Raw genomic sequence first — 124,003 nt, 5'->3', positions numbered from 1 at the left:
ATAATATAGCTATATGTAACATTGTTATTTTGGTGGTCTGGCCTGTATTCAAATGTGTTGGTCATTTCTTGTCTGTTTAGATTAGGATTGGATCATTCCTGGAACTTTCAATAAATTCCCTGGTTTTCCAGTAATCCTGTTTGGATTATGATGTATCCTGGTTTTCCAGTAATCCTGTTTGGATTATGATGTATCCTGGTTTTTCTGGTAAACTTACATGATTTATTCTTGCTATTTTGAACATCTTTATTATCTTCAAAATAAACTTAGTAGACTAAGTTCTAGTCATTCAAATAAAGCAGCCCAACAGTCCCCGTGTTCATTAAGCAAGACGTGGAAGCGAGCTGAACCATCGTGTTATCTGGAGCAGGATGACAGACTTGTTATGCAGCTTCTCCAGTTAATGAATCAGGTCAAGTAGAGTTTCTCTCAGTGTGAAATAGAGTCAAGCATTCTCTTGCCTTATAAGTAGACAGTTCAGTACTTTTGGTCCTACATCACATTCTTTTATGGAGCGTTTCAGTACAGAGGAACCGTTGACCTTTCCGGTAACTTTTCAGTGTAGACAAGGGGACTGAAATTGCATAGCAATTGCATAGCAATCAAATAGCTTGTGTAGCATCTACCATGGAGTAATGTCCACTCTTTACTGATTTTAGTACTGTAGCATTTTTTGAGTCAAGATACTTCATCAGACAAAATAATGATCAATAAGTGCTAGGCCTACCTACGTTTCTTGTTATTTATGTATGTGATAGATGTTTGTGCAACTTTGAACTTTACCCAATACAGAAATCAGTTGGGATGCACGTATTATGTAAAGCCATAGTATTTTGTCGGTACAGACAGGTGTTTCCACCTTCTCAGCTTGTGAATGTGTGTTTCGGTGTGTTTAGATCGCACAATCGACTGGATGCGCAGCCATTGAACTTCCTTCGGAAGACAGGAAGTGCTTTAGAATTACGTTTTAACTGTATTGGGTTCTCACCCCTGGTGTCCTCCAAGACATAAATATTTATTTTGACCTTCAATTGCTTCTGTCTTAGTTCATGTTTCAGGCCTGGCATGAAGCAACACAAAACTGTCACAAATGACACAGGCTACATCAATTCCCATCCCAAAGTTCAGCAACCTGATACATAATTGTGTTAATTTGGAGCCAAGAATTTCCTTACAACAATACGCCGTGCTGCCATGCATTCATAAAATAATAACACAATTCTTGTTTTGGATGAGCGAGGAGAGGCTTAGCTACATTTGGCCTCTGCGTTTTCAGCTTTCAGCTGTCGCCTCACTCGAATAGCCTGACTAGGGTTTGTAGCCGAGCCAAGGGAACCAACCGCAAGACCCAAAGCTTATGTTTTACTCTAACACCCATACAACAAAGAGGAACGTTAATCAACTCATATAAATGTCAAGGGGCTCAAATAAAATGCAAAAGTTGCAGAAAAAGTCCTCTCTAAAGGGGTTCATTACACGCTCCAATGAATGAACGTTAATGGCCCATGTGCTACACATCAAAGCGGAACTCAACACTGTTTGCAATCTGGACGATTCAAAACAAGGGGAATGAAATGTTCTGGATTGATAAACAAAGCAGAAGGACTGGATCAGATGAAATACCAGCTTGCGGGATGACCTTTTAGGCTCGGAAGGATACAGTTTATGTCAGAATTTACCAGAATGGACTTTTTGTAGCAGGTTAGGAGAATTTACGCAGCAGTTTAGAAGGATTAACAAAGCAGGTTAATATAATTAGGTTAAGGTTAGGAAAGGGTTAGGGTTAGCAAAAATGCTATACGTTTTTTCTTTTGACTTCAGTTTCATATAAACTGTATCCCATCTAGCCATTCGTTTAGAGAGGGACGGGTGGGCCCCATTGACTGATTACCATCATTAGCTACTAGCATGATGTCGTTGCTGCGGTAGTCACAGAAGAACAAGGGGGCGTTTTGTATCGGCTTCTCTGGGGCACCTGTACTTGGCTAGATTTTTATTTATTTATTTATTTTACCTTTATTTAACCAGGTAGGCAAGTTGAGAACAAGTTCTCATTTACAATTGCGACCTGGCCAAGATAAAGCAAAGCAGTTCGACAGATAAAACGACACAGAGTTACACATGGAGTAAAAACAAACATACAGTCAATAATGCAGTATAAACAAGTCTATATACAATGTGAGCAAATGAGGTGAGAAGGGAGGTAAAGGCAAAAAAGGCCAAGATGGCAAAGTAAATACAATATAGCAAGTAAAATACTGGAATGGTAGTTTTGCAATGGAAGAATGTGCAAAGTAGAAATAAAAAAATAATGGGGTGCAAAGGAGCAAAGTAAATAAATAAATTAAAATTAAATACAGTTGGGAAAGAGGTAGTTGTTTGGGCTAAATTATAGGTGGGCTATGTACAGGTGCAGTAATCTGTGAGCTGCTCTGACAGTTGGTGCTTAAAGCTAGTGAGGGAGATAAGTGTTTCCAGTTTCAGAGATTTTTGTAGTTCGTTCCAGTCATTGGCAGCAGAGAACTGGAAGGAGAGGCGGCCAAAGAAAGAATTGGTTTTGGGGGTGACTAGAGAGATATACCTGCTGGAGCGTGTGCTACAGGTGGGAGATGCTATGGTGACCAGCGAGCTGAGATAAGGGGGGACTTTACCTAGCAGTGTCTTGTAGATGACATGGAGCCAGTGGGTTTGGCGACGAGTATGAAGCGAGGGCCAGCCAACGAGGGCGTACAGGTCGCAATGGTGGGTAGTATATGGGGCTTTGGTGATAAAACGGATTGCACTGTGATAGACTGCATCCAATTTGTTGAGTAGGGTATTGGAGGCTATTTTGTAAATGACATCGCCAAAGTCGAGGATTGGTAGGATGGTCAGTTTTACAAGGGTATGTTTGGCAGCATGAGTGAAGGATGCTTTGTTGCGAAATAGGAAGCCAATTCTAGATTTAACTTTGGATTGGAGATGTTTGATATGGGTCTGGAAGGAGAGTTTACAATCTAACCAGACACCTAAGTATTTGTAGTTGTCCACGTATTCTAAGTCAGAGCCGTCCAGAGTAGTGATGTTGGACAGGCGGGTAGGTGCAGGCAGCGATCGGTTGAAGAGCATGCATTTAGTTTTACTTGCATTCAAGAGCAATTGGAGGCCACGGAAGGAGAGTTGTATGGCATTGAAGCTTGCCTGGAGGGTTGTTAACACAGTGTCCAGAGAAGGGCCGGAAGTATACAGAATGGTGTCGTCTGCGTAGAGGTGGATCAGGGACTCACCAGCAGCAAGAGCGACCTCATTGATGTATACAGAGAAGAGAGTCGGTCCAAGAATTGAACCCTGTGGCACCCCCATAGAGACTGCCAGAGGTCCGGACAGCAGACCCTCCGATTTGACACACTGAACTCTATCAGAGAAGTAGTTGGTGAACCAGGCGAGGCAATCATTTGAGAAACCAAGGCTGTCGAGTCTGCCGATGAGGATATGGTGATTGACAGAGTCGAAAGCCTTGGCCAGATCAATGAATACGGCTGCACAGTAATGTTTCTTATCGATGGCGGTTAAGATATCGTTTAGGACCTTGAGCGTGGCTGAGGTGCACCCATGACCAGCTCTGAAACCAGATTGCATAGCAGAGAAGGTATGGTGAGATTCGAAATGGTCGGTAATCTGTTTGTTGACTTGGCTTTCGAAGACCTTAGAAAGGCACGGTAGGATAGATATAGGTCTGTAGCAGTTTGGGTCAAGAGTGTCCCCCCCTTTGAAGAGGGGGATGACCGCAGCTGCTTTCCAATCTTTGGGAATCTCAGACGACACGAAAGAGAGGTTGAACAGGCTAGTAATAGGGGTGGCAACAATTTCGGCAGATAATTTTAGAAAGAAAGGGTCCAGATTGTCTAGCCCGGCTGATTTGTAGGGGTCCAGATTTTGCAGCTCTTTCAGAACATCAGCTGAATGGATTTGGGAGAAGGAGAAATGGGGAAGGCTTGGGCGAGTTGCTGTTGGGGGTGCAGTGCTGTTGTCCGGGGTAGGAGTAGCCAGGTGGAAAGCATGGCCAGCCGTAGAAAAATGCTTATTGAAATTCTCAATTATGGTGGATTTATCAGTGGTGACAGTGTTTCCTATCTTCAGTGCAGTGGGCAGCTGGGAGGAGGTGTTCTTATTCTCCATGGACTTTACAGTGTCCCAGAACTTTTTTGAGTTAGTGTTGCAGGAAGCAAATTTCTGCTTGAAAAAGCTAGCCTTGGCTTTTCTAACTGCCTGTGTATAATGATTTCTAGCTTCCCTGAACAGCTGCATATCACGGGGGCTGTTCGATGCTAATGCAGAACGCCATAGGATGTTTTTGTGTTGGTTAAGGGCAGTCAGGTCTGGGGAGAACCAAGGGCTATATCTGTTCCTGGTTCTAAATTTCTTGAATGGGGCATGTTTATTTAGGATGGTTTGGAAGGCATTTAAAAAAAATATCCAGGCATCCTCTACTGACGGGATGAGATCAATATCCTTCCAGGATACCCCGGCCAGGTCGATTAGAAAGGCCTGCTCGCAGAAGTGTTTCAGGGAGCGTTTTACAGTGATGAGTGGCGGTCGTTTGACCGCTGACCCATTACGGATGCAGGCAATGAGGCAGTGATCGCTGAGATCTTGGTTGAAGACAGCAGAGGTGTATTTAGAGGGGAAGTTGGTTAGGATGATATCTATGAGGGTGCCCGTGTTTAAGGTTTTGGGGAGGTACCTGGTAGGTTCATTGATAATTTGTGTGAGATTGAGGGCATCAAGTTTAGATTGTAGGATGGCTGGGGTGTTAAGCATGTTCCAGTTTAGGTCGCCTAGCAGCACGAACTCTGAAGATAGATGGGGGGCAATCAGTTCACATATGGTGTCCAGAGCACAGCTGGGGGCAGAGGGTGGTCTATAGCAGGCGGCAACAGTGAGAGACTTGTTTTTAGAGAGGTGGATTTTTAAAAGTAGAAGTTCAAATTGTTTGGGTACAGACCTGGATAGTAGGACAGAACTCTGCAGGCTATCTTTGCAGTAGATTGCAACACCGCCCCCTTTGGCAGTTCTATCTTGTCTGAAAATGTTGTAGTTTGGAATTAAAATGTCTGAGTTTTTGGTGGTCTTCCTAAGCCAGGATTCAGACACAGCTAGAACATCCGGGTTGGCAGAGTGTGCTAAAGCAGTGAATAGAACAAACTTAGGGAGGAGGCTTCTAATGTTAACATGCATGAAACCAAGGCTATTACGGTTACAGAAGTCGTCAAAAGAGAGCGCCTGGGGAATAGGAGTGGAGCTAGGCACTGCAGGGCCTGGATTCACCTCTACATCGCCAGAGGAACATAGGAGGAGTAGAATAAGGGTACGGCTAAAAGCTATGAGAATTGGTCGTCTAGAACGTCTGGAACATAGAGTAAAAGGAGGTTTCTGGGGGCGATAAAATAGCATCAAGGTATAATGTACAGACAAATGTATGGTAGGATGTGAATACAGTGGAGGTAAACCTAGGTATTGAGTGATGAAGAGAGAGATATTGTCTCTAGAAACATCGTTGAAACCAGGAGATGTCATTGCATGTGTGGGTGGTGGAACTAATAGGTTGGATAAGGTATAGTGAGCAGGACTAGAGGCTCTACAGTGAAATAAGCCAATAAACACTAACCAGAACAGAAATGGACAAGACATATTGACATTGAGGAGAGGCATGCTTAGTCGAGTGATCAAAAGGGTCCGGTGAGTGGAGATGTTGGTTGGTGATTTAGACAGCTAGCCAGGGCATCGGTAGCAGGCTAGCATAGGATGGAGGTCTGTTGTTAGCTACCTCTTGCGTCAGTAGATTAGTGGGGTTCCGTGTGGTAGAGGGGATTAATCCAAATCACACAACAACAACAAAAATAAAAACAATAGATATAGTTATAGAGGCCCAAGAAGAAAACATAATAATAATAATAATAAAAAAATAAAAAAATAAATATAAATATTTTTTTTTTTTAAATGTCCGATTGTCTATTCAGATAGCAGCCGGTAAGACAGCTAACGGTTAGCAGGCCGCAGATGGGCGTTCAGGTAACGTCGCGACGGAGGAGCCAGCCAAATAACTCCTTCGGGTAGATAACGTCGGCAGTCCAGTTGTGAAGGCCCGGTGGGGCTCCGCGAAAGCAGTAAAACGGGTCCGGATAGGTGACTGCAGCCCAGGTGTGATTGATGGAACTCAGGAGTGATTGACGGAGCTTGCTAGCTCCGGAATAATTGATGTTTGCTCCGGAATCGACGAAGGCCGATAGTCACACGGATAGCAGCTAGCTAGCTGTGAGATCCGGGTATGAATGTCCAGAGAGCAGTCGAAATCCAGGGACATGGAGAGAAAAATTGGTCCGGTATGTTCCGTTCCGAGCCGCGCTGCGCCGTACAGAACTGGCGATAGATTTTCGAGCTAAAGGATAGCTGATGACCACAAACCGTGGTTAGCTGGATACTAACGATTTGCCAGTAAAGGAGCTAACTAGCTTCTGAACTAGCTTCTGAACTAGCTTCTGGATTAGCTTCTGGCTAGTTTCAGGCTAGCTTCTTGGAGTTTCTGGCTAGCTTCTTGGAGGATTACAGATCTGAGGTAAATAATACTTTTTTATAAATATACATTGGTGAGGCGGGTTGCAGGAGAGTGTTTTGAAGATGAGTTGATGGAAAATAAAAATAAAATGTATGTGAAAAAGTTGTAAATATATATATATACAGGACACGACAAGACGAGGACAAAAGACGTCTGAACTGCTATGCCACCTTGGAGACAGTGAAGCCACACAACCACCAACCAACCATTCTCATATGATCAGTACAGAGTTTATCTGCTGTTTCCTATAGCCATATTATTACATATCATTATACATCCATATCTAGCAGGCCTTTAGCCTTTCATCTACTACACAGGCCTCTGACAGACAGATTCTCGGAGTTCTCTCCACAATGGCTGCGTTGTTTACCAAGCAGATGGATGCAATTGAAGGGAAAAATACATTCAAAGACTTCCCCCTACCATCAATTGATAGCAGATCTTTATTCAACCTCTCAAACAACAAACCCAACATGTGGCTTTCCTTTTACCTGTGAAATCTATTTTCTCCTCTATCTTCATCCAACCGTCTGTCTGTTTCTCTTGGAGTTGCCATACTTGTGATCTCCCTGCGTTGGCCGGTGCCGTGGTTTGCGGGTGCGACTCAGCTCTGTCTATAACTAGCACGACATGCCCAAGCGTCCCCAGATGTTTCCAGAAGACCCAAACCTGCCCTGAGGTGAAGGTTTCTGACCCCACGGAGCGGTTCCTGGATCTTGGATCACAGCCCCAAATCCTGTTTGTTTTTTCCCCATTGATGTCATATGGGGTTGGATTTCTGAATGGAGGCTTTCTCTGAAACCTTCTCTGTTGTGTTGGTTCAATTTATCTGTGTTTGTATCGCCAGTAACATTGAGCAAGGAATGAGGGCTTTCTCTCGGGATAGTCAGCGACTAGCGGTGTTGTGTTGATTCAACGCAGGGATGGACAACTTCATTGGGGGTTGGGGGTTACAAAAAATCTGCAGTCATCATGAATGGCCGAAGTTTGTCGCGGGTCTGCGTACCCACGTATATGCACATTGTGATCAAAACATTTTAGTGGCCCCCCTCTTGACAGTAGAGAGACATGTTGTTGTTTTTTTCTTCATGCAATTCTACACATTTGGCCAGGGGCTGTAGAGAAAATGTTGCCGTTGTAAAGCAAACATGCTGCAATTCTGCACATTTTGCAATGGGGCGGAGAGAAGATTTAGCAATTGTAAACTAATTTCATGCAATTCTACAAATTCTGCCATAGGGCAGAGAGAAATGTTTGACGTTTTGAATATGATATCTGAGCGAGACTGACTTACAAAATCAATGGGGGACCCCCGGCCGGTAATTTGTGTAGATACCTAGCCACTAAATAAACAATAAAAAAATAGCAATACAAAATAATTGAGCTGACATGAGCTGACATGGGCTAAATGAGTGACATAAGAGAAAAACGGCACAACCAAATTTCGAAATTGCACCTTGTGTATTCTACTATTCTAACTCTCAACAGGAAGTTGAGACCACGACTGAGTTCCCCCCCCCAAAAAAAACTATATATATATTATATACGGAATACACACACACACACACACACACGCACGCACGCACGCACGCACGCACACACACACACACACACACATATATTTTGGGGGTGATTGCTAAGAATAAGCAACAGAGAAAGATGGTATTGTGTTAGACTGCTGGAGATAGCAAGGGAGGTGCTGGACTCTAAAGCAGGGAAATGGTGCTGGACAGCAAGAAGATATGGCAGGAGAAGATATACCTTCTACTTTAAGAAGACAGTCCGTCAGTGAGCACCTTGTCACGATAAGTCATGATAAGATCCATTGGCATTGGCTGGAGGTGGTTGGTGAAGACTGATGCCTGGGGAGAGGATTCATCATGGGGTTGATGCATCACTGGCTTGTCTGTCTGTAGGGGCCCTCTCATTTCCTACACACAGTCTTCAAAAGAGACAATGCAGCGGCACATACATTTAGATTTGACTCATTTAGCAGACGCTCTTATCCAGAGCAATTTAAAGTTAGTGCATTCATCTTAAGATACAGTTGAAGTTGGAAGTTTACATACACTCAGGTTGTAGTCATTAAAACTTGTTTTTCAACCACTCCACAAATGTCTTGTTAACAAACTATAGTTTTGGCAAGTCGGTTAGGACATCTACTTTGTGCATGACACAAGTCATTGTTCCAACAATTTCACACAGACAGATTATTCCACTTATAATTCACTGTATCACAATTCCAGTGGGTCAGAAGTTTACATACACTAAGTTGACAGTGCCTTTAAACAGCTTGGAAAATTCCATGATGATGTCATGGCTTTAGAAGCTTCTAATAGGCTAATTGATTTTAGTCAATTGGAGGTGTACCTGTGGATGAATTTCAAGGCCTACATTCAAACTCAGTGCCTCTTTGCTTGACATCATGGGAAAATCAAAATAAATCAGCCAAGACCTCAGAAAAAAAATTGTAGACCTCCCTCACAAGTCTGTTTCATCCTTGGGAGCAATTTCCAAATGCCTGAAGGTACCATGTTCAACTGTACAAACAATAGCATGCAAGTATAAACACCATGGGACCACGCAGCCGTCATACCGCTCAGGAAGGAGACGCATTCTGTCTCCTAGAGATGAACGTATCTTGGTGCGAAAAGTGCAAATCAATCCCAGAACAACAGCAAAGGACCTTGTGAAGATGCTGGAGGAAACCGGTACTAAAGTATCTATATCCACAGTAAAACAAGTCCTATATCGACCTAACCTGAAAGGCAGCTCAGCAAGGAAGAAGCCACTGCTCCAAAACCGCCATAAAAAAGCCAGACTACGGTTTGCAACTGCACATGGGGACAAAGATCGTACTTTTTGGGGAAATGTCCTCTGGTCTGATGAAACAAAAATAGAACTGTTTGGCATTAATGACCATCGTTATGTTTGGAGGAAAAAGGTGGAGGCTTTCAAGCCGAAGAACACCATCACAACCGTGAAGCACGGGGTGGCAGCATCATGTTGTGGGAGGGACTGGTGCACTTCACAAAATAGATGGCACCGTGAGGAAGGGAAAATTATATGGATATATTGAAGCAACATCTCAAGACATCAGTCAGGAAGTTAAAGCTTGATTGCAAATGGGTCTTCCAAAGGGACAATGACCCAAGCATACTTCCAAAGTTGTGGCAAAATGGCTTAAGGACAACAAAGTCAAGGTATTGGAGTGGCCATCACAAAGCCCTGACCTCAATCCTATAGAAAACTGAAAGAGCGTGTGCAAGCAAGGAGACCTACAAACCTGACTCAGTTACACCAGCTCTGTCAGGAGGAATGGGCCAGAATTCATCCAACTTGTTGTGGGAAGCTTGTGGAAGGTTTCCCAAAACATTTGAACCAAGTTAAACAATTTAAAGGCAATGCTACCAATACTAATTGAGTGTATGTAAGCTTCTGACCCACTGGGAATGTGATGAAAGAAATAAAAGCTGAAATAAATCATTCTTTCTACTATTATTCTGACATTTCACATTCTTAAAATAAAGTGGTGATCCTAACTGACCTAAGACAGGGTATTTTTACTAGGATTAAATGTCAGGAATTGTGAAAAACTGAGTTTAAATGTATTTGGCTAAGGTGTATGTAAACTTCTGACTTCAACTCTAGCTACAGTAGGTGGGACAACCACATACAGTGTCACAGACATAGTAAGTACTTTTTCCTCAGCAGAGTCAGAGCTATAAGTGGGGGAGGGGGGGTCAAGTGCAAGTGTTGGTTCAGGATTCATATTTATTTTACTGAGTAGAAGGCAATGCAAATGTTTTGAGTTTGTCGAAGAGGAGGTGCCTTTTCCTGAGAATTTCTCCATAATCAAATTTTGACTGATTTCAAATACTTTGTGTATTGTTTCGCTTCCTGAGTTAGTAATTATTTCCCTCTGAAACAGACATCAGGCAGATGTGCTGTGGTGATGACGTCCTTGATGTCTTCAGCCTTGAGTGCATCTTCAAGGGCTGTCCAAAAGGAGGAAAGAACGGACATACCCATTCAACGTCATTCTCTTCTCTCTCTTATCACCAAGCATGTGGGGCCAGATTAGAGCAGGTCTCCAGGAATGTGTTTGGGGCTCTAATTACCATGTCCAAGACAACACTATCAGTCCCCTGTCTCAGTCTGCTCTCAGAACACACAACTGTATGTATAGCCAGAAAGAATTATGAGCATAGCTTAACATTGTCTGTTTACTTCTCTCCATGCATTGATTGAAATATGCTCATAGCATTGTAACTGCTGTAGGTAGTTGGGAGACGCTTTCAGGCTTTTTCACTTGTCCAGTGTCTGGTTCCAAAACAAATATGAAGTGAGCATAACATGGAGCTACTCTCCAACTATATATCTTATTAACTCATGTAACACATTAAAAGTGAAATGATTGGGATCACTGAGAGAAGAAAACAAAAAGTGCTACTATAGTAACTCTAGCACTGAAAAAACTGGGAGCCGGACTGGTTGTCATAGCTGACATGGTTTATAGTCAGCATATTTCGGTGTGGGGTGGGGGGGGGGGTGGAACTGTTCTAGGGATGTGCTGTCCTCTTTCCGGGAACTAAAAGGAATAATCTATTTTTTTCTAGTTGTGAGACAGCGAGGAGCCACCCTTCTCATGGCATTTGACCCTGCTCTGTCCCTAAAAAGACAGTGAAAACACAAAACTTCCTGTTCAAGACAAAATTGAAAGTCTCATCTTAGTCCGAGTACGTATTTCAGCCAAAATTAGCGACGTCAGATTCAGAGGAAATTAGTATTTTGGGATCCTCTGCAAAAGTCTGACATATGTATTTCACAACAGTACGTGTTTCTTCACAGGCTTGATGAGTAATTTCCCATCATTCCTTATTGACTCAACCTCAGCCATTCTGATCTTAATCCAGTCTTGATTGGATAACGGTCCGATGGCATATCGTAATGAAATAAATTGAACTCATATGCTAACATGAATTACACTATCACAACTGTGATTATACTTCCATCATTGAGTTATCCTGCATTCCCTTTTCCAAGTCGATCTGTCGTCACAGTAATCCCTCTCTCCAATTAACCAACAAATTCAGTCAAAGTAGAAAAAGTCACTACAGTTTGTCACTGATTGTCACAATAAAATTGGCCTCTAACTTCTTTCCCATTTCTCTCTCTCTTTTCCCTTTTTGTCATTTGGAGCAAGTGCCCCAGATAAGAAATTGCTTACATCCCACTCAGTGTGGGACTGGGTGGGTTGCTTCCCACAGGGTATGTACCAATGTGCAGAGAGCACACTTCGACAGATGCCATCAGAGAACAAGCATATGAATTACCAGGCAGCCTGCCATCCAGCGAGTTCACACAGAATGCCATTAATACCTGATGAACAGTCAGACAACAACACAACAACAACATGAAAGCCGTGGCAACTGGGACCCAGGTAAAGGTTCCATCATTTATATATTAATGGTTTTATTAACAAAGACTTCCAACTAGCAGCTAGCGAAACCCCTCAAAAGTTACAATGATGGAGGCGTCGAAGCTTGATGCCAGGCTGCAGCAACCAGGGGACCCGTCAGCGAATCACGTCCCGATGAATAAAAGATAACGCCACTGTTGACCAATAACTAATTCAGAAGCCATGAGATATTTATGGATACAATTAAAGAAAACACAATCCTTTTAAATTTAAATTGCGGTAGATATTAGATTTATCCAATTAAGTCCCAATTTATATTAAGTATGTAAAGTACCTTCACAAGTGTACTATAATTGGATGGGATCAGTGAATCTGTTATTGGGGATTCATTAAAAAAGCATAAAGGAAAGTCTTTAAATGTTCATTACTAAAATAGGGCACATGATGTTATGATCTACGTGATATTTTTCATTATTATTATACAATTAATAGTCAACCAATGATTAAATGCATAAAATATCTGAAACAATTAATACTAAGGGATGTATTTACACTATATAAAAAGTGTATATTTTCTCTCATATTCCATCTCTTCCTGGTATGACATGGCACGCAAAACATAATTACTTGATTATCATAAATATTTCCACTTTTACAAGGTAATATTTTCCACGGGAGACTCTGATAACGTCAGACACACTGTTTTCATTCAAATGACGATGTGATCCAAAGTGTTGTTCAATGAGATGATTGCTACAGCCTGACCTTAATGGAAAGAAGCCTACCCTTAGGCCAGGAGAATGTACCAGCGAAGGGCGCGGGGGAGGGAAGGGAATATTGGAGTGCTGCTGATACAGAAAACACTACTTTGTCTTCTCGGAGGATGTTCAATCAGCTTTTAGGAATGGCCCTTGACTTTGACAAGGCCTGGGAGCCCACAAGTAATCAAGCGGTGTGTGTGTGAGTTTGTGTGTGTGTGTGTGTACCTTATCTGTTTGCACGTTATCTTATCTTCCTCGTGATTTGGAACTCCATTGTCCAGGTTCTTTATTTAGCTAAACAGTTGCAGTGTCAGCTCGTTGGGAGAGAGAAGGGCCGACCTTGGCCTGCTTGGATAGCCTCTCTTCCTGCTTTTAGACAATGTATTGATAACGGGCCCATTTGCGAAGTGTATAGTTATGGAACGAGTAATGGACACCGATGGAGAGGATCTCACATTCCTCATCATTATTGACATGCCTCACTCTTCTTTGTTACCTAGCAACTCACAACATCTATCTGTCTGGACGTGATGTACTTTGTGCCGTACATGTCTATAGGACAATATATCAAATATATGTAAAAAGTAATGTTTCAAAGAAAGTTTGGTTCCGCTCTCTTTCCACCTCAGGTTCAAATCAAGACGACTGGGACATGCACATTTAATTCCGACTGCCCTCCTCACATTTCCTTACGATGTTCATCTATGTTTCCTTTAATGGGAAGAAACGGTTGAGCCGTGTACAGGGCTAGAATCTGATCTGGGATCTGAGGAGAGGAGAGAGGGGCATACTGACTGGGGACAGTGTGGTTCCCAGATACCCGGTGCGTGAGGGTGGGAGTGTGTGTGTGTTTGTGTATATCGAAGTGCGTTGTGCCACTGAGATTATTTTCAGCAGGCAGTGCAGAGATGAGAGAGAGATGAGAGAAGGAGTGAGAGAAGGGGAGAGAGGGGAGAGAGAGAGAGAGAGAGAGAGAGAGAGAGGGGAGAGAAAGGAGAGAGAGAAAGATAGAGAGACAGAGAGGAGAAAGATAGAGAGTGAGAGAAAGAGAGAGAGAAAAGATAACGAGAGAGAAAGAGTGAGAGAGTGGCTGCTGTTGCTCTTTCCTATGGGGGGCCTGTTACCGAGGGGAGGTGGAGATTTACACTCCCTCTCAGTCAAAGTGCTCCCTCCACTCCTGCTGCGCTCTGAGACACACACAGACACACACACACACACACACACGCTCCCAACTCTCCACAGGAAAACCCAGAGCCTAATGCGCAGCACCTCACAGGCAGCACACTGCCACGTACGTTGGGCAAACCAAACCAAGTGGGACACTAACTCCGACTCTGCGACTTTGATAGTTGGTTAATTACTCATGTGATGTGATTCAGATGTCTAGGGGCTTCAGCAGAAAGTTCGCCTGACGGTTCCAACAGGGGAGGCAGGAGCAGACATTTTAGGAGAGCAGAGCGGTAGGTGAAAACCAAACCTATTTATTATTTATCAATATATCAGTTTACGTGCCGTCACACAGGGTCCCAGTAGTGTGGTGCCTGATGCTAAACGGTGATGCTACATGAAGTGCTGGATGCTAAATAGGTTTTTGTGTACTAACTAGGTGACATCTGGGACTTTGAACAGGATGAAACACTCTTCATGGCTAGCTGGAGAGGCACTGTGTTCTGTTGTGATGAAAAGTATTCAAATGTAGATCTCAGTTTTCTTTACCTCCTTGGTCTGAATTCGGTGAGACTAGATTGTACATTCATAGAAAGGGTTTTTAACTACTCTGTAAAGTTTGACCTAGTAAAATACAAAAGCTGTATTGTGTAATATAACACTGACTATACATGGGCCTGATTGGATTATTTCATGTTAAAATGTCTCATTGTTTTCTAACCGCTAGTCTGAGTCTTTAAATTAAAACCAGAAGGGAGAATGCAGGGCAGAGGAAACCACACTGAAGAAGCCACGCAGGGGGCACATTGTCAAAACAATATAAAGCCCTGCCTGGCTCTCTCTCTCTGTGTGTGTGTGTGTGTGTGTGTGTGAGCCTGCGTGAATGTGTGTAATATGGGCTTGTAGCCCACACACTCCTATTAGCACAAAGCCTTTGCTGATTATTACTTCCAGAAATGACAGAGAAGAGAGGAGACGCTTCATATTGTTTGACTGTAACCAGTCGTGGCATCTTCCCATCTGTGCCCCCTTGGCAAAACCTGTTTGAAGTCTGAAGGAGGTCGTTTTACTTCCCCTAGCAGTTGGAGAGGATGGGAGAGGACCCACTGTGATGTGGAACTTTTGACTGACACATTCTGGTTTTGGCTCCATTTCTGAGGAGATGTTCTTGGATTCGGACAAAAGTATACAGTTGTTGAACAGTCGATTCAATTGAGGAAGTTTTGTTTTGTTGCTTGCAAAGTTTGCTGGCTGAAATATGCTTTTTTCCCCCTGTCTCCCTTCATCTCTGTCTTTCTGTCTCTCTCACTCTCTCTATCTTGCTCTCCCTCCCTCTCTCTCTAACTTGCTCCCCACCTCTCTCTCTGACTTGCTCTCCCCCCTCTCTATCTCTCTCCCCTCCCTTGTCTCTCTCGCTCACCAGCTCTCACCACCAACAGTACATGGGGAACCCCTACACTATCTGTCCATCTCCTGAGACAAAGCGTGGAATGTGTTCTATAATGGGCGCCCCAATCGTACATGTGTTGGTGCTAATGGCCGTCATTGCCGCCCTGCCTGGCCCTGGAATGTGTCAGATAAACAGCACCACAGACGAGGGGGAGAAGGACTCCCTACCCCCAGACCAGGGCCTGGTCCTCCTCAACACCCACATCACCCTCCAACCCCTGGGCTTCCACAGCACCAGCATCCCCTTCCTGGAGCATGGGAGCCCCATCTCCACCAGGGGCCACCAGGGGCCGCAATGGCACAGGGTCGGAGCTGGATCTGGGGCCACAAACATCACCAGGATAAGGGCCCCTCCATCATGCACCATCGCCACTTCCATTCAAAGCTATTTCAAATACATCAACACAGTGATTTCTATCATAGTGTTTGTGGTGGGCATAGTGTGCAATTCCACCCTGTTGAGAATTATCTACCAGAATAAGTGCATGAGGAACGGGCCCAATGCCCTCATCGCCAGCCTGGCGCTGGGAGACCTCATCTACATCACCATAGATATACCCATCAACGTCTACAAGGTAAGAGACGCATATCCATCCTGTACACTGGACATCACAGTGAATTTTGCATGGATATATTGAAGCATAATTGCATCTCAGAGAGATTGAGAGAGCGAGAGAGCGAGAGATTATTTCACTTGCTTTGGCAATGTAAACATATGTTTCCCATGCCAATAAAGGTTTGAATTGAATTGAGAAAGAGAGAGAGAGAGCGGGTGAGAGAGAGAGCGAGAGAGAGCGCGCAAGAGAGAGAGACAGAGAGAGAGAGAGACAGAGAGAGAGACAGAGAGAGAGAGAGAGAGAGCGAGAGAGAGAGAGAGAGCATGCGAGAGAGAGAGAGAGAGAGAGAGAGAGAGAGAGCAAGAGAGAGAGAGAGAGAAAGAGAGAGAGTGCGAGAGAGAGAGTGCAAGAGAGAGAGAGAGAGAGAGTGTAAGAGAGAGAGTGCAAGAGAGAGAGAGAGAGTGCAAGAGAGAGAGAGAGAGAGACAGAGACAGAGAGACAGAGAGAGAGAGTGTAAGAGAGAGAGAGAGAGAGAGAGAGAGAGAGTAGTGGAGAAAAGAAAGGGGAGAACAAATAAATAAAGTATTCATTAGAAGGCTCCCCAAACATCATGTTGCTCTCCAAAGTTGATTTCAGTCGGTAGTAGTACTACTTTATCTTCATTGGGTGGCTCTTTGTTATGAAGGAAGCAGGGAGAGGCCCAGACTTAAATAAACAATGGAATCAGACCAATCAGACTGCGGTCACACATTTCAGTGGCCCTGCTCTGACCCGTGGTTTGTGACAGGACCAGCTCTCCTCTCCAGCCCTCTTATCTGCGATCACGTTTGAACCTCTCTACACTCAGAATAAATGGGTCTGGTTAAATGATGAATCACGTGTCCAGTGTGAGCCATTTAAACCCATTAGACCGTAGTCCATTTACCCCCCATGTGGGTTCACTTTAACATGATCTAGATAGAACTCACAGATGATTTACGACGTTATCTTACCTGCTGTGGTATTATTGCTTGAGAGTAATGAGCATATTTTCCATTGGGTCCACATACATAGGTTGAACAGGTCAAGGTTTTTAATAGGATGTAGTGCAGTACATTGGGAATGCTCAGTTCATTGTGAAGAGAAGTGGTGAAGCCACCTTTTTAGTATTACCGGTATACAGTTTCATCACACTGTGTCAGCACATATGGAAGTGCCAGGGTCCCGGGACAGATGATTCTCCACATGTACAAAGGGGGGGGGGGGGTCTTTCCTGTATTAGGGAGTTTCAGTTACACACATGAAGGATAAATCACTGTGTCCCTTTGTACTGGTGAGGAAAATTAGTGTCGTAGGTACAACTCTGGATTCAGGTCAAACACTCCCTGTGAACATGTCTGCACTACAGGGACATGTGCTTTAGGGAGGCCCAGCTCACTTCCTATGGGGTTTGTTTGACGCAGTTTCCAAATATAATCCTATACACACTACATACACACATACGGACACAGGCTACACACACACCCACAGTGACGTACCCCCCTTTCCCTTCCAACTCCCATGTTCTCGAGACTTTTTGATTAGATGGAACCGCCTAGCGCTCCAATTGAACAATAGGGGGACAAGGATGCACCCGTGAAGTGCTTCCTTTGGCCCGGCCTCTCAACGACTCTGGGTTAATCCCCTCTTTCTCTCTTTGTTCGGCCCATGTCGATTCCTGTTCAACAACAGCTGCCAAGACTACTTCCTAATGACAAAGGGTGGTTTTAGCAGTCTGTTCTACAGGGAGAGCTGTGAGTTGTTTTGTTAAGGGAGCTCTTCTTATAAGAGGCTATGGGAAGTGGTGCTTATAGATGCCTGGAAGTCCAATTAAAGAAAGGATGTCACTTTCAGGGACAGTTCCAGGGTTGGCTTGCTAGGGTTTTATTGTAGGACCTGACTCAATGATGTACTGTATCAAGATGATGAGGCGCATATGGGCCTGCTGTTGGACTGTACTCAGATTCAGAATGAAGTCACGACGTACCATGAAAGCCCTCTGATATGACTGAGACTAGCCTGCCTGTTGGGAAGGGCCTGCTACAATACCGTGGTTAAAGATAGTCAGCACCTTAAGGACAATGGGAATTGAGCTAAGAGGAGATAAACATGTGATCCTCTAACCTCAATCCCTTATAATTTATCCCTTACTAGTTAGTAAAGAAAGAGATATAAGGGCTAGTCCATTATTATTATTATTGTTCTTCTTCGTATTTTATTATTATTATTACTCTTCACATCAGGTATTGTTCTTTCACAATTCAATAAATATTTTACATGCTTTTTCTGTCTTCTCAGTTACCATACTGGCTAATAATGAGCATTATGGATTTCTGATATCTTTTGAAAGGGTTTGTAATACGGGGAAGTGCCAACTGGCTAAATGCCATCTAAGGTGTGTAGTTATTTCCTGACGATGCAATGCAAAGCCCGTTGTGAGTTGAAGCGTACATACTGCCTTCTACGATGTGCTGACGCTCTCTCTCTCTCTTTTTCTCTCTCTCTCTCTCTTTCTCACTCTTTCTCCCTCTCTCTCTCTCTTTCTCTCTCTCTCTCTCTCTTTCTCGCTCTTTCTCCCTCTCTCTCTCTCTCTCTCTCTCTCTCTCTCTCTCTGTCCCTGCAGCTCCTTGCCACCAGGTTCCCCTTCGATGACAGTTACTTTGGGCTGTGTCTGTGTAAGCTGGTGCCATTCATACAGAAGGCCTCTGTGGGCATCACCGTCCTCAACCTCTGTGCCCTAAGCGTCGACAGGTCAGTCCCATGTACCACTGCTGAATTCCAAATCAACCAATGGTGGAAGATTTCAGTTCTGTGAATCTTTATATGCAGGTTAGGGTAAACTCCAAATGAAAATCAGTCTAATAATATTTGTACAATTACTTTACAATATGTATGTATCAAAGAAAAAAGTCATCTTTAAAAAATGTTGACCCTCAACCTTTGCCAGTAACTCACCAACACCGTGATAAATCACATTGCCGTGGTTTGAATTCAAACCAAAAGTGTTTGTTGAACAGTAAAGCCTACTCTATGTATGGGAGTGGCTGAGACAAATTGACCAGGAAAGATGAATGACTTCCCTAATTTGATTTAAAGGAAACCACAGGTTGGGAGTTAGTTTAACTCCTTAGTGGGGGTAGTACGGTAAAGGCAGTTTATTCCGGGAGTTTGTAACGTCAGTAATAATGGAGCTCTCCCATTACCAACATAGTTACTCTTCCTCCTAGTTTTCTATTGGCTGCATCTGTTAAGGACTAGGCCAGCCGGGGCCATATCCACAAAACCTCTCAGAGTAGGAGTACTGATCTAGAATCGGCCCATATAATCTTTTTCACCATGATCCATAAGTAAAATCTGATGCTAGATCAGCACTCCTACTCTGAGACGCTTTGTGGTCTTAGACATTTCTCTCCCTGAGGAGGGGTAGCTTTGCCATCAAGGAGCAGAAGTAGTTTTATTCTCAAATCTAAACATGTTTATTCTCACATTTTTAACTCGGATTGTTTTGTGTCTGTTGCTACACGACTAGACTTGTATTCCCGTCTCACTCCCTTCAGTTCTTGTAACACTTAACACAGTCGGTCCTGTTTATCAGCAGAGTGAAAGTGAGGGGCTGACGTCCGGCTTCATTGGTCTGTGAGTTAGCAGACATAAGAGATAAGAGCATAAGGAGGCCTGTTCTGGATCTAAAGGGATGGAAGCCAGTTTAACATACCAGCTATGCTGAATGACTCCCATCATAGAGAGAGAGAGAGAGAGAGAGAGAGAGAGAGAGAAAGAGAGAGACAGAGAGAGAGAGAGAGAGAGACGCTAGTGGTAGAGCCGAGTTCAATAGCAGGTCTCCATTTTGTTCTCAGAAAAAGTGCAGCATATCTCGCCTGGTTTGCACGCGTTGTGTCTCGTCCTCTCTGTTTGAGAGAGAGAGAGAGGGAGCGAGAGGGAGACAATATGGATGCATTACCATCTGGGTAAAATATAAATGACACTATGTTGTTTGACAAGGGTATTCAAGTGCGTCATGAAAAATATATTGTTCAGGCCATAAAATCTTGATGCACCGTTTTACTAAAACATTTAGACAAGCGGTGCCTATTAATGAAACAAACAAGCAAACATGATTTGGAACACAGGAAACAAAGCGTCAACAAACAGACCATAGCTCCTGCCAACGCTTGTTTGGAGGCTTCACAAAAGAATTAATATTAGATTCTGAGGATAAACAATTGATTATTATCTGTTGTTCATTAAATCTTAACTTGGATCATTTTTCTCACTATGCGGTACAGTGTGTGTCTGGTCTACTGCCATGCAGTCAGTTCATAGAGCTTATACTACAATGTACAGCTGAGTTGACCCAACACAATGGGTACTGTAATAAGATGAACAAGTATTTCAGTAGTTTTCTCACCATATCTCTGTGGTTCTCACAATCACGTTCCCATGCAGGGTTAAAAGTTTGAAGTAAGTCTATTATTCAAGTACTGGAAGTGTCTCTAAAATAGGTTCACTTTTCACAGTCACTTGCACCTCCTAGCAAAGCTAGTTGAAATGACTTCATTACAACCATTAAAAGCTAGTTGAAATGACTTCATTACAACCATTTAAAGCTGGTTGAAATGACTTCATTACAACCATTAAAAGCTGGTTGAAATGACTTCATTACAACCATTTAAATCTGGTTGAAATGACTTCATTACAACCATTTAAAGCTGGTTGAAATGACTTCATTACAACCATTAAAGGCTGGTTGAAATGACTTCATTACAACCATTTAAAGCTGGTAGAAATGACTTCATTACAACCATTTAAATCTGGTTGAAATGACTTCATTACAACAATTTAAAGCTGGTTGAAATGACTTCATTACAACCATTAAAGGCTGGTTGAAATGACTTCATTACAACCATTTAAATCTGGTTGAAATGACTTCATTACAACCATTTAAATCTGGTTGAAATGACTTCATTACAACCATTTAAATCTGGTTGAAATGACTTCATTACAACCATTTAAAGCTGGTTGAAATGACTTCATTACAACCATTAAAGGCTGGTTGAAATGACTTCATTACAACCATTTAAAGCTGGTTGAAATGACTTCATTACAACCATTTAAAGATGGTTGAAATGACTTCATTACAACCATTAAAAGCTGGTTGAAATGACTTCATTACAACCATTTAAATCTGGTTGAAATGACTTCATTACAACCATTTAAAGCTGGTTGAAATGACTTCATTACAACCATTAAAGGCTGGTTGAAATGAGTTCATTACAACCATTTAAAGCTGGTAGAAATGACTTCATTACAACCATTTAAATCTGGTTGAAATGACTTCATTACAACCATTTAAAGCTGGTTGAAATGACTTCATTACAACCATTAAAGGCTGGTTGAAATGACTTCATTACAACCATTTAAAGCTGGTTGAAATGACTTCATTACAACCATTTAAAATCTGGTTGAAATGACTTCATTACAACCATTTAAAGCTGGTTGAAATGACTTCATTACAACCATTAAAGGCTGGTTGAAATGACTTCATTACAACCATTTAAAGCTGGTTGAAATGACTTCATTACAACCATTTAAAATCTGGTTGAAATGACTTCATTACAACCATTAAAAGCTGGTTGAAATGACTTCATGCTGTTTATTAGTTCCAACTCAGCAGTTGTTGCTGACAGGTCCACAGCCCTGGCTCTGCTCTAACCCCTACCTTATCCCACCATGTTCACCCTTTCATTCTTTGTGTCCCTCTATGCCCCAGGTACCGTGCAGTGGCGTCATGGAGCAGGGTCCAGGGAGTAGGCATTCCACTTCGGACGGCCATGGAGATCGTGTCCATCTGGGTGCTGTCCATGGTCCTGGCTGTACCAGAGGCCATCGGCTTCGACATGGTTCAATTCAACTACAGGAACGAGACCATACAGACATGCATGCTCTACCCCAAGACTGACTTCATGATGGTACGACCCATTTTCTTGTTGACGCTTCTGCACTTCAAATAATGTTATTACCTGTATACAAACAAATCTGGCCCACAAAGTGTCTCAGAGTAAGAGTGCTGATCTAGGATCAGGTCCCACCTCTTATTCATTGTGATTTAAATGACAAAGGTGATTGAAGTAGGGTTACAGTACAGTACATGTGTGTTAAGTCAGTCAATCTGAGAGTCCATGATTTCATGTGGTGGTGTATCCTTGCACTGACCTATCAAAAACAATTCCATCTGTCCAAATACTTGGCTTGAAAAGTAATTGTTATAAATACAGTGGTAGATTTATCATACTGACATTCATTTCTCTGACATTCTTGGTGGAACCACCCAAAGAGCTAGAAATATGGTGAAAGGAAGCATACAAAGGCCAGACCTGGGTTCAAATATCATTTCAAATACTTTAGCTGACTGAGCTTGTTTGGCTTAATGGACGAATAGAATCATCCCAAAACATCTGGTACTCTAGGTAGGCTAGAGCAAACACAAAGTATTTGAAAGATTTCAAATAGTACTTGAACCCAAATAGCATTTGAACTCTGACAGAGGTCTCCATACGTTTTTTTTCCCTCAGAGAAAGAATCTCTGAGGTGATCACTTTCTTTGCCCACAAGCCTGGAGAACATAATTGATCGCAGGCCACAACAGCAATTACAGCTCAACTGATGTATGGTTCCTTCAAGCTGAGCCATGTGTGTGTCTAGTTCACATCATGCAAAACACAAAAGATACTAAATCCAATATCATGACCAAACCATGCAGGTGAAACTGATTGAAATGACCTCATTACGACATCAGTACTACCCGTTTTCCACGTTTGCCTGCTGGACAGTCTTCTGGAGTATTGGAATGTTAAGAATTGTGGTTCTCCTGCATAGAACCTGTGTAATAACGTTCTCCTGTTGTGGTTCTCCTGCAGTACTATAAGGACATCAAGGACTGGTGGTTGTTTGGGTTCTACTTCTGCGTTCCTCTGATGTGTACGGCCGTGTTCTACACTCTGATGACCTGTGAGATGCTCAACCACAGGAACGGCAGCCTCCGTATCGTCCTCAGTGAACACCTCAAACAGGTACACACACACACACACAAGGTACTTGAGGCCAGACTGCCTCATGTTTAGTGTCTCTTAAGGAGAAGCCCATGCCCTCTCAGGCTTCTCAAGCTGATGTTGCATAACCCACCCCGACTGCCTTCTACATTCATAGTACTACTACTTAGTATCAGATCTCTCTTCTCTTCGGTTGTTACGCACTGTAACCCGAGCCTCTAGCGTTTTGGAGGCCCTAAGCCAGGTTGGGCTGCGTATAGGCAGAGGCACCTCTACTGTAACAGTACACTACTGCAGAATGACTCATGTGTAGTCTCTTTAATGGTTTGTCCTTTTCCTCTCTCTGGCCTATCCGGTTTACATGACATAACCCTACATCTCCCTAACAACCTAGCGTCTCCCTAACCTAACATTTTGTCTGTTTACATCCCCAGAGACGTTACCATACAGTACTCAGGATGACTGAGCGTTTTTTTAATACATTTTCCACTCTCAGTATCTTGTCTTCATCACCCTTCATCGTCATCGTCCAACCTTTTCCTAATCTGTTGTTTATTGTTATCCCCAGAGACGGGAAGTGGCCAAAGCAGTGTTCTGCCTGGTCCTGATCTTCGCTCTGTGCTGGTTCCCCCTGCACCTCAGCAGGATCCTCAAGAAGATGGTCTACAACTCGGGAGACGTTGGACGCTGTGACCTGCTCAAGTGAGTGCAGCCATGTTTGTTTGCTGTTGTCATCTCATTATTAGAAACGACTGACTCAGTACGGGGTGTTGGAAAATGGAAAGGTGGAAATTGGTGGAGAATCACTCGACTGGATCTAGAACCACAACAGACTAAACACAGACAGACATTATTTGAGTTGCTGCAATTTAACGATTTGAAATGTTTGAAAGGAGATGAAACTCAAATGGAAGTTCGGACAAAAAACATGGGTGTCATTTCTTTCAGCTTCCTGTTGGTCTTGGATTACCTGAGTATCAACCTAGCCACAGTAAACTCCTGTATAAACCCCATCATCCTCTACTTTGTCAGCAAGAAGTTCAAAAACTGCTTCAAGGTACAGTAGATCCCTAAACATACACACACACCCAACTCTCTTTTTATCTCTTGCTGCATATCTCTCTCTATCCTTTTCACTCTCTCTTCCTTTCTTTTTCTTTCGCTCTCTCTTTCCCCCCATATAATCAGTATCTCCACTAACCCCCCCCCCAGCCCTCCCCAAACCCTTTGTCCTGTCTCGCCAGTAAAGCAAACAGAGAACCTCTCCCTCTCCCCACGACCGAGGGGCTGTGGCTCTGTGCTGGTGATGACATTAGTTAAAGAAGATGTAAAGCAAAGCAGTGATTTATGAACTCATTTACTCGTTGAGGTCACATAACTGTACACATCTGTTAGAGACCTGAGCTGAAGATAAGCCAAGCCCTAGCTCCAGCTGTCCTCAGAGAGCGAGAGAGCGAGAGAGACTCAGACTAACTCATAACAGAAATTCCCAGACCCTGAAAGTGCCTCTTCCTCTCTCTGCAGAACTGGGGCTAAGAGTTTGGGAAGGATAGAAAGTGTTCTACTTCTCACGCTGTGAGCAGATGTAGTTTTATGTAGTATATTGTTCAAAGAAGCATTCCCAGCCCTCATTACACAAGCCCTCATCATTGTAAGCTGTAGAAAAGTGTCTACTTGGACCTCGTCTATCGTAGCAGCAATAGAATAAACGTTATCAACACAGAATGACCACAGCAGTATGAATAGTGCTTCTAATCTTGTAAACTTGTACCCTTGTTCAAGTGTCTAACCGTGTCCCCTTGTCCCCTTCCAGTCCTGCCTGTGTTGCTGGTGCCACTCGGATGCCACAGTGACCAGCACGGGACAAAACGGGAACGGGACCAGTATCCAGTGCAAGAGCCCAGAGCCCGCCAACCTCCACACGGACCGCAGCCTACGCAAGGACAGCGACTGACCACCACAGGAGGTGACGCCCCCTATGGACGAGGAGGTCTCACTACAACTACAGCCAGTCTGCACTAAACACAACAGACTCTCAACTCAATAGGACCCCCATGCTAAACCGCTATGGTGTGACAAACAGAGAGAGAGTCACACGTTTCAAACACCACCACACGTTTCTTATACAGAACACTGCTGGGCAGCTCTGGAGCCTGACGTAGAACCACGGGGAAAATGAGTGGAGTTTATATTTAGACACAAACATACAATGGGCATGATGGACACTGCAGTATTTCCAGTGTCTCTCTGGACTATACCATTCCCTTTGCCAGGGGGTGACGAGGAGGGAGCGATGCTTTATAGTACCGTGAGAGAGGAGGAAGAGGGATGGAGGGAGGGGTAGCTAACAGGAGGCTCTAAATGACCGCGGCCAGTCAGTAGCGGAGCGACTACCCTGTTTTTCTGTTCACAAAACGGTCAGCACTGCTGGGACGAACCAGGAAGCAGTGGAAACCCCGGGAAGGAAGGCCAGAGCGCTCCCTGTCAGAGGGGACGAGAGGAGAAGGAGAGAATGGTCCCCCATGAGTCCTAATGAACTGCTACTCAGTGATGGTGGAGGGAAGGGGAGCTCGCACTATTGAGTTGACTGTCCTTTTTAAGTGTCGCTATAGCATCTTCCATCATAGGAACTATACGCTGGTCGTTGTATACACAGTAGTACACTTTCATAGAGTAAGCGAATGTCCGTGTTCTGTATGGTGAATTTGTTTTAATATGGATGAAAGTGATTTTGCCATGTAAACGTTTGTGTTCCAGTACAGTTTTATATCTTGTTTTATAAAACGTACCAGGAAGTGTTAATTCACTGTGTTTTGGTTTCATGTGCTGGGAAGAAGGAAAAAGTGATTTTAACGAAAAGGTGCCTTGTGTCACCTCGAATTCCCCCGTATAGCCTTATACAGCATACAGACTCTGTACAACAACCATTGGAATATCATTTAGGGTGTAGAGTTACTCCAGTGTAGAGTAACCACCAGAGTGCACCCCAAATGGACCCCTATTCCCTACATAGTCCTATGCGCCCTGGTCAAAAGTAGTGCACTATAGGAGGGAAGGGGGTGCCATTTGGGAAGCAGACCCAGTCTCTTGACTTGTTCTCCAAAGACTAATGGTTTTCTGACCCCTACTGAAGTCCCAAGCTAGTTTAAAGAACAAGTCCAGGTGCAGCAAGCACCACAGGACCATAAAGTACAACGTTATGATTATGTCTTAGTTCAAGGCTCGTTGAAAAGGGGGTCTCTATGTTCTCACCCAAAAGACAAAGGGATAAAAACGTTTTCCCTACTTCACTGTGAATTTTACATGACACAGAAATGTTGGTATTTACAGCTAAGCTGTTTGTGAAACATGCTCGTATATATATATCACGTTTTTACATGGTGTTCTATTTGGCTATGTTCTTTATCATATATACAGAATGTGGTTATCATTTGTCCTTTGCCTGAGGCAGGATTTTTTATTAGTTTGTGTGATGATAAATATACCAGTTGGTGTTTAAATCATATCAGCTACCTAGGTGACTATACTGCTTTATACATTTGATACGTGAATACATGTTTTGTGAATACAATTAATGTGCTGTGTGTGTGTGTGTGTGTGTGTGTGTGTGTGTGTGTGTGTGTGTGTGTGTGTGTGTGTGTGTGTGTGTGTGTGTGCGTGCGTGCGTGCGTGCGTGTGCGTGTGTGTGTGTGTGTGTGTGCGTGCGTGTGTGTGCGTGTGTGTGTGTGTGTGTGCGCGTGCGCGTGTGTGTGAGTTTTTGCACTTTTTCCGTTGAACTATTTGTGGCACTATCTGCAGCATATCAGACAGTGTCAAAGATAAAGGCTTTTCAGTTTAACCACTCATATCAATACATGGCATCTTACCACTATACTGTTCATTCAGAGGCATCATACCCCTCTATAGGAAATTGTACTATTGTTCGACACATTTGTTTCTCATGTTTCATACAGAAATGCTGCTGCTTATCCTAATAAAAAATCATTTAAGTGTATACCGTTTGCCTTCCATTTACTAAGGAGAGACTAACGTTATTTTGATATGCATAACGTAAATACGTCGGCATTTGTAAGTATAAGAACATTAAACATGGCATTACTAATGAGTTATACATTTTACATTGATATGCATGACATTAAATTACTTTGGAATTTGTAAGCGTATGACCTCTCGCATTGCTTTACTGAGGAGTCATGAACTTTGTACTGGCATGTCACAGAAATACTCTTCTCTTTCTGAGAGGATAAGGGGACTCATTTTTACATTTTCTTAGTGTCTGTGGGAAGGAAACACAAGCCGGTCTGGGAGTGATTTGAAGTGCACTGTGACCTGCTTGCTTGTTGCTTGGCAACACTGCCCTCAGGGTTACCATGTCAACTGAGAGGATGTGAACTGAATTGCTTGGAGAGAGGGAATGTAACCAAGCCAGCCCATATGAGTGACTGTTATCAGAGCTCCCAAATAGAGGAGCTGTTAAACATAACCTGTCTTGTTAACTTAAAGACGTCAGAATGTTTACTGTTGAAAAGCTATACCCCAAGTATAAATACAGTAAAGTACACAGGTGTAATACATTGAGAAATATAGTGTTTTTTAGACAAAACTGCAAATTTCAAGGAGTAGGTCACTCAAGGAGCTGGTCTGATGGGGAGATGTGATGTCATCAGCCTCTTCCCTTTCTAGAGGAGCCATAGAGAACAAAAGAGGATTCCTGGACCACCTACTGAGATGTACATTTTGTATATCAGGGGAAATATTAGGTAAAAAGAAGAATGGAGAACGACTTTAATCGAATCTGCAGGATCTCAACTCTTTGCTTGAGATCAGTGCAATGGCTTTAGTTACAAGGTTGTGTTGGACATTTAAAGTGAACACCATGAAATCTTCTTAGACAACCGAAGAAGAAAAGTAGTTAAGTGTCATGAGCACAGCAATGATAGGAGAGACCATGTGAGGATATGATGGAGCTGAATGACTTAGTGTATAGATAGAAGGGGAGATGGCCTAGAACCGAGCCTTGGTGGACACCAGTAGTGAGAGTGCGTGTGCAGACACAGATCCTCTCCAAGTCACCTGGTAGGAGCGGCCTGCCAGACAGGATGTAATCCAAGAGTGTGTAGAGCCTGAGAGGCCAAGCCGTGAGCGGGTGGAGAGGAGGATCTGATGGTTTACGGTGCCGAAGGCAGCAGATAGATCTAGGAGGATGAGAACAGAGGAGAGAGAGTCAGCTTTGGCAGTGCAGAGAGCCTCCGTGACACAGAGAAAAGCAGTCTTGGTTGAGTGACCCGTCTTTGAAGCCTGACTGGATAGGTTCAAGAAGATCATCCGAGATGAGTTGATGAGGGAAGTGAGGAATGGGAGAAGATCTCCAGAGATGGTCTGGAGAAGGGAGGAGAGGATGAGGTCGAGCGGGCAGTTTCTCGGGCGGCCAGACTTCACTAGTCGCAGGATTTCATCTGGAGAGGGAGGGGAGAAAGAAGTCAGTGGATACAGAGGAAGAGACGGTAGAGAGGAGGGAGTGAAAGGAGGATAGGTCCTCCAAAAGTTTTCCTCCATTTTCCTCCACGGAGCTTGAGGGGAGGGCCAAGTCGGCCGGGAGGAAAGGAGATGGTGCAAGTCATAGGATGCAGAAAAGGGAGGAGAATAGTGTCGAAGAGGCAGAATCAGGAAACAACGTTTTTTAAATATTTATATTCTTGATTTCAGACCAAAATAAGCTGACACAAAAAAAAAAACAATAGTAATGTCAGTGTCATAGATGTGTTGAGAGCTAATTTGTTACTTGTTTCAGTGGGTTGGTGATTACAGGTCATTCTAAGTCATGATCCTTATGAAAGTGTTCCATATTCATTGTAAAACATTGTTTTTGTCTCTTTCCAGTAAGCTTGAAAACACTGAATTCCTCTCACAACTGTGGTTGAAGAATATAAGAATGTCTGGCTTTTATGAAATGGATGACAAAAAATAACATGAGACTCAAAAGGCACGACCATGAGAGAGAGAGAGAGAGAGAGAGAGAGAGAGAGAGACAGACAGAGAGAGAGACAGAGAGAGACAGAGAGAGAGAGAGAGAGAGAGAGAGAGACAGAGAGAGAGAGAGAGACAGAGAGAGAGAGAGAGAGAGAGACAGAGAGACAGAGAGACAGAGAGACAGAGAGAGAGACAGAGAGAGAGACAGAGAGAGAGAGAGAGACAGAGAGAGAGAGAGAGAGAGAGAGACAGAGAGACAGAGAGAGAGAGACAGAGAGAGAGAGAGACAGAGAGACAGAGAGAGAGAGAGACACAGAGAGAGAGAGCGCAAGAAAGAAAGTGAGAGTGCAATAGAAAACAAGTGAGAGAGGATGGTTTTAGGTCTGTGGAATTTGGTGGGAAACTTTGTTGTTGCCAGCAGTGAAATGAATAAAGCTCAAAGACAAAAAACAGAGGACCTCAAAAGGGCCAAAGAGGCTCCTCCATATAGAACATGGTGAACAGAGCCAAGTCCTTAATGTTGAAGGCCAAACACTGTTCACGAATGACAAGGCATTGGAGGGTTAAGTGTGTGTGTGTGTGTGTGTGTGTGTGTGTGTGTGTGTGTGTGTGTGTGTGTGTGTGTGTGTGTGTGTGTGTGTGTGTGTGTGTGTGTGTGTGTGTGTGTGTGTGGAGGGGCATCAGTGGGTTATTATACAGTGCAGGCTGTTCTCTGCTGAAGAACGATGGATGTCTCTCTTTCAGCAGAGTTCAAACCCATGCTCTCAGCTGCCACTCAGACTTAAGATGCATACAACACAATAACAGTGAGGACTAGATGGACTACATATACCGAACTATGGTGGGTCGATAATGAGAAAGTCTATGAGTTTTGAAAGGGAGCTGAGAAAATTGTGAAGAGATACTTTGGGAAGATGCACTATGGCTTGAAACTAGGATACATGCTATAGAAAGTCAATCTTAATTGAATAGTTTATAAAGGGTTGTACGTTGTTCATTCTTAATTAGGCCATTGTATTCGCTACATACTGTGTACACAGAGTAAGGAATTAAGATAAAACGTGACACAACTGTGTTGAAATCCTTATACTAGCTAGATTTCACAACATCAACAACTCAATCACCAACTGAGTTCTAAGTAAACATCAATGGCTACAGACAGATGCAAGAAGATAATAGCTATTCTGAAACATACCACCATACACTTTAATAATAGCCTGTGCCCTTTGTCAGGCTTCTCTACGTGTCTCTCAGCATTACACAGATGTACTGACAGACCTGGGTTCAAATAGTATTTGAAACAATTCAATTTGGTTTCGTTGTGCCAGGCCAGCTCAATCAAGCCAACCTAAATTATTTGAAAGATTTCAAATACTATTTGAACCCAGGTTTAGTACTGAGGTAATGGATTGGTGTTGAGTCCAAACAAGCACATCACACTTCAGGGTCAACCCTACCTCATGCCATAAGAGTTAGATCAGACATCGACTTAGCTCTGCATTTCCTCTCAAGAAGCCCACCTCAATCACAGAATAATATCAATAACACATTTCTAATACCCCGTGGAGTTCTGCCATGCAGAGTAACCTGGAACCAGTGGAAACTGTATCAAACTGGATTGATGATTGGATAATGATATGGTCTGGGAGATATTATTGGTTCATCATGTTAGAGGCCTACTCTTCCAGCCAATCAGATTGTCACGCATAGGCATACTCTTTCAGCCAATCAGATTGCAAGGCTATATTGTAAGGCTATTACTACTCTCTCCTCCTCTATTTCAGGAGGTGTATGGGTGACCTCATCTTTCATGCAAGTAATCTCAGAAACACACAGCATCCAGAAATGTCAGTCTACAGTTACCGGATCCAGACAATTGACAGAAAACAGGATGAATGATGACGCATTTTCGTGATTAGAAATATGAATGTCTGTTTCTTATAATGATATAACTTTGCTTTGTTTTCATATAGGCCAATACATACTGTATGTATAAAATGTTCTGAATGCATATCATTCTAATCTAGAACACTTTGTAGGTCAGGCTGAAAATCTATTCTATTCCAATCTGTTAGTTATTGTTCAGGAGAAGAAACTGCACAGCTGAAGTAAGTTCCCTGGGTGAATTTGAACACTTCCTAACACACAGACCTTAAGCAGATGTATTAAGATAAATAAATAATCTCTGAATAATTGCAGACTTGTGTATTCCCCTGATACTGATACTGTATCACTTGGTGCCAGTCAACAATCAGACAGTATGGCTCCACCTCTGCATACATTGATTTTCATACATTAACTTCACAGGGCCCATATTCATAAAGCATCTTGGAGTAAGACTGCTGATCTAGTAAGACTGCTGATCTTTATTTTTTTACCTTTATTTTACTAGGCAAGTCAGTGACGGCCTAGGAACAGTGGGTTAACTGCCTGTTCAGGGGCAGAACGACAGATTTGTACCTTGTCAGCTCGGGGATTCGAACTTGCAACCTTTCGGTTACTAGTCCAACGGTCTAACCACTAGGCTACCCTGCCGCCCCATCATAATGAATAGGATTAGATGGACAAAGGAGACCTGGTCCTAGATCAGCTCTCCTACTCAGATGTTTTGTAACTAAGTAACAAGACCTGTTCAATTCATTCCAAAATATACAGTGTCAAGATAAAGTATGTGAACCCTTTTGAATGATCTGGATTTCTGCATAAATTGGTCAAAAAATTTGATCTGATCTTCATCTAAGTCACAACAACAGACAAACACAGTCTGCTTAAACTAATAAGAAAAATACAATAATTTCTGTGTTGTCTATATTGAATGCATCATTTACACATTCACAGTGTAGGTTGGAAAAAGTGTGTGAACCTCTAGGCTAATGACTTTTCCAAAAGCTAATTGGAGTCAGGAGTCAGCTAACCTGGAGTACAATCATTGAGACAAGATAGGAGATGTTGGTTAGCGCTGCCCTGCCCTATAAAAACACTCACAAAATTTGAGTTTGCTATTCACAAGAAGCATTGCCTGATGTGAACCATGCCTCGAACAAAAGAGATCTCAGAAGACCCAAGATTAAGACTTGTTGACTTGCATAAAGCGGAAAGGGTTACAAAAGTATCTCTAAAAGCCTTGATGTTCATCAGTCCACAGTAAGACAAATTGTCTATAAATGGGGAAAGTTCAGCACTGTTGCTACTCTCCCTAGGAGTTGTCATTCTGCAAAGATGACTGACTGCTGCAAAGATGACAGTGCAGAATGCTCAATGAGGTTAAAAAGAATCTTAGAGTGTCAGCTAAGACTTAAAGAAATATCTGGAACATGCTAACATCTCTGTTGACGAGTCTACGATACGTAAAACACTAAACAAGAATGGTGTTCATGGGAGGACACCAGGAAAAAGCCAATGCTGTCCAAAAAAAACATTGCTGAACGTCTGAAGTTAGCAAAAGAGCATCTGGATGTTCCACGGCGCTACTGGCAAAATATTCTGTGAACAGATGAAACTAAAGTTGAGTTGTTTGGAAGGAACACAAAACACTATGCGTGGAGAAAAAACGTCACAGCACACGAACATCAAAACCTTCTTCCCAACTGTAAAGTAAGTGTCATGGTTTGGGACTGCTTTGCTGCCTCAGTGCCTGGACAGGTTGCTATCATCAACAGAAAAATGAATTCCCAAGTTTATCAAGACATTTTGCAGGAGAATGTAAGGCTATCTGTCCACCAATTGTACCTCAACAAAAGTTGGGTGATGCAACAGGACAACGACCCAAAACTCAGAAGTAAATCAACAACAGAATGGCTTCAACAGAAGAAAATATGCCTTCTGGAGTGGCTCAGTCAGAGTCCTGACCTCAACCCGATTGATATGCTGTGGCATGACCTCAAAAGAGCAGTTCACACCAGACATCCCAAGAATATTTCTGATCTGAAACAGCTTTGTAAAGAGGAATGGTCCAAAATTCCTCCTGACCATTGTGCAGATCTGATCCTCAAATACAGAAAACTTTGGTTGAGGTTATTACTGCCAAACGAGGTAATTAAATCTAAGGGTTCACATACTTTTCCCACCCTGCACTGTGAATGTTTATACGGTGTGTTCAATAAAGACATGAAAACGTATAATTGTTTGTGTGTTATTAATTTAAGCAGACTGTGTTTGTCTATTGTTGTGACTTAGATGAAGATCAGATCAAATTTATGCAGAAATCCAGGTATTACCAAAGGGTTCACATACTTTTTCTTGCCACTGTATATATTTTGTACCCCCTTTGCAATCTTGTCCCCTGAAACATGACCCACCGAACCTTGCTTAACACTTAACCTGGAAGCCAGCCGCACCAATGTGTCAGAGGAAACACTGTTCAACTGATGACCGTGGTCAGCCTGCAAGCACCCAGCCCGCCACAAGGAGTCGCTAGAGCGCGATGAGCCAACTAATGCCCCCCTGGCCAAACCATCCCCTAACCCGGATGACGCTGGGTCAATTGTGCATCACCCTATGGGACTCCCGATCACGGCCGGTTGTGATTCAGCCTGGGATCGAACCAGCGTCTGTAGTGATGCCTCTAGCACTGCGATGCAGTGCATTAAACCCCTGAGCCACTCGGGAGGCCTTTAAATACAGTGCCGAGACAGCCAGGGGTCGAACCTAGAATCTTCTAATCCGTCGTCAGACACATTTTCCAATGTGCCACTGTCCCCGATCATTCACATTTCTTAACAAATCCTCCTACAGTCCTATGTGCCATCCAAATAACCTTATTGTGCACTGTAAAATGATGCTTCAGTGGGATCTTATCCATGTCACATTGTCTATGCTCAAATATGTTTTCAGTTTGATCAAACACAGCACATGTTTATCCTACCCGGCCCTAACATGGCTGTGTTCCTAATGCCATTTTGCATAGCAATACCTCCAAGCTATAACCCACCAAGGCGCCAGCTCGCTCGCATGACTGTGGTGGCAAAGACCATTTCTAATTTATAAAAGCCAAAAGGATATATTCAAAATTCATGAACAATCTGTCTGGTAACAACCAGTGATTTCTGTGACTGTGGGGCAGTAACTAGTGAAACGATGGGGACGGATGGTGCAACACAAAGGAAAGTTCTGCCTCCACTCATTAAGCAGGGAAACACACTCTGAACGAAACGATTCATTGTCAGACTTCTCTTCCCTAGGCTCTTTCTATAACTTTCTTCATACTCAATGCTGTTTGAGTATAAAATCCAGAACAGCTATGGTGAAACAAATTGCTGGCAACAAGAGGCCTAAAACTCCTTGAAATCTTGTAATTCATTCCCAGAACTAAACAAACAATGAGTGAACAATGAGGGAGAATGATTACTATTTTGTTTTACAAGCCTAGTCAATTCAACCCACCATCTGCCCTCATCATGGAAAAGTTTGTGCCGACAACCTTCTCTGCGTGAAACATTATTTCACCCCTCGTCACCGTTGCGAGAGTAATTGAAGCAGACCGCAGAGGGGTTATAAAACTAGTCTGTTTCACATTCTCCAGGATTCTTGGTTTCGTGACTGAGAGAGGTTGTTTGTTAAAAGAGCAGTTCCCGGCACTGGCACTGGTTTCAAGTCATGAAATAAGCATAGTGACCTTCACTTCAACCCCACTGCATTTTGAGGTATAATAAGATTGTCACTCCAATAAATATATGTAAATTGAGAAGTTTCCCTGATATCTGCACTCTGTGGTAAGAAATGCAGTCCTTGTCTTCACTGCTGTAAATGCACATACATTCGTTAAAAAAATAACAAGCACATTCCTTAAACAATTTGTTAACAAGTATCTCTAATAAACATGAGCTCAAATCCCACATCCTTGACTTTCTCTGCTTCCCTGCACCGAGCTAGACCCAGATCACATTCTCTGTTGTGGTTCAATCTATTCAATGCGGAGCCTAATGTTCAACTAAACAAGTTTCAACTGGAATAAATCAATTGAAAACCTTCAATTGGACAAAGAAAAGAGAGCCTAATTGACTATTTACCTATTTACTCAGATAACAGATCTGTATTGAAATAGTTATCCTAGGACTATACACAGATGGTCGTTGTGTTTTTCAAATGATGGCCTTGTGATAACTTGTCGTAGAGATTATTTTTTAAAGAAACTTCAGCCAAATACATTCCTGTTGTCATTCATCTTCAATGTGTTATCTTTCTTTGGACAAATGGTTTCACCTGACTAAATATTTAGTGCTGACTTGCACCTTTCTGAAAGCTTTTGTAGGAATTAGTGGAGCTTTTGGACTTAATCCTCTCACACCATTTCTCACTTCTTAAGAATCTTAATTAGAACCATTTATTCACAGGCCACATGTTTTACAGCAAGGAAAGAGAGAAATAAATATATATAAATAAGAGATAGAGAGAGGGGAGCCAACTCCAGTATGAAAAAATGAGAGAAGTTAAGCTAGCTCAATGTGGAGCATGATGAAGAAAATGAGTTTCCGCAGCGGACATCACATTTATACTTTGTCGTTATTTTACACTGTTGAGTTATTCTTAACGACTTTTGGTCATTTAAATGAACCATCCTTTTCCACTCTGAAATACTGAGAATGACTGATTTGCATTGCCATCTAGTGGAGCATACGTGAGTACTCAGATTGCAGATCAACCGAACTACACCTGTGCCCAAGTCATCCATTATGATGGATTAGAAAGGTGAGCAATGGAAAGTATATAGACCTTTTCCATATCCAATCAGATTGAAGCATGGGCGGCATTTGTCAAGAACGTCAACAAGAAGTAACCATCAGTTACGTTGTAAAACTTATTTTTGATGTTTGGGAAGTTTTAGAAATGAATATATCGTTATTAATACAATAACTGCGTTGTTTTTGACCAGTTGGATTTAATTAGATTATCAATTTTTTGTTTTTAATTTGATCAAGAGCTTTCGTTTGGAATGGATGCAGCGTGGATTCATTGTTTGTTTATAGTGAATCATGAGATCAGCTGACTAACGTTAGCTAGCTAGCTACCAATTTCTGGTTTAGCAACGCAGCCAACGTTACAATGTGTTTGGAAATTGTCGTCCAGTATTCATGCTTCCCAAATGACATTTGAAACGAACTCTTATTCCAAGCTATAGCTGGCAGCGGTAATAGCTAGTTGTTAGCTAGCTAGCTAGCTTGCTTGCTAGTTAGCATTAGCTTTGTTTTCAGCAATCTCACCTATTGACCCAGTGAGTGTAGGACACTGGACAAGTTGCTGTGGCTAACTAGCTTACCATTACAAATATGCCTTGTACTTGTGGCAACTGGAGGAGATGGATTCGGCCTCTGGTCGTTCTTCTATACTTTCTGGTTGTGCTTGTCGTCTTACTACCCCTGTGCATCTGGGAACTACAGAAATCAGAGGTCAGTTGGTATCATTGCAGCCCAATCATATCGTTACTTGACACTGAATAGCCTAGTCCGTGCTTTGTTGTTTGGATGTTGATTATATACGTAATTTATACCTTTTAGGTTGGTACCCATAACAAAGCATGGTTCATAGCTGGGATATTCGTGTTCATGACCATACCCATATCACTATGGGGGATCCTGCAGCATCTTGTAAACTATACTCAACCAGAGCTACAGAAGCCAATTATCAGGTAAGTGAAAGACTACTCTGTCACATCTGTAGGATAGTATTACTTCATTACCGTCATGGGTTTGTGTCTTTATCTTGAATGATGTACAATATAACCTAACTGATTGTGCATGATCTCGTCTCCTTTTAAAAAAATTTTTTTTACAGAATATTATGGATGGTCCCCATTTACAGTTTGGACAGTGTAAGTAAATGCCTTCAATTCTTGATCATGTAGCTAGATGTTCTTAAAAGTCAACATTGGTTTATTGTTAAGTTACAAATATTTGACACAATAAGTTAACAGAACAAGTCACTGTAGCATTGACAGTAGTAAAACTGAAAGCGCTTGACATGAGCGTGGCACTTCAATTCGTTTTGTTATGCTAATTATCATCTGCTATGCTCAGCATTCCCCCCTATCATACAATTTCCATTATCCTACTTCCCAAAGAATGAGAACAGAGCTCCTTTAGTAAAACAAAGCAAGAGAAACAAAAAATTGCTGTAAACTGACTTTTCAGAGTAAATGTTTTCAATAGTTTCAAGTTTATTTGACCTTTATTTAACCAGGTAGGCAAGTTGAGAACAAGTGTTCACTATTATCATGCAACATATCATTGAGATAATGTAATGGCCCATCTATGATCCCATTCCTCTCCTTGTCTTCCTCTCCCACCCTCTCCCTTTCTCTCTCACACAGTGGATTGCGTTAAAGTACCCCAGCATTGCCATCTACGTGGACACATGCAGGGAGTGCTACGAGGCATACGTCATCTACAACTTCATGATCTTCTTGCTCAACTACCTGGGAAACCAGGTACACATTCATGTCATGACCTGACTGAGAATGATCCCAGACCTGTTTGTTCTAACATTACAATCATGGCCACTCTTTGTCCTATGCCAAACATAAGTCTAGCACAAACACATCTGGATCCCAGGCTAGACTGAGATGCCTACATTTATTTCAATATCCTCACACTGTAATTCCTCTCTTCTCTTTATTTCTCTCACTCTCTCAACCATGGGTAACCAGTACCCCAGCCTGGTACTGATGCTGGAGGTGCAGGAGCAGCAGAAACACCTTCCTCCCCTCTGCTGCTGCCCGGCATGGCCCATGGGAGAGTGAGTTTGTTGCTTTTATAGTTTTTGTAGTTCTTTAAGTGTATGTGTGCTATAATGAACAGGCCCCGTGTACCAGATCTGTTAATGCTGTGCATTTGGCATGAGCACAAATAGGGGTTGGCTTTACTCATAGAGATAGAGGACGCAACATTGTATCTGTCCCATTAGGGTGTCTGTGGGAGCATGGGCAGGGCATTGATGCTATCTCCATTTTGAAGTAGTGAATTTTCTTCTACTACTTTTATCTGTTGGTATACAAAATTAAATGGTCATACTGCCACCTAGAATTTGTTGTTTGAACAGATATAAAGCCAAGGTTGGCAAATTTACTGCCACCTGTGGTTATGGAATGTTCACTTATAATTCATTGGCTGATGCCTCCTTATGACCTGGATGGATTTATGTGATCCTTCCTTAAACCATAGGAAGTCCCACCCAATTGACTATTTCAAAATGGTGAAAGTCCTTAATGGCACCGTCCATGCTAAAACTGGCTTTTGGCCATTAGAGTCCTCTATCAATATCTATGGCATTACTGCACAATCAGCCAGCCAGGCTAATAAGGAGCTATAATATTATCCATACCATGTGTTATAAGTTCACATTTTAGGATGAAGGTTTATGTTTTTGTGCAGCAATAAACTACAACTTCTTTGTTTTACGTGTTGTGAATGGATATTTTAGAATTAATAACATGTTTTTATACCACATTGATGTGTTTTTAAGTATACATTTATATTTCAGGCTCTAAATCAAAACAGGAAGTTGGGTGTTAAAGTGGCTCCAGTCTGTGTGGCCTTTTGAGTCTCTTTCTAGAAGGTTCACCTTCAAGGTGTTTGTTTGGCTGCTTGAAGTCTCTCCAAGTCTCCATTGCTACTTGCCAGCTTCAAACGAGCCCCAGTCAGGCAACAACAGGAATATGTAGCATGTCTGCCTGTAGTTGATTTAAGAACAGAACCAGAAGTGTTTACAAGTGGAACAACATGTTCTCATTTAGGAAAAATGCACCAGCCTAAAGAACAGAAAGACAGCATTAGGCTCATCTGTTTTGTTTACTCTGCATTTTAACTAATGCTGTGCATCTGCAATTTTAGCCACAGGTATTGCAACATCTTTCTTCATAGGATGTTATTGATTTTAAGAAATTCATGAAAAACAAAGCTAGTGATTAGTAAGATGTTAGTGCTATTTTATAGTGGGAAAAAGCTAACATTTTGTGTGAATGTCTTTCCTTAATAATGTGTACCGTGTTTTCCTATTGCAGGGTACTGCTATTGAGATGCAAGCTGGGAGTGTTGCAGTACACGGTTGTCAGACCAGTCACAACAGTTATTGCCTTGTAAGTGTTTTGCACAGGATCTGTTTTCCATTCAGGATGGACTTATGTTATATGCCTAAGTGTTGAATGTACATGTGCCCAGAGAGACAGCAACCGTACCTTGGTCCAGGGCCAGCTCTGTCTCTCTTGACTTCTGGGTCAGCCAGTCCAAGCAGATGATCATTTGTTCAGATGGTGACGAAACATAAATATGTACAAAAAGGAAAAATACCAAAGGCCCAAACCTAAAGATTTTAAAAGAAAAAAAGTATCATGGCCAGCAAACCAACCAGCAGCCTTACGGCTCTCCAAGCTGCCACCCCTTGGGGGACTGGAAGTGGTTTGTTTGTAGTGTGCGGTCTAAACTACCTAACCTATTCCCAAACACTCACCACATACAAATGTACTTTTTGTATCAAGTCATATCACATGTCTCCATTCACTATCCTGTAGGATATGTCAGCTCTGTGGTGTGTATGATGAAGGTAACTTCAGCTCAACCAATGCATGGACGTACCTGGTGATATTCAACAATATGTCCCAGCTGGTAGGTTCTACATTTTTCACACTTGTCTCCACATTGCTGTAAACTTCCTGTCACCATACCACCACCACAAAGATAACATTAAATATTTAGCATTCAGTAAGTGATCTCTTTCTCTATCACTCTCTCTCCTCTCTCTCCCAGTTTGCCATGTACTGTTTGGTCCTGTTCTACAAGGCCCTAAGAGAGGAACTGGCCCCCATCAGACCAGTGGGGAAGTTCCTGTGTGTCAAAATGGTGGTGTTCGTCTCCTTCTGGTGAGTGCTTTTTTTGGGGCTGCCATTATGGATCACCTGCATCTACCTCTTAGCCTGGTTCCAGATCTGTTTGTGCTGTCTTGCCAACCCCTGTGGTCAATGTCAAGCCATTGACATAGCACAAATAGATCTGGGACCAGGTTATCGACCTCCATGGTTAAAAACATCTTTGTATACCAGTCAATGTGTCTGCCATTCATGGATCTAGCATTGTTACCCATTAAAGTAACATAGTTTTGGCTGCCCATTTTGTATTTTTTATACAACTTTTTTTCAGAATTGCATGTGTAGGACTTGTTAACAAAGTATGTTTTATTTTAGGAATAAGGCCTGTTTTTCTTTTGAAGCCAGAAGGAGGCTAGTATCAGCTACATTTATGCCTTTACTAGACTATGGGGATATTTTATATATGAATGCTTCCACTCAGTGTTTGAGATCAATTGACACCCTTTACCATGGCACTTTGAGATTTATTTTAAACTGCAAAACCCTTACGCACCACTGCACTTTGTATACCAGGGTTGGCTGGCCTTCTCTAGTCACTCGTTGGCTCAGGCACTGGTATACTTTTATTTACAAAGCCATTTTGGGTTTACTACCTTTTTATTTGGCCATTTTTATTGTTCAGAAATGTGGTGGGCACTCTCTTCGTTCGCTGGACTTTATTCTGCTAACTGTTCCAAATGTCCAAACTGAATTTGGTAACTTTTATGTACTCTGCGCCATCGTCTTGGAACGCCTTACAAAATACGTTTAAACTGGAAGAACTTGTCCCGATTGGTGTTTTTAAATCACTGATGAATGATCTTGAGACTGATTCCCTGACCTGTCAATGTTTTTAATTAGCTGTTTTTGATTTTGTTATACTCTTGTGAATTCTATGGTTTTTATTAGATTACTTGAAGTTTTTCATGTTTGTCTGTCATTTTTGTAATGACTTGGTGCTGCCTATCTTGGCCAGGACCCTCAATGAGCCCTTCCTGGTTAAATAAAAAAATGTTTTAAAGCTGTGTGGATTATAGCCAGTAATTGGGTTCATGCGTTCCCTGTGTTGGCTGCAGTGTATAGGATTGATTATTTCCACTCTATCTTAGGCAAGCTGCTTTCATCGCTCTCCTGGTCAAGGTTGGAGTGATCTCAGAGAGACACACGTGGGACTGGGACAGTGTGGAGGCTGTAGCTACAGGCCTACAGGTAATGCAAGACAATACCAACACTGTATAACGCCATAGTAACACTTTTACTACAATGCTACATAATGACTTGTTTGGTATAAGGTAATATCTGTTGAGGCTTGTGGTCTCAAGCCCCTAGAAAACGAGATGATTCATCTCAAGGACTTCTATCCTGTGCAAGACTTCTAAATAACTTAACTAGATATGAGAATAGACTTTACTATACAGACTTTACTATACAGACTTTACTATATAGACTTTACTATACAGTCAAGCTTTCATCCATACTTCATCCAGGACTTCATCATCTGTGTGGAGATGTTCCTGGCGGCCATCGCCCACCACTTCAGCTTCACCTACAAGCCCTACATCCAGGAGGCTGAGGAGGGATCCTGCTTCGACTCCTTCCTGGCCATGTGGGACATCTCTGACGTCAGGGCTGACATCTCTGAGCAAGTCCGCAACGTGGGTTAGTTCTCATCCCATTTGGCTTGACTCAATAGCAGTCCTGCATGGATGGAATCAAAGAAGCCGCTGTTAAGAACTTTGTTTGACAAGGTTTCCTCTCAGAACCAAGTGCGTTGGCTAGCTACTCCATTTATGTTCATAGAATGTCATGAGAGAATAGAAAATGGCTACCCTCAATCTTCAAGACTTTGATAGATTTCCTTATTATGTGAGTATATTGCCATTCTCATATCTTCAAACACCTTTCTTTCCTGATACAGGGAGAACCGTTATGGGCCGACCTAGGAAGACCTACTTCGGTGAGGCGGAGGACGACAGCGAGCGCTCAGGCTTGCTTTCCCCAGGCTCCATGGACGCCATCGGTCCCACGGAGGCCTTGTCCAACCCGGTGTCCCCCAAGGGTCGGTACCAGGGCCTGGGCAAAACCCAAACGCCCCACTCCCTGTCAGCCCCCGCCGGGCTCAGCAATGCTCAGTGGGATGGAGAGGAGAGTGAAGACAATGGTAGACAAGCTCCAGAGCCCAGAAACACCACCAACGAGCCAACAGGCTCGGTTACAGACGACCTTGTCGTTATCACCTAGCTTAGCGTCATTGCTAAAATCCTCCAATGGGAACTCTGAATGCACGTTATACCAAACACAGTTGGGCAGGAACCAAGTATGGCCTCGACTACGTTTCCCCTACAGACGATATTTGGCTAACCCGCACACAAGCGATGAAAAAGGAACGTGTTAAATAAGAAATATAGAGTCATTCGTCCACCACGGCAGATGCAGATGGACCTCTGTCAATGTCAGCTCGAAGAATGTTCATAAGCTTTCGTAAGAGTCTCATGACACTTAAGATATTTTTTCTTGTATCTGTATTGTACCACTGAGTCATAATGGTAAAGTACGGTACCTCAATACCTTATTTTAGTATGACCCCTCTTCATTGTAATGGGTTTGGACTTCAAGTTCGAAAGCCGGTGAGAGATTTGACCAGTATACTTGTTCTATAATAGCGCCTGGGTGATATCACTACAAACTCGTTAATCATTTACCAAGGGTTTTAGTTGTTACGAAAACGTTCAAAGTATATATGTAGCTTTCAAACTGAAACCTATACAAAATACTGGTTTGCACCAATGATTGGTTTATAGACGGTACCACTCATTCTAGGGTTTCTTTATTTTTACTATTTTCTACATTGTAGATTAATAGTGAAGACATGTAGTAACCCCAAAATGTTTTTATTTGGGATTCTTCAAAGTAGCCACCCTTTGCCTTGATAGCTTTGCACATTTTTGGCATAAAGAAAAACCCTTGAAAGAGTAGGTGTGTCCATACTTTTGACTGGTACTGAACATCATTGGGTTGCGCATGCTTGAATATGGTCTTCGAACCTATTGTACAGATTTTGAAGCATGAAGCTGTGTCTCACTTTGGCATTAACGCTAACAGCCTCGATCGTCTTCTCAGATGCCTTGTTCTATGTATCCACTATCAAGTAATTCACATTTCACGTCTACCTCATTTGTAAATATAAACTGATGTTAGTCATGGTTATAGATTTCTTACCTTTCTGTTTTAAGCTTTTCAGGGATATTAGTTATTTACCGTACTGAAAGGGATTGATATCAGTCTTTTACTAGATTCATTGTCATCCATTACTAGAATGTCTTCCTATCGGGAATGTGTGTCAAGTGTGTGCAGCTATTGCCTTACCTAATGTTTGTCACATAGCATTAACCTTCAGAGGGAAGTACTACATCAAACGTATCAGCACCTTTGTCTTTGGAACCTTGAGTTGAACTCTCAAACATTCACCCTCCAATAAATGAAATTAAATGTGTCTGTCAGTTTTTGCTAGTGTCAATAAGACAGACAATGTTGTTTGATCATTATGATTCTTTGAGATAATGCAAGTGCTGATGCAAAACATTTTAATGAAGACTGCAACCATAATCAAGAGACGTCATTCCAAAACAAGATTATGAACACGCTGAAGACCAAGATGAGCACATCATAAAACATGTAAATGTCTTTGAAAGTCCTGAGAGAAGGCATATTGATATGGTAGCTATTGTGGGGTCATTTTAGAGCTGGCGCTTCCGGAGAATCCATAGTCCAATCCCTTCCCCTCCACGACATATATGCAGTTCACTCATAATATAGAACCCAGAGTGATACCTTGACCTCTCTCCCAGTAAGACTGAGTGGACTTGATGCTCTTGTAGAATCAAAAGCACTGCAACTCCCTCCTTTAAAACACTTATGATGACTCTTGTACTGTTCATCTTATCGGACTCTTAACAGAATCCACAGTCCCGGTCTCCCCAGCCTCTTCCTCTATACTGGCTGATATGGAGATGGAGCTCTTCTGCAGGGTGACAGCCAGTCGTACCCAGTCTCCCTCCCTCACTGCCAGGGGCTGGTGCAGCACCACAGCAGCCTGCTTCCAATGGGAGTCCTGGTTGAAGGTGCTCAAGCTGATCTCCTCGTTCAGGTGGATCTGGTACCAGAAGGGCACAGCAGTCACCCTGCCTGAGGCACTAGCCTGGACCTGGGAGAAACACACAGAGTCAGGGCCATAGAAAGTCTATTGTAATCAATAAAATAGTAATTGTAAACTCAGCAAAAAAAGAAACATCCTCAACTGCGTTTAGTTTCAGCAAAACTTAACAGAAATATTTGTATGAACATAAGATTCAATAACAGACAAACTGAACAAGCTCCACAGACATGTGACTAACATAAATGGAAATGTGTCCCTGAACAAAGCGGGGGTCAAAATCAGATGTTATATATCTGGTGTGGCCACCAGCTGCATGAAGTTCTGCAGTGCATCTCCTCATGGACTGCACTAGATTAGCTAGTTCTTGCTGTGAGATGTTACCCCACTCTTCCACCAAGACATCTGCAAGTTCCCAGACATTTCTGGGGGGAATGGCCCTATCCCTCACCCTTCGATCCAACAGGTCCCTGACGTGCTCAATGGGATTGAGATCTGGACTCGTCGCTGGCTATGGCAGAACACTGACATTCCTGTCTTGCAGGAAATCACGCACAGAACGAGCAGTATGGCTAGTGGCATTGTCATGCTGGAGGGTCATGTCAGGCTGAGCCTGCAGGAAGGGAACCACATGAGGAAGGAGGATGTCTTTCCTGTAACGCACAGCGTTGAGATTGCCTGCAATGAGAACAAGCTCAGTCCGATGATGCTGTGACACACCGCCCCAGACCATGACGGACCCTCCACCTCCAAATCGATCCCGCGCCAGAGTACAGGCCTCGGTGTAACGCTCATTCCTTTGACAATAAATGCGAATCCGACCATCACCCCTGGTGAGACAAACCACGACTTGTCAGTGAAGAGCACTTTTTGCCAATCCTGTCTGGTCCAGCAATGGTGGGTTTGTGCCCATAGGTGACGTTGTTGCTGGTGAGGACCTGCCTTACAACAGGCCTACAAGCCCTCAGTCCGGCCTCTCTCAGCCTATTACGGACAGTCTGAGCACTGATGGAGGGATTGTGCGTTCCTGGTGAAACTCGGGCAGTTGTTGTTGCCATCCTGTACCTGTCCCGCAGGTGTGATGTTCAGATGTACCGATCCTGTGCAGGTGTTGTTACGTGGTCTGCCACTGCGAGGACGATCAGCTGTCCGTCCTGTCTCCCTGTAGCGCTGTCTTAGGTGTCTCACAGTACAGACATTGCAATTTATTGCCCTGGCCACATCTGCAGTCCTTATGCCTCCTTGCAGCATGCCTAAGGCACATCAGGACACGAAAGAGACCTTTCTACTAGGTTTTCATAACTGACCTTAATTGCCTACAGTCGTTAAGCTGTTAGTGTCTTAATGACCGTTCCACAGGTGCATGTTCATTAATTGTTTATGGTTCATTTAACAAGCATGGGAAACAGTGTTTAAACCCTTTACAATGAAGATCTGTGAAGTTATTTGGATTTTTACAAATTATCTTTGAAAGACAGGGTCCTGAAAAAGGGACGTTTCTTTTTATGATGAGTTTCTTTCTATGGTCAGGGCCACAGCTCAGTGGAAGTACTGACACGGTCAAGGGATCTGGCAACTCAGTGTTATCCTCAGTATAATGTGTTAGCAGACAATGGTGCCATTTACCATGTTTTTTTTCGATGAACGTTTCTGATAATGTATCTGTAACTAAAAGAATCTGTCGAGTTGGGTCTTTACCTTGACGTCTCTGTTGGTATAGTTGGCGTTGGTGTTCATGAGGTCCAGGATAAAGAGTTCTACAGAGTCACTGAGATGTCTACACTGCAGAGTGGACAAGTCCAGAAACACATGGACTGGAACCTAGGAAGGAGAGAGATCATATCATTGTTACATATTAGATGTCCATTCAGCGGACATCTATACAACCCTACATCTGAGACTAATTCAACCCCTTTAAACAGAATGACAAGGCAGTCCAGTCCATGTAGTCTAGTTCAGTATTTCCCAAACCTCTCCAGCTAGTTTCACTCGTCGTCAGGTGTTTTTAACAAAATCTCCAACTCTTAGAACTCCTTAGAGTCGTGTACATCATGTGACCTGCAGCAAACGCACCGCTATACTCTAGAAAGCAGGAGGAGAGTGCTCAACAAGCGACAGAGCGGGATTGTCACTGTCACAGAGAACAAACTAATGCCGCCGCCTCCATGTCACAACTCCCGGTGTCTCCGCCGCTCTCCGTTGGATGTCATTGATGTAATGCTTCCTGATGGATCCAGGTAGGGATGCTTTTCCCCAGAGTGACAGTCGTGCCCTTGTCTGAGCTCTTCAGAGACAACATCTGTTTAAACAAACTGCCGTCCCGCGGGAGCCAACGCCGAAAATTAGAGCGCCAACATGACACCGGAAAAGACAGACAACTTAAAAGGATTTCTCAGCTCGCCGTAATACGGACGGAAAGACAGATAAAAGAAAACATGAGAAGTCTCAACGTAGAAGGTTGCATTGCAAGCAAAATGGGTTTTAAAAACCCATTTTGACTTAAAAAAGCACAGTAAAAGGTATGTTTAAATGTATTGTGCCCTTTCAAATTGGTTCACTTGAGCTCAACTGCAATACAGCAGACCAAGAACCACTAACAAGTACTGCGAAAGGAACTATAAGAAAACAATGTTTAGATTTCGTCCAGAATATTGGGGGGGGGGGGGGGGGGGGGCAGCATTATATATATCAGCAGACATCTTGAGTTACAACCCTCAGGCAACATGTTGGTGTGTCTCAGGAGCCTGTCCTTTGAATCAGAAGAATGATGCAAGGTACAAAGAGCATTGAGGCAGCTGTCGATAGTATGACTATTGCATCATTGACATGAGAGGGAATACCATATATGAGAGGAGACATGTTGAGCGAGAAAGGGTTGGGAGTTGTGTCACGTAGAATGAATTTCTGAGTTGACCATACTTTTCCCCCTAACCATGCAGTCATTTACTATACGACTTTGTTAGTTATCAGAGTATAGTGCATTCACATTTAGAGCTGGGGAGTGTGACTACAGCCAGGAGGTTTTCCTGACAATGTGTCAGAACTCGGTCCTCTGTAGCTCAGTTGGTAGAGTATGGCACTTGCCCTCAGAACAGCCTCAATTCGTCAGGGCATGGACTGGCCCAATACTTCCCACAGTTGTGTCAAGTTGGATGGATGTCCTTTGGGTGGTGGACCATTCTTGATACACACGGGAAACAATTGAGCGTGAAAAACCCAGCAGCGTTGCAGTTCTTGACACACTCAAACCAGTGCGCCTGGCACCTACTACCATACCCTGTTTAAAAGGCACTTAAATCTTTTGTCTTGCCCATTCACTCTCTGAATAGCACACATACACAATCCATGTCTCAAGGCTTAAAAATCCTTCTTTAACCCGTCTCCTCCCCTTCATCTACACCGATTGGATTTAACAACTGACATCAATACGGAATCATAGCTTTCAACTGGATTCACCTGGTCAGTCTCATGGAAACAGCTGGTGTTGATATTATTTTGTACACGGTGTAAAGAGATATATTTACTTATATATAAAAACGGTGTGGTTTGAGGCCTGAATGCTGATTCACTGAAAGCTGTGGTATATCAGACTGTATACCACAGGTATGACAAAACATTCATATTTACTGCTCTAATAACCAGTTTACAATTGCAATAAGGCTCCCCGGGGGTTTGTGGTATCTGGCAAACATACCACAGCTAAGGGCTGTATCCAGGCACTTTGTGTTGCAACGTGCATAAGAACAGCCCGTGGCCATATACCACAACCCCTCTGGCCTTATTGCTTAACAATATCATTAAAACCTCAGGCCCTAGTGATGACATATGTAAGGCAGGTGGGGAGATGCAGTAAGCATGCAGCGGACCTGGGGAGGTGTGTCAGTAACTCACAGTGAACTGGTTGATGAACGGGGCGATGTTGAAGCCCAGTGTCGGCTCCTGGCCCTGGACAGCACTCTCCAGCAGCAGGGTGTCAGACTCCACCAGCATCCCATACAACACTATTCTCTCTGGGAAGATCTGACCTCCGTCCTCCAACAGGCACCTGCCATGGATGGACCCCCCCAAAAAATCAAACTATTGTACAAAAAAAGGGACAGATTCTTCCGAACCCAAATAGTCTATTTTTCCCAATGTAACAACACTGAAGATTCAATATCAATATTTGAGATGCTGCAATGTGATCCACAATCCCACCTCATTCCTAAAACACTATCAAAATCCACCAGCACTTCATACATTCTTCCCGGTTACTCCCAAAACTACCTTTCCCAGCAGTGCTTGCGCCATCTTCCTACCTGGCTAGTGTGGCTTTCTCCATCAGCTTCTGCCTCACTAAGCCACAGGTCTCCACACAGTCTAATATAATGGCGCTCCACAGCTTCTCCCTGGAGGGTCTCTGGAGCACCGCCTGCTCATCCTCCACCTGGTTCAGCCAGAACTCGAGAGCCTCCTCTGGGACACCGTTGGCCCTGGCCAGTCTCCTGAGCACCGCCTGGTGCTGGGTCTTCTCTACCGAACTATAGGCCTTCACCTGGCCCTGGCTGGCTGCCATGAGGGAGAGAACAGAGAAGCCCTCGGACACGTCCAGCACATAGAAGGGGTCAGGACCAGGGTCCATAGGGTCACTGGGGGGGTCAGTGAGAGGCATAACCTCTAACCCTTGACCCTGGCTGGGACCCTGGACCGAACGAGCGTCCTTCAGGTTGGTGATGAGTTTAGCCAGTGCCCTGCGGAAACTATCGTGGTAGGGCTGGTTGTTGAGGAGGGCCATTTCAGCACACTCCAGCATGGTGTAGTCTCGAGGTCCACTGCTCTGCTCTGTCCCGAGGCAAGCTAGGGCGCTGCACAGTTCTGCCTCGGCGTTAAGGCTTGGGTTGGGATTGCCGCTCGGGCCTGGGTTGTTTCTAGGTTTGTCTGGATCCAGACAGTCGTCTAGACGGAACTCTCGTCCGTCTCTCGCTACGGCAACACTGCAGAGTCTCAGGTAGGCGTCCCGGCAGGAGATCTCCACGATGAGCTCGTCACCAGGCCTCAGGGGAAAATCTGACGAGACATTTCATTTTATGGTTCATTTGAATAAGGACAGATACAAACCTATTGACATTGAATAAACAACCATCAGTGTTGCACCATCACTTCAATATTTTGCCCATTCACCCTCTGAATGGCACACATACACAATCCATGTCTCAGTTCTTTAACATGTCTCCTCCCCTTCATCTACACTGATTGAAGTGGATTTAACAAGTGACGTCAATAAGGGATCGTAGCTTTCACCTGGATTCACCTGGTCAGTCTGTCAGGGAAAGAGCAGGTGTTCATAATGTTTTATACACTCACTGTTTATACATTTGTTGTGATGTGTGTGACCCTTTTCTAAGTCTAATAGATAAAGCACGTAAAATTGCAAATGACAAATTCTTGGCATATCAGTAACAAGTTGATTTCTTTCTTTTTTACAAGGCCTTGTTGCACACATGACTGTTTATTCATGAACCACAACAACAAGTAAACAGAACTGGCATGGACCAAGATGCTTTGCCACTGCACAAAAAGAAAGAGGGAGCGAGGAAGAGAGGGGTAGGAGCAGGGGAGCAAGGGAAATGAGATTCAGGAGGGAGGGAGGCACACAGACAGAGAGAGATTCCTGTAGGAATATCTGTCATCGCGTAAGCATGTGGCTTGTCGTTGTCAGGGTGCGTTTGGGGAAAATACATATGTATAGCCTATAAGAGATTCATGAACACTAAAGAGTGTCACAGGCAATCCCGGTGCACCCGCCTGTCTCGCCACGGCAGCCGGGAAACGGATGTCGATGATCATCGGGAAAAATAGCAAGGATGGTGTCTGGTGGGTCCCTAGACGCTGCCCCTGTCAATTAGCAACACTGCTGTACAGAAACACTGAGCTCAGCAGCTGAATAATGGTGCATCTCAACAGCACCACACGGTACAACTTCACTTTGCTGTTCTACGTCTGGAAGGAGCACAATAGCCTGACAGGATAAAGGAGTACAGAAAGGTTTGCAGACAAAGGTCAAGCATATTTGCGCAGAATTCATTCAATCCATTCGAATGTTCGCGGTTGTGAAATCCAGCTAGGCAAACCAAAGACAACCAATAACAGCCTCGAGGTTACAGTGTAAGTTGACTTCAGTCCTTGCCTACAGTCTTCAATGGAATAGGTTTCTTCTATATGTGGCCTACTGCCCCCATTTGACAGAATGGGGAATTGCATTGCAAACATCAGAAGGGGACAAATATTACAGCGGAATATGCAAGAACACCATTTGTATATATTATGTACAGTGTGTAATATATGTGTAGTTTATTACTGGAATAGTTGTTCTGAGTGGATGTCAGGAGAATCTGTGTAGAACTTGACCAGTCTCTACAGTGCATTCTGTGCATCTCTACTGTATGATTAGAAGGGCTCTATGTAGAGAGGTTTATGCACACTGCTCCCTACGCACTGCAACACTACATCATACTCCTACAGAGGAGTAGGGGGCAGGTGTCTAAATATACTACCTCGCTGCATGTGTATAGGCACAGAGTGTACAAAACATTATGAACACCTGCTCTTTCCATGAAATAGACCAGGGGTACTCAACTCTTACCCTACGAGGTCAGGAGCCTGCTGGTTCTGTCCTACCTGATAATTCATTGCACCCGCCTGGTGTCCCAGGTCTAAATCAGTCTGATTAGAGGAGAACAATGATTTTAAAAAACAGCAGTGGAACTGGCTTCAAGGTCCAGAGTTGAGTTTGAGGGACACAGACTGACCAGGTGAGTCCAGGTGAACGCTTTGATCCCTTATTGAGGTCACTTGTTAAATCCACTTCAATCAGTGTAGATGAAGGGGAGGAGGATATTTAAGCCTCGAGACATGGCAAAGGATTTAAGTTCCTTTCAATGGGGTATGGTAGTAGGTGCCAGGAACACCGGTTTGAGTGTGTCAAGAACTGCTGGGTTTTTCACACTCAACAGTTTCCTGTGTGTATAAAGAATGTTCCACCACCCAAAGGGCATCCAGCCAACTTGACAACTGTGGGAAGCATTGGAGTCAACAAGGGCCAGCATCCCTGTGGAACACTTTCGACATCTTACAGAGTCCATGCCCCAAAGAGTTGAGGCTGTCCTGAGGGCAAAAGGGAAGATGTTCCTAATGTTTTGTACACTCAGTGTACATACATGTCTTATATAAATTATCCTACTGTGTGGTGTCTGAACGGGGTAGATGGCCTGCTCCCAGCAGGTGTCCTCCTTAGGGCCGGTGGACAGGCTACTCTGCTGGTCCAGGTGGAGCTGGAACCACACGGCCAGGGCGTCCAGCAGACCCTCCCCAGTTACAGGTAGACGCACCCGGCTCACCTCCCTGGAGCACAGACCCTCCAGCTCCTGGGGTACAGTTAGCATAGCATAATACAATCACTGCTCTTGTATTCTTGGAACCTATAGCCAAATATCACGCTAACTAGCTTTTTTGATTTTGAAAAGCTTGAGAGAGTATGAGGCTTCTGACATACGAGATATTGTTTTGTTATCAATATACAGAATCTACACACAGCAATGCCACTGTGAGGCTGTAAGTCGTAGCTGTTGATGATAACTAACAGTTCAGTAGATTCCCCATAGAGATGTCATTCTGGTTTATACGTTATCTATGTACACATAAAGACGCTCTACTGCCGCTGACCTGCACGTTGTTGAAGTCTATGTCCAGAGCATTGAAGGGTTCAGTGAGGGGTGTGTAGCCTCCAGGCAGTCTGCTCAGTCTCTCTGTGGTGTAGGGCTCTGTGGAGTCATCCTCTGAGCTGCAGCTTACTGGGCTGTGGAGCTCTCCGGCTGCAGCCGTGGCCAGGCCTCCTATCTCAGACACACACAGCCTGCAGGCACATGGTTATAAATAGATGGTATGACATGAATATTAACACCGGTGTCTGTTTACACACACACACACACACACACTACCTCCAAGGACATAAGGACTTCAGCTGTTGTTCCACGTCAACAATGAAATATTCCAACAGATAAGGACACAAAAAGGTGAACAACATGTTGAACTTGTTGATGTTTGATCTACTGTTCTAAATGCTGAGGCATTGAAACGTGCTAAATAAATTATACCACTAAATCCATTGTTGAAGAACACTGTCTGACTGACTTAAGTTAGCCTTTATTAACAACAGAGGGACAGGTCACCTGTGATGACGGCGGATCTCCAGGCACTGGACAGCCATCCCAAACACAGTGGCTCCGGCAGGGATGACCCGGCCTGCTTGGGAGGGAGGCCTGGATGGGTCCTGGGTGTTCTGCAGTAGCAGAAAGTGAGCCTTCACATCTTCATACATCAGGCCTCATGCCATTAACTTTGCTATAATATGATTGTGGTTGTTGTTGCAACTTATATTATATGTTTACTAAATGCACTTGTCTGTAGGGAATCTTTATGTAAAGGATTTTCATCTATCCTTTCTTTTTCTTTTTTTTACCTCAAATGTAGTATCACATTGAGACCATAGATGGCACTGTTGACTTATATTGGCTGCAGCATTATAATATTGAGGAAGGTGGTTGATTGGTACTCCTACTGTAACCTTAAATGATTTTGGATTCATCTCTTTGCCAATAAACAAAGGATTTGGCTGGATAAAGGACATTTAATATAAGAGGATTGATGCTCCATAATCATGTTTTACAATTGTGATTGTGACACAAAAATATAGCTAAAGCCTCTTTTCAAGATTACTTTGCGATCACTTGTGTTGAATTGAGAGACAGACAATCCTGTTAAATGAATGAAAAACATGAACATGACTGGCATCTAAATCCACGGTTGTAATGAAACTGAAAATGTTATGAGAAAGTGTTGGGAAATAAATAATCAATACTAAAACCAAGTCATGTTACTTACTAATCATGGTAATGCTTTCAGACTTGCACTAAAGGGTGGCTTGTATTCACTAGTGTTGGAACTCAGTATGAACACAAAACTAATCCTCAAAATGGCTGCCTATGCTAGTTAATTACCTGTGGAGGCAAAAGCAGATGATTCCAGGCGTGTATAAGGCTCTCTATAATACCTTCACCAAATAGGCCGGCATCCACAGTCTCAGTGACAACCAGCGATACCCTACCACAGAAAACACATCACACAAACGGTACATACACATTAGAGGAGGACTCATAGGGACAGTTTCCAGGCCACAGACTACATTTTAGTAATTTAGCAGAAGCTCTTATCCAGAGCGACTTACATTAGTGCATTCATCTTAAAGTAAGCTAGGTCAGACAACACATCACAATCGTAGCAAGTTACATTTTCCCTCAACAAAGTAGTTATCAGCATAGTCCGTTCTAGTAGGAAAAGACAAGTGCATTATTTGTATTTTATTTTGGGAGAGGACATGGAAATTATTCAAGATGCTCTTTAAAGAGGTACGGTTTCAGACATTTTTGGAAGATGGGCAGCGACTCTGCCATCTTGATATTGTATGGGGTTAAATTAAGTCTTGGACTGATGCCCATGCTCAATCTATGTCCAGGAAACTGGCCCATACAGATGTCAGAGTAAGAGGGAAGGTGAAAGGTCACCTCTTAGGGATGTCTTTAGGCACTTCCATCTCCAGCGACTTCATATGGAGGATCTTGATGCGTCCGTTCATTCCATTAGCGGTGACCACCTCACAGGCCAGTTCGTACATGGTCTTGGACAGCTCACAGGCGTACACCTCAGCCGCCCCTGCCTTCTTAGCACACATTCTGTCCATAGAGACCGGAGAGGAACAAGGATTACAAGCAGTAACATACAAATAGAAATGGACAGACCACAGCCATGACAGTTAGTGTTTTTAACACAAACGTGGTCAATCCCAGAGCTGTGTAGATTTCTCTGGGATAAATACTAACCATTAAGATTGTAAAACTTTAACCTAACTCTTCATACAGCGTAGCCACTGTAATAAAACAAAAGATGCACTTAAAAGAATAGCTCACCCAAATTACAAAATGACATTGGTTTCCTTACCCTGTACGGAATGTACAAGGTATGACAGCAATCCATGCTTTGGTTGAGTTTTCCTGGCAGTGGCTGGCACAAATGTCCAAAGACCTCTTGCAGGTTAAGGGAAGCAATATGTATTTTGTTATTTGGATGAACTATCCCTTTAACTGTAATAGGCAGAAAGAAATCTCACCCGAGGATACCGGTCCCTGTGCCTATATCTAACACAGTGTTGCAACCTCCCTCAACAGCCTTCTGGATGGCCTGCTGGTACTTGTGGTTCCTCCTGCGATCGTTGAGCATCAGGAAGTGCCAGCGCTCCACCAGCCAGTTGGCCACGCGGTAGAAATTCTCCTTGGCCTCAGGGTAGTCCGGCTTCAGCTTCAGGGCCTTGTGGAAATGACCAGCGGCCTCATCCCGGAATCCCATTCTGGAGCGTGCATTGAAGATTGCTCACAATTGTTCCATTCCAATCTAAGAATACTGGGACACATTTACTAGGACACAGCGCTGTCTGGCTAGTTCTATCACTTTACACCGCATGCAAACAAACAATTAATTGGCAAGACATGACAGAAAAGATAACTATAGTCTTGATCCGGTATTGAGCACAACCTGAGGTACAATATTACCCCACCATAACTCTGATTAGTAAAGTCAACCGAGTAAGCCTGACGAGTAAAGTCTTCCCAGTTCCCAAGCCTACAGACAAGACACAGTCAGACTGTTGAGTGAGGGCTACCTGAACAGGTGTTCACCCATGCTGTTGATGATGACCTCATCAGTAGGGAAGAGCTCCAGAGCCTGTTCATAGCAGTCAAACAGGTCCTGGATGCGCCCCAGAGAGTCGAGCTCATCTGCCCATTTGAACAGAGTGAACCTAAAGGACTCCTGAAAAGACACACAAAAAACACACATTATAAATAGTTTATTGGTGATGTATTGGACTAATCTACAAATGACATCACTTGTCTTTTTCCTTCTAATACAGTGGTAAACATTCATATTATAACGTGCAGAGAGAATACACACTTAAACTTCAAAACGAAAGGTAGCCTATCGGTTAGAGCTTTGGGCCAGTAACCGAAGTCGTTGGTTTGAATACCCGAGCCAACAAGGTTAGAAAATCTGATGTGCCATTGAGCATGGCATTTAACCCTAATTTGCTAAAGGGGTGCCATACTACTATGGCTGACCCTGTAAAATAACACATTTCACTGCACCTATCTGCTGTATGTGAAAATAAATACAAATCTAATTTTTAAAAATCTGAAAGTTCAAAGGGAATGTCAATTGTCAGACAGGCTGAACGGTGTATAGCCGACAGCAGGGCTCTTACAGCCCTGTTCCTGGAGAGATACCGTCCTGTAGGTTTTCGCTCCATCCCTAATATAGCACACCTGATTCTAATAATTAGCTGATTGATAATTTAAATCAGGTTAGTTACAACCTATAGGAGGGTAGCACTCCAGGAACAGGGTTGGAGAGCCCTGTCCTACAGGGTTTCCTTTGCTACCCACACTGGCAAAGTCCTTCAACACAGGAGCCAGGTTGAGGACGAGAAGGTAGTGGACAAAGGCGGTCCCATAGTCTTGGTTGAACAGACACTGCTGGGCACTCTCCAGTGACCTGGACACCAGCTCATTCCTGGCAGGGTCCTCCCTGGGCACCCTACGGTTCCGTCTGCCACGCTTAGGCCTGGTGCTGGTGTTGGGCATTCCTATCACACAGGGAGTTCGGAGACCACATTATGTTAGGAACACACAGAAACATAAACAAATAGCCACACAACATTCATCACACTGATGAGCAGTTTAGTTTGATAACTACATAACTAGCTACAATATCATTAACAATAGGTGTTGTGTTGCTGTGGTTGTAAGTGTGCAGCAGATATTTTGGTTGTAACCACAATACACGAGCTAGCAAGCTAACGTTATAATTATACACGTCTAGACTATCGGTGCAAAATGCCACAACAAATGATACAAGAGTGTAACTAACTAGCAGTGTTGTGTTCATCATGCAATATCACTAGCTAACTACTGGGTATTATTTTCAGAACTAGTCGCTAACTTAGCTACGTATGTTAACTAGCTAACTATAGCCAGAAGATGATGTGTAAAACTTCATTTTCAGTGATGTTGATAACTTACTATATATGTATCACACAATCATGCATTTAAATACAATAGTAACGCTATAAACGATGATGACATTAACAGTATAAAAGGTAGAGCTAGCAACATCTGATAGCGCCGTTAGCTGAAGACCACTGACAGTGAAGAATAATAAGAGTTTCTAAACCCAGAGACGCAACATCGCCTGACTTCCGGCTAACGCTTGCGAAGCAGACCAACAGACCAGGCCGTGGTTTGAGTTTTGAGAAATCAATAAGAGAAGTGAAAAATGATTCCTAAGCTGTTAATCTTCTCGAAATCTAAAGGCACAACCTAGATGGAAGACAATGTTTCAAGTAGTTGAACATGTTTACTCTAACCTCGTGAACGTGACAAACTGACACGTCTTCATTTTTGTCAAAAACTACTTTGTCGAAGAAGTCCCTGACGGCCTGAACATGCGCAGTTTGGCGCGAAAGGACCGTTATACCCGATGACGCGTTCTACTCATGAGTTTAGCTGGCCTACAAAGCGTGATCGGGGATTTCTATTGATGTAGCAGTTTCTGCCTATCTTTATACTGTAGTGTCTTAGGTATAATAAGAACTACGGCACATGTCCACTGAGTAAATAAGTACGGGTAGGAACAAAGATATCTTCCATGATTCCATTGTGTAAAGTTGTGGATGTTCTGAGAGAAGAAAATCAAATTAGAGCGTCTGAAATATTATAATAAAAACGGTCACCGGCTAGATGTTTTATAAGTAAGTATTTTGTAGAAAATGTAAATATTTTACATTGTTGGCAAATGTATGAATTGATCAGAAGGTGGGTGGAAGCCAATTGGATAAACGCCCTATCCCGCGTCAGGGGAGGAGGGCTTGAGCTCAACGCCTACTTGTCAAATAGGAGTTTCTCCTTTCGACTGTCAATTGAATGTCTATATTGGGCGACAACTTGGATTGACACAAGACACATGAGTTTTTCCGACCTAAATCATGGTTTGCTGTTACTCTTGAACACGCTCTAACAAAAATAGTTGCTAAATTAGGAATGCAATGCTCCTTTTCAACAGCAGAAGCTAGTTGGTCATCCTAAAAATATATTTTTTAGTTGGTTGAAGATACTTTTTTTCCCGCTTGACACCCAAGCAACTTGTTGTTGGTGGCTAACTAGGTAGCGCTTTTTTTTATTTATTTTTTATAAAGCAGTTTTACAGCTTCTTATGCTAGCTAACTGACCTAGCCATCTAGCTAACGTTAAAGACATGGGATTACACCCGTTGGAGTTTAGCGAATGCTACCTGGACAGTCCCGTTTTCAGGGAGAAAATAAAGTCACACGAGGCAGAGTTGGACAAAACCAACAGATTCATCAAGGAACTCTACAAGGATGGAAAGAATCTCATCAATGCCACAAAACGTGAGTTTTTATGCAGTTGAGTTTATTGCCCTGGAATGGTTAAATTGATTTGCTTACTATCTGGCTAGTTGACAGGTCTCTCCCTATGCAGTTTGAAGTTTGCCTCTTGGACTGTGCAAGCTATATGGTTAAGGTTATAACGTTATGGCTTTGCTTGAAACCAGCTGTATCCAGTCGCCCTAAACTTTGTTTATAGCTACCAAAGGTTTGTTTCTCTAAACAGCTGTGTTCAACATTTTGTACACGGACCAGTAGTCAGTTCTGGAAACAATACCTTCATTATTCAATAAACTGGAATACATTGCGGACAGGTGAGGTCTGTTGACAACCCAATTTGTTGTGCATGAACTTCCAAAATCCCCAGATGTTAACATTCACCCATTGTCTTGAGGCCAGAACATGATTCATGTGGAATACTTTGCAAAAATGACAAGGGTTTTCCTTGAATTTAGAGGCAACTTATCCAAATGACTTATGTTTCAACCTTGTCACACACCCATAAGTCACCATCATCATGGATTGATTTGTGAGCACTCCTTCACCTAGGCAAATATCCTAATCTCCATGCACTCTAGCCCAGTGGGTTGGGTCTGTCAAATTGGTCAGGTGCCTTATAAACTCTGGTATTATCAAGTGTTATTTGTCACATCCACCGACTACAACCTTACCGTAAAATGCCTATTTTACAAGCCGTTAACCAACAATGCAGTAAAAGAAATAGTCACTTTAGTTTATTAATAAATATTTTAACACAATAAAATAACAAGGCTATATACAGGGGGTACCAGTACAGAGTCAACGTACAAGTTAGTTGAGGCATTCGGCTACCTGGTTATTGCTGGAACAAAGCCCTGAAGACACCACTGATATCTGTCAGGCAAACCGGTTAACTTAATTTAGTCACTGTTAGTTGATTTAACTACTGCTTTTAGCCCACTGCAAGCCTCTGAGGTTTCCTTGTCATTCATAAGTCAAGGATTTCTAGCAAGGCATGCCAATGTGTTTTAATTACACTCAAAACACTGGTCTACTTTCATCTCTCCTTTTTCTAGGTGCAAAGAGATTGAATGTCACATTTGGAAAAGCCAGAGAAGAAACAGAATATTTCTAAAAATAAAGAGTAACGTGACTTTCACTGACGGGCCTCTGTTTAGCAGGCCATTTTGGGAGTTATCAGGGCCCAACATGTGCAGCGGAACTCTCTGGGGCAGCCTCAGACAGACTGTTTGGAATAGAACCACCTCTGTTATTCACATTGCATGTGAGCTTTAATACAATGCAGAGTAGTGTAGCTGTAGGTAGCCCACACAAGTAGTTGTTCAGGCCAGGAGAGATTGCTTGCTTGCTTTGACAATTGATTGTCCCTTCCTAGTGCAACTGGTACTCTACTGGTCTCATTAGAAGCCAGTGATGAGCTTAAGAGTTTATCGGTTCACTACAATCGGTGATGCAGCCCAGAATAGCTCAGGTCAACCTCTTAACCTTCAGTGCAGCGGACTAAAAATAGTGTTTCCGATGTTAATTTGCAGTAGGCCACACTCCCACTGTACGAAAATAAACATTGACTTGTCTGTTTAGGCATGTACCCTATTGTTATGCCAAAGACTTGAAGGTTCTAGAATGGAAAGGTGAGCTTATTTCATTATGCAGGTAGCACACACCCTTTGCCTCCACATGGAGCATCACCCTGCTAGGCTGGCTCTCTGCAGGGGGCTCAGTGGATGTATGTTTGGCAGGCCTTGTGTTGAAGTGGGCCTATCTTTTGCTGGTAATATCGGGCTCTAAAATTGGTTTTTATTTTTCAGTTTTGTTTCTCCAGGTTTCTGCTTTCCTGGTTTTCGTCCTAAAAATAACACTTAAGTAAATATAAATTTTTATCGGAAAAACAATTGGATGTATTAAGTCCTCAACAATGCTTAAACCACATCAAGACACTACATTTAATCTGTGAAAAATATAAATGTATTATTTTTGGTGAAGTTACCTTGTATTGCAGGTGAGCACCAGCCAGAGAATGTTTTTTTTAAATCAATGTTTCTGTAGCCCTTATATTATTTCAGAATTTGCGAAACAAATGTCAACTGGATTGATGCAAATAATCATGATAGCCTGTGCCTTTCTGGCAGAATGACATGTTTTTTTGTTAACATTTAATTGAAAAGGTTTTTGTGTCTTTCCATCTCTACCAGAAGACAGTTATAATTAGCCTAATTGCCAATGGCTACAGTGTACTGTAGGCATACGTGTGCAAAATGATTCAGTTTGTTCATGACTTATGATATAACTTGGGCAAATTAATACATGTTAATTACATTTAGTTGATTTCCTACTAAGTTCAATACATTTGAGTATTGTTGAAATCTGTTTAATGTCTGGATTCTGAGTAGGCCCCTAGTAACAGGCAGTCTTTGGAAGACATTTGTTGAGACCAAAGACTACAAGCAGAGCAGATTTAATATTCTACTTGATGAAAGGGGGATACCTAGTTGTACAACTGAATGCCTTGAACTGAAATGTGTCTAACACATTTACCTCAACCCCTCTGAACCAGAGGGGTGCGGGGGCTGCCTTAATCGACATCTACGTCTTCAGTGCGTGACAACCCCTTTAGAATGTCATCAGTGAAGAGGCTACTGTGCTTTATTTCATGGAAACTAACAGAAATAGGCTAGGTTATTAGTGTTGTAGATGTCTACCAAATCATGACATTATTCAACTGCCAAGAGGCAAAACAGCAGCAGGTAGCCTAGAGGTTAAGGGTGTTGGGCCAGTAACAAAGGTTGCTGGCTTGAATCCCCGAGCTGACGAGGTGAAACATCTGTAGCTGTCCCGTTGAGCAAGGCGTTTAACCCTAATTGCTCCTATAATTCAACCAGGACAAGGACGTCTTCTAAATGACAAACAATTTATAAAAAAAATAAACTCATGTGGCAGGCAGTTGGCTGTGCATCAACTTTGACTTGTAGGCCTAGCCTATTTCCTAATGTGCTTACTGTATATGGCTGCTCTACACTATAGCCTTAGCCTAGTTAGCTAGCTAGACGTGTGATTGTGGTTGAACAGAGGGTCATGATCATCTTTGTCTGAGATCAAGAACAGGGTTTATTTTAGGTAGCAGTGTGTACCTTGTTTTATGTCCTTATTAAGCGATAAATACGATGGGATCGGTGCAGTCTGTGCCCGCGTAAAGTGGCATGTGGTGTCTTCTAGTCTCTTACACCTCTAAGCTGCTCCAGTATATACAGTGTCAGCTTTGTGCACTCACTCACTTCTCTGCGTGAAGTCACAGCCATGAGCCAACACCAAGTTCTCATTACATTGACTTAGAACAACTGTTTAAGACACAGCAGAGCATCTACTGACAGCTGCTAGGTCTAGTGAGACAGAGTACACTGACTAGACAGACGGGTTGGCTGTATTTCCGCAACAATCGACGCGTGCGCACTATGGGGCAAAACAGACGGTTGGCTTAGATTGTTGATAACATGTAAACTATATTTCGTCTTCAATGTTTATTGAAAACATAAGTGCTCTTGAGCAAATGTATTTGTCTCAAATACGTCATTGCCGTTGTTGGTTGGCTAGCTAGCATTTTTTTTAAAAATTGCTGCCATGTTAGCATTGACATGAAATGTGTCAAATTGTCAAGAATGGACATAACTAGCTGAAATGAGTCACTTATGATTCACCACATGGCAGTTTCTCGTCATTTTTGGTAGCTACCTGGCCATCCAGAATCGCAACAACTCAAACCTCTGCCCCATTTGAAGCGTGTGCATTGTTTTTGTGACGTTGTCAGCTAACCCATAGTCCCTCACTAGCTATATTTCCATTTACTTTTAGTTTGTTGATGACATTTAGGAAGTTTGCATAGAAAATAGATTTGACAATTCCTGCTAGGGTGAGATTCCATTTAACTATCGTGTCTGTTATTACATCCAGCTGTTTTTAGTCATCACACCTTAGCATTTTTTTTCTCTCAAGAACCAATTTTCAAAAATGCAGTGGGTAGTGTTTCCATTACCCATTTAGGCAAATTGCGCATTAATTAATAAGTTCTCAGATCTGCCGTTTTTAGGTAAAAAAAATTTTGCGACATTGCTTTTGTCGAATATACCATGGTCAATGGAAACCTGCCTACAGTCTGAGATCAGAGTAAAATGTCTCAGCAATTGGCTGTACTTGTTTGACTTTGTTTTATCTGCCGTAAGTCTCTTTGGTTTTGTGGTTGAAAAGAGGCTTGGCTGTGATTCAGTGAGATCGTCATTTATCACCTTTGAAATCAGACCATGTTGACAGGAGAAATTGACTCGGGCTCTCTGGCATATAATCCTCACGGCATGTGAGCCTCCCATCGGCTTCATGGCAACATTAAAAGTTATTTTGTCAAAGGGCAGATTCAGCATTACACTAATCTTCAGGTAACATCCAGAGATTTGGTGTCACTGCCTGTATAAATATCATGTGATGAACTGTAGCCTGGTCCCAGATCTGTAGGAGTTGGCTATACAGCACAAACAGATCTGAAACCAGGCTAGATGAAGGCTGAAGTTTGAATAAGGTAGGGACTAGGGATGAGGAATGTTGCGCTCTCTTGGGCCAGTCGCTGCTAGAGGATCTTCAAGAGCAAGACCCAGGGAATTCCACAAGTTCCAAGTTACTCTGGTCCAGCTTTGGCCCTGGGCCACTCTCTTCAGTCCTACGCCTGAGGGGGATGTCCCGCAACAGAAAGTCTCAGATTTTGGGGGGGAACGGAAACGTGCAAACAGGGCCTTTGGCCAGGGAGCTAGCCTGTTACATGGAAGTGCCCACTAGAGGGACAGGCCAGAGGATGTGCTCCTGTTTCAAGAGTGGTTTCCTCCATAAGTCTGCCTGCTCTGTACCCCCTGTTACCCAACCAACTCAACATGTCAGTCACTTATTTTTTATTTTTAATAACTTTTCATTATGTTAGGGTTTAGCCTCTCATTGGTCATAATTGAGAATGTCTGCATTTCGAAGAACATCCTGAAATCTCCACGGGAGCTTTTCTTGTGAGAAGTATTACTAAAACTCAGTCTTGATTTCTGATAATAGTGTCTTCTATTAGGGCTGGGTGAGATGTCTAATGTTTTAGCGCAATGTTCCAAATGCCTGTATGGCAAGAACCAAGGTTATTTGTTTTAATTTTTATGGGGGTTTGTCTTTTTGGTCTCGTCTCCTTCGTTCCTTCACTGCTGTGTGCACTGTGCACCTTTCCACTCACACTGACACCAAGCACCTCTCCTGCCACACAACAATGAAAGAGCATATTCTTCCTCTGACAACAAGCAGTTTCAACTCTCTATTTGCATTTCAGATTTATACCAACATAATCAGTCATATTGAAACTGAAACGAGACATTATTTTACTGTAATAGAGGACAACTTAACCTTTACCTTCATTCTCATTCAGAGAAATGAGCATCTTATCCAGGAAGGACACTTGATCTAAACAAAGTGAACAGGCTATGTTAGGAGGGTGTATTCATAACAGTTCTACTGTTATACCTTGTTAGCAAGCAAATAGATCCAAGTTGGCAAGACTTTAAATATAAAGATTAGCTGGCTACTCACTAGCACAGGGGTAGGCAACCCTGGTCCTGGAGTGCTGCAGACACTTCATGTTTTTGATTAAACTAACCCTGAAGAACAGGTGGGTTGAATTTAGACAATTACTGAACTGATCAATTTGGTAAACAATTTTTACTTAAGTACTAAAGTTGTTTATGGGGGTATTTACTATTTATATTTGACCACATTTATTAAAGGAAATTATTAACCTTTTACACCATACATTTCCCCAGACACAAGTACTAGTTACAATTTGTATGCTTAGCAGGACAGGAAAAAGGTCAAATTCACACACCTATCAAGAGAATGTCTCTGGTCATCCCTACTTCCTCTAATCTGGTGGACTCATTTAAACAATTTACAAAGGAAGCATTTATGTTGGTGTTCCCCTGGCTGTAAAAAATAAAGTTTTATAAAGGAAATTAGCTTTTGATATACATTTGATGTATAGCTTTTACTTTGTATTTTTACTCAACCATGACAATTGAGTACTTTTTTTCCCCCTCTGGCCAGGTGTGGTGCCTAGTTGGAACAAAATCTCTCAGTACCTGTGGCACTACAGGAACAGGGTTGCCTACCCCTCCAATAGCAGGTGGTCTTATGCTTGAGTGTTTGAGATGCGCTCATATTTTATAATTGCTGCTAACAGAAGTTGGTCATTGGTGGTTGTGCATGGTTCTGGTAAATTTAGTAACAAAGGGCATTTTCATAGATAAACTTGAACCAGAGAAATGATTATTCCAAAAAGCACTTTAAACTATTTTTATAAAATGTAATTATTAGTGGATCTTAAGGTTGAAGGCTTATATTTAGCCTAGGTATAATTTAACAAACCCTAAATGCATAGATTATCCCAGGCTGTTTGAAATACAGTGCATTGAGCATTAATGGTGCAACAAAGCTTACTTGGAACAAAAGAGAATCCACTTCAATCAGTGTAAATGAATGGGAGGAGAACTGTTTTAAATAAGGGTTTTTAAGCCTTGAGACATGGCTTGTGTATGTGCCATTCAGCAGGTGAATGGGCAAGACCAAAATATTTAAATGCCTTTGAAAGGACTATGGTAGTAGGTGCCAGGCGCACCGGTTTGAGTGTCAAGAACTGCAACGCTGCTGGGTTTTTCATGCTCAACAGTTTCCCGTGTGTGTCTGGTCCCCCACCCAAGGGACATCCGGACAACTGTGGGAAGCATTAGAGTCAACATGGGCCAGCATCCTTGTGGAATGCATTTTGAGGCTGTCCCGATGGCAAAAGGGGGTGCAATTCAATATTGGGAAGGTTTTCCTAATGTTTTGTACACTTAGTCCAGGTGTAACGGATGTGAAATGGCTAGCTAGTTAGCGGTGGTGCGCGCTAATAGCATTTCAATCGGTGACGTCACTTGCTCCGAGACCTTGAAGTAGTGGTTCCCCTTGCTCTGCAAGGGCCGCGGCTTTTGTGGAGCGATGGGTAACGATGCTTCGTGGGTGACTGTTGTCTGTGTGCAGAGGGTCCCTGGTTCGAGCCCGGGTATGGGAGAGGGGACGGTCTAAAGTTATACTGTTACACAGGGCTGCCTAACCCTCTTTGTGGAGATCTACAGTCCTATGGGTTCAGTCCAACCCTAATTTAGCATAGCTGATTCAGCTAGTTAAGGGCTTGTTGAGCAGCTAATTAGTAGAATCAGGTGTTAAATTAGGGTTGGACTGAACCCATAGGACTGTAGAGCTCCAGGAAGAGGGTTGGGCAGGCCTAACTTACTGTATCATGAATTGCTCATTAGTTATGATTTTTACGCCATATTGCCCAGCCCTACCTCATTCTTCTTTTTAAACTTTTTTTTTTAGATGAGGACATTGAGGAAGGAAGTATCAAGCTGTCATGTGGAACTAAACCAGGCAATCAGTTTGTGCTGATGTGACGGACGGGCTATGTTCAGTACACCATGGCAACAGCTTGACTTCCTCTGGTCAACTGATGACCACTCTCAAATTAAGATGTTTTGTCTTTTCCTTCCCCCACATAATTTTCCCTGTAAAAAAAAATAAACAAGCCAAGAGGTTTTGCAGCTTTTGCTGGGTGTTGGCAGGCAGGCCAGTGTGAGTGTACGTACGGGCATGATTCGGTCTAGCAAGCTACTCAGGCTCGCTCCCCTATAATCGTATTACTGATTCTGCCAAAGAGCCACATCACAATCTTTCATTAAAATCACATTAACACAGATGTGAGGTCATGCAGGAAGAACTTTTTCCATCTGTCTAGTACCATTCTAAACCAAACACAAGGTTATTTTATGAAACTGATACCAGTGTATATTACCTGGGTTTGATCATGGTCATGTCACTCAGGAGTCCCTTTTATGGTGCAGGTGTTTCAGTTTGCTGAAGGTTCCACCCTCCTTCCCTTGGGTCGCTCTGAACTCCTGTACCATTTTTTTATGAATGAATTGATTAAAACCAGTGTTTCAAATGCCTGACTCTGAAGGTTACCTTCAGGGTAAAACCAGACAGGCCATATCCGCTTGAAGCCTCTCCCTATGCCTCTCCCATTAATAAAATGCAGAGGTCTAGAAATGTGGACACAAGGACAGGGAATTCTCACTCAGCCTATGCAACTAGTTTGACCAGTCAGAGTGAAAGCTAGAGTCCTCAAATTAAGAGCCTGTCGTAGTTGTCTATTGGATGTACAGGGGCTGGGAGACAAAAGTAACTCTCAAGGAGCTCCTGGAATTTCTTGGGATAAATTCCTCTGCTGACCTTTAAAAAATAAAAAGTGTAGACATGTTTTGATGTTAAAGAACCCTGAGGGTAGAAATTGGGTAATGCTGCTGTTGTCATGAAGGGTAATACTATGGAAGATTGAAGGGGGGGGGGGGTTGGTTGAACTCTGAACAAACTAGAGAGAGGCGGAACGAGGGTGGCCTCCAGAGGAAAATGGTTGTGCCTGTGAGTGGAACAGAGTTTGGCTTCAGACTGGAAAGATGGGCGAGTGGAACAGGAAGGATTGGGAAAGGCATGGCCGTGTAAACAGTTAATTGGCCCGTGAGGCCCTGGGCCCAGCCGCTCTCTAGCTCTGCCTGTTGATGACTGCTGACCCAAGTGGTACATCAGATAAGCTGGCTAACTCCTTGATCCTGTTTGTAGTATACCCCTCTGTAGTAATCATAACAAACAGTGCTCACAATGAACACAGCGTGCACTTTGAGAATATACAACCAAATGTTAATGACTCTTCTACTGAAAAACATCTGCTCCAAACAGGTATTTTAATGTATCATTGTAGTAAGATTGTTTGCGTTGGCTGTTCTAGTTGCTATTGTTTTGATACTTTCTACCCAAAGGGGTAAAGGAGTTAGGCTTTACTCTGCCTACTACCAGGACTAGACTAGTGGATAGTTATTTTTAAGTTGGTAGAGTTAGGAAGTACAGTAGTTTGCAGCTACACAGTGGGCCAACCATTACAGTATCCAAAAACGAGCATACTTGGGAATACCATCTCAGAAAATTCAGCTTTGCGGAGAAAAATATCATGAATACATCTACTATGTGAGGCAAATGTATTAATGATTCACCCGCCCTGCTTACAGTCTGAGGTGAGGTCACTTCAACACCCTCCCCAGTTTCACTAGGCTGCTTATGTTTGCCACTCCTCCTCCAGAACAGCTGTGCATGGAGTGAGTCGCATTAGCAATCCAGGAAACTTTTCAAAGGACGTGTCAAAATGCATATTAGCCCTACTAGATTGTCATGGCTTCATCGACTTTGCTATGGGACTTTACGGGGTGTTTGTGTCCGGACCTGAACTGGCTTGGTTGATGTGGTTGTATTAACTCTGCTGCTCTGAGGGAAAACCATCACGTCATGAGCAACAGGTTGTACACTAGTGTGGTACTGAAGGTCCAGCACAAATATGGAACCGGTTGCCGTGCGCTGTAGGGTGGGGTTGAATGAAGCATGAATAAGCAGTCGGATTATGCTGATGAATGTTTATTAAGTGAGGATAAGTGTAGGGCTGGGTGATATGGCCGAAATATTATATCACAGTATTTTTAGTTGTTGAATAACACAAGTTCTACATTTGCTTTGTGAGTGATCCTAGGGTGCTTTGTGAGTGATCCTAGGGTGCTTTGTGAGTAGTGAGTGATCCTAGGGTGCTTTGTGAGTGATCCTAGGGTGCATCACATACATTCAAGTCTTTCTCCATTCTGATTTGTTTTATACTGTTCAATTCAACTTTAACCAAAACAAACTTTTTTAAATAATTTCTGCACTCTATTGTAGTGGTGGAAAAAGTACCCAATTGTCATACTTGAGTAAAAGTAAATATATGTTTTAATAGAAAATGACAAGTAAAAGTCAGAGTAAAATACTACTTGAGTAAAAGTCTAAAAGTGTTTATTTAAAAATATACTTAAGTATCAAAAGTAAATGTAATTGATAAAATGTACTTACGTGTAAATTTCAAATTCCTTATATTAAGCAAACCAGATGGCACCATTTCCTTAAATTTATAAATGTACGGATGGCCAGGGGCACACTCCAACAGTGACATAATTTACAAACAAAGCATTGTGTTTAGTGAGTCCTCCAGACCAGAGGAAGCAGATGACCGGCGATGTTCTCTTGATAAGTGCGGGAATTGGAGCAATTTTCCTGTCCTGCTTAGCATTCAACATGTAATGTACTTTTAGGTGTCAGGGAAAAATGTATGGAGTAAAAAGTGCATTATTTTCTTTAGGCATGTAGTGAAGTAAAAGTTGTCAAATAAAAATGGGGAAAGTACAGATGCCAAAAAAAACGACCTAAGTACTTTACACCACTGCCCAATTGAATTTCCACACTGCCACGTAGGGCTGCACGATATGGGCAAATCTAGGATTTATTTTTCACCAAATGTTGTAATTGCGATTTGACTTGAGAATTAGTGCAAAGCTGTTGGAATCACTGAAATAGAACGACTATTCTAAAGTTAGAATGTAGTAGTGGGCACTTTGAATCGTTTTTGAGATGACAACGAATTAAAATGCCAGGAAGGAGTGACAGGGCACGAATTTAGGTGTTTCCTAGAGGACCCTGTAAGCTTTAGCTACATTATGTTTTCTCTTAGCTACATGTAGCTAACATTCTTGCTTTGCATATTCCTCTTTGATTTAGAAGATACTGTTGCACAAACAACATGCTGATTTCAGGTCTACACCATCACTGGTATTATCAGGCTGTATTAGCTAGCTACGTTTGCTCTTACTCAGTACATTATTTAGCTAGCTATTAGCATTAGCGGCTAACAATTAACCTCGCAAGATTTAGGGCAACTTGCTAAGAAAAGACAAACTAGCTGTGTTGATGTAAGAAACAAAGTAAGTGTCATTGTAGAATGCTAGTGTATTTATATTAAGAAGCAGTGACAACTGCAGACTGAACGCAAGTCTCGTGGTTGAGGAACATCAAATGCACTCCTTGAGTGACGGGTGCGTAGCTAGGTCTGAGAAAAGCGGAGAGATATGACTTAAGTAGCAAAGTAAACTATGAAAAATTGACATTACACATGGCGTCTCACATTTAAATAAACCAAACATTCAAATACCAGTATAGAAGGTAGAGTTAAAAACCCAAACCGGTCCCTGCATCAATACTGGGATCATAAAATGCGGTATACCGTCCAGCCCTCAATGGAAATATAATGGTTATTCTATGGTTAGAATATAATAGGCTCTTTCAATACAGTGTTTGACATGACGACAAATGAAAATGCCAGGGAGGAGGTATTGTGACAGGGAAGTGTTTCCTAGGGGACCCTAGAATCTTTGGCTTCATTGAATGTTGTCTTTTAGCTACTTCATGTAGCTAACATATTCATGCTTCTGGTGTTCCACTTTTGATTTAGAAGATACTGTTGCACAAACATGCTGATATAGGTCTATGCCATCACTGGTATTATCAGGCTATATAGCCAATTACATTTGCGCTGACTCAGTAGCCAGCTAACTAGCGATTAGCATTAGTGACTAACACAATTTAGGCCTAACTTGCTAAGAAAAGACAAGCTAGCTGTTTGCAGACGTAAGAGAAACAAATAGTGTAATTTATAGAACGCTTGTGAAAACGGCATCGTTATCAACAGTGCTGCATTGGCCGTACAGACTGAACAAAAGTGTCGGTCAAGGAACAACAAATGCGCCCCTTGAGTGACTGCAGGGCTAGGTCTGTGGGAAGTGGCATAGAGGGAGTGGAGGTGGATGACTCGTGTAACGTCCATTTTTATTGTTCACTTTGCTACTCATGGCGTATCACATTTAACAGACCTAACATTCAAATACCGTTTATAGAAGGTAAAGTAAAAACTCAAATCGGTCCGTGCATCAATACTGGTAGATTGTTAAATACGGTATACTGCCCAGCTCTGTGTGAACACGAACATGCATCCATAACACTATTATATTCCACAGCACTTAAGCTACAGTAGAGCCTCTTTGAACCAATCTCTTCCACTTTGTAGAGTCGGGTCTAGTCCTTATAAAGTGTAGGGCCATTTCTGTTGTCTTGACTACACCTAGATTTGAACAGCGCAGCCTTTAAAGAGTATCCGGCCTTTGATCTTCCAGACTAGGCTGTATCTGACCAGGACGGAGGCCAGCAACAAACATTTAACATGTCCCACCATTTGTACTTCAGTTGTCTTTCGCGCAAAGCTGGATGCTGATAGGTCAGTTCTGCTGTACTGTAAACTAGAGCACCTCACCAAAGATGGAACCCTGGCTAGGAGGTGACGCGATACCCCCCCAGGTTGTGGCATCATGACTCACACAGCCAAGCAGGGTCTCTGGTTTTTACACGGACAAGTGGTGAGGCTGAAAGTCAACAGTTCCCAGTTTAACTGAAATTATTTGTTAGTTTTACTGAAACGCCTTGCCTTTTAAAAGGCAGTATGGCTAGGACCAGGAACAAGATGTATTTTCCTTAGGCGGAAGTTCGGGTGTCTTGGTATTTGTTCTGCCACTGTAGGATAACCGTTATCTCTGGGATCTATTAAATACAGACTTCTTGCCTGTCACGTTTTGTTGCTCCGCTGAGATCTCATTGATGTGTGCCGGCAGCTGCTCTGTGCAATTGTCTTGAAGTTATACACCCCGGGATACCACAACATGTGCAGTTGCCAGGTTTGTTTTTCCACCATTTCGAGTATTACAAATGATGTAAGAATGCTAGGGTGAAGGGTGTTATGTAATGGTTGAGCTAGCTGCTTTCTTCCTGTCTCTGCTAGTACCCACCCTTCTGGCAGGGAAAGAGGAATATGGACTGATTCAGTTAGTGACAGCACTGTAGCTGTAACCAGAGTAAGAATCAATGGGACGGAGTCAAGGTGAGGACACACCACACATGGGGCTAATCAAGCCAATGTCAACTGAACTGTTGAATTCCGATGACATCACCCTCCCATGTGCATTCTCTAACAGAACTGTGTAACGTGTCCTTGAACACTCCCCCTCACCAGAGAAAGCGGAGAGGAAACGGGACTTTCATGGAACAGTCCACATGGAATGGAAAGGAACAGGTCTGAAAAGTGTGAGAAACCAGTTGGATAACCAAGTGTCCATTTTTAAGCACAGGGATATCTGAAGTACAACCATCCACACTACGCCCTTCCTTTGTGCCCTAATATACTTTGTCATGATAGTAAAACTTGATCGCTATCATATCTAGAATTCAGTGTGGCTCATGCCTAGCTCCCTCCAGTGTCTTCCTCTGCTCAGCTGAGTACTTCAAGGCACTCCTCTTATCTGTTAAAGAATGAATCTTTTTTTTTTTTTTTTACGGCTGTCCTTTGGACCTTTTTTTAAAGGAATGCTTGCATGGGGAAGCATACACTTGTTTAGGATGTCATCACATTATCCTATAGCCTATAATGGCCAACAGCTGTCTTCCCCCACCAAACCATGGATTCTGTTTGTTTGTCTTTCTGCTGCTCTGACACTGAAGGTTAAGCTTAAAGGAATGTCTTCAATGCTTGGGAGTCAAAGAATAGGCTATGTCATAACCAACCACAAATTCAGATTTTTCTCCCTGTGACGGCAATAAATGAATTCAACACTGAATCAGGCCTTTAAGTGATTTCTCACTGCTGACGTGACACTGCTGTAACAAAATGGTGTCCTGACTTCTCCAGATAGTGTAGGCTGTGGAGACATTAACTCAGGGTGTCATGGCATGTTGTCAAAGCATGTTTTCCTGCGTTAGTTAAACGTGTTGGGGAGGAAAGGTTCAACTGTATCCAGAACGCATATAGTTGTTTTTATACAATGGAGGGAAATCTCCAGATTTGTTGGAGATGGACCACGCCGCTGTTTACACCTAGGCCTGTTATCTGGTAAGAGCTTCCACATACAGATGGTAGGCTTCACAGGGTGTCCTAGTGTTTGCTTTGCTCCAGGTTGCACAAATGAAGCGCTCGTTTTAAACTGCATCACCATGGCATTGACATTTAGCCTAAGCCAGTTGAGCTAGCCAACCGGAGCTAAGGTACCTCAAAGCACATAATGGTGGCTAACAAAACAGATATATTGTAGCAATACCATGTTAATGAGGTGTGTATATTGCATATGTCAAAAGGTAATGAGACACTGGCTCTGTGCAATTGTCTTGAAGTTATACACCCCGGGATACCACAACATGTGCAGTTGCCATGTTATATATATATATATATATTTTTTTTTTTTTTTTTGTACAAGTCTCTTGTCAACAGACAACACTTCTCGTAGAAAAAGTTGTTATTAATGACATCGTCATCCCTGTGTCTTCCGGCGTGGGTTTTAAATGGTTTTGATCCGGCCGCCAGTCGTTGTCCCACTCCAACCAATCAGCAGTCAAAGAACAGATGCATTGTCTGTTGTCTGTTAGGTAGAATATCTCTTCATATATCCCTGGGGCTGAGACAAACATTGTCTGTTGCTTGTTGTGAATCGATCAGCCTGTGCAACAGACGACCACAGCACTGATACCCGCTGTGGCACTGGCAGACTGGTCTAGCAACAGGTTAGTTAGGCTATCTGGATGGAATGCCCTCGGTGGGAGCTGAGAGTGACTAAGGATGAAAGCTGGTCAAACTAATCAGTGGGAACCTGATTACAAGGTGGTAATTCTGCTCAATGAGTCTGAGAGGAAGGACTGGCCAGATTCAGAGGTCTGGATCCCTCTGTGGTTTGGACTCACTCCAGAGTTCCACAGTCGCTAGAAAGCTAATTGCTATGTTCAGCAGGGTATGTTTACTAACAAAATAATGACCTGTTTGACTTGTTGGCCTGGCCATACGTCTGTTTTGACAACACTGCATCAAGGCTATTAACCCACTTTACTACCACAGTTCATATGTACAGCACTGGGTCTACCAGTCTACTGGATGGTTGACTTCTTAGTCTGCTAGAAGGCAATGGTCACTGTGTACAGGAGACATACAAGGAGCCTCCAGATCTCAACAACTGACATGACAGGGTAATAACATGAGGCTAAACATTACTGCAGTAATGCCCAATCCTTTGGTTTATGGCGTATAGGTGCAGCAGCTGATTTTGTTATATAGCTTATTGTTATTTAATCTTAACGAATCAACACTTTGAGAGGATCAAATCTCAAAAGTTACGAAGTAGTTTGTCTTTCTTTTGTTCTGTCTGCAACAGATGCTCAACCTGTGCCCTAGTGTGTTTTTAGTAGTTGGGCACAAACAAGGCTGCAAAAAGCTGTGGTCACAGCTCTCGTTGAGCCTTGTATTAGTCAGCCCATCAGAGGAAGGAAGCACGCTGCGGCTTTACATGCAATCATGTGTTTGTGTGAGGTGGTCTCTTCTCCCCCTCCCTGTGTAATTTAGCCTAGTTGTAGTCACCCACCCCAAGATGGGCTGTGACTGAATATTACTCCATCAGAGGCAGTATTTTGGGATGTCTGTCACATTCCTCCTGACCCCACATCAGTGTTTAAGCACTGGAATGAACACCACCAGTAAGGGAATTAGAGGACCTTTGGCATAGCAGGCTAGTGTCTAGGTGCTTATGAGTAGGCCTAACCATCCCATTATGTTTCTCTACTCAAGTGTCTGTTGTCAAAGCAAGGCATGGATTGGGTCCAACTTGAGACTTCTCTAAGGATTTTAATTATGTCAGTTAGGTGAGATTTGACTTGGGCTTTTTTTTCAGAGACAGATTTTTCCCTTTAAAATTTGTCAAACAAAAACCAGTAATTGCCAAGTTAAACAAACTGTACAACTCTATGCACAATGACTACTCAATTTCCACAAACTCTTTCAAAAATGCATGTAGTTGAAGAACAGTGCAGATGCAAAGTTTGGTAACAGAATGATGGTACAACTGTCATTCTGTTACCAAATTTAGCATCTGTGCTGTTAAAGTAAATGCTTCTTTATGAAATGTTCAGTGGAAATTAGGGGTTGGCCATATCAAGAATTTCATATTGAAAAGCTACAGAAGCATATGAGATCTAATCTTAAATATCATTCATACACTCAATATTGAGTAATAAAGAATTCTTAGCATGGTTCAATTCTGGGGGAAAGTCAGCGATGGTGAGTCTTAACATTTTACTAGCGAATGTGAGCGATACACTATGCAAATGAACAAAGTTTTGAAGCATGCTTGTCTAAACAGTACTGGCTCAAGCACCATGTACATTGTCTGTATGGAGTCGCTAGGCCAACAGGCCTGCCTGCACTGCTGAGAAGAGGGTCTAGGAGCAGACATGCTGAGACTGGAGAGGAGAAAAAACGCAAGGAAATCAAGATGGTGGCAGCTGTACAAATGATATTAATTTACAACACCGTTTTGACCCTTAGGTCTTAATCAGGTATCCATTAGGGGCAGTACTCAGTGACATTACTTCCTGAAACAGGAGGTAAAAAAATGTATAACAGTTTTTGCAATATTAACATTCAATGTATCAATATGATCATACACAGGGAATGTGATCAATATTTACAGTAATATACTAAATTAGGATAATAGAAAAAAAAAAAACATTTAGACATTAAGTGCCAGTTTCAAGTCAAGCTCCTCGTTAAGGCCACGAGGAGACTGTCTGTACTGTGGATCCAGAAAGATTCCCTTTGAAGAAGTTTCTTCTCAATGTCCCCTCCCCAGCTTGACATCTTGACCATTTCTATTCCAATGTTTCTCAGAGAACTAATAGGATGTCCAGCTTGTACAAAATGAGCAGCAACCAGTTTTTTTTATTATTATTTTTTTGTCCTCACCTGTCTGTTGCTGCGGTGCTCACTGATCCGTGTCTTAAGGCTTCTACGGGCTTTCCCTATGTAAGACCGATCACAAGGACATTTTAGCATGTAACTAACATTGGTGGACATGAAGGTGATCAGGCCCTTGATCTTTAAGTTTTGTCCTGTGTGGGGGTGGGTAAATTAGTTTTGTATGTGATGCTGCATTGAGATTATTGGCCACATTTGTAATTACCCTCCGGAACCATGTCCAAGAGTGTTCCCCTTTTCTCTGGTGGGTAATCAGATTTAACCACTCTCTCTCTCTCTCTCGTTTGGGGTCTTTAAAACTATATGTGGGGCATATTTAAAAATGGGTTTCAATTGTGGATCAGTATCAATGTACCAGTGCTTCTTGATGTCCTTTCTGTTTTCAATGAGTTTGCCTACAACTCCAACACCTGCAGTAAGTACCTGGATGTGCGCATGTTCTTCAGCTTTTGTAGCTGTACAAGTAATCCATCCAAAGGGCTTTGACTTCTCAAACATGTCAGAAAGCTAACACAATATGATGCCCTGTCACCTTATTGAGCCACTTACTAAGATTAACTAGCAAGTTAAACTTAGTGGTCGCGTTGATGCAGAATTCAGTTTTTATGCCAGGAAAAAAAGTGATAACGCATAAGTATCTTGCTGCGTTTTATAAACTCATGTTAAATGCTTTTTATTGGGTTCCCGAGTGGCACAGTGGTCTAAGGCACTGCATCTCAGTGCTAGAAGCATCACTACAGACTCTGGTTCGATTTCAGGCTATATCCCAACTGGCCGTGATTGGGAGTCCCATTGTGCGCTGCCCTATTGGCCCAGCGTCGTTAGGGTTTGGCTGGGGTAGGCTGTCATTGTGAGATTTTTATTTTTTCAATTCTTAACTGACTTAGCTAGTTAAAATAAATAAGTCAATTTCTGCTCGGCATCAGACTAATTTCGTGCTCCAGTTGTACTTTCCACTTAGCATCTCCGTTAGATAAGAATTTACAATCAGCAGATGGCGCTCTGACTGTGTAGCTACTTTTCTCCTGTTCCTTTCTCGATGTAGCCAGCCTACTTTTCTCTGGTAAAATAAACTTTAAGCAGAACATCAGTAAATGTAGCTGGCTACATTCTTTCTATGATAAACTATACATGGCCATTATTTTTAATGTTTAACTAAAAAATACCTTCATTATAAGCTTATTTATTTGTGGCTACCAACCAAATAGCTTTGCACAGCTGTCATCTGACAAATGATGCTTTTTTTTCTGCCAAATGTGTTGCAATGTATTTTCTGTGAAGGAAAACTATAGTTCCGTTTACCTATTCAACCAGAGGTAATGCAGGGGGGGGTCTGTTAATATAAGTGCCATTTTAAATTTAGAGATATCTATATCTGAGTATAGCTAGCAACAATATACACTGCTCAAAAAAATAAAGGGAACACTTACATTGTGGTGTTTATCTCCAAGTCAATCACACTTCTGTGAAATCAAACTGTCCACTTAGGAAGCAACACTGAAAATAAATTTCACGTGCTGTTGTGCAAATGGAATAGACAAACGGTGGAAATTATAGGCAATTAGCAAGACACTCCCAATAAAGGAGTGGTTCTGCAGGTGGGGACCACAGACCACTTCTCAGTTCCTATGCTTCCTGGCTGATGTTTTGGTCACTTTTGAATGCTGGCGGTGCTTTCACTCTAGTGGTAGCATGAGACGGAGTCTACAACCCACACAAGTGGCTCAGGTAGTGCAGTTCATCCAGGATGGCACATTTAATGCGAGCTGTGGCAAGGTTTGCTGTGTCTATCAGCGTAGTGTCCAGAGCATGGAGGCGCTACCAGGAGACAGGCCAGTACATCAGGAGATGTGGAGGAGGCCGTAGGAGGGCAACATCCCAGCAGCAGGACTGCTAACTCTGCCTTTGTGCAAGGAGGAGCACTTCCCGAGCCCTGCAAAATGACCTCAAGCAGGCCACAAATGTGCATGTGTCTGCTCAAACAGTCTCCATGAGGGTGGTATGAGGGCCCGACGTCCACAGGTGGGTTGTGCTTACAGCCCAACACCGTGCAGGACGTTTGGCATTTGCCAGAGAACACCAAGATTGGCAAATTCACCACTGGCGCCCTGTGCTCTTCACAGATGAAAGCAGGTTCACACTGAGCACATGTGACAGTCTGGAGACGCTGTGGAGAACATTCTGCTGCCCGCAACATCCTCCAGCCTGACCGGTTTGGCGGTGGGTCAGTCATGGTGTGGGGTGGCATTTCTTTGGGGTGCCGCACAGCCCTCCATGTGCTCGCCAGAGGTAGCCTGACTGCCATTTGGTACAGAGATGAGATCCTCAGACCCCCTGTGAGACCATATGCTGGTGCGGTTGGCCCTGGTTTCCTCCTAATGCAAGACAATGCTAGACCTCGTGTGGCTGGAGTGTCAGCAGTTCCTGCAAGAGGAAGGCATTGATGCTATGGACTGGCCCGCCCGTTCCCCAGACCTGAATCCAATTGAGCACATCTGGGACATCACGTCTCGCTCCATCCACCAACGCCACGCTGCACCACAGACTGTCCAGGAGTTGGCGGATGCTTTAGTCCAGGTTTGGGAGGAGATCCCTCAGGAGACAATCCGCCACCTCATCAGGAGCATGCCCAGGCGTTGTAGGGAGGTCATACAGGCACGTGGAGGCCACACACACTACTGAGCCTCATTTTGACTTGTTTTAAGGACATTACATCAAAGTTGGATCAGCCTGTAGTGTGGTTTTTCTACGTTAATTTTGAGTGTCACTCCAAATCCAGACCTTCATGGGTTGATAAATTTGATTTCCATTGATAATTTGTGAGATTTTGTTGTCAGCACATTCAACTATGTAAAGAAAAAAGTATTTAATAAGAATATTTCATTCAGATCTAGGATGTTATTTTAGTGTTCCCTTTTTTTGAGCAGTGTATTCTGTTTTATTAGATACTTGTGGTACAAACGGAGAATATCATCTTTCTGTTTCAACTTTATTTCTCAACTCCTAATATCGAGCAAGTTACACTCATTGGAGCCAATTACACTTGCTGGAGTATGACAGGCTTTGAATAAGCACCTGCAAATAGGCTACCAGTGTGTGAAGTGCCACTGGCTGCTGGTAAGCTTTCTTAAATTGTACATTTTTGCCAACACATGGTTAACCTTTGTTTTTAAAAGCTGCTCTTAGCAAAAATGTGTTTGGAGTTACCCTTCTAGTTATAATGTAGGCATGTCAAAATAATAACTATCTACTAAATGTATTCACTTAAATGTTGATTACTTGCCATTATCCTTCACCTGATATTGAATGGATAACGTGATTTAAAAAATAAAATTGCTAAAAAATGATGGGGGTCGCTGGTTTGCCCGGAGGGGGTCCGTAGGCAAGAATGTTGAAGACCCCTGGCCTATTGCTAATCTGTCATGGTTTGATAAAGCTCAGGAGTGCATTGTCTTGTACTTTACTTTCTGCATGTTTTAATGGGCTGTCAACACTGCTGAACTTTTCTAAGAACGACCATTACATAACCTCACCAGTTAAAAAAATTAATTAAGGGAAGAAGCTAGCTTCCTGCAGGTGCTATATATTTTAAAGCAGGCCTAACTCAAAGATTAAGCACTCGTAAACAATACTGCTGCAGAGTGCAGAAAGGAAGTGTTGCCTGTAGTAACTTGGACGACAAATGTACCAAGGTCTTAGCACTACGGAAAAATGGTTTCCAAATATGTAAAAATGTATTTACACATGACGAGTCAACTGAGTAGGTGGGGTTTCAGAATGTAACTGGCTGTGTTCAACAGTATCAAATCCATGATGCATTGTGGGTAAATTGACTTCCTGACTGATCTACATATAATGTGTATGCTAGTTATGATGCAAGATGATTTGTAGGTCAGTCAGCAGTTTTAATGTTGAACAAGCCCAATCATACAGTGGGTTAGCCAGCCTACATTGATATTCTTGTCTGGTCCACACAGCTCTGATAAGTTTGGGGAGTTGACTTGCCTATTGATTGATGAAACAAATACAGGCTTGAGATCAGTCCCAGAGGTTGGGGCAAGACACTTTATGCCAGTCATTGTGCAGAAGTCACATGATAAAGCTTTGTCTTGTCGTTATTATCCTCATGCACTGAGTGTTAATGTTTTTTTGGGGGGGGGGGCACATAATGGTCGTGGGTGTTAGCAAGCCACTTAATTGGCAGGGTTATTGCTGTAGAGGAATTTGTTGACATGGCCCAAGTTTTGTACAAAATATTAGAAAGCCTTAACATTAAGATTACCTTAACATCTACAAATTATTGTAAAGGTAACAATAGACCACAGTATTGAGTGAATAGTTTTGTATTGTGTTTTCAGAAGATACTGCAGACACTGACTCATGGCAATGTGCAGGTTGACTTTAAAAAAATAATAATTGTTGTCAAGAGTCTTGTGTTGGAGGCAGAACTGAGCAATTTCCTCTTAGGCCAGCTGCAAAGTCAAAATTTGCAATTGTAAAAATGTATTTAAAGGGCCCTCTCGAGTGCCGCAGCAGTTGAAGGCACCGCAACGCTGTGCTGAGGCGCCACTACAGCCTGGGGTTCGCTCTAGCAACTCCTTGTAGCCAACCGGGCGCTTGCAAGCTGACTTCGGTCGTCAGTTGTGGCTGGCTTCCGGGTCATGACAAAAAAATGCTAACCTGCTGGTAATATAACTGTTAGAATAAAAACACAGGATTCCTACCTCCATTGTCAACAAGCCCAGTCAGTGATAATCTGAGAGCCCCTGTATTCAAAACTCCCAGCTGATCCTCCCCATAGAGCCCCAGCCAGCTGCCAAAGCAAATGATACTGCTCCTCTGGATACCAGTCATAGCTCCAGTCTTTAAAAATACCCTGCTACATTCTCCCATGCTGTCCTTATGGGACTGTCATCAGTCCGAGATCCACACCGCTGGGAATATCAGTCTACACTGTTTAGAAAACAACAGAGCGGGCTCAACATGCCTGGAAAACATGCTCCGAAGTTCACTATGGTGCAGCGTGTGGGTTCCAGGCTAGGGTACATCCGAATGTGGTTCAGTTGTTGTTTAGTCCATCTCCTCCTCATAACATGGTAAGGCTAGCGCATAACCTAAACGATGATCCTAAAAAAAAATGATTACGGTTTTCTTCCACAACAAGCAGGTCAAGCGCAATGGTTGGCCTATGTAGGCTAATATGTATGTTTGTAAATCAGTTGGCTCATTTATAAACCCATGGGCCAATACCCACCACACCCCCATAGTTAAACCAGGCCTATATAGGCTAATTTCTATAGGGACATATGTTTAATGTATTGCTCAAATGTATACACCTGTCACCATCAATGGACCAGTAGGCATGGTCTCTTTATAACCTGTACAGGGACAGGATGCTACAGCCTGACAGCAGAGGCAACAGGATGTATGCAGAGTGGGTTAACCACTGGGTTACAGTAGGCGCCGTACTGCCTGCATGTCAGCCAGCCTTGAATAAATGACTGTTCTGTTTTTTTATTTCAGTATTTGTGCTTTGGGCCAACTCAAGTGTGATTAATATCTATCACGCTAGTATATCCACTAATTTAAAAAAATAAAGTTTTGATGCAGGCCTGTAAATAGGAAGCACATGTGACCACAGTGTATTTGATGTCGAAATATGGTCGTCAAGGGAAGGTCACATCCGAAATCACATTTAAAAAAATAACCCTATGGATTGATCTAATTTTTGTTTTCAGAGCTTGTGTTGGCCCAGCGCAAGTTTGCCCAGTCCCTGGGAGAATTCCAGTTTGAGTACATCGGTGACGCGAAGACCGACGATGAGAGGTGTATTGGTGAGTGTGGTGCGGTTCCGACCTACAGCTGGGTGGTTCTGCCAGCGTAACGAGACTGAACCTTTTGTTTTTGATTCTGTGTGTACCACCAAATGAAGGGCTTGCATGTGTAATTTTCCCGAACCCTGGGCTTCTTTAGAGAGATGGAAACACCCGTACTTGTCTCTTTTTCTATTTGTGTGGTCTTGTGTTTCTCTTGTCTCGCCTCCTGTGTGTGTCAAATGTTGGTCACACATTTAGCAGATGTTATGTCAGGTGTAGCGAAATGCTTGTGTTACTACTGCACTGTTGGAGCTAGGATCTAAAAACAATACACCCATCTAAAATAATGGAATTAAGAAATAACTATTAGGGTGAGCAATGTCTGAGTGGCATTGACTAAAATACAGTAGAATAGAATAGTGTATACATGAGATGAGTGAAGCTGTATGTAAACATTATTAAAGTGACTTGTGTTCCATTATTAAAGTGTGTTTGTCTTGCAGATGAATCCTTGCAGGAGTTCTCCAACTTCCTTAAGAACCTCGAAGACCAAAGAGAGCTGATGGTAAGCAGTAACCAGTCGAGACCTGCTTTAAAAGCAAGGGGAAATACCTCAAGTCTGCTCTGCGTGTGTAAATTAGTTCCTCAGTGGGTGGAAGGTTGAGCGAAGCCTCTGTTGTACCACCAGGGTCATGTTCATTAGGGCTTACTGTAGCAAAACGTATTGGAATAGAAAACAATTTGTTTCTTATTAGACAAGTCTGGGTAGTCCCTGCTGTCTGTTTTCTTCTGATTGGTGTCATGCACATGACCCAGAGGAGAGGAGGCAGAGCCACCTTCACTGCACCTGTCCAAGGGTCACTGTCTGTGCTATCCCCACCTCTCCTCTGGAGGCGGTGGGACAGAGAACCATTAAACACAACCTCAGACATGACATACCAGAGTCAATGGAGTCATTCAACACTCACTGATGTGTAGTGCTATACTAGTAAACTACATTGACACATGTTAAAGTTCAGTTACATCTGCTATACTGTATAGCGGAAGTTACAGCTGAACTGAATGTTGTACATGTTGTGTTTAATGGTACTCTGTCCCACCGCCTCCAGAGGAGAGGTGGGGATAGCACAGACAGTGACCCTTGACCCAGTCTTTTCTGCATGGGTAGAAAACACTGTTTCCTAAATGGCACCCTATTCCTTCTCTGGTCAACAGTAGTGCACTACATGGGGAATAGAGTGCCATTTAGGATGCAACCTAGGGTAACCCTAGCGTTTGCAACCAACCCAGCCTCTCTCGTTGAGTCTGTGTTTGTGTCAGCAGTTGGGCGTCTCTGTTTCACAGAATAATATCCCTCAAGGCTCCTGGCTCTATCCCTATTCCTCCATACCTTTATTTACTGTAGGTGTTGCTTAGTCAACATTTTAAACTATATATTGTTTTCTCTTGGTGACTCATACAACAGATAATGTAGTGTGATTTACATTCTCCTGTAATGCAGCCTATGCCTTGTTCTGGGAGTTCTAAGAGCTTGTACACACCAATAGTGTTTGCCTGCCGTGAGTACTTGTGGACCTAGTGCAAACTGCGCAACAGCACGCTGAACAATCGGTAGACGAATGGGAGATCCATCTTCGGTGCAATGTATGCAACCCTTAAAATATGGTAGCTAGCTACAGATACAGTATTGCATTCTGAAAAACCATTCAATATGATTGTTTTACTTCCCTGACCCCTTGCAATCAATAGGTTATGTTCTCAATGTTTACAATGCATTTTATGTACTGTGTTTGCGCTATAGATCGGGTCTATCGTTGCCATGTAACAGTCTCTACCAGGGCCTGGTTCAGCCCCGCCCTCACATAGCAGTATACCGTGGGGTGGGCAGGCAGGCTCGCTCAGACATGTCCTGGAATCAACCCAGGGCAATTCCACGGTAACGGAATTGCGCTGAGACCATTTTTTTCACTTAAAATGTATGCCAAACTTGATTTCAAAGGTTAACAAACCATACAACTCTATTCACAAGAACTACTTTTAACCATTTACATTTACTGGAAAAACTGTGCAGATGCAAAGTTTGGGTCCACGTTTTCCCAAAACTCTTAAATAGCTGCTCTGAATTAAGATTCAATGATATTTGCTAAAATAATTGCCAGCTATGACCTGACACATTGATCTGTACTACCCAGAAATGCATAATTATGGATATGAATGTCATTCTCTTCTAACCAGGTACACAAAGGTAGAAATTTGCAATATCCTCCTTTGCATATTTTGGTATTATTCTACACGCTGGCTATTATTTTAATGTGCTCTGTCCCCCAAACAAGACCAAATCTGAACTGATCATAGACGTCTAAGGCTGCATTTAGAGAGGCATCCCAATTCTGAAATCTTCTTCACTAATTGGTCTTTTTGACCAATCAGACTAGCTCTGATGCAATATCTGTGATTAGTGGAGATTGATTAAAGAAGGATGTTTAAGCCTTGAGACAATTTGAGACATGGCATGTGTATGTGTGCCATTGAGGGTGAATATTTAAGTGCCTTCAAACTGGAAATGGCAGTAGGTGACAGGCGCACCAGTTTGTGTCAAGAAATGGCAATGCTTCTGGGTTGACACAACAGTTTCCTGTGTGTATCAAGAATGGTCCATCACCCAAAAGACATCCAGCCGACTTGATAAAAGGGAGCAACTCAATATTAGGAATGTTTTTCTAGTGTTTACATTTTTTTTTTTACCCTCTGTATAGTTCAGTGAGTAGTGTACATTATAGTGTTCAACTCTAGTGTTCTCTGTGTATTGTACTCTACTGTGCTGTCCAAACTTGTGAACCCAACTCTGATTTGTGACTATGATTTCCCATTTGAGCCAATTCAGTTGCTGAAACTGTTACTTATTTGGTAATGCAATTTCAAGTTTTAATAATTTCATAAATAATTGATAGGTCTACCTTATGACCTCTGAACTTTCATTATCCTCCCTGATGGAGAGATTTGAAAATGTCTTAAAGATGTGAGCTTTTGGTAATGGAATTCAGTCTTAATTGGAGTTCTTTCTCCAATTAAGTGTTGATATTAGTTGGCAGGGGTCTTTACTTTAATTCAACATTATACTGTTTTGATGTATTTCTAATCAGTTAAGAGAACCAGAAATCAAAACCTTTGCTTAATCAACATTTTTAGGATGGAATATGGTTGACAAAAGTATATATGCCTTGATTTCAACAACAAAAAGATATGGACCTAGCTTTGATTTGACAGCAAATTTCACATGCTCCTGTGAGCTTCACATGTTGGTGCTCATGGGTCCTTTTACATGGACATGACCCCCAGCAACAGGACCTTTAGCAGAGGGAGGCAGGTATGATTCGGAGAGGGGGAGATATCAATAGGACAGCGCTGTTGCTGTCATGTGACTGTGGGACTAGTGTACTTGAATGTGTTGTGGATGCTTTTAACAGGCCATTTTCGCTGACTTTATGCTGTCATTAACCCACTGCAAGTATTGTGACCTTTTGGCTTTCCATTGGAACGTTGTCAAAGGTCAAATCGGAGGGTGCTTATATTTGTCCTTTTTCGCTAGGCTACCTGCCGCCTCTTTTAGGCTGGGTTTACACTCAAGCGGTCCTCTTGACAATACGTCGCTGATGCTTCCGTAAAGTTAGACATTTTGGCATGCACTGAAATCTCCATGCTGAGCTTGTGGAGCCTCTACAGAGAATGCCTAGTGGAGTGTAAGTCCAGCCTAACGCTGTACCTGTGAATAAATGAAACGCTTGGGGCATATGTCCTAATATGTTCATGTCTTATCATCTCTTGCTCTCTCAGATGAGGAATATTACAGAAACGCTAATGAAACCGCTGGAGAAGTTCAGAAAAGAGCAACTGGGCTCAGCCAAGGTACTCTATCATGCCACTGCTTAATTCAGTCTACTTGTTAATGAGCTCATACAAGCACAATCCTGTGTGCTCTGAACATGGCTATAAAGTAATACCCTTTTCACAACACTGAGCCAAACCAAGCTGTACTGCCCTGGCCTGGTTGTGCATCCACCATAGTTGCAGAAACCATGCTGGAAAGAGGAATGTGAAAGGAAAATATCAGAGCCAGATAAGTACATTTTGGGTCGGCACGATAATGTGAAGTGTATTAGACTTATCAAAATGCCTGTCTAGAGACACAGTTCCAACTCTCTTTTCAATTGAAATTGTAATGTGTACCTCTTGATATCATGTTCTGAACATTCCTTTGGTCAGTGAAACTAATGCAATATTAAGATGACGTTTGTCCTGCTCACTTCTCTCATCTCTCTTACCATGCTCTTTCTCAATCTGTTCCTCTATGCTATGCCCTTTTAAGGCGGAAAGGAAGAAGTATGAAAAGGAAACTGAGAAGTACTACAGCTCCTTGGAAAAGCTTTTGAACATGTCAGCAAAGAAGAAGGAACCGCAGCTACAGGAGGTACTTTGTTTAATACTTTTACCCTCGCTCTCGTGCGTATATATTTATGGAAAACAGGCCGAAAAGACAGGCCCCGACATCTTCCCAACCCCAAAATGGCTGGAAAGGATATTTGCTTAGGGAGACGTTTCTGAATCCTGACCCGTAGGATGCCTCCCAAATGGCACCCTATTACCTGTATAGCGCACTACTTTTGACCAGAGCCCTATACACTGTAGGGGATAGGGTGACATTTGGGATGCACACAGACTTCTTGGCTCATCTCTGTAGCGCTGAAGTATGTGGAGAGGTGTGAGTGTCCACAGGCCTAGGGTTAGAGTACGGAGTGAGTTTCTCTTTCCTGCTCTGAAAGGGAAGTCATGTTCAGTGTTTCTGTACCAGCCACTAAGGTCGTACCTCTGAGGCAGTAGCTTTTGGAGCTCCTCAAGACATCCTGAGATTTCAGATACAGTATCAAGCTTTACAGACCTAGTGTGGATTATATTGGGGTTGGTAATGGAAAAACAAACCCTTTTGGTTATCAACAAAGTTTATATGTATTTCATTGTGAAGGCTTGTGGAGCTATCCTTTGTAAGGATATACTAAACTTACCATAGTACCTTAGAGACATGCAGTCTGGTACCAGATTGTATATGTAATATAACCTAGCATGTCGGTGCTCAGACCATACGCTGTACACTGCATCAAATTGGTCTGCATGGCTGTCGTCCCAGAAGGAAGCCTCTTCTAAAGATGATGCACAAGAAAGCCCGCAAACAGTTTGCTGAAGACAAGCAGACTAAGGACATGGATTAGTGGAACCATGTCCTGTGGTCTGATGAGACCAAGAAACTTATTTGGTACAGATGGTGTCAAGCGTGTACAAAGACAAGTGTGTCTTGCCTACAGTCAAGCATGATGGTGAGTGTCATGGTCTGGGGCTGCATGAGTGCTGCCGGCGCTGGGGAGCTACAGTTCATTGAGGGAACCATGAATACCAACATGTACTGTGACATACTGAAGCAGAGCATGATCCCCTCCCTTCGGAGACTGGGCCGCAGGGCAGTATTCCAACATGATAACGACCCCAAACACACATCCAAGACGAGCACTGCCTTGCTAAAGAAGCTGAGGGTAACGGTGATTGACTGGCCAAGCATGTCTCCAGACCTAAACCCTATTGAGCATCTGTGGGGCATCCTCAAATGGAAGGTGGAGGAGTGCAAGGGCTCTAACATCCACCAACTCTGTGATGTTGTCATGGAGGAGTGGAAGAGGACTCCAGTGGAAACCTGTGAAGCTCTGAACTCTATTCCCAAGAGGGTTAAGGCAGTGCTGGAAAATGATGGTGGCCACACAAAATATTGACAGTTTGGGCCCAATTTGGACATTTTCACTTAGGGGTGTACTCACTTTTGTTGCCAGCGGTTTAGACATTAATGGCTGTTATTTTGAGGGGACAGCAAATTTACACTGTTATACAAGCAGTACACTCACTACTTTACATTGTAGCAAAGTGTCATTTCTTCAGTGTTGTCACATGAAGATATACTCATATTAACAAAAATGTGAGGGGTGTACTCACTTTTGTTATACAGTAGTGGTGTTCACAGCCTCGTAGCCGCGGGGCACCGTCTGGACTCAACTAATCTGATGTCGTACTGTACACTCGTCATGTGACGGGCCCAAGGCACATGCCCGACCTATGGCACTAATGGAAACTGATGCACTGGATTGAACATATTGAACACGCTACAGTAAAGTGGTAAATTACATTGAATACTGGAATGTTGTGAAGATCCAGTCAAGCAAACCATGTAGCCTAATCAATTAGCTTAATCAACCAAACTATAAACTTGCCAGTTGATTGGTCACTTTGTGGGGGCGGGGTTGTCATACACCACATGTCATCAGTGTCTAAGCCCTTCAAACTCTTTACCAAAGTTATCCAAAAAAAGTTACTTTCTCATAGCTCATCCTTTGTCTGTGTCTGGGACTCTGCCAGAATCCAGTACAACTGGAGCTAGGCCGTGATCTCCACCTGTCTGTGTAGAGACCTGACTGTACTGTAGAATAACGTTGACGTTCGCTCTGTCTCCTCTGTTGTGCAGGCGGACAGCCAGGTGGAGACCATTAGACAGCACTTCCAGGAGGAGTCTCTGGACTACGTGTGTAAACTGCAGGAGATTCAGGAGAGGAAGAAGTTTGACTGTGTGGAGCCAGTGAGTGTTAGAAAATACATAATCACACACTCTACACCAGGTGGACAAAACATGAACTCCTTTCTAATATTGTTTGCACAGCCCACAGTTGTCAAGTTGGCTGGATGTCCTTTGGGTGGTGGACCATTGTTGATACACACAAACTGAGCGTGAGAAATCCGTCAGCGTTGCAGTTCGACACAAACTACAGCCATACCCCGTTCAAAGGCACTTCAATCTTTTGTCTTGCCCATTCACCCTCTGAATTGCACACATATGCAAACCATGTCTCGAGCCGTAACGCCTCCTTTAATCCCTCTCCGCTCCTTCATCTGCACTGATTTTAAAGTGGATCTAACATGTGACATCAATAAGGGATCGTAGCTTTCACCTGGTCACTCTGTCATGTTCTTCATGTTTTGTACAGTCTGTTGTATTCCCAATGTGCCTGAAAGGAAATAATCACACTTTTTTTATGTTAATGTATTTGTACATCTGAGTGATCTATCGAATTGTGTGTTAGGGGGGGGGGGGGGGGGGCGGCATTTCAATTTGTCTGCGTTCAAGCAGAGGCAGAAACACAGCCAGTATAACGAGTTTTGCATATGACATTTGGAGCCAGTGAGTGAACGAACTGCTGGCGAATGCACCTTTAGTACTTGTCTAGCCTGGTCAGCAGTTTTCCTTTAGTGCTCATTAACTTAGTGCTCATAAAGTAGTCTACACTACAGTTAGTGTTTTTATATAGGTTACATAGCAGTCAAATTAAATGTTTTTATTTTTTATAACCAGCTCAAAGTGTTCTTGTTGACTTCAACTGATTTTTTTTCAACCGATGTCTTCATTCCATGTAAACCCCTGAGAAATGAATGTTAGAAGTGTGGACAGCCTCTGGTTACAATGCATTAAAACGTCATTGCACTCTTCATTGTTTCCCATGTTTTCTTTCTCTCCCCAGATGCTGGCGTTCTTTCAGACCGTGTTCACCTTCTACCACCAGGGATTTGAGCTGGCCAATGACTTTAACCACTACAAGAAAGCCTTACAGATCAATATACAAAATGTGAGACATTAGTCGCCACCCGTGTCTTATTAGATTTCTATTTTAAGATGGAATCCACATTAGGGGAAACAGCGCCATTGTCCGCCCCCAGCACCTTTTTTTTGTTTTTGTTAAACATTTCTGCAATGATGTCCCGGGGGGGGGGGGGGGGGTTGTGATTTGCAGTAAATTATTTTGTTGTAATAGCCCAAACTGACATGGCTTTTTCACCATTAAGGATTCCAGTTTTAACCACAGTACAAGGATGTCAGTATACTGTATGAGACAAAGTGGTGTAAATGTAGGTAGGTGGCAGGTGTCTGACCAAGGCACGTCACTTTAACTGCTCATGTAAATCGTTCTGGATAAAAGGATCTGCTAAATGACAAACATTTAAATGAGGTGATTATTTCATTCAATTTTAGGATTATATAGTAAGTTTTTGTCCTAGAGGAAATGTCTTGTACACACAGTAGTGCTCTAAAAACTATAGATTACACACTCTACAAACTGTACATACACCCCATGTTATACATATCCTACATTTGAATATTGACTCGTAATATATGTATAAAGTTGGTCTGCTTCCAGTGGGACTTTCCCTAGGTACTTGAGGTGCTTTTTTTTACTCTATTGTTAATGGTGTTTGGGTTAGTCTTAGTGTTTTGATTATTTTCTTTGACCCCAAGCTTTCACTTTCACCCACTCTGGGATGTCAGGAGTTTCCAAAGGGAACTCTGCAGATTTTCTTTTCCAGTGGCTTTGCATTGTGTGATTGACCCCTGCATGACCATTTTAGCTAGGGTCACAAGGGTTGTCTTCCTTCCTTGGGTGTGTCTCCCTGTAGTCAAAATGTACTACATTGTGAAACTTGACAAAAACAATTAACCTTAACCATAATTTAAGTATAAAATTAGGGGAATAGACAAGGTTGGTTCATTTTTTTTAAATCCGGTTGGAGAGAAGTTACCTTACCGCTGGCTTTGTAGCTTGGCCTGATAGTAACAAGACCCCCCCCCCCAAATATAGACACGGAGTCGGTTTGAGGGCACGCGGGTGGAGGTGTTTGAGCTGATGAAGAGGATAAGGGAGGTTCCCCAGGAGTACAAACAGACCAGCCCCATCAGCAGCGAAGGATACCTCTACGTCCAGGAGAAACGTAAGGATCGAGGAATGACGTGTGTCCAAGAGGGGTGAAGGGCAGTTTAAACTGGTTGTGTTCTAATGAAATGTGTGTTGTCCCCAGGGCCCCCTCCTTTTGGTTCCAGTTGGGTGAAGCGTTACTGCACGTTTGTGAAGGAACAGAAAATCCTACACATGGTCACCTTTGACCACAGGTCAGGAGGAAAGATGGTGAGTCGTGACCCATAAATCAAAGACAGGTTTTGGAAGCTATACAGAGTATGGTCCAAGTAGCACATCAAATGATTGATTATTCAATGTGTGTATCCATCCCTATTCAAATACATCTATGAAGTCATGATTTTGTCAAATTGACAATTACTATTGAAACCCGCATTTAAAGTGCAGTCTGTAGTCATTTTATAAGGAACAACTCTCTTTCTTGCCATCAGAACAGGCTCTCTGAACAGTGATTCTCTCCCTCAGGGCGAGACTGAGTCGGTCACCCTTAAGTCTTGTGTCCGCAAAACCACAGACATGCTGGACAGGCGGTTCTGTCTCGATATAGAAATCACAGACCGGTATGTCGTCGCATCGCACTACACCATTACACTTCTCAATCACTTCAGTCATGTGTTTTCTGTGGTAAGACAGACTTTCCACAACCACCTGTTAAAGTATCTCGTCTCATCTAGGAAATAAGGGGGATTTTTAGATGGATTCCCCTCGATCACCAGACACCACTGACTCATACATTTAGTACATAAACCAGGGGGGTCGCTCAGTACCATCTGGGGGGAGGGAGCGAGGTCTGCCATTAGACCTGGAAAATGTGATTGTGTTGCCACACTTGTAGCTTATTCATGGACTGTTGGCAACCTTCCCAAATACACAGTAACACTCTCCATTTAACAGCACTGCTTGAAGCCTTCGCTCCACACAGGTCCTGTGTACAGTAGAGCTGAGAGCTGCTCTCCCTAGCCTAACACAGGATTGGGTTGGAGAGGATTTGTCATGGAAGATGGCCCCTCCACATAGCTGAGAGGATTCTCTATGTTCCTCCGCTACACTTGGTTGTGATAGATATGGCTCTTATGTCACTCTGCTGAACCAAACTGCTATTCTGTCTGGGGTATTATTAGCAACAGCAACCCCCATGGGTTTGAAATTCGTGTTGCACCCCCGGTGCCTGCTTGTCAGCCTGCAGAAGTAAGGTATTTGGTATCTGAGTGTAACAGGTTAGGGTTAGCCTGATGTGGTAGCCTATTACAAAAATTGGGGTAAATGAAGCTCAGGTATTCCGGTAATTTTGCTTTTTAAGAGCCCAGCCCCCCACATTTTAGGACTGACTCTAGATCACTCTTAGACACATGAATTGACTTAGTAGTTTGTTGGAACCCTGGGCTCAGTCTGACAGAGAGAATTAGATGAGATTGACTGTACTTTACAATCCCCACGGGTGAAATTAGTTTGTCATACAGCCGCCATAATTAAAAACGGAACAAACCCTCACGCCATTTAAAAAACAAACAAAAAAAACAATCACAAGGCTATTATAATAAATGATTGTCCGTTGTGTTCTGTTCCCAGACCGGGAACGGTCCTCACGGTCCAGTCGCTGTCGGAAGATGACCACAAGTTCTGGATTCACGCCATGGGTGGGAAAGAACCAGTGAGTAACCACATCATCCTGACAGCTCCACTGTAGTGTCTATTGAACTCTACTGAAATTCTATGAAAGTGGTACATTAATGCCAACAACAGTCTTTTTTTGGTTTGTGGTAACCTCTTGGATATCAAATGATCTGTGGAAACAGATATACATACAGATATATACATACCTTTTTTTACAGGCAGGGCAGTACTTGGGTAAAACCTATTCAAAAGAACGTGGAAGTAAGTATACAATGATTAGAAGCCCCTGATCTCAATCATTTCAATGTAATCTCTGTGATAATTCAAATGACATGGGAATAATTTAAATAACTGTTGTCATGACTCTGCAGTCGATGCACAGCTAGATGACGTAGGATTGTCATTTGTGAAGAATGCCATCAACGCCATTGAGACGAGAGGTAAGACGATGCATGATGACAATGGAAGGCCTAGGCAATATAAAGCCTACAGAAGTGTACTTTGTGAGGTTAGCTGACTGACCTGAGCAGGGGTGGGCATTAATTAGGTCTTGGTGGGGGGGTGGGTGTGGGGGGTCAGGTTTTCAAATTTCATGGGAGGGCCGCATTTCCTTTTTTTCCTCGGACTGATTTGGCTGTCAAGCAATTTATGGGCCAGAAAAAGGACAGTTATTTGAAAATCTAAATCTATTTATATGTACTTTCTTATTTTGGGCTGGAGGGTAGAGCGGTAAAGAGGGTTTTGTGAAATGTTGTGATGTCTCCCTTTTAACACATGAGGGCAGGCTTGGACCAATATCCAGTCATATCTTGTGCTGTGGCCACTGTTCATAGTTTACAGGTAGTGGAGCAACATATACACGGAGTGTACAAAACATTAAGAATACCTTCTTAATATTGAGTTGCACCCCCTTTTGCCCTCAAAGCCTCAATTCGTTGAGGCATGGACTCTACAAGATGTCGAAAGCATTCCACAGGGATGCTGACCGTTGTCAAGTTGGCTGGTGGACCTTTCTTGATAAAGAGGAAACTGTTAAGCGTGAAACCCAGCAGTGTTGCAGTTGACAAACTCAAACCGGTGCGCCTGGCACCTACCATACCCTGTTCAAAGGCACTATTTTGTCTTGCCCATTCACCCTCTGAATGGCACACGTACACAATCCATGTCTCAATTGTCTCCAGGCTTAAAAATCCTTCTTTAACCCGTCTCCTCCCCTTCATCTACACTGATTGAAGTGTATTTAACAAGTGCCATCAATAAGGGATCAATAGCTTTCACCCCGTCAGTCGGTCATGGAAAGAGCAGGTGTCCTTAATATTTTGTACACTCAGTGAAGAAGCCCATCTTTTGATTTGAGAAACTGTATTTTCAAAGTTTATCCATTCATCCTCTTATGATTGTTTGTGCTATTAAGGGCCATGTAAACTGTCTGTTGTCAGGTATCAATGACCAGGGCCTGTACAGAGTGGTGGGGGTCAGCTCCAAAGTCCAGAAGCTCCTTAGCCTAATGATCGGTAAGACATGCTCATTTATCACCCTTTAAGTAACTGTCCAAATCACTTAAGTTAATATTCTTCTAACTCATGCCCAAATAATGCGGTTGACTCATCCTGTATTCATGTTTGAAGCTAAAGCATAAATTGGAGGAAAAAACACTTAGATTCCCACCTCAAACTTGTATCTCCAACAAAAAAAGGCCTGCTATTTTGTCAGTGTCATCCTGTGTAGGATTAGCTGGCCAATCGGTCTGCTCGCATGAATGTTTTTAACGACCGGTATACGCCCACACCATTCTGTTGGTATGACTACACCATTCCAACACACAAAAGCTGCTTTTTTTTAACATGCTTAATTACATTTTAGGGGGAGAAAAATGATTTTACTCGTATTGTAATTAATTATAGGTCATATTTCATTAATCTGGAACCACTGGACAGTTAAATTGATACAGTAGGCATTGTGCATCCGGTCTGATCTACTTAGTAGTATTCAGAGTAATGGTTTCCTGTGACTTAGACGACGATGTAAGGCTCAGACTGCAACAAGTGCTGCTGGTACAGCATTGGCATTCAGATAGCCGGGGGGTGCCTGAGAGGCCCCCTTCCTGCCTGCACTCGGCAGTCCTTACAGGGACTTCGCTTGAGTCGCTCAGCAGGAGCTGGAAATTTGATTTCCTCGCCATTCTCCCCCCCCCCCCCCTCCTCTCTCCTCTAAACGCTCTTTCTTGCTCACTCTTTCTACCCTGCCATCCTCATGTTCTTCTTTAATCCCACTCATCTTTCTTGTTTATCCTCTACCCCTCCCTTACCTTTCCCCCTCTCGACGACTGCCCTTTAGTAGACACCAGCTGTCCCACAGCCCACTCAACTTCCCACCTGAACCTGCCGACTCATACTTCACAGCCCGTTAACACACTGTCTGCTGGTGTAGACTGGGTTCAATTAGTATTGATTTTCTTTCAAATGCCATATGGACGCAGGTAACTCAGAGAGTTGAGATTTACAGTGGGGCAAAAAAAGTATTTAGTCAGCCACCAATTGTGCAAGTTCTCCCACTTAAAAAGATGAGAGGCCTGTAATTTTCATCATAGGTACACTTCAACTATGACAGACAATGAGGGAAAAAATCCAGAAAATCACATTAGGATTTTTTTATGAATTTATTTCCAAATTATGGTGGAAAAGTATTTGGTCAATAAAAATTCTCAATACTTTGCAAATTAAACTACAGTTTACCACCCTGTGCATAGTTGACAATTCACTGGAACAGACGTAGAGAAAAAACAGTTAAATGGAGGGGTTAGAACGAGGCCAAAGCAGCAGAAGTGGATCACATTATTTTCCCACTGTGCTCACAAATCTCTGTGATAACAGTGGATTGACAGATCTCATAAAGCTTAGCATAGAGAATGGATATTTTACAGCTGGGAATTTCACTGCTGGGAATCGAGGTAAAAGGACTTGGATACTACTAGTGTAGTCAGTCCAAATACATCTGTTACAGAGAACTATGTGGGTTAGTTCATATTTTGATGTGTGCATTACAGTAGCTAAAAGACACACCACTCTCCCAACATCTGTAGCTGTGTACACACACATTTGGCTGTTGGCCTTCTAGGAAAACATTTGGTCCAGCCCGTTGATGTTGGACAGGCCACTGTTCTGTGGGTAAATAAACACAGCCCTTCTGGTTTTAGTACTGAAGGGATCTAGTCAAATTAAGCAAATAAATGTCCCAGAGCAGCAACCTACCTCCCACCAAGTCTAACCCCTTGGAGACCTCCTGGTGACCTGGGGCTTGGCCTCACACCAACCTCTGACTCAAACACACTCAACTAAGGTGGATTATTCATCAGGTCAGACCAGTATAGTTAAGCCTGGCTCGGTCCAGTTTGACTCAGTAATGTGAGAAGACTATACTTTAAGCCAGCCAGCAATCGCCACTAGGCAGAACTGCTCCTCAAGACTACTGCAATGCTTTTATCCACATAAGACACATTTCACGTTTATTTATATTTTAGCTTCTCTGCAGCCATTCACGTTGCAATGCACTAGTTGACTTACAAAACACGTTTAGGCTCAGGGTATCATGGGAATTGGAGTGTACTCTACTAAAGTAAAAAATGTATTGGTGTTGTGTGTTGGAGTTTAAAACCTTTTTTGAAATGTTTTGGTTTCATTACAGATGAAAAGAGTAACGATGTGGATCTGTCTACTTGTGAGGACTGGGATGTGAAAACCATCACCAGCACACTAAAGCTGTATTTGAGGTATCAATCACTCAGTCTGCTACATAATCGCTAGGTTATGTATTCATGTCGGCTATTAGGTCTTATTAGCAAGCTGTGGAGACTTCATTCTAACTGTTCGTCATTGTCGGAGTTTGAAGTTATTCTAGAAGCATCATTTCCTGGAGCTCAACTCCTGCAATGCAACAGGACATTCACATTGCCGCATAGACATCCATGCATTTACAATTCAGACACATAATCAATCCACTTCATCAACTGACCCCGTCTCTCTGACTTCATTATTCCCCGTCGCTGTGTGTTCTAGGAAATCCGTTGTTGACCTGAGACGTAATTGGTAGGGAGTCTTGGCCACTTTCTAGGAAGAAGAGCTGCATCCCTGGCGTCACAAAGTTTATCATCCATCTTTGAATGTATCGATTAGGTGACCAGGTGAAAAACAAAATGGTGGCCTGTGGCAGGTATTTTGACTACAATTTACTGCCACACATCCAAGCAGTGATAGGAATACATTAGCATGATAGGGATTTTAGTGTCATTGTTTCTCTGATCAAATCAATCACTCAAATTAGGTTGGATGCCACATATTAAAGGAATCCTGTTTTTCTAGTTCAATGAGGCAATCAATTATATGGATTAAGTTATTGCCTGCTTATTATTCCTTGCTTTTCAAAGCAATTAATTTAACTGATAGTCCTAGATTTAATATAAAAACACTATCCGCAAGGTAACAACTTAAATGTACCCTAAAAGCTAAGCCAAAGTTCTGTTAGCTAACAAACAAACTCGCACTGCATATTCTGACGCCAATGCAATTACGGTATCCAAAGGAAACTAATGAGTGATATTTACATACTGTAGTGCTGCATAAACTGAAGGATGTTAAAGGTTTGGTTGGTTATGGAGTGATTTACTGAATAAAATTATAGGCAACTTATCGTTAACCCCAGGCCAGTCTGTTACACTTTCTTCTGCACTTGTTTTGGAATTAGTTCATTACGCTTGTTCAGTACTCCATCTGCTGTAAAAGGTTTAGTTATCAAAATTAAATAATGAAAGATTGGCAAGTTCACCAGTGCAATTGCCATATAGCCTATTAAATAATAAACTTTGAGTGAGCCAAGACCATTTTTCCATCAATTGAACAACAATAAATAAAGAGGATTTTAGCTCAGTGGTCAATGTAAAAGCATGGGAACTGGAATGGTATCAGTCTGATAGGCTAACAGGTCAGAAGTCACGGCACTGTGTGTTGTGACTGGCCAGGTTTTGCTGCCCGCCCGCAACCCTTACAGGAAGTAGTTTGATGTTGCTTACTGTGGGTCATGGGACTGACACTCTCCCAGGCTGGTCCCAGATCTGTTTGTGAGCTCCTGCCAACTCCTATGCTCGTTGGCCTCCCGAGTGGCACAGCGGTCTAAGGCACTGAGGCTTCACTAAGGCTAGAGGCATCACAACCCGGGATCGAACCCGGGGCTGTAGTATCACACCGGCTATAATCAGGAGTCCCATAGGGCGGCGCACAATTGGCCCAGCGTCGTCCGGGTTTGGCTGGGGTAGGCCATCATTGTAAATAAGAATTTGTACTTAACTGACTTGCCTAGTTTCAATAAAGGTTCAATTAAAAAATGCTGTGAATTTGCATGACTGCAGAAATGGATCTGGTCCCAGGCAGCGAACTTCCTTTCTGGTTTATGTCAAGGAGTTTTTCCTGTTTCATAATGCAACCTGACAGTCAGCCAGTGGGATTAGAGTGTTGGGCAAGTAACCGAAAGGTCGCTAGTTTGAATCCCCCGGCAGACAGGATGGAGAATCTGGATGGGAAAATTACCCATGCATATTAATACACTTTTTTTTTAATAAGCATTCGCTAAATTATAATTTAGACTGCTACTGAGAGATTGTGACTGTCAGTTATACATTGCACACATCATATGATAAAATGTGTTACTTTTTTTTTTTACACAAGCAATCTAACAATCTAGAAAACCATCCAATCATATGATGTAATTACTCATCCATTGAGTCAACTGAAACCTTATTACAGGCTTAAGTCTGCAGTAGAGACAGTAGATTTACTGTAAATCGTCCTGCAGCTCTGTCTTCCTCTGGCCTGCTGCAGAGCCAGAGGGTCAGCCTTTCTCCTTCCCTGCTCCTCTGGTTCCTCAGGGGAGGCTAAGTAGCCTTGGCACAGGGCCTGGTGCAGCACTGAAAGGACCTTCAGAACTTGGTTATCTCACTGTGGCATGGTGCGCCATCTAATTCCATCCCGACACGGCCACATTAATCATTGTTGTGTGCAGACCCTATAAAACAGTGCTGCATCTATTTCTGTGTCCCCCCCCCCCCCAATTCTCCTGCTCTTCTGCGCTCTCTTTTGCTCTCCACTTTTTCTCTTCTCTCACTCTATAATGCATTCTCTTTATTTCCGGTCTCTCTAGGAGTCTTCCTGAGCCACTGATGACCTATGGACTCTACAAAGATTTTATCGCCCCTGCAAGTAAGTTTGAGCCGTCCTCACTCACAATACAGCTCTTCTCAAACCAGATGTAAAACTACTCACAAGAGTGTAGGAGCAGAGCAAAGGAATACTTATCTATTTTATTGCACGTTATCAATGAGTGCAATGCTGTGTGCATGACTAGCAAGTGTTTGTCTGTGAGACAATTCATGGTCTAAGTGTCCCAGTGCAGGTAGGTTGGCTATTAATCATTTTCATTGTCTCAGTAGTTCTATGGGAAACAGATGCTAACTTAACTGTTTTGCATGTTCCACATCTTGTAGAGTCTAAACAAATACTTGTTTTCATGGTTTTCCTCTAAAAGTGCCTCAGCATGTACCTTTAAAGCCTTTCATGGGACCCATAAAGATGTCTTCATCTCTCTCACACACACACACACACACTGTAATTCAACCTTCATCTGCCATTAAAGTAACCTTTGGTTCTTTGCAATTAAGGTAACTTAAAAGGGAAATGTTACCACCTGTTAAACACTATAAATCTTAGTAACCCACACTAACGTCCTCAAATGGCCCAGTGACTTTGAACAGAGAAACATGACATTTCTCTCCCTATATAATCTTACTCCAATAGCCTGCCTGACATGTCCTGAGTGATCCCCCTAACATGAATTACCCTCAAGTCCCATAATTGGATCACGATGGAGTGTTTTTATCAGCCGTTTGCAATGCCCTCATAATGCAGGTACAGAAATGCATTAGCAATAAATATTTTCTGAAAGATGACAGCATCCTTAAGAAGCTTTATTCCCTTATTCAAATTTGTGCCGTTCCCATAGTAATGGGCGGGAGGGGGGTGCACGCCGGCTGTTTCTGTGTGTGTGGGCAGTAGCCATCAGATGCGTGTGAGTGGGTGTGTGAGGAAATGTTTAAGGGATGATGTTGTGGGTTTTATCACAACCCTTTTACACGGTAGCTTTATACTATCTCTCTATAGCCAGCAACAGTAGCCTACATATCCTCTGGCAAAATGCACTCATGTCGAATATTGGCGGCAAACAGGAAGTTTGCTGTTCATCTCCATTCTCTTTTTATTTGCTGTTAACCCTTTACTGTTCTTTTAAATATGAAAAACCCTGTTGTAGTCTACACTAGCTGATAAAGCCAATGTAAACGGCATCCATTGTTTTCTTGTATGGTAGCTTGTACTGGGCTAAACTGACTGTTTTGTGCTGTCATTCTGTTACCAAACTTTGCATCTGCACTGTTCTTTCTAAATTTCAATTCCTTAACTCATCAACATACTTTAAGAACAATGGCTACTCATCAATCCAGTTGTGCAGATATTTATAAGTGGGGACACGGTCAATATGGGTTCCATCCAAAGTACATAAGCAATAAGTAACTTATGTGATTTTGAGAAATAACAGTTTCCCCTTTAATTTTGGTTCAAAACTTTATTGCTCTGCAGAAATCCTGACTCCTACAGCATGGTGCTAGCAACACGTGGGTTTGATTCCCGCATGGTCCACGTAGAATGATGGCACTGTAAGCGGCTGTCAAATAACTTTGTTTGTCCTGTTTTTAAACAGAAGGTGGTAGTCCAGAGTCTCGTAGCCAAGCCATCCACTGCCTGGTCCACAAGCTGCCTGAGAAGAACCGTCTGGTCCTGGGGCTACTGTTGAAACACCTGGCTACGTGAGTTAGCAGCCTTACTCTCGTCCTTGGTCTTGTACTCTTTCTCAACTGTCCTTGATCCACCCCCCCCCCCCCCATCTTTTGCTCTTTCCTGTCTCTTCTCTCTCCCATCAATCTTTCCTTTTCTCACATGTTCTGTTCCAACTAAGTGCAGGCAGAGAACTCCCTCCCCACCCTGTCTTAGAACAGCCCAGCACCCTCCACAATAGTAGTCAGAAGTTTGCACTGCTTCACCAGTTCCCTATGCCTTTAATGAAATGGCCCGCTCCCTCCATTTCCCACCCGCTCCTCTGGGTGTACCCCTCTCTCCAAACTGGACCGTTAGCTGTTACACAACTTGCCCTTTCAGAGCTAGGATCTGAGATTTCATAATCTTTGCTAACATTACAAGGTTTTACCTCAGCAACTCACTTTTTTATTTTTTATTTTTTTACGACAAACTAAATAGTAGCAAATTGAAGTTAAGTAACATGATCCTCGTTCCCTGAGGCAATCAAAGTCTGGAGGATCTTATTTCTTAGAAAACCTGCCCCAGGTTTCTCAGAGTAGAAGTAAAAAGGCATTTAAGTGCAGCAATTGAAATTGAATTTGGATTATCCAGCATGAAAATCTTCCGACTGGAATTTCTTTATTGAAATTGGCTGCGTGTGTGTGGGGGGGGTGTTTGACTGTGAGCTTGTCCTGCAGGGAGAGAGGCAAAGCCAAAATTTCACACCCCTGTCTGAAATGGTTTAAGAAATGTGATAAAGGAAAGGTTGTCACTAGGTGACATATTTAGGTTTGCGAAGGCTCCCTTTCATGCATTTCCACCATCACTCTGCTGAATGACAATTTGCCAATTTATACATTTAAGGAGAATATCTTAACCGGTCTAATGACTTTGATTTGAATTTGTCTTAAATGTATGTTCTTACTATACAAAATTGTAACTTAGAATCATTAAAACAACAGTTGATTCACTTGATTTGTTGTAACTCAAAATTATTGATTGAATTTGAGGTTTCTGTTTAAAAAACAAATGCAGCAACACTTCATGGCACAACGCCTCCCCTGCATGTGTCCTACTTGTGGTGTGTGTCCTGACGTATGTGGAACTGAGGCGCGCGCACACACACTTTATTGTTTTTAAATGTATGTAAATTGTAGTCTTGTCTGTCTTTTTCGTTGTGTGCAGAGGAACCCAGTAAGACTAGCTTTGGCAATTGGTTTAAGGCTAATGGGAATCCAAAAGAAATCTAATCTCTGCAGTTTTTTGCAACTCTTCAGTCATTCTAAAGTCAAGCAAAAATTCCTCCCCTAGAAAAAAGCAACCCAATTTAGCATCCACTTACTGTGAATCGGATGAAAGGCAACTGAAAAAGTTCAGAGTTTGAAGTGACAAAGTTTAGGAGAGAAGGTCAATGTTCAAGAAGGTCAATGTTTAAGAACAAGAACAAAGTGGTGATGAACTGGGTAATGATGTCAGGTGGTAGCTAGAGTTCTTACTATGAGGCCAAGCCAGAGATGCTGTTCTAGACACCTGACTGACATAACAAGGTGGAAGCAACACCTTCCTTCCTTGGCAAACTGTCAGACAGACGTTAGTAAGCTGTCAGACATGGAGTAATCTGATTTTCAAAGCGAATTTGAAATTTTCTAGCTGAATTCTTTATAGTATACAGGCCTTCGAAAGAGTATATGTAAAACATTTTTAAACGTCAGGGAAAAGCACTCTAAATCAATTGTCTATGAATTCATGAATTGTTATCCTCCCTGGTCTACCCATGCAGTGTGGCGGCCCACAGTAAGTTGAACCTGATGACGGTGGCCAACCTGGGTGTGGTGTTTGGTCCCACCCTGATGAGGCCCCAGGAGGATACTGTGGCTGCCATCATGGACCTCAAGTTCCAGAACATTGTGGTGGAGATCCTCATCGAGCAACACGAGAAGGTAACCACTGGGTTCTTCTCTTGAACGAAACAGACGTCCGAACACACTCCTGAGCAGTGGTGTAATGTACTTGCAACAAAAAACGACTTAAGTATTTTTACTCATCTGCACTTTACTATTTATATTTGACACCTTTTACTTCACTACATTCCTTAAGAAAATAATGTACTTCTTACTCCATTTTCCTGACACCCAAAGTACTCGTTACATTTGAAAGCTTAGCAGGACAGAAAAATGGTCCAATTCACGCACTTATCAAGAGAACGTCTTTAGGTCATCCATACTGCCTCTGATCTGGCAGACTCACTAAACACGTTTCATTTGTAAATTATGTCAGTTGGAGTGTGCTCCTGGCTATCCATAATTTGAAAAAAGAGAATATATTATATAGTATATTTAAAACCAAATACCAAATGACTTTTTCTGTAGTATTTTACAGGGTGACTTTGACTTGAGGATTTTTAAGGTATTGGTACTTTTACTCAAGTACAATTGGGTACTTTTTTCACGACTGCTCCTGAGCTTGTCCCTCTGACCACAGTAACATCTATAACCTCTAATATTGTTCCTCAAAGCTGCAACTTGAGGAAAGCTTGTCTAAAACCCACTGCTAAACGCACTGCGGAGACTTTTCTCCAGTGCTGGCAATGGGATTTTGAGGACATTGCTCTGAGTGACATTTTAGGCAATATTCTTGACATTTTATGAGTAAGTAAAACTTAATGAAATCCCTGTGTCTTGGGCTAGGACTCTAAGACAAATGAAACTAAAGCAGCTTATTGATAAGAAGCATTAAATAGTTTTTATCTATGTGTTTTACATAATGTAGAGATGATCACTGAGCTGACTACAGAACCTGGCTGACATCATTCCATCGGCCCAGTGGTTGACTTACAAAGCAGGGATTCTCATGTTGCCCCTTTGTGCTTAAAAACGATATCCAGTATGTCATGGAAGGTCCTTTGCCTAAGGGGTTTAAGTCCCGTTTTGAGCCATGCTGCGACAGAACTGTAATCTGCTTTTAATGTAAATGGTCATCTGCCTACATCTATAGAGGGGCTCAATTCCCAGAGCCAAAACAGAAAGGGCTGAGGTTAGTATGTGATCTGTGCTAAGTATTCTGGTCAGCTATAAGATGCCAAGAGTACCCCTAAACTCAAACATGAATTGACTCTGACTTACTCGTCAATTTCGAGATCCTCTATTTCTAATAGTCCAAATAATAGAAAGCGCTCTACGTTCAACCACAAGCAATTAAAGTTCTGGTGAGGAGACACTTCCATAAATGTTCCAGAACTTCACCATACACACCACAAGGTGATGGACGACTTGGTGTCAGAGTCAGAATGAAATACCCTTGGAAGCTTTAAGAAAAGCGCTGAGCTGCGAGAGGTGAGGGAGTTTTGCAGCCAGACAGACAGACATTAGCTTTCCTCTCAGGCCCAGCGCCTCCCTCCCCTTCTCTCTCTCCTTCTCGCCAGACTGTTGATACCCCCAGATGCTAGCAGACAGTGTTTTACATTCACATCCATCTACAGAGATGGTAGGGGGAAAGATTGCTGAAACTCTGCTGCTCTCAACCATATCAGATTTCTCTCACTGTAACGTACTTTTTTCTCCCAACTTCCTTTTACTTTTCTCTCGCTCTCTCCCCTCCCTCATCCTCTTTACCTAAATTCTTTCAACTCCACATCTGAAGTTAGCAGATGTTTTTACATACAGACTATGTAAACAAGCTGTACAGTGAGCCTCCTCCAATCCAGACCTACTGCCCGTCAGTGGGTCAGCAGCTCCTAGCCACCTCTGGCTCCTGTTCATTAGGCACTAAACCGAGCTAAAACCGAGAGTTTGTCCAATGAAAACAGTCATTTGTCCACTGTAAAATGTGGGTGCCCTAATAAACATGCTGCTTTCAGCAGATTCCCTAGACTGGATTTGGTCTTAGTGTTTCGGGGTCTGAGTTTATATTAACCCTGATGTAAGTTGCAAAGGAAGATCCAGTGTGTTTTCTTAGTATGTAATAAGTGAGCAAAGAGCATCTCAACTGTCCCTAGAGATACCCATGCTGCTGGGCTAAAGTGCTTTGCTATCTGACTTGTCAAATGTGAGCTCTTCAAAACACACATTTTTACTAAGGTCAAATGAGGACATGCCTCTGTTCAATATGCTCCGTCTTTGCTTTGAGGGAGTAGTTAAACACAAACACAGTATCCCCGCCACTCACACACGCTTTCTCTTCTTGTTTCAGATCTTTGGAGATGTCCCAGGCCCGTCTTCCCCAGGGCTCTCCGCCCCCACCAGGCAGTCCAAGAAACTGTCTGTTCGACAGAACCGACCCCTTGCCGTCTATAACCCAAAGAAAGTGGACCTGCAGACAGGTAAGAGACGGAGCCCTAACTTTACAGCCTTAGCCAGCCTTGCTGAAAGGTTGAGTTGGAATGAGGGACCCCTACTCTCATGACAAGTATTTGACTCGGCGATTCCAGTAAAGGTTCCTGTACTATATAAAGCAGTCATGAAGCTAGTGTTGCGCCTTTGTAAACCTGCACAATAGCTTTATAGAACATCACTAATATAAAGGGGACAGCTGTACCACTACTGTACCAGGCGCCTCCTCCCACACTGCTCTACCAGGAGAGCCTGGTGATTTAGCCTGGTGACTTAACCTGCTGCCCTACTGTAAACCCCAGATCCCCAGCCCCCATCAGATCCTCCTCCTGGAACATGACCTAAAGGAGGCTGAATCTGCTTATCAGACTGACTCTTCCTGCCATATTGCTCCATGCTTTTACTTTTGGGGTATTTTAATATCTGGGATGAAAAATATATAATCCTATCTTTAACCAAATTGTGTTCTGGGTCTGGATGTTTTTAAAGTGATGTCTAACTACCTGGCGGAGAACGTTTTAATTTAATTGTGTGGGAAAATATACCCAGTAGATATGGGTGACTACGCTGAAGGCTGCTAAGCCAAGGGCTGAGAAGTCAAGGGCTTTTTTCTATGGGGCTGATAATGTTTGAAGGAGAATGGAGAGAACTGATGGCATCCATAGATTTGTCTCATTTTTGTGTGTGTGTGGTTGAAATGAGTTAAACATTTGACCGACTACAATGGACAGTGAGGAAGATATGTTTCTCATCCATTTTCACCCGTCTTTGTGTGGCCGTAGCTTCAGCCCCTTGAAAGGGAAATTTATTAACACATTTGCAATGGGGCAACTGTCCAACAGGTATTGGATTTCTGAGGACACTGCAGTTTGGAGTGCCAGGAATATCATATTTTCCTGGATCAAATCATTCACGATCAAGTTGTTTTATACCTTACTCTATTTTCTCTCTGTGATTGGAATCTTACATTTTGCCAAAACTCAGGTGAAGCAGAACATATACTTTTTAACAATATGTTGACACGTTATTAAACGATATGACTGCCAGGGTTTGGAAGACAATCCTGTCTCATTTGCAAGACAATTAACCAGGTACTTTTGATGATTTTCTGGGCCAGTTCAATCCTGTGTTTAGCTTTTAGCGGTAGCCAGGGTTGTATTCATTGGTCATCAAATGGAAGACTACTTGAACTTAGTCTTCCATTTCCAATACTAAACACTTGTTTGCGCTTTCTGTATTATAGGTTTTGCTACAGTACCTTGGTTTCCATCCAATTAGCGACAGATTTTCATGCGAATATTGTCAAATCTGTGTAAAACGATATGCTCATCTCCCACCTGATGTTTCCATCAAACTGACTCATTGTGCAGAAAAGGCTGTGTGTGGATGTCAGTGCACATCAAAAAAAATAGTTTTGCGGTTAAATGTACCAAAAAAAAAATGGTTTCCATTGAATTATTAACTCTACTGATGGTTTTGTCACAAACTGTTATGTTATATAGCAGATGTTCCTATTCTGGTCTTATGTACGCTCTAGCCAACAGCTCAGTGTGGATAGGCTACCTAAAAGATTATTATGGATAAGAACAAGGTTATTTTTTTTGTCGAACAGCAATGATCATGTCAGCAGAATTTTTTTATTTATTGGAAAGAGCATCAATCTCATCACCGTGCACTTTCACCACCATGTGAAGTTCATTGTAGGTTATTTCATCTGTAGCCTAAAACTGCATGCTTTCCCGTGTCAACGTATTGTTGACTCCAAGTTTACTGTGATATGATAGTTATTATATCAATATTACCGACAAGTCGAATGAACAAATTGTCTGCCAGCATTTATACAATACCAGCATTTCCTGTTTCCATCAACCCAGTTGTGACTTTAAAAAATAAAAGATTATGTGTAAGGTAATTAATCCACATAATGGCACAGTCATTGTGTACAAAGCAGATGTTCCTTTTTACAAGAAGTCTCTGGTTTTGATTATTTGCTTCTATTTGGGCTGTGTTTTCTAGTAAAATTAATGAAGTAATGAAGTAATTCTGAATAGCTCATTTGGATCGTGTAAACATGGAAAATGAGTTTTGTTCGACTGCAATATCCTCTTGATAGATGCTTCTTCTTAACTCTATACAGCTGATGGTAGTGAATGTTTTTAATAATGGTTGAAGAGAACGGGTGTAACTGGTTCCAGAGGCTCTAAAACCCAGAAAGTCATCCATCTTGTACTCAGAAGCTAATCGGCTTCTTGTAGTTGTGTAGACTTTATTTCGATACAATCGGGGCTAGATGTCATATAATCATGGGATGTATGTATGTGTCTTTCATATAATCAATGTCATCTGATCTATAAGACCTACCGTATACGGGCCGAAAAGCTACAGTATTTTATGACTGTCCCTTGTATGAACATGATTGTCTTCGACAGAAACTGAAACACTTTCTTCCACAGTGCAGCACAGCACTGTCAGCCATTAGCTTTTAGTGGAGTCCAGGGGGGGGGGGGACTGCCTAAACGTCACTCATTCAATATAGACTCTCATAATCCAGAATGGCCACCCTGTTGCTTTGATCGGTGTGGTGGGAAAGGAAACGACACTTCCAAATTTAGTTTTTAAAAACAGGAACTAAGAGTTGTACTGGACAGTGAACTTGGCCTGGAACCTCCTAGCGTCCCTTAGTCATGGTGATCTCCTGGTCGTCCACTGCCACATTCAGCTGCTGTAGTGGCACAGGGTCATCCACAGAGCCACGTTTAGCCTTGCTCCCCTAAATAATGGACAAAGACGTTCTCGTCCAACAATTTGCTCTCAATGACTAACAGCCTTACTTCTCCTCAGTGTCACCGACGTCACCTGATGTCGGTTCCAACTCGGATGAGGCGTCGCTAGGCAGTAACGAGTCGGTGTCGTCCCAGTCGACTGCCTCGGGGACGCCTCCGGAGAAGGCCAACCATGGTCGCATTCTCGCCAGCCTCAGCACAGGAGACAGCCCAGGGTAAGTGGGTCTACATGGAGAAATGCCTGCGGTTAACCCCAGCATCAGTCTACCTAACCCCCCCCCCCCCCCCCCCCCACCACTACCATCCACATTAATATCTGTAGCCGTCTGGCTTCACCCTCTCAAACTCAGTCAGTCTGGAAGAGCTGACGTGTTGCAGTGGGATTGAGTGTTTTCTCTACTCACTCCACTTAGTCGCTGACGGGGACATGTTGGTTTTGCTGGCTCCATTCATACAGCAAACCTTCATATCTCTTTAATTGAAACTCTATCTGTCTCTGAGAAACTCTTTGAACTGAATATATCGTTAGTGTCATAACCTGCCCAAGAAAATATGCATTTTATTCTTTTTTTTTTATTATGTGGTGCGAAGTAAATTGATGCCCACTTCCTCCTGTCTACCCCTCCCAGCCTCCACGTACATAGGCATATCTTTCAATTTCCTTGCTTTCTCACTCCTCGCTCTCTTCCCCCTCTCCCCCCTCTCTATCCAACCCTTCTCTCTGAAGTCCTTGGTTTCCTTTAGTTGTCTCCAGCCCACAGCTTGCCTTGAATGCTGATGCGAGAGCTAATAATAATATTGGGTTAGACTGCAGATGTTGGGCTGCTCTTTGTCTCTGCAGAGTCACATGTCTGCAGATTCACCTTGTGAAAAACTTTGTTTCTCTGACTCCCTCGCCCACTTTCCCTCCCTTTCTCTCTCTGAGATGCTCAGAGTGCAATGAGTCTTCTCACAAGACACACGAGCTGTAAAACAAGAATTAGCACATACTTAACTGAGGAAAAAATGATTTATCTTTGGTTTTCAATGTTCTGTCTCTGTCTCTGTCGCACCTCTAGCCTTGGCTCCGAATCGCCATGGTAGACAGACGGAGCTACAGTGGGTTACATAACCAAGACTTGTTTTTTTTCCCATGTTTTCCCACTTCGTGGCTTCGCCTCTCCTCCAGTGGAACGGAAGGAGTGACCGGGAGGGGGTCGTGAATATCGCCATTATTTGTTTGGGAGACGGGTCAGCCGTGTAAATCGTATTGGCTTTGGGAGATATTCTAGTTCACTCTTATAGCTCAGCTCTGACCTTTATGAAGACTGCCGTGTGTGAGAGCATGGCAGGGAGCACCTTTCTGGCAGAGGTCACGGCACTGCCACTCTCCACCAAAAAAAGGCGTGGGAGGTGGAATGTGTGTACAACAGGTAGCCTGTTTTCAGATCAATTTGTGCTGCCTTGGCAATCAAATCAAATGTATTTATATAGCCCTTCGTACATCAGCTGATATATCAAAGTGCTGTACAGAAACTCAGCCTAAAACCCCAAACAGCAAGCAATGCAGGTGTAGAAGCACGGTGGCTAGGAAAAACTCCCTAGAAAGGCCAAAACCTAGGAAGAAACCTAGAGGAACCAGGCTATGTAGGGTAGCCAGTCCTCTTCTGGCTGTGCCGGGTGGAGATTATAACAGAACATGGCCAAGTGTTAAAATGTTCATAAATGACCAGCATGGTCTAATAATAATAATAATAATAATAATAATAATAATAATAATAATAATAATAATAATAATAATAATAATAATAATGCAGAACAGTTGAAACTGGAGCAGCAGCACGGTCAGGTGGACTGGAGACAGCAAGGAGTCGTCATGTCAGGTAGTCCTGGGGCATGGTCCTAGGGTTCAGGTCCTCAGAGAAGGAGAGAATTAGAGAACGCACACTTAGATTCACACAGGACAAAGAATAGGACAGGGGAAGTACTCCAGATATAACAAACTGCCCCCCCCCCCCCCCCCCTCGACACAAACTACTGCAGCATAAATACTGGAGGCTGAGACAGGATGGGTCAGGAGACACTGTGGCCCCATCCGAGGACACCCCCGGACAGGGCCAAACAGGAAGGATATAACCCCACCCAATTTGCCAAGTGCAACCCAGACAGGATGACCACATCAGTGAATCAACCCACTCAGGTGACGCACCCCTTCCAGGGACGGCATGAGATAGCCCCAGTAAGCCAGTGACTCAGCCCCTGTAATAGGGTTAGAGGCAGAGAATCCCAGAGGAAAGCAGGGAACCGGCCAGGCAGAGACAGCAAGGGCGGTTCGTTGCTCCAGAGCCTTTCCGTTCACCTTCCCACTCCTGGGCCAGACTACACTCAATCATATGACCCACTGAAGAGATGAGTCTTCAGTAAAGACTTCAAGGTTGAGACAGAGTTTGCGTCTCTGACATGGGTAGGCAGACATTCCATAAAAATGGAGCTCTATAGGAGAAAGCCCTTCCTCCAGCTGTTTGCTTAGAAATTCTAGGGACAATTAGGAGGCCTGCGTCTTGTGACCGTAGCGTACGTGTAGGTATGTACGGCAGGACCAAATCAGAGAGCTAGGTAGGAGCAAGCCCATGTAATGCTTTGTAGGTTAGCAGTAAAACCTTGAAATCAGCCCTTGCTTTGACAGGAAGCCAGTGTAGAGAGGCTAGCACGGGAGTAATATGATAAAATTTTTGGGTTCTAGTCAGGATTCTAGCAGCCGTACTTAGCACTAACTGAAGTTTGGAAAAAAGTTGTCCTTGAAACGGTCTTGATATGTTCTTCAAAAGAGAGATCAGGGTCCAGAGTAACGCCGAGGTCCTTCACAGTTTTATTTGAGACGACTGTACAACCTTTAAGATTAATTGTCAGATTCAACAGAAGATCTCTTTTGTTTCTTGGGATCTAGAACAAGCGTCTGTTTTGTCAGAGTTTAAAAGTAGAGAGTTTGCAGCCATCCACTTCCTTATGTCTGAAACGCATGCTTCTAGCAAGGGCAATTTTGGAGCTTCACCATGTTTCATTGAAATGTACAGCTGTGTGTCATCCGCATAGCAGTGAAAGTTAACATTATGTTTTCGAATAACATCCCCAAGAGGTAAAATATATAGTGAAAACAAGTGGTCCTAAAACGGTACCTTGAGGAACACTGAAATTTACAGTTGATTTGTCAGAGGACAAACCATTCAGAGACAAACTGATATCTTTCCGACAGATAAGATCTAAACCAGGCCAGAACTTGTCCGTGTAGACCAATTTGGGTTTCCAATCTCTCCAAAAGAATGTGGTGATCGATGGTATCAAAAGCAGCACTAAGGTCTAGGAGCACGAGGACAGATGCAGAGCCTCGGTCCGATGCCATTAAAATGTAATTTACCACCTTCACAAGTGCCGTCTCAGTGCTATGATGGGGTCTAAAACCAGACTGAAGCATTTCGTATATATTGTTTGTCTTCAGGAAGGCAGTGAGTTGCTGCGCAACAGCCTTTTCTAAAATTTGAGAGGAATGGAAGATTCGATATAGGCCGATAGTTTTTTATATTTTCTGGGTCAAGGTTTGGCTTTTTCAAGAGGCTTTATTACTGCCACTTTTAGTGAGTTTGGTACACATCCGGTGGATAGAGAGACGTTTATTATGCTCAACATAGGAGGGCCAAGCACAGGAAGCAGCTCTTTCAGTAGTTTTGTTGGAATAGTGTCCAGTATGCAGCTTGACGGTTTAGAGCCCATGATTATTTTCATCATTGTGTCAAGAGATATAGTACTAAAACACTTGAGCGTCTCTTGATTCTAGGTCCTGGCAGAGTTGTGCAGACTCAGGACAACTGAGCTTTGAAGGAATACGCAGATTTGAAGAGATCTTTTCCTCAAAGAAGTTCATGAATTTATCACTGCTGAAGTGAAAGTCATCCTCTCTTGGGGAATGCAGCTTTTTAGTTAGCTTTGCGACAGTATCAAAAAGGAATTTCGGATTGTTATTTTCCTCAATTAAGTTAGAAAAATAGGATGATCGAGCAGCAGTAAGGGCTCTACGGTACTGCACGGTACCGTCCTTCCAAGCTAGTCGGAAGACTTCCAGTTTGGTGTGGCGCCATTTCCGTTCCAATTTTCTGGAAGCTTGCTTCAGAGCTCGGGTATTTTCTGTGTACCAGGGAGCTAGTTTCTTATGAGAAATGTTTTTAGGGGTGCAACTGCATCTAGGGTATTGCGCAAGGTTAAATTGAGTTCCTCAGTTAGGTGGTTAACTGATTTTTGTCCTCTGCCGTCCTTGGGTAGACAGAGGGAATCTGGAAGGACATCAAGTAATCTTTGTTGTCTGTGAATTTATAGCACGACTTTTGATGTTCCTTGGTTGGGGTCTGAGCAGATTATTTGTTGCAATTGCAAACATAATAAAATGGTGGTCCGATAGTCCAGGATTATGAGGAAAAACATTAAGATCCACAACATTTATTCCATGGGACAAAGCTAGGTCCAGCGTATGAGTGGGTCCAGAGACATGTTGGACAAAACCCACTGAGTGGCTCTGAAAGCCTTTTGGAGTGGGTCTGTGGACTTTTCCATTTGAATATTAAAGTCACCAAAGATTAGAATATTATCTGCTATGACTACAAGGTCCGATAGGAATTCAGGGAACTCAATGAGGAACGCTGTATATGGCTCAGGACTGTAAACAGTAGCTGTAAAAAGTGATTGAGTAGGCTGCATAGATTTCATGACTAGAAGCTCCAAAGACGAAAACCACTTTCTTTTTTGTAAATTGAAATTGCTATCGTAAATGTTAGCAACATCTCCGCCTTCGCGGGATGCACTGGGGATATGGTTACTAGTGTAGCCAGGAGGTGAGGCCTCATTTAACACAGTAAATTCATCAGGCTTAAGCCATGTTTCAGTCAGGCCAAACGCATCAAGATTATGATCAGTGATTAGTTCATTGACTATAATTGCCTTTGAAGTAAGGGATCTAACATTAAGTAGCCCTATTTTGAGATGTGAGGTATCATGATCTCTTTCAATAATGACAGGAATGGAGGTGGTCTTTATCCTAGTGAGATTGCTAAGGCGAACACCGCCATGTTTAGTTTTGCCCAACCTAGGTCGAGGCACAGACACTGTCTCAATTCAAGACACACAATTCCTGTTTAGCTTGACAGTGACATTGACCATAGGAGTTGCCAGAACAGCACAAACAGATCTGGGACCAGGCTAGAATAACTACTTAACCAGCCTCGACACCGGAACGGGAAGTCAGTGATGTAGTGCTTACTGCTCAACACCTGGAATTGTACCTAATTAGTACATATGTTAAGCTTTAACCTGGAAAAAATGACATCTTACACAAGTTGAACTAGAACTCTCTACATCAGACACTATTTTCTGATGATTTATCATCTCTGCTAACTTCAGTGTCTCATCTCATCCCCCAAATTCACCATCTGGATATCCCTGTGGCAGTCATTTCCAGACCTGGAGAGTGAGACTGTAATTCTGCCTCGTCTCTTCATCTTCCTCCCCCATCCCTCTGTCTTGGCGGACAGCCGTGGATCATAGAACAGGGTTTCCTGCCCACCCAGATTGATGGCTGTTTTTTTGGTGCTTACCAGCTCAAATCAAATGTATTTGTCACATGCGTGTGTTTAGCGGATGTTATTGTGGGTGTAGCGAAATGCTTGTTTCTAGCTCCAACAGTGCAGTAATATCTAACAGTTTCACAACATGTACCCAAAATACACATCTAAGTAAGGAATGGATTAAGAATATATACATATGTCAGAGCGGCAGCATTGGACTGAGTGATATAGAATACAGTATATACATATGAGATGGGTGATGGGTCACTTTAGAGTACAGTTTATACATATTAGACCCTGCCCACCACTCCTCCTCCAATCAGTGATGTGGAAAGTCTCTCTTAGCCCAGAAAGAGGGCCAATAGAAAGTCCCCCATTCACAGACCCTACCAGGCCTGGAGGCTGTGGGGTTGAATTCCTTTCCTACCATACGGTAATGGGAACCAGCAGTGCACCTCTTTTGTACAGTGACTGCCCCCATATCCACAAGATTATAAAACTAGTGAGAGCTGAACTGGTGGCCGGAGGTCTGCTAGTGTCTGATCCCAGGTATCATCTCCTGTCCTGCTGTTGTGCCGTTGGGCAAAGGCACTTAACGCCTAAGCTGCTCTTGATCCAGGGGCACTGCTCTGCTCTCAATCCAGAGGCACTGCTCTGGGGCTTACCCTGTGCTTCTCAATGTGCGTGTTTATTTGTGGGGGGTTTAGATGGGCAGTTGGACGCGTTTCAGTTTTTCACAAAATGGACACAGCCTAGCTATTCTATTATACTATAGATTTTCAGTGGAAGCATACTTCAAAAAATAAACCTAACTTCAGACATACACTGTACAAAACATTAGGAACACCTTCATGTAGAGTTCATGCCCCAACTCAATATTAGGGTGTCTAAAGCATTCCACAGGGATAGTGGCCCATGTTTACTACAGGGTTTCCCACAGTTGTGTCAAGTTGGCTGGATGTCCTTTGGGTTGTGGGTCATTATTGATACACACGGGAAACGTAGACATATCTGATATGGGCAGAAAGCTGCACTGTTCAATTTACATTAGCTAATACCATGCTATTGTTTGACGAGTGTGCACAATTATGAACTTAAAGTTATTAATAAACTAATTGGGCACATTTGGCAGTCTTGATAGGTTTTTAAGATGAATGCAATGGTTCATAGGATCAGTCTACAACTTTGCACATACAATGCTGCCATCTAGTAGCCCAAACCAATTTTTCTGGGCTGGAATAATGCATTATGGCCTTTCTCACATTTCAAAGATGTTACAAAAAAGACATTTTATTTCTATTATCTTTTACCATATCCGTGTTGTTCTCCTACATTTTCACTACCTTCAAAGTGTTTCCTTTCAAATGGTATCAAGAATATTCATATCCTTGCTTCAGGCAGTTAGATTTGAGTGTCATTTTCGGCGAAAATTGAAAAGGGGTCCAATCCGTTAAGGGGTTAAATCTTTTATCTTGCCCCTTCACCCTCTGAATGGCATTCACAATCCAAGTCTGTCTCAAGGATTAATCTTTTTAACCCGTCTCCTCCCCTTCATCTACACTGATTGAAGTGGATTTAACAAGTGCCATCAATAAGGGATCATAGCTTTCAACTGGATTCACCTGGTCACTCTGTCATGGAAAGAGCAGGTGTTCCTAATGTATTGGAAGTTGTTTGTAATCATATTTCAATAGGAAACACATTTTGTAGATTTAAAAACAACAAACAACCAATGTGTAATTCGAGGCTCTGATATTTTGGTTAATGAGACCCCAAAAAATGTATTTTCCTGTCTGGCTTAGTTGTAATTTATTTTTGGATAAATCTATTTTCCACTCGTTCATGTGACCGGTTTCTAGGGCAACCATGTTGAATTCATTGAACTTTCCCAACCATTCATCCTGTAATCATTTTAGTATCTTTAATTGACAGGTCTTTTCCAGATCGTCATAGTTGCCATTTCATTAATAGCCTTCGCTTGTGTAGTAAAGTCAACTTTTGACTTAAGGTTTCGATTTGAGTATCTGTTTGTTTTTGCGTGTGTGGTGAGAAGTGAGGTGAGCGTACCCTCGTCTACACACTAACATGCAATTGTGTGTGTTTGCCCCCTTTCCCCCTCATCCCCCTACCTTAGCAGTAAAGAGTGCATCTCAGCACCTACCCTCAGGTGGGTAAAGTGACAGTGCTCCTGTTCAGCTGTTGGCCCAGGCAGAGCGCCAGGCAGACAGTCTCTCCATCCGCACAGCACACTGAGGTTAATGAGTGGATTTTCTGCACTGCAGTGCTTCCCCCCCCCCACCCCACCCCACCCCCCAATGCTGAAGTGGAGCAGCTGAGACACCAGTGGTCCCTCTCCACACAGTCTGCATAGCTATAAATCACCCACTGCACTGACTGGACCTGACTAGAACCTGATGGTGGGAGAGGTTGTATAGAGGGGGACAGCTAGATGGAGGAGAGGCCATGTCTACACTTGAGAGTTAATGCAGTTCGTATTCTGATCGTGGAATTCCGAACACGTCATGCATCTACACCTACATTTTAAATGTGTCTACTGTGTCCAGATTCCCTTTTCCCGCTATATTAAAATGCCAGGAGCCCTGACGACCACAAATGCATCCCTGACTACCACCTGAAGTGGTCAGACAGATCTGAACACAATCAAACAGACTTTTGTGCATCGAGACCAGTCTATTCAATACGGTCTTCGTATTCTGATAGCAGAAGTCATGGCCAGAGAGAGGTAAGGACTATGTTCCCTCATTCCCATCCCACCTGTAACCCCTGCCCCCCCCAGGCCCTCCCAAGCTGCTCCCTCTAATTGTATTTTAGTGTCTCTATGGGAGCAGCGGCTAGAAGCAATTTACTCATTGCGCTGTATTAGCATGGGCCCCGGGCAGGGAAGGAGGGAGGGCGGCTTGACGCTGGCTGTCCCTCGCAGCCCCTCTGTGCCCTGGCTGGCCCTGCTCTGTCTCTGGAGGTTAAAGTAGGACGAGACTTGACGCAGAGAGCATAAAAGAGCGCAGACACACACTCTCTGCCACCGCCGTCCCCCTAGCAGTAAAGGGCGTATGGCACAATATGAGATCTTTACTAGTAATGGTTAATAGGATTGATGTGAATGGTCATGTCTATAGGGTGTCCTCTTATATCCATTTAGAAAAGATGTTATGGGCTGTGACCTCCCCAGGTAGTTTATAGAGGACAGTTGAATTAGTGAGGAAGTGGAGGCTTTACTGTTAAGGGAATTGTTTCCCCCTCCAATTACACTGTTCAGGCTAAATGACCTCTAGTAATGGTTCTCTAGAACATTCTCTAACTTGGTGATACTGGTTGTTCTGTTTAGTTTTTTTTGTCTGCCCTGAGAACAGTGGAAGTTGTTCCTAGGGGGAAAATACCATTTATGGGTCAATCGCATGTTCTTTTATACCATTGGACTAATCCATACATCAAATAAGTGGTTACGATGTAGGACATTAATTTTCAAAAATATTCAAACAATGCTTCATTAATAAAGTGAGGACAGCTGTGAACTTCCCCGGATTTGAATAATTATGCACCTGCTCTGTTTTATTCATAGGTTGTGCCGCTCATCTGTGTTCCACCCCCTCTCTCTGTTCCGCAATCAGCATGTTAAAGGCTGTTGAATTGTCCTGAGATGGTGTGGTAGTCAGACAGGAGGGGGGGGGGGTAGTCAAGGGCATTATCAAAGAAACGGTGTTAATTCAGCCCCAATATGAGACTTTTTTATTTTTTATATATATATATATTTTTTTTAGATCTGATGAATTGTCAATTGTTTTCTAAAGTGATGACCCTTGATTCTGTGCCCTGCTGTGCTTCACAAAGGGCCACATCTCTCCTTTTGTTTTGCTCTTTCCTTTTTGAAACACTGATTTTTGTCCTTGAAATTATTTTTATCTCACATAAATTAACTTGTGTAGAATTTTCTAAATGTGCCCTTCACTATAGAATTGTTTTTAAAAAAAAAACTGTACAAAGGTAATTAGAACAAAACCTGTGCATTTCTGTAAGCCTTGCCAAGGCTGTGTAGATTCTGGATGTGGAATATTAATTGGCTGCATGTGAAAGTAACTAGATGTTAAGTGTGGTGCTCTTCCCAGCCTCTTCTCTCTGCCACACACTGTCCCCTGCTGAAATCCCCTCTGGCTTTACCCCCACAGCTCAAGGGCACTAGCCATTAAAACCTCACACTACCTCTCACTCCTGAACAATTGCTAATGATTTCAGTGTAAATTATAGCAGTTGTTTTGAGATGGCTGTGTACTTTTTTAAATTAATTTTTTATGTTGGTGACTACAGGGAATTAAGCATGTTTAACTTAAACAACTTGAAATATGCGTTTGAGAAGGGAATTCACTTTTCAACTTAACGATGGCGGTCACCTAGACCTTCTCTCTGCAGTAAAATACAGATGGGAGGACATTAACCATTCAGTTAAACATGCTGCAACAATCTGAGTTCATAGGCTTCACACAGGCCAGGGAAAAAGACTAAGACCCACTACTGGGTGGATGCAGTGGTCACTGACATTGTGTTGGCAGACCACTGTCTGGTGTCATTGCGACGCTACTGTATGTATCTGGTTATAGATGTTTGTTGTTCCCTCTGTTTGACTGCAGGGCCTGCATCGCTGTAGCAGCCTCACAGCTCAACTCTGGAGCCCTGGCCAAAGCCAGTTCTGATGGGGACAAGACCGTGGACGGGTAAGCGCACGCACACACAGGTATTTGAATGGACTCTGTGGGAAGTCTAGACATGTAGCCCGTAACTGTTATCCATAGCTGGGCTACCTACCAGACAAAGATTAATTCAAGCTTTCAAATTATGCTGAGGAAATTGCACATGGCCAAGTCATTATGGGCAATCCATTATGTTATTTAATATATACAAAAGGCCTGTTCCTCCAGATGCAGTAAGAATACCCTCTATTCAAAAGAACAAATCCCAAAGTGCAGGTGAAGATTGTTGCGGTGACAACTTGGCACCGCAGAAGTTTTTCAGTTTGAATAGATATGTTTTGGTCTCCAGCGCTCTCCAATGTTGTTGTTGTAGCAGAGTCTAGGTATATGAAATATTTGTCAGGATATGAGGTATTGAAGGCTGAGTTTTCTACATAGTTCTCAACTGGCAGCAGGCATTACTGTTTGCAAAACAACAACAAAAACCTTGCAGAATAAACATGTTGTTTTGTCAAGGCCAGAAAAGCATCTTCTCGAACCTTTGCAGGGCTATGCATGCATATGTCTTAGCCAACCCTTTTACCTCACATTCACTTTAAGAATGTAGCCTCAGTGTGTCTGTAACCACTACAGGTAGAATTTTTCATAAAACCGTGCCAGGAGAGGAACTCAAGAATTCCATTTGGCTGTTCTGTGTGTGTAGAAACCTGCTTTAGAATTGCCCTGCTCTTTATCTCAGAACCATAATGGTTGTCTATCGCTGTGGCCTGACGCATGTCTGCAGTCTGAGATGCATCTACACTGACCCTGTGTCTCAGAGGGGGACGGTGGTGTGGACTCGCTCGCCAGGTTCAGATAGTGGCCAGACAACAGTCCTCTTGGTTCGCGCCAGCCCCTGAGATACCCGTAGTCTTTTGCTCATTTTCTCCCTGCTGTTTCAGTACTGAATACCTAGTCCAGATTGAACCGTGGTGTAATCCTCTGATCTCCCTCCCAAAGCCCCGCCAGCTCACTGATTGTCTTCATTTTTCAGTGTCACCGGTGGCGGTGGCAAGAGAGCCATGGCGGTGTACCCGTGCGAGGCCGAGCACGAATCTGAGTTATCCTTCCAGGTCGGAGCAATATTCAGTGCCGGTAAGTGTTATCGCTCCGACAACGGTCGCTCACTCCCGAAATCTCAAAGAACCGCCCGGCATATTGGATTCCGTGAGGGAACCAGTAACAGGACAGCCCAATCTGATCTTGAATCAGACTGAGTGATGGATGGAGGGGATAGAGGGAGAGAGGAGGGGTAGAGTGACTCTCCAGTCCATCTGAAAGGACTTGACAGAGCTCTAGTCAGTCAAGGGAAATGGACTTGATACACGAGTCTTTACAACAAGAGGATTATGTAATTGTGATATAATGTGACAGTGGCTGGGTATTATCAGCCAATTATCATTGAGGGCTTACTCAAGTATGCATATGGGCTGGGGTTCCTGAAGTAGCAAGACACTTGCCTAGCTTCCCATCCATATGCCTCTTGCCAAAATGATGTTTCCTCTCCACGATGAGTCTGGATTTGCCCTATGATTTCAAAATGCCGTTCTGATTGGTCCCAGAAACCGATGGGTTGGGCCAGAGCCAGCCTCCATGATGACTTTATCAATTGTGATTTGTTAGACTGAATCGCTGATTTAAAAAAATATATATTTTGTACAACTCCCCTCAATGACTTCTAGGATGTCAGATTCAGACTGCATGTATATAGCAATTTAATAGAGCAGAGGAATTAAATTCAGGGTGAGTGGTCAGGCAAGAGACGCTACTAATAAAATATTATCTGGTATGGGGTTTTCCAATTGAGTTTAACTGAGGTGTTTGAGATTGTAACTCAGACGGAAAATATAAAATGTACGCCCTCGTGCCAAAAATATTTGAAAAATATTCACATAGCCACACAGTCAATTGGCAGTGCATGGGTCGACAAATGATAGAACCCTTGTCAAAAGATGTTACAGTATGAGGGCAAATATGGACAATCTCTTGACTAGAGACTTATATTGGCTTGCGCATACCTAACCAAACATGGTCTCAACCTATTTTATCAATAATAGTTTTAATAATCCACAGCTTGATTTAATATCTTGGGTTTTCCATCTCATAAGAAATCGTATCGCATGAAATAATGTACACCAAGTAAGGGAGCCAAATACACTATCACATAGTATAAACATTTTAGCGAAATGGGATAGAAAATACTAAAGTTACGCATCAACATCTCAGCCCATTTCACTTTAGTCAAATATACAGAGTTTGGGTAGGAATCCATTGGTGATGTATTTTGCTGCCAATTTACCTCTGACGATCACCTCATATTCAGTCTGAAGATGGTCCGGCACCATGGGAAGACCAACTTAAACGTTTTTAAACACTTTGCAATGAAGAATTCTGATTGGAGAAGTCCCTCCCTGTATGTCTGTTTTAATCCATTTAGTGCCTAATTAACATGTCCCTGTTCTCTGAAAAGCTTTTCTGTGCCAAATATGTTTTATGCAGCCTACAATGATACCCTCGAGTCATTCTCCCAGCAAATGGGGTACATTACCTGAACGGACAAAATGAGGATGATGTGGCACGGGGACATTGCCCATCACGTTCGGTATTTCCTGAGCACAGAAAGTAAAATGTTTATTTCCACCACAATGTCAGTGTTTGCTGAGATGATTGTTGTTTATATACTCTGTCAACTATAAAGCTCTGAGCAAAACGTTCTCTCACTGAGACAGCCATCTGTTTTCTAACACTGATGAAACACACTGCGTTTACTCCTCTCACCCTGTCTCCTGGTACCTTCTGTTCCCATCTGCAGTGGCACCTTCCAGAGAACCTGGCTGGCTGGAAGGAGAGCTGGAGGGGAAGAAAGGCCTCATCCCTGAAAACTATGTGGAGATGCTGTAGTCCAGAACCTTAGACTGTATACTCTGTGAAAGACTAGCCTTGTCCCAGAGCTGTTTGTGCTGTAGACCTGTATATGGTCATAGTCATTACCAAACTGTGGAAGTTAGCTATACAGCAAAACATTGTTGGGAAGTCCTGATTAACAGATCTTGGACCAGGCTAGTGGAAGAGGGGTCTTGTCATCCCTGACAGTCTACGTCTAGATGCTGTATGCCAAACCCAAGGGTCGCCTGGCCTGCCACCATCTATGGCGGTATCTCGCCCAACTGTCACCTTATACATGGTATCCATGAAGTCGATGTTGAGACACTCCCATTCTCAAATTCATACTTTTTCTTATGCCTTCAACTCTTGCGTTCCCTGCCCGGTGACGACTATGCGTTCAACTTTAATGCAGAATAATGATAAATACCCCCCCAGCAATGATGTACAATCTATCTTGGATATAGGAAAGAAACATTTTAAGGTGCCTTACAACAGTTGACATGTATTTACTGAACGGGTATGTTTGGAAAATGCTAAAGAGTTGTGTTCCGTGAAGAATGTCTGGAATACTCTTCAAGAGGTGCTTTGGTATAATATGATGTATTTAATTGGCACTTGGATTGCATTTTTTGTTTTACCACTACCTTCTTTTTTTTATAAGTATGGAATCCACCGTTGTGACTGCTTGTACACTGTCATATTGGAATGGTTCTCCTTCGATTAAACCATAGAAATATAATTACTAGAACGGTTCTTATATGTCTATGGTTCAGACACTCTTCCTCTGCATACTTGTTGACCTAGACATTCAATGATGTCCGAACTTAGACTTGTTATCGGGTAGTTTCCACTTCAAAAAGCACAAGGAGGAGTTCGACACCCACCATCTCAGATTGTGCTGAAATCGTTTCTGTAGTTACAAACATAAGATTAGCATTCCTGAAATATTATTTTGTTGAAATATAATTTGATCTAAGAATTTAATCTAATTGATTGCACCCAAATTGGCCATTTAAAAAAAAATAGGATTTAAATAATCTTCAATAAATATAGTAACATTTGACCATAGTTCTTCCCACCAATGAGTAAGACATGAGGAATCCAATAGCCACCCACATACTCCTCCCCAATTGCACCCCAACAACCAGTATCAGTTCTGTCTAGCAAGTAGTATGGACCTGCGGCCTTGGAGTATTGCAACTTCATCCTATGTAAAGTATTTCCTGTGAATCTAAATATTTCAAGTCGGTGGCATTACCATAAATTAGTGTGAGTACCAGGTTTTGCCTACTATATGCCGCTGTTCCTGCTACTGCCACACTCTTTTATACATGTTGCTGGTCTCGTTTGTTAATTAACATGGGTCACAAAATTGCCATGCAACTTTGGGTAGAAAAACCAATAGCTTTTGCTCATAATGAAACTAAATTGTGGCCATCATAATTCAAGCCAGTCCTCCATGAAAGCAATTCCGGTTGTCCTTCTCTTATGCCTAATCTGTGTCCAGGAAACGACCCATCTGTGGTTTATTCCCTTTATGAAAGGTCTGGATTAGTTTCACCATTCCTGGTGAATAAACAAACCATTAGGCTACAGCTATTGTAATGGGTTCAATGTTATGCTCTTCAATGGGAAAAGTCTCAACGCACATTAGTATTTCTTTCAATGGTGTTGGGTTTAATGGTACAAGTTGCTAATCACACAACATATACATTTTCAAATAATTAAGAAACATCACTGTTTCACATAGTTTATAATTGTATTGTTTTGTTAGGGTTTGTCACATTTTAGTCACTAGCCCATTCCTACAAGTTTTGTGCTTGTAGGAAAAGTTTTCATGAGAATTGCACCATAGGTGTTGCCCACTCAGAGCTGCCATTTGTTGGGTTGTATCATTAGGCTGCTAAGACGAAGACTAACTGAATTGCTTTCATGGAGGACTGTCTTGACTTGTGAGGATGACTACTATTTGTTTTCATCATGAGCAGTAGCTTTTGGTTTTCTACCCAAAGTTGCAAAGAAAATGTGATTTGTTTAATAAACACGAGACCAGCAACATTTACAAAGGGGTGTGGCAGTAGTAGGAACAGCAACATCAAGTTGACAACCTGGTACTTTCAGAATAATATTTGGTAAATAATAAAAGCGATTTCAAATGGCAAATTTCTCTGAACGGGGGAAAAAAAACTGATTCAGAGGGAATAGATTACATAGAATGAAGAAGCAATACTCCAAGCCGCAGCTCCATACTAGTTTGACAGAACTGATACTGTAAAATGACCATTGGTTTGGGGGGGTCCTTGGGTGACTTTGGATCATTTTATTGGATTCCCCATGTCTTGTTCAATGATAGGAAAACCTTTGGTCCAAATTGGCTGTTTGGTAATATATTGATTGCATATGTGAGTTTTGTAAATTTAGAAGGGACAATTTGGGTGCGATCAATTAGCTTAATTTCTCAAATCAAATGTTGCAGGAATGCTAATTTTATGTTTCAAAATACAAAAATGGCTTGCCTAAAGGACATGGAAAGAATATCTAACGTTCTAATCAATTATTTAGGTGTGACTGAATGTTCAACTCAATGCAGCAATGATGTATGGGAATGTGCTAAACAAAGTGGGGTTTTATTGAAAACCGGTTTTATAGATCCATAGTCGACGATGTTCAAAATCTTTCTGAACAGTTTACAAATTTAGATGACGTTCACATCTTAATTTGTATTATTCTGTACCAAATTGACTGACGAGACAATATTTTATTATTATTATTATTATTACCACAACCACAAATGCAGTATTTTCCAAATCGTATTGTCTATGGCTGTGTATATAGTTATTTTAAAAGGCCACACAAAATGCCAAGTATATTCTATTCTGAAGCCCTTTTTTTAAGTGGTCAACGGAATTAAAGTTTTTAGTGGTTTTTACAATTGTAAGTGTACTAAACACATCACAATACTTTTATTCTATTGCCGTTCAAAAAAGCCGGTTTCATTTTTCTAAGAGCTTTTGTTCTCTCATTTTGCATTGCTATTAAAGTAATTTAAGACAGTGATTAATGACATTTCTAAAGATCTTGGCATCCATTTCAATTTTGTAACATTGGATGTCCTCTTGATCAATGTTAAATAAATAAAGACATTTTTATTCTTTACCCCATTATGTATTCTTCTGATAACTGGAGAGTGGACGGACACCGCAGACTGATGGTCCTCCCAAAATAATATTTTTATATAACAAAGTGAAATGGCAACTACTGAATCGTTTCAATTAAGTTTGTTGGACTGTCAGGACTTTCTGTGGAAGAACAATGGAATAGAATATATCAAAGGTTATCATTTTGGGGGCCCAAAAATAATTAAGAAATGGACATCTTTGTCTACTGCAGTTTTCTGAATCAACCTCTACTTGCTTGTTCTAGTGGTACAAATTAACTCTGTTTTAAGTACATTGAAATCATTTGAAGTCTTTCTGAATGTTTTTCCTTCCTACTTATTGAGTCATAGGCATCAGGATATTCAGCAGACCATTTCTCTACAGACTCTGCAGAGATTTTTCATTGCTGATTCAGTCTGCTACAGCCCCGCTGTCTGCAGTAGTCGGTCTTCCACTATAATGGAGGCCTACTTAAGTCTGCATTATACATTAGGATACACCAACTGAAAGCTCTAGTCCCAGCCTTGCAGCTGTACGACTACAGTATTTTCCAAAAGATCATAGGCTGTATCAACAGGCCACGTGATGTCTATCAAACCTCTCCCTCCACCTCAATCCTCCACTCACGTGAAAATCCTTTGGATTTCATCTGGTGTAATTAATGTACAAACTGCTTCCAGTGGGCCACTGGGGTGTGATGCATGTTACATAATAATTATCACGCGTCGTTGGCCTCCAAGTCTTGCCGAGTTCAAAACCACAGAGAGCTCAGAAATCTGACTTCAGTGCATTCATGACAGCTTGGAACAAGATGGGATGGGTGGACTAGCTCCGACTGGGAGACATTGTTTTGAATGCTCGTAAACATGGGCCTCTTTCTAGAGCTCTGACTTTCCAACCTGAAGATCACTGACATCATGATTTTACCTAGTGTTCTTCCCCCCCCGCCCCCCAGAGTTTCCAGTTGTCTTGAAAGCACCGTAAGACATCCACTCTTATGTAGTCTGTACTGGAGAGCAGGGCATGCCAACTAGCTGGGTCAGATCTTTAGGCTAAAAGTACAGGGTGGTCTGTGGGTGGGGGGGGGAGTAATGGCGACTGAGGTGTCATGGCTCGACAAAAGGGGCTGTGACAGCAGTGGTTACATAATCAAACGAGGCTGAGCTAATGATATGGTCAAATTATTCTGTCCGACTGCCTTGATACAGCCCCTCTGTGTCCTTCTCGCTCTCTGTCTCTTTACCTTGCTCATTTTCTCCTCATGTCTCATCTCTCTTTTTTGCATATGTGTCCATCTTACTGCCTCACATGCTGACCAGACCACTCGCATGTTGAATTCTGTCCCCCCACACCAGACGTGATCAGGGCACGCAGATTGAAATATCAAAACTAACTCTGAACCAACTATATTAATATCGGGACCGTTCGATAAGCAAATATTTATGGCAATTTAGCGAGTTTGCTGTTAGTTAATTTGTCCTGGGATATAAACATTTGGTTATTTTACCTGAAGAACAGTGAGGAGTTGGCATGTGGGTATATGCTCCTAAAAACCAATGATATGGGAGAGGCAGGACTTGCAGTGCTTCAAGAGTCATCAATAGAACCAAGTTCTATTTTAGCGCCTGGCTACTCAGACGCTCGTGAGCAGTGTGGGTGCAATGATTGAGTAACATGCATGTGTTCATTATATTTTGCAACCCGAGCGGTGTGGTCAGCCTCTGTCTGCCCCGTTCTCGCTCTGTCACACTGGGCTTCTGTTTGTTCCACTTCTTCTTTCACTCTCCCTGCTGAGGTCATTTGTTAAGAACTGTAGTCACTCCTGTTGGATCTTCTTATATTTATATTAGGACTTGAATAGTATAGCCCAATCATCCATGTCGCCACTTATAGTTGTGTATTTTGATACAGTAAAAATCTAGCTGGATCTTTTTAGTTTCCTCGGGCAGCAGTTTTTGGCCGCACGTCAGCTGTCCTCCTGCGGCGCGGTCTCCTTAA

At 42.7% G+C, this 124,003-nt stretch overlaps 4 protein-coding genes across 6 annotated transcripts; 3 read left to right on the top strand and 1 right to left on the bottom strand.

The window, feature by feature from the left end:
• The first annotated feature begins 13,583 nt into the window (after positions 1-13,583).
• On the top strand, positions 13,584-27,012 carry LOC109901296 (endothelin receptor type B). Its single transcript, XM_020497344.2, has 8 exons — positions 13,584-14,238; positions 15,369-15,969; positions 18,593-18,720; positions 21,740-21,938; positions 22,887-23,039; positions 23,587-23,720; positions 23,967-24,075; positions 24,832-27,012. Exons 2-8 carry the CDS (start codon positions 15,388-15,390, stop codon positions 24,970-24,972), a joined length of 1,446 nt encoding a protein of 481 aa, XP_020352933.2. The 5' UTR covers positions 13,584-14,238; positions 15,369-15,387; the 3' UTR covers positions 24,973-27,012.
• An 8,714-nt stretch (positions 27,013-35,726) lies between these two features.
• On the top strand, positions 35,727-43,315 carry LOC109901295 (transmembrane protein 184C). Its single transcript, XM_031837883.1, has 11 exons — positions 35,727-36,373; positions 36,482-36,612; positions 36,759-36,795; positions 37,294-37,410; positions 37,630-37,718; positions 38,983-39,057; positions 39,490-39,583; positions 39,725-39,837; positions 40,932-41,031; positions 41,310-41,481; positions 41,741-43,315. Exons 1-11 carry the CDS (start codon positions 36,254-36,256, stop codon positions 42,061-42,063), a joined length of 1,371 nt encoding a protein of 456 aa, XP_031693743.1. The 5' UTR covers positions 35,727-36,253; the 3' UTR covers positions 42,064-43,315.
• Positions 43,316-43,370: 55 nt separating this feature from the next.
• LOC109901294 (protein arginine N-methyltransferase 9) lies at positions 43,371-56,585 on the bottom strand. 3 transcript variants are annotated; one of them, XM_031837880.1, is made up of 13 exons: positions 56,484-56,585; positions 55,504-55,703; positions 54,726-54,874; positions 54,177-54,413; positions 53,575-53,742; positions 53,011-53,113; positions 52,183-52,292; positions 51,677-51,866; positions 51,195-51,378; positions 48,274-49,021; positions 47,867-48,020; positions 45,674-45,796; positions 43,371-44,026 (listed from the first exon to the last, which is right to left on the bottom strand). In XM_031837880.1, the coding sequence occupies exons 2-13, from the start codon at positions 55,699-55,701 to the stop codon at positions 43,757-43,759; spliced, it is 2,634 nt and encodes an 877-aa protein (XP_031693740.1). In that variant the 5' UTR covers positions 55,702-55,703; positions 56,484-56,585; the 3' UTR covers positions 43,371-43,756. The 3 variants fall into 3 exon arrangements, with proteins under 3 accessions (XP_031693740.1, XP_031693739.1, XP_031693742.1); XM_031837879.1 differs by lacking the exon at positions 56,484-56,585 and adding an exon at positions 56,140-56,305; XM_031837882.1 differs by lacking the exons at positions 55,504-55,703; positions 56,484-56,585 and adding an exon at positions 55,016-55,349.
• Positions 56,586-57,025: 440 nt separating this feature from the next.
• On the top strand, positions 57,026-122,003 carry LOC109901293 (rho GTPase-activating protein 10). Its single transcript, XM_031837878.1, has 23 exons — positions 57,026-57,524; positions 80,100-80,195; positions 80,681-80,742; positions 84,012-84,083; positions 84,544-84,645; positions 86,737-86,847; positions 87,785-87,889; positions 88,898-89,027; positions 89,115-89,221; positions 89,477-89,571; positions 90,581-90,662; positions 90,844-90,886; positions 90,997-91,065; positions 92,065-92,139; positions 94,310-94,394; positions 96,815-96,873; positions 98,426-98,531; positions 100,301-100,460; positions 102,709-102,838; positions 105,690-105,846; positions 115,863-115,946; positions 116,956-117,056; positions 118,774-122,003. The coding sequence occupies exons 1-23, from the start codon at positions 57,371-57,373 to the stop codon at positions 118,860-118,862; spliced, it is 2,274 nt and encodes a 757-aa protein (XP_031693738.1). The 5' UTR covers positions 57,026-57,370; the 3' UTR covers positions 118,863-122,003.
• The last annotated feature ends 2,000 nt before the right edge of the window (positions 122,004-124,003 follow it).

Source organism: Oncorhynchus kisutch, linkage group LG12 (assembly GCF_002021735.2).
Source record: "Oncorhynchus kisutch isolate 150728-3 linkage group LG12, Okis_V2, whole genome shotgun sequence".
Lineage (NCBI taxonomy): Eukaryota > Metazoa > Chordata > Actinopteri > Salmoniformes > Salmonidae > Oncorhynchus > Oncorhynchus kisutch.
The sequence above is the reverse complement of the archived record's forward strand: the minus strand, read 5'-3'. Positions and strand labels throughout refer to the sequence as shown.

What these genes read in the sequence shown, in the direction of transcription:
- LOC109901296 (XM_020497344.2), top strand. Translation starts at nt 15,388, where the DNA reads ATGGGGAACCCCTACACTATCTGTCCATCTCCTGAGACAAAGCGTGGA. An exon ending in TGTGCCCTAAGCGTCGACAG is followed by an intron (nt 18,721 to 21,739) that starts GTCAGTCCCATG and finishes TCTATGCCCCAG; the next exon opens with GTACCGTGCAGTGGCGTCAT. An exon ending in TCAGTGAACACCTCAAACAG is followed by an intron (nt 23,040 to 23,586) that starts GTACACACACAC and finishes TGTTATCCCCAG; the next exon opens with AGACGGGAAGTGGCCAAAGC.
- LOC109901295 (XM_031837883.1), top strand. Translation starts at nt 36,254, where the DNA reads ATGCCTTGTACTTGTGGCAACTGGAGGAGATGGATTCGGCCTCTGGTC. An exon ending in TCAACTACCTGGGAAACCAG is followed by an intron (nt 37,411 to 37,629) that starts GTACACATTCAT and finishes ATGGGTAACCAG; the next exon opens with TACCCCAGCCTGGTACTGAT. An exon ending in TGAGCAAGTCCGCAACGTGG is followed by an intron (nt 41,482 to 41,740) that starts GTTAGTTCTCAT and finishes TTCCTGATACAG; the next exon opens with GGAGAACCGTTATGGGCCGA.
- LOC109901294 (XM_031837880.1), bottom strand. Translation starts at nt 55,701, where the DNA reads ATGCCCAACACCAGCACCAGGCCTAAGCGTGGCAGACGGAACCGTAGG. An exon ending in ACAGGGACCGGTATCCTCGG is followed by an intron (nt 53,743 to 54,176) that starts GTGAGATTTCTT and finishes CTCTATGGACAG; the next exon opens with AATGTGTGCTAAGAAGGCAG. An exon ending in TAGACTTCAACAACGTGCAG is followed by an intron (nt 51,379 to 51,676) that starts GTCAGCGGCAGT and finishes ACTGTACCCCAG; the next exon opens with GAGCTGGAGGGTCTGTGCTC.
- LOC109901293 (XM_031837878.1), top strand. Translation starts at nt 57,371, where the DNA reads ATGGGATTACACCCGTTGGAGTTTAGCGAATGCTACCTGGACAGTCCC. An exon ending in TCTCATCAATGCCACAAAAC is followed by an intron (nt 57,525 to 80,099) that starts GTGAGTTTTTAT and finishes TTTTGTTTTCAG; the next exon opens with AGCTTGTGTTGGCCCAGCGC. An exon ending in AAGACCAAAGAGAGCTGATG is followed by an intron (nt 80,743 to 84,011) that starts GTAAGCAGTAAC and finishes TTGCTCTCTCAG; the next exon opens with ATGAGGAATATTACAGAAAC.